Source organism: Python bivittatus, unplaced genomic scaffold, assembly GCF_059951505.1.
Source record: "Python bivittatus isolate LINGU-HERP-01145 unplaced genomic scaffold, Pbiv_v1 ctg000210_np1212, whole genome shotgun sequence".
Classification (NCBI taxonomy): Eukaryota; Metazoa; Chordata; class Lepidosauria; order Squamata; family Pythonidae; genus Python; species Python bivittatus.
Window position 1 is genome coordinate 4,848,587 of NW_028277053.1, and position 143,206 is coordinate 4,991,792.

The window sequence follows — 143,206 nt, forward strand, 5'->3', positions numbered from 1 at the left end:
TGGGGAAGCGGGGCGGACCCTCGTCCGCGTATCCGGGGTGCTCCTGTCGGCCTCCCGGGCGGGCAGAGCGCCGGGACTCCCCGGCCGACGGAGGCGGGCCGCGAGAGGAGGGGGCGTGGCCCGGGCGGGTGGAACGTTGGGGCGCCTCGGCTGGCTACTATGTTGCGCGTCCCTTCTCCTCTTCTCCGGCCTCGGTGGGGCTGCCGGGGGCTTCGGCTGGGGCGGGGAGGGTCAACTTGATTAGGCAAAGAGATGAACTGGTTTGACCCTGGTGATATCCAAAAGACATGCAGGAGAAGGGTGCAGTCTTCATTTTGTTTGTTAGGTTTATTTTCTCCACTACACAAAATGCCAGTTTTGAATGTTCTCCTTCCCAACCTTCCCCTCCTGCTCAGGATTCCCCTCCTACCTGATACATGGGCAGATTTCCGAGCAAAGACCTTGGCTGCAGATGCTCATCAACTTTATGCTCTAAGAAGGCTGATGCCTGTTTATTTATTGACTTGGTCATTTGCTATCCCTCCTTTCCTCCAGGGGCCAAGAGTAACATATATTCCATTTTTCTCCACAACAACTAACCTGGGTGTAGGCTGGTCTGAGAGAATGACTGGCCCAAATCACCCAGGGAGCTTCCAAGTGTGAGGATCCACTTGAATCTGGGTCTTCCTGGTCCTAATCCAAAACTATGTCTCTCTGGCCAGACATAATTCCCTACATTAAAGCTGATTCTGGAGCCTGCCAGATGCTTTGTAGCATGCCAGCTTATTTAAAAAAAAAATTAAAAATGTTTTTTAAAACATAAAAAATAACATTAAAATTTTTTTTTAAATGGAAAAAGTCAGATGAGAAACTGGTAGGCACAGGCAGGTTTTTGTAAGTAGATTGCTATCTGGCAGTATGTTGGAGGTCCCAGAATTAGAGCATATCAGTGAATGCAGTTAGGTAATACATAACTTCACAAAGCTATATTCGTGAAGATATGGAGGATGGGGGGTGGATTGGTTGGTTGGGGGAGAATGGAATGATGTAGCAGACTGACCTAAGGCACAACTTGCAGTTGTGTGCTTTAGAAAGGGCTCCAAAACAATTTTCAATTTGCATTTCCTCCATAAAATCAAATTACTGTTCCTGATCACTTTCCCTTGAGCAGTTGTAATATTTATGAATATTCCATTCTATTCCCTAAGACCAATGTAGCCAACAGCAGGAATGGCTTTGAAGTAAATATACATAGCTTCTACATTACAAATATAATTTGTTTCTGCCTAGTACAATGTTGATTCATAATTGCAGGCCAAAACTATAATTGAAAGAAACACTTAATAAGGGATGGTGCCAAACATTTCCTTGTCAGCTCCTGTCATCTATGACCTAGTGTAGCACAGCCAAATCAGTGTAACTGTTCGTCTGGAATCCAAATAGATGATGATTTTTTCAAGAAATTTCATTCATTACCAGAGCAATAACACACGACATATCCTATCCTTAAGTGGTCCTGCTACAGACATTATTCACACAAGCGATCAATCATTGTTACCATAGGATTCAGATAATGAAATTAACAGAATGAACCTTATTTGAAATTCAATTTAGAAGCTACATTAGCTTATAATTACTGTAGCCTGCTCAACAGTTTGAATGGGCTATTTTATAAATTACTTTTTAAAATAAAAAGGGAGGAAAAGGAGAACCTGATACATCTTCATTGTAGATGGAAGCTGTAGGTGACCAGGCCAATCCATGCAGGAGGAAACCTGGGGGAAATTTGTTGAATTCACATTCAGCTTCTTGGATGCTTGTGATGAGAGGAGGAATCTGATTACAAATACAAACTCTAATGTAAATTGGGGGTGGGTGGGAAACGTTCCTGACAATGTCAGTCAACATCTTATTTCTAGGAATCCTTGGTGTATTGCTTATATAGCATGTTCAATCTATAGTAGCTGGAGAAAGCAGAAGCTTCATCTTCAACATGGAGATAAGGCAATAGCACTGGGTGGGAGCCATACAAGACCTGAAAAGGTATCACGTCAGTAGCAGAATTATGGGTGAGCCACTGGTAAAAATGAAGCATGCTGTCTTGTTCACAGTTTATACAGCAACAAGGAAATACTTGAAGGTAACAGTTGTTCTCTCCATTTCCCCAACATACTGAAGGGCAGAGGAAAAACAGCTTAGTACACAAAAATTAAAAGCACTCCAAAAAGAGTGGTGTGAATAAAACACCCCTCTTTAAAATGTGATGAGAGGGCTTGTCTAGGCATTTTGAAAGGTATTTTACTTTGATCCAAAGCCAGCATGAGGTAAGATTTAAAACTGGGGGATTAGGAATCCTCCCAAATGTATACATTTCTGTATACAAAGTATGAGCAACATAACCAAAACATTAATGTTATTGCGCAGAACTCTAAAATCTTTATAAGACTAAAAGAAATTTGAGGAATGGGGCTGAGACCCAGAGATTGACTTTTCAAGCAGTAACCACCATCACCCTCCGGACTCCCAGGGGAGGAATGGCAAACTGAAGACAGCTCCGTGAAAGCGGAGCTGATGACTGCAGCAAAGACCAAGGAACTGGTGAGTAGATCGCCCACATGTGCTCTGGATGGCTGCTCCTCACAGAGACTGCAAGAGAGCGGTTCTCCATGGGTTTGAGCCCTGGGAGATGAATGGATTAGTCATCTTGTTTACAACCATGGTGAAGACTTTTAAAGGACGCTAAATTCACAAACATTACTTTTGGAAATTGCTCATCAACTACTTCTAAGCTATTAGAGACCTTCAGACTGACAAGTCTGAAAATGCCGGGTGACTGTCTTCAATCCTGAACGAAATAAAATTTTAATCATAAGCATAAGACTTTAAAGAATCTGAACTGTAAAAAGCTAAATAAGATTTTGATCTTAGAAAGTTATAAACAGACTAAGGGTCCAGATAAAATCGAAATACTGAAACTTTTACAGTAAAATTTTAGAATTAATTATAAAGAACTAACAGCTTTTCATGGGAAATGGATTCTGTTTTGGTTTTTACAAGACAAAGCAAAGATAAGCAATTTCATGATTTCAAAAACTGGACACTAGAGGAGACTAATGATTTTATGCAGAGGAAAGATATGCAGGCCTGCAAGATGGTGCAAAATATTCTAACAATGAAAATACTGAAGGAGTCATTTGCAGAATGGAATCAGAAAATAATAGCCAGAACATCAACAATGTCAGTAATGATGTCTGCTTCTTTTTGGACTATGTCCAAAAGATGTTATTGAAGAAATTACAGATGTAGAACAAATTTTAGCTGACAAGATAGAGATGGTATTATGCAGCAGCATGGAAGATCCACCGGACCCTGATGGGCCAATTTTCCACTAGCCAAATGGATTCTATGTAACTGAAATTCATTTAAACTTTAGATATGATCACTTTTTTGTAATTTTAGATGTTATTATACAGTACTTTATATAATTTTAGTGTCTATTTTATAATTTAAATATGAACTGCATCCTGGGTCTCACTCATGGATGCTAGTTAGGTTATTTTATAATTCAGCACCAACTCAAAGCAGAGGACAGAGCAGCCCTCAAAAACCTAAAGAAGGACCAAACCATCATCATCCTCCCAGCAGACAAAGGCAGTTATCATGGATAAATCACAATACATACAAAAAGCCAAAAAAATTATTGGAGGACAAAGACACCTACATCCCAGTTAACACCAACCCAATACAGAAACTAGACAACCTGATCAAGAGAACCCTTAACAACCTAACCAAGAAAGGCCATATCACAAAAGAACAGTGGCAGATGTAAAGCAGTGGACCTATCTTCCCATGTTTCTACAGATGACCAAAAATACACAAGGTCGACATACCTCTCTGACCAATTGTATTGTTACCAGGGACTCCAACGTACAACATAGCAAAAGGACTGACAAAAAAGCTTGGGCATCTCACAGAGAGGAGTGAATATTCTATCAACTTCTTACTACAGTGCCTCCATAAAATCAAAGAGGTACACATCGAGGAAGATGAAATTATGGTCTCATTTGATGTCACAGCACTCTTTACGTCCATAAACCCAGAAGTAGCAAAAGAATCCATGCCAGCAGTACTACACAATATATCCGACTTAACCAAATATACCAGGATTGAAATACCCAGAATCATGGATCTCATCAACCTCTGCCTCACTACCTATTTTCAGTTTGATGGACAAATATACCAACAAATCACAGGCAGACCCATGGGATCACCACTCTCAGGACTCATAGCAGAGATTGTAATGCAGCGTCTAGAACTATAGCACCTCCATGCATACAACCAAAAGTATGGATCCGGTATGTAGATGACACCTTTCTTATAATAAAAAAGGAACAACTAGAGAAGACACATGAAACTATCAACATCTTCAAAGGAATAAAATTCACAAGAGAAGAAGAAAACAACAACACACTACCCTTCCTGGATATCCACACCAGCAGAGGAAATGATGGCAAATTAGAAACACAAGTCTATCGGAAAACAACCCACACTAACCTAGTGCTCCATTACCAAAGTAACAACCCAACCTCCCATAAGAGGAGCTGTGTAAGAACATTATTCAAATGAGCGCAAACACACTGCAGTAACCCAGAACAGCAAAAAAAGGAAACAGACCATCTTCCAACAAAATGAATATCCACACAACTTTATCAAAAAGCGCCTGACCACTCAACCTACTACAGTACAACCAGCACAAGCTATAAAAAGGATACATCAGAAATGTCTCAGAAACAACCATTACAACCACATGGCATCTCTGTAGCACACAAATCTACTAAAGCCCTCCAAAACATGTTAAGTAAACCAAAAGACCCAGTAGCCCAAGAAGAAAAACAGGACTCATCTACAACATACAGTGGTGCCTCGGGTCACGAACGCTTCTGTTCACGACCAATTTGGGTCACGAACAGCTCCGGTCGCAAAATTTTGCCTCCGTTCGCGAACGCTGGATCGGGTCATGAACAGGATCCACGGCCATTTTCCTGCCCGTGACACGTGGTCTGCGGCCATTTTCCGCCCCTGACACATGGTCCGCGGCCATTTTTCCGCCCCTGACACGTGGTCCGCGGCCATTTTCCGCCCCGACACGTGATCCACGGCCATTTTCCACCCAACACGTGGTTGTAGGGAGGGGACTCTCCCTCCAAGCAATAGCCGCCTCCCTGTCCTCCACGCCAGAATGGATTAACGGTAATTACATTGAACCTTATGGGAAAATTTGCTTCGGGTCGCGACCAATTTGGGTCGCGACCAGAGCCACGGAACCAATTAAGTTCGTGAACCGAGGTTCCACTGTACAGTGTAAGGACTGTAATAGCTACTATGTAGGACAGACAGGCAGAAGACTAGCAGAGCACATCCATGAACACTATCTAGCAGTCAGAAGACACAATGAAAACTTAATCTCACAACACATGGACAGACTTAACCATAGTTTCAGCTGGGAAACTGTTAGCATCTTAGATCAAGCTAAATCCAAAAATGCGAAGGAATTCCTGGAAGCTTGGTATTCAGACAGATAAACAATGTCTACACACTATTCAAAAGAGACAATAAAAAGGAAACAAAAGACCAGAACATCTATTCACCAGCAATCATCATCCAGATAAACAGAGATTAACACCAAGATTAACACCAGACAAACAATCAAGCAGTAAACAATACCCTAATCAAGGAACTACCAAGGAGAAAAAACCCCCACCAACACTGGCAGGGCAAGCTACTGTATATAAACGGAGCAATCTCACTAAATTTGTTTATATGTTGTGATGAAGGTTGGAAGTCACTTCTTTATATATATTTTTCTTGCACTTTTTACTCCTTTCTATTTTCTTTTAAGTTTAGTTTGTATTAGATTTTACTATTATAATCAAAATTCTTAATCAAAATTATATATATAAGAATCCCAATAACCCCCTCCCTCTGGAACAGCTTGTCCTGTGGTCAGGTGTGCCCCTCTTTGATGGTATTTCAGAAAATGATGAAAACTCTTTAAGGAGAGCATTTGGACTCTGCATAAAGCTATGGGTTTATTTATAGTTTTTAGTAGTTCTATTTATTATTTATTGGTTTTATGGATGGATTTTATGATTTTAATAATATTTTATTTCATATGTTGTAGGCCTTCTGGAATCAGAAGGCAGCCTATATATTTTTGTTAATAAAGAAATAAAATCTACAAATCAACTGGGTTATTAATATTAATATTAAAACCATATATGGCAATGTATTAAAACTCTAATATATAAGAATAATTGTATGCTATCCTAAAAGTAATGGAATACAAATTATTATTCCAAAACTATATGGTAATATATAACAAGATGACTGTTAAGCAAGGTGATAGGTCACTTAATATAATAGACAGTTGTGTAAATGAGGATTTTATTTAACACTCATGGTTGATTCCAGATGAATTTTACAAGCTGCTGTGCAAAACTGAACAACATTGTATGTTACAATCAGAAAGAATTATAGCAATCAGAAAAATGAGCGACAGAGAAGGACATATTCAATAGTATCAATGTACCCAGATACACACTGTAGGTTCAGGAACAAGATGTTAGGGATCAGTCAAGAGTGCTATAAAAGGATTTATCCCCATATCCTGGGTCTAGAAATTCAAACTTACCCTTTGTTTCTGTAAAAGTGGGAATAAGAGTTGCTGAAATTGCTTCTGGGTGCACTTTAAGATGCTGGTCATCACCTATAAAGCCCTTCATGGCATACGGCTTGATTATTTGAGGGACCACTGTCTCCAGTTTTTCTGCCCATCCAGTGCACTCAGGCAGAGTGGGCACACTCCAGGTCCCATCAATTAAAAATGGTCATCTTAGGGACTGAGGAAGCGTGCCTTCTCAGTAGCAGCCCCTTCCCTGTGGAACAGCATCTCCCTGGATACCAGAGAGCAATACTAAGGGAGGCGCCAGGATGGTAACAAACTTTAAAGAAAATTTATTAAGAAATTGCCCCTGAACATACTTACAGCTGTTTTATTCCCATCCATCCATCCATGTCACTTAACAGAGTATTTTTTCTCACTTGGGTTGGGTTGCATTTATCTAGAATGTTGCACATTCCCCCCTTAAAATTTACCTGGTTCTTCCATTATTGCCATTCATTGGAGAATAACATGCAAATATCACCAGCTAATAGTTTCCTACTTCCATACACATCCATAATATAGATGGCATCAATTCATATTACCCAAAATAAATTTTAGCCCTTTTATTAATAACTTTCACTTCCCTGCATGCATTCATAAACCCACTTTGTCTTGTTGTTGTTGTTGTTCAGTCGTTAAGTCGTGTCCGACTCTTCGTGACCCCATGAACCACATCGCACCAGGCCTTCCTGTCCTTCACTGCCTCCCGGAGTTTGCTCAATTTCATGTTCATTGCTTTGGTGATGCTATCTAACCATCTCATCCTCTGCCGTCCTCTTCTCCTTTTGCCTTCAATCTTTCCCAGCATCAGGGTCTTCTCCAAAGAGTTCTCTCTTCGCATTAGGTGACCAAAGTATCTGAGCTTGAGCTTCAGTATCAATCCTTCCAATGAGCAGTCAGGGTTGATTTCCTTTAGGATTGACTGGTTTGACCTCCTAGCAGTCCAGGGGACTCTTAAGAGTCTTCTCCAGCACCGCAGTTCAAAGGCATCAATTCTTTGGCGCTCAGCCTTCTTTATGGTCCAGCTCTCACATTACTACTGGGAAAACCATAGCTTTGACTATGCGGATCTTTGTTGGCAAGGTGATGTCTCTGCCTTTTAATATGCTGTCTAGGTTTGCCATAGCTTTCCTCCCAAGGAGCAAGCGTCTTTTAATTTCATGGCTGCAGTCTCCATCTGCGGTGATCTTGGAGCCCAAATAAATATAGCCTATTACTGCTTCCATCTCTACCCTTTCTATTTGCCAGGAATTAATGGGTCCAGACGCCATGATCTTAGTTTTTTTAATGTTGAGTTTCAAGCCAGCTTTTGCACTCTCCTCTTTCACCCTCATCAAGAGGCTCTTTAATTCTTCTTCACTTTCTGCCATGAGGGTGGTATCGTCTGCATATCTGAGGTTGTTGATGATTCTCCCTGCAATCTTAATTCCGGCTTGTGATTCTTCCAGCCCGGCATTTCTCATGATGTACTCTGCATATATGCTATGCTATGCTATGCTATGCTATGCTATGCTGTGCTATGCTGTTATGCTATCCATCCATCCATCCATCCATCCATCCATCCATCCATCCATCCATCCATCCATCCATCTTCACTGCTACACACTGCAACCTGACAATTATAAACTCTGTCAGAATACCAATGCCACCGAGACTGACATCCAGGACTTCAGCAGATAATAGCCGAGTTAGCAAGAGCTATTCTACGTTCATCCCTCCGATAGTGTAAAAGCACATCCAGGGTCTTTCTCAGGAAGTTTCCTCATGATTGGTAAGTTCAGTCTATATCTCAGAAGAGGCTTCAATACTTTTCTTGTTTGGAGCTTGTTTAGTTGTATTGTATGATTTTGTTGTAGGGGAAGAACAACACACAATCCATTGATGGAGTACAAGCTACCTGACCTATCTGGGAGGATAAAATAGAGGAAATAAAGAATAAATAAATAAATAATAAAGATAAAATAGAGGAAATAGAATAAATAGAATAAATAGAGAAAATAAAGAAAAAAGTAACATAGATATGAACATTCCAGGTATTTTAAAGAACCATAAAGATCCATTACAATGGCTATCTGGGTGCAAAGCAAACAAGGAGATATTAGGCATACATTAATGAATGCATATCACGGCAGTTAATTACTGCAGAAGTAGCTAGGATGCTATAAAGGAGGACAGACCCCTGCAAAGCAGGAGGGGCTTGTTTTCAGGTTTACTGGGGTCAGATCACTCAGTAATCGTTTGCCAATAGTTCCTGTCAAATGTAGATGTATAGTTGTCCATCTTCCCTTTCAGATCTTCTGGGCAAAGCATATACCTTACTACTAACTTATAGCCTCCTGAACTCTAAAAGAGAGCTTTGTTTAAATAACAACAACAACAACAGTTTCATATTTTGTGGCACTTAAGCCTTCTTGTGTACCACTTTCTGAGAGTTTCTGATATGAACAGTTTCTTTCTTCTATTTGGCTGTGAAAATCATTATTGTTTTGAGTTTACTTGCAACTATTTTCACTCTGTGTGTGTGTGTGAGAGAGAGAGAGAGAAATTTAGGACACAGTGAAGCAGAATTCATATTGGCACAGAAGCTGTCCATGGGATGCAGTTTTGGAGGGTAGAGAAGATGCTTTAAAATATGGTGTTGACATAAACTGCTGGTTGAACTTCGAAGCTGCCTTCGGAAAATAAATGATAGGATAAATTGCTTTGCTGCTCATTTTCAGTATGTAAAAGTTTAATAAACAAATAAATAACACCTTTAAACAAATAGACTGTTTAACAGAAACTAACTGGTGATGGTTCAATGACTATTTTTCAGAAACTGTACTTTGCTTATTTTCATATTAATTTGAAAAGATCCTTGTGCCCTTACCATATTTGGTTCAGTAAATTATCTAGGAAGACGTTTCCCTCCATGCAATAGAAAAGTTATTCCAGATGGGAGAAAACTAATTTTATTTATATTTAAATTTTGTTTATATATTTATTTTGATTTATGTGCTGCTCTATTTCCAAAGGCTCCAAGACTTCCAAAGTCTTAGCACTTCCCTGTATCATAGCTTCAGCTTTAGTGCTCGTTCTGCATCACTCAGGACATCTGTTGAACATCCCTAAGTCCATCTGACAGTTGTATCAAATTTTACCATTTACTGTTTTATAAAGAAAAATATAATGAGGCACTCTGTTGAAGGCTTTGCTGAGGTACAGGGTTACTGTGTCTACAGCATTCTCCTGACCACCTAAACTAGTAATTCTATCAGAAAAGGAGATAATTTGTGACAGATCCAAGCCGGTTCCTTTTAATTACTGCCTGCCTATTCATGCTCACCAACATGCTATTCAAGGGCCTTGCACAGGATAGACATCAAGCTGACAGCTCTATCGTTTCCTTTCCCTTCTCTTTTGTGAAGGTAGGAACATCTGCTCTCCTTCAATCTTCTCACCACAGGACTTCTCAACTATTACAGTTAGCAGTTCTCTGCCGACTCCTTCACTACTCTGGGGTATAATCCATCTGGCCCTGGAGACTTGCAGACTTATTTAAATTAGCTAAGTATCTGCCTTGAGCTGCAGCTTCCCCCCCCCGCCCCCCCCCCCCGTGGCATAACAATGAGAAGTTAGGACTTTATTTCCCTTCTAAGCAGAAGTAAAATATGGCAATTACAGCCTTCTTGCTGACATCCATCCCCAGTTCACCTCTTTCTCCTTGCAACAGACTTCTGCTTTTGCTTTGCTTCCTGATGTGCCCCAGGCTCCTGTTTTATTCTAGACATTTCTTGCCTCAGCTCTTTCTGCACATTAGCCTTTCTGGCACCTTCCCTACAGTTTCTGGCAACTTCCTTGTATCCTTCTTGGCTTGTATATCCCTCCTTTCGTTTCCTGTACATTTACCCTTTCTTCTTAGCATTTTAAAATGTTTTCTTGTTGTATATCTAGCAGAAATTCTTTGCAACGGCACCCCCATGGGATTTCTATTTCTTTCTGGACACTCACTTCTACCCTTTGAGTTCTGCTTTACTTATTTTACTTTACTTACTTTGGGCCTTTTATTTTATTTATTTATTAAACCAATTTATATAGCTGCCCATCTTATCACAGGCAACTCTGGGGGGCATACAACAAAGCTAAAAACAGTCAGTAAATACATTAAAAATAGAAAAACCAAAATAAAACAGAGAATAAAAGGATGTTAAAAATAAGGGAGCCACTTCACTAATTCCCCCGTCCTCTGGGGTCCCCAGGCCTGCTGGCACAACCAAGTCTTAAGGGACCTCCGGAAGCTCAACAACGACGAGGCCAACCTCACTTCAGGGGGGAGAAGATTCCGCAGCCCAGGCGCCACAGCAGAAAAGGGCCGCCGCCCGGGGCCCGCCAAATGCCCTCTCTGCTGGATCTGGTAGGACGGGCAGATGAAATCTCCCCCTCCCCTAATTGTTTCCTAAATTTAAAATGTTTTTCCTCAGTGGAAGAAATTGCAAATTTATTCCAGATGGGAGAAAACTAATTTTATTTATATTTAAATTTTGTTTATATATTTATTTTGATTTATATGCTGCTCTATTTCCAAAGGCTCCAAGTGGCTTATTTCCTGAATGCATTCACTTTCCTGCACCATTAATTTATGGTCCAAGACCATACCAACAAATCTTACATACAACAGTTAAAACATTCATAGATATAAATTACACAGAAGCCAAAGCCAGCTGGTTCCTCTAAGCTAAAGCTAGAGTTAAAACATTGCTGCCACCCTCCATACATTTAAAGATTGGCTACTTAAAAGGAAAGTAGTGACTTCCTCATCATGAGGGAAATTAAACTTCTAATAACTGAGGTTATGAGTTCTGATTGTCACTGTGTATAAAGCAGGTACTTCAACAGAACATAAGATATGGATTCAACCACATTTTTGAACATACACAAATGTGATTTCCATACAAAAAGTTGAAATATCTTCCAATGGTCAATCAGATGGGTAGGGCATTGATTCGAGCCAGAGAAAAAAGCCTCCTATGTGGACCACGCACAATCTTTAAAAAATAACTAGGAACACTCCAGGAGGACGGGGCAATTCTACTATAATAAAGATGGGAGATTTGGGCCTCATCCAACTGAATACTGAAGTTGCAGACGCTCTGCTTGAATTCTGCTAACGTTTTATTGAGGCCCAAAGTAAGTAAAGCTAGTATTGACAGACCACAATACATCAGACCCTGATCAGTTTGTCTGCACAGGGTGGGTACTAATCTGTGATTCACTGTAAGCTGAACCAAGGAGGTGCCCCAAAGGATCTGTTTTGCCCAAGACCTTAAGTGGCATAGTCTTGTATTGGCCCCAAAAGAAATGCACCCCAATTTTATTTGCATTGCAGCATTAGAGCTGAAGTGAGGAATGGGTACTACTGTTTTTAAAAATTTAGCCTGTATAGAGCTGAAGACTGAAATCTTCTTATAGACACACATCAGCCCTGAGGTGGACCAGATCAGGAAATTGACTTGACAGGAAGATAGAACTACACTTTATTGAGATAGGCTATAACAACAGAACCTTGCAAGTCTGCCTGTGTTTTCCTTCCTTCCCTCTTAAACCCCAGGGCGTATATACCTGCATATAAAAGAATAGATATGAGGTGATTGGCAAGGTACGGAGATTGAAATTCTGGATTGGCAAAAACCCTCAACACTGTCATCAATATAAAGGTTGAACAGCCAGGGGGCAAGGATGCATCCTTGCTTTACCCCTTTACAGGTGAAAACAGGTTCCTACCATAAGCTATTTATTTAGAAAATGTATATGGCTGCCCTTCTTCAATACGATGCTCACAACAAACCATGAAAGATAGATTTAACCACCACCCCTGAACAAAAACATAAGCTTAATACATAAACCAAAGCACCATAGCATACTGCCAATTTAACTACATCTATATTGTAGTTAACTACATCTATTGTATATAGATGTAGTTAATATAGATGTATATTAGTTGTACATGTATGTGCGGTTAAGTTGTACTTTGTGAGCTGCCCAGAGTTCCCCATTGGGGGGAGATGGGCGGAGAATAAATCCAATGTATTACTACTACTACTACTACTACTACTACTACTACTACTACTATTATTATTATTATTATTATTATTATTATTATTATTATTATTATAGGCTCAACTGACATCCTGGCCTAGTGCCTGGGGAAGGAACCTGATCTTCATAGCCTGGCTGGCTTGACCTGTGTGATAGTGTCTCAATATAACTGTATAATCAGTTTGAGAAGGTGGTAATCAACGGTTAAGACTGCTAATTTTCTCCGGAGTTTCTCTTGGGGTATAGATGTAAATGCCACCTTTAGATCTATGAAGGTGATATAGAGGGATCCATTGGGGAGATCTATAGTATTTCTCCACTAAATGGGGTAGAATTATACACGGGTTCATTGGAGTGTGTCCAGACCTGAAACCAGCCAGCCCAGGCACCTCAACATGCAGCCAGTCCAAAACTTTGTGATGTAAAACCTGGCATATAGTTTACTAAATACTGAAATAAGACTAATTGGACAAATAACATGCAGGGACACACTATCTCCTTTTTATATGTTGGAAGAATTATAAAAATTAGGCATTCATACAGACTTATTTATGGCAGTGAGGAGAGGGGCTAACAGTGACACCTATCAGGTTGGATTTAGCTTAAAAAAATAGGTAGAATTAAGTCTTTGCCTGAAGCTTTATTATTTTGTCACTGTTGTTGGATAACTAACTTTTGACTCTCAGAAGGAGATACTGGCGGCTCCAATAAAAGGGGATCATTTGATTTAACATGGGTGGCGGGTATTGTCTTAAGAAGATGTAAACAGAGAAGATATAAACCTTGAAAATGCCTGGTCCCAAAGAAATTAAATTATAACTGAGCAGTAAATTGCGACCTTTTTAGAGTTGGTAGCCACTGAACCTTCAAGGGGTTGGTATCTTGAAACTCAAGTGTAGGAACCCCAATGTAGTGTTGTCCAAACTTGTCCACTTTAAGATGAGTGGACTTCAACTCCCAGAATTCCCCAGCCAGCATGGCTGGCTGGGGAATTCTGGGAGTTGAAGTCCACTCATCTTAAAGTGGCCAAGTTTGGACAACACTGCCCTAATGAAAATACATCTTCCCAGGAAAAAAGCAGTGGTTCAGCTACATGATGTTACACTGGACCGTCCTCCCCATTACGGAAAAACACTTTCCCAGGAAGATGACATTGTCAGGCTAGCTGTAGAACATTAAGGAGGCTGAGGGATGCTGATAAGCTGGAAAAAGATCCTGAGCAGAGCTCTGGGAAAGCAGGGGAAAGCAGCCCCCTAAAAGAAATTCTGTTCCTGAGATATTGTCTCTTTGTTCTTTCAGAATCCCATTCACTCTGTAGTCCCGCCTCATTTCCTCATAATTACACCCTAATCCCCCCCTCCAAATTCTGCTGTGCTGCCTCATTGTGGGAGGTGTTCCTGGGAGGGATGAGTGAACAATGTCAGGAATGTACGCCAAGAGCGTATATCCCCAGCAAGCTCACCCATGCATGAAGGTCACCCCAGCTAAAGCAACCAGGCATCTGTATTAAGCAGCAGCAATATAGGGAGAAGTTGGAGGCAAACGACACTTTAGGGACAATGGCAAAGGCATCAATTCATATTGTGTGGGAGAAGACAATGATAAACCACCCCTGTATTTTTACCAAGAAAACCACACGAATAGGAAATTAATATGATTGATGATATAATGCTAGACAATGGTCCCCTCATTGTCAGATGGTACTCAACCTGCTACCAAGGAAGACCTGGGGATCTTTCAGAGTTCTAATGGTGCTTATGATATGGCTAGATTAAAGTCTTTGGGACATCTAGTTGTCCCTGATGTTGCCATACAGGAAAAAAAATTCAAAGCTGTAAAGACAGCATTACAGTAGGAACACAGAACATAAGAAGCATGAATACGGAAAAGCTCAACACAAAAGATGAAATGAAATTGACAGGCATCAGCAAATTGAGATGGACTGGGATTGGATACTTTCAGTCAGAAGATTGTACTGTTTATTACTCAGAACATGAAAAAGGAATGGTCTTGCTTTTATAGGTAGGAAGGGTATACAAAAACAGTACTTGGCTACAGTGCAATTGAATAATATAAACCAGACTTTGTAGATAACCCTTTAATATCACCATCATCCAAGTTTATGCTCCAAGCACTGATGCAGAAGAATAGGAGATTGATGAGTCTCAAAGTTGAATTTGAAATAAATAGGTCATGCAAGCAAGATATGCTGCTTGTGACTGGAGACTGGAATGCCAAAATTGGAAATATTAAGGAGGAAAATGTAGTTGAAATGTATGGTTTAGGAAACCAAAATGAAGCAGAATGACTTACCAATTTCTGCTACTCCAACGATTTCTTTATAGCCAACACTGTCTTCAAACAACCAAAATGACACCTGTATACATGGACATCACCAGATGGAGTGTATAAAATTCAAATTATTATTGCAAAAGGGAGGTGGAGGAGCTCAGTTACAGCATCAGAGACATGACCAGGTGCCAACCTGTTGGAAGAAAGCCAACAAGTTTCTACAATATAAACTTGAGCATATATCCACCAATTTCAAGGAGAATATCAGGAATTGCTTTGAAGTCCTGAACCTCATTGATAAAGAGCTAGAGGAACTGTGGAATGAACTTAAAGAAGTTGTTAAGAATGAATGTGAAAAGAGACTGCCAAAGATAAAGAAACAGAAGAAACCAACCTGGATATCAAAACAAGCCATGGAAATTGCCAAGAAGAGAAGCCAAGAAAGAGAAAAATCTCAAGAAGGAATTTAACAAGTTTTGGAGAGCTGTTAGAAGAGATAAGAAGCAGTATTACAACATCTATAAAGACACTGAAGAGGGAAACAGACATGGTAAAACAAGGAAAGTCTTCCAAAAAATCTCTGAACTCAGAAGGCGGCTCCAACCTTGAATTGGCATGCTAAAGGATGCCAATGGACAGATAGTAACCAATTCAAAGATGATAAAAAAAAAAGATGGAAAGAGTATACTGAATTACTGTACAGTAGATTTCAACATTCAAAATACTTTAGAAGATATTCCCTACTTATAAGAACCTCTAGTACTAGAAGAGGAAGTTAGATTAGCACTCCAGTCATTACCAAGTCAGAAGGCTCCTGGAACTACCTACAGAAATATGGCAAGCAATAGAGGAAGAATCAGTCAAGGTTCTAATCAAGCTATGCCAGCAAATCTGGAGAACCACACAGTGGCCAACATATTGGAAGAGGTCAATCTTCATTCCAGTACCAAAAAGGAGACTTAAAATTCAAAGCTGGAACAAAGCTGGAACAACCTGCCCGGCTGAACAGGTTCACGTCTTGTTTTCCACTCCAAGGGAACATGGAGAGCCCATCATGATTATGTCCCCCAGACAGCATTAAGATCTGCAAATGGCATCAAACAATTCTATTTTACTAAAGGAGGCAAATTATTACAGGTTGCTTTGAAACTGTTTCAAGCTAAAACCTTAGCCCAAATACTGTACAGAGCCCAGGTGAGCCTTCATGCTAGGAATAATGCCCCTGAGGTGCTCCAAACTAAAGTTCTAAGATTTATAGTTGCAGCACATGGAGGCATTGCCAAAGTCTATTCAGGTTAGAAACCTAAAATTGAGATTAGGGCATGTTAAGCTACTGGCTGAAGGTCCAGTTCTTCCTCTCAGGATTACTCACATCATTGAGTAACGTGATTGATGACTGCCCCTTAAGCTGGAACGATGGCATAGAACAAAATCTAATGACTTGTGGGTTATCATCAGAGATTCTACAAATCTTGGGCTATGACCGTGCCAAACACACACTTCTCCCAGATTTAAGGATATCGAATTTCAGGGAGAAGTAAATAGCTTGTTACAGAGAAATAGGACTTAGGTGACAAAGGACTTTTGGGAAACAGCCAATTATCTCTTTTTACTGATGTTCTCCAGACTAAGGAAAGCTTTCTTCTGGACAAGGCATAGTATTTTGCCTTTGGCAATACTACAGGGAAGATATTCTAAAATCTCATTTGAGAAACGTGTTTACCCATGTGGAACAGAAGATGCTGAAACAGTCCAACACGTTATTTTATTGTACCATCTATAGAGATATTCATAATGCCTATATTCTGCCTCTTTTACATCAGTACCCTGGGTGATCTGACAATATCTATATGTTCATCCTTTTTTCAGATTGTAAATTGTTTATAACTCGGATTGTAGCAAAATACTGTGCAGCATGTGAGATTTGCCCCGTTCGACAGAGAAACTCTCGTGACACGTGTGGTTCACAAAGAAGGTTTACTCATGCGTAACGTAGTAGTCACAAGCAAAGCCAGGACTGGCTTGGTACAATTGCATCACTTGTTATATTCCCCCCTTCCCGCGCTTTTTCCCGCCTCGTGATCGCGTTGCGGCTGTGGGCAATTAGGCCCCCCAATGTCCCCCCTGATCGTTCATGATGGCAGGGTCGGTCAGAGTCCATTGTCCTTGATTGCCAGTCCCCCTCCGGCTGGGTTGGCCCCTCCCTGCTACGTGCAGACCCGCGGGTTCTGTGCTGCGTTGCGATCTTGTTTCGCTGCCCTGCGGCCCCGTTCCTTGCTTGCTCGCGCCGTTATCAGTTCGTAATTAAAAGCTTCCGCTGCGGTTTTCCTGTTTAGCTGGCCGCAGGTGGCTCGTTAATTAGCGGCGCTTTCGGTTCCTCTTTTCCCCGCTAGCTACCGCCGGTGGATTCCGCGTGGTCTGGTTGCGAGCTTCCCTGCAGCCCCGTGCTTCCCTGAAACCTCGTGCTGACCGAACCTGACATGCCGCCCCCCTGACGACAACTCCCCCCCTCGGTCCTATTTCGGCTTCCCGGGGTATTTACTGTAAAAGTCCCGCACTAGGTCCGGCGCCCTTATGTGGGCTTTACTCACCCATTCGCTGTGGGACTTGGGGAAATGTTTCCATTGCACTAGGAGCTGGGTCTGCCCCTTGTGCCTCCGGGCGTCCAGTATCCGGTTGATTTCGAAATGCTGCTCCTCCCCGACCATGATGGGTGGTGGTACTCCCTCCGCCTTGTGCCAGGCGTTCCCCGGCTGGTGCAACTTTAGCAGGCTGCAATGGAACACCGGGTGGATCTTCCCGAGGCTTTTCGGGAGCGTCAGCCTGACGGTCACCGGATTGATGATCTCCGAAATGGGGAACGGCCCCACAAACCTCGGGCTGAGTTTTCGATGCCTGGTGCGTCTTTAGGTTTTTGGTTGACAGATACACCTGGTCCCCCACTTTCCACTTTTCCTCGGGGAGCCTCTTGCGGTCCGCGTGCTTCTTGTAGTCGGCTTTGGCTCTTTGCAATGCCGCGTGCGCCGCTCGCCGGGTCTCGTCGATTTGGGCGAACCAGGCGTCCAGGGAGTTGATCTGGGATTCCGGCTGAGGCAGCTCCGGCATGGGGACGAATTCTCTCCCGGTGGCTACTTTGAACGGAGAGAACCCGGTGCTCTTGTGGACGGCGTTGTTGTATGCCACCTCCGCGAATGGTAGTAGCTCCGCCCAATCGTCCTGTTGGTGCCCCACGTAGCAGCGCAGGTACTGTTCGAGCCCCACGTTCAGGCGTTCCGTGGCTCCGTCCGTCTGCGGGTGCGCCGCGGAGGATAGGGCTTGTTTCGTCCCCACCCGCTTCAGGAACTCCCGCCAGAACCGCGCGATGAAGTTGCCGCCCCGATCGCTGACGATACGTCGAGGTGCGCCGTGGAGTCGGTAGACATGTTGCACGAACAGTTTCGCCAGCCCCTCGGCCGTGGGGACTCGCCGGCACGCTACAAAGTGCGCTTGTTTGGAGAATAAGTCCGTGACCACCCAAATGGCGGTCTTCCCCTTACTCTCCGGGAGCTCCACTATGAAGTCCATGGCGACCTCTTGCCAAGGGCCGTCGGGTTCCGCTACCGGCTGGAGTAGGCCTCTAGGTTTGCCTTTGGCTCCTTTCGCCGTTGCGCACACCGGGCACCCCCCCGAGTACGCCTCCACGTCCTTCCGGAGCGTGGGCCACCAAAACTGCCGCCGGATTAAGTGGAGTGTCTTTACGAAGCCGTAATGCCCCGCGCTCCGGCTGTCGTGGGCTCTCTCCATGACCTCCCGTCGGCAACCCTCGGGCACGTACAGCTTTCCTTCGTGCCACCACAACCCCTCTTGGCCGGTTAGCGCCTCTCGGTTCTGCTTGAGCCAACCGTCCCGCTCCGCTGCCTCCGCGAACCCTTGCCTTACTTCAGACGCCGCGTCCCGTCGCTCCCCCTTGGTCTGGCTTCGGGTCACCGCCTTTGCAGCCAGCCTGCTGGCGGGGATGACGGAGTCCACGATCTCCTCCCGTAGGCTGGCGTGTTGGGGCATGCGAGACAGTCCATCCGCTAAGAAGTTGCGCTTCCCGGGGATGTGTTTCAGTGTGAACCTGAACCTCCCGAAGTATTGGGACCACCGTGCCTGTTTGGGGGATAGCTTACGCGGGGTCTTCAGGGCCTCGAGGTTCTTATGGTCCGTCCACACCTCGAACGGTTCAGTTGCCCCCTCCAGTAGATGCCTCCACGTGGCCAGCGCCCACTTGACCGCGTACGCCTCTTTCTCCCACACCATCCACCTCCTCTCCGTCTCGGTGAATTTGCGGGAGGCGTAGGCGCACGGGTGGATGGCCCCTCCGGGCTGGGTTGGAGCAGGACTGCTCCCGTTGCCACGTCTGATGCATCCACTTGGATTATAAACCGCCGGTCTGGGTCGGGATGGCGCAGGATCGGCTCCGCGGTGAACCGCTGTTTTAGTTCCTCAAACGCCCCCTGGCATTCTGCAGTCCACGCGAGTGCCATGCTGGGCTTGGGGGTTTCCCAGTGCCCTTGGTTTTTAGCAGGTCGGTTAGGGGAAGGGCGATTTGGGCGAAGTTCGGGATGAACTGACGATAGAAGTTCGCAAACCCTAGGAAGCTTTGGAGTTGCCTCCGGGTTCGCGGCGCTTCCCAGCCCAGGACATCCCTTACTTTCGCCGGGTCCATCTCAATTCCCCGGCTGGATATTCGGTAGCCGAGGTAGTCTAGTTGCTCTCGATGGAACTCGCATTTTGAGAGCTTTGCGTACAGCTGTGCCTTCAGCAGTCTCTGGAGCACCGTGCGCACCAGGCTCACGTGCTCCGCCAGGGTCTCGGTGTAGATGAGGATGTCGTCCAGGTAGACCAGGACGCCCCGGTAGAGTAGGTCGTGCAGCACCTCATTAATTAGCTGCATAAATACCCCCGGGGCCCCTTTTAATCCGAACGGCATCACGGAAAACTGGTAGCTTCCGAGCGGGGTGTTGAACGCCGTCTTCCACTCATCTTTTGCGCGGATCCTAACTCTGAAGTAGGCTTCGCGCAAGTCCAGTTTTGTGAACACCCTCCCCTTCGACAGATGCGACATCAAGTCCTTCATCAGGGGAGGGGGTATTTGTACTCCGTGCTGATTGCGTTCAGCCCCCGGTAGTCTACGCACATACGGAGCGAGCCGTCCTTCTTCTCACTGAATAACACCGGGGCCGCTAATGGTGACTTCGCGGGTTGGATGAATCCCCGTGCTAGGTTCTTGTCTATGAACTCGCGCAGGGCTCCCATCTCCCTCCTCGACAGGGAGTACATTTTTGGCTTAGGCAGGGTCGCTCCTGGCTCTAGCTCGATGGCGCAATCACTGGGCCGGTGTGGTGGGAGCTGGTCAGACTCCTTCTCCCCGAACGCTGCCGCCAGGTCTCGATACTGCCTCGGGATTCCGCCGCCCGTCGGGGGTTCCCCGGGTCCGGCCCCTCGCTTTGCGGTTGCCTCGCCAGTCGCCGCTGCCTCCCTCGCCTCGGGATCGTGGCGGGTCTCCGGGGTCCCGGCGCTGCTGCTGCTGCTGCTGCTGTTGCTGTCGCCGCCCGGGTCTCGGGCCCCATCTGCTCTCGTCCCGTCTCCCGGTGTCCCGGACCCTCCGCTTGTCCGCCGGTGGTTGCGGCTGCCTCCGTCTCCGCGGCTCGGTCCCCTCTGCTCTCGCCCCTCGCCGGTCTGTCGACCCCGAACCGCACTGCCTCCGCCGTCCAGTCGACTCGTGGGTTCCGCCGCCGCAGCCACGCCAAGCCGAGTACCACCGCGTAGTCGGCCACCGGGACCACCACGAACCTCAGTTCTTCCCGGTGACTCCCGATCGTCATCTGGACCGGCTCGGTGTAATACTGAGCTGGTCCCCCCCCTGCCAGCGTGCCATCTAACTGGCTGAATGAAATGGGCTCCCGGAGGCGCCTCAGCTGTAGCCCGAGCCCCGAGACCACCGCTGGGTGCATCAAGCAGTGGGTGCAGCCCGAGTCCAGTAGCGCCCGTAGCTGCGCCTCCCTCCGGATCTCACCCCCGGACGTGTATCCTCACCCGGAACGGTGGGCAGTCCTCGTCTCCTATTGGGTCCGCGCGCCTCGACTCCCCTGCTCGCACTGGGACGCCGTTCAGTGCGAGCGCGCCTCGTTTCCCGCCGGCTCCGAGTCCTCTCCGGAGGATGCTGTCTCTGGGGTCGACCACCCCCGCGTCCTTTCTCGGTCACCGCCGCCACTGCCCCCTTCCGCGGTCGGTCACCGGTCCTTTTCCCGTTCGCACGCGGGGTTTTGACTTCGGGCCGTGGTGGGGCGCCTTCCCGCTCCGTCGGGCACTGCGCCGCTCGGTGGCCTCTGCCTCCGCATCGGAAACACAGATTCGGGGCTCTGGTCGCCTCTCGCCTCCCGGTGGACTGCCGTCGACCGCTCCGTCTCTCCTCGGGGTCCTCTCCCTCGGCCGGTCCCTCGTCTGGTCCCGTCGTCTTGTGCTCTGTTGGATCTGCCGCCACGCCGATTCCGCCGTTCCGGCCAGCCAGATCCAATCCTTCACTGTGGCCGGGTCGTCCCGCCCCAGTGCCCGTTCCAGGATCTCTGGGTTGAGTCCCCTCTTAAAATACTTCACCTTCAGGGACTCCGGCCAGTCCGCGAGCTTCTCGGCCAACCTCCGGAACTCCAGGGCATATTCCGATACCGATTTGCCCCGCTGCCTGAATTGTAGGATGTCGTCCTCCGCCCGCTTGGCGCTCAATGTGTCCTCGAATCTGTCCCGGAGCGCCTGCATGAAGTCCGGGAAACTCCGTAGTTCCGCCGCGTTGGCATCGTACAGCCCGATCACCCAGCTGGCGGCTTGGCCATCTAGCAGCTCGGCCACGTAGGATACCCTGTCCTCGTCTCTAGCGAATAGGTGACCACCCCTCTGCATGAACCCCCTGACGTGCGTCAGAAAGTGCGGCAGCTGTTCGGGGTCCCCTGAGAACTTCCCAGTGATACCTCGAAGTCTCAGGGCGTCTGCCGCCCGTTGGTCCTCCGACCGGGGCGCCGTGGGTGGTGCCGGCGGGGGTGTCGGACCGCCCCCCTGTCGCTCGCCTCCTCGTTTACCGCCGGTGGCCCCACTCTCTGCAGTAGGGTCTGGAGCATCGCCTCCACGGCGTCTAGGCGTCGCTCGACTCTCTCCTCTAGTCGGGCGAATTTCTCGCTCCACTCTCGGTCCCGGAACCCCGAACCCCGGGTCATCGTAACGCCCGAATCGTCTGGTCCTTGATTCACGCCCATCGACCACCGCTCGGATGGAGTGCGCCCGGCCCTGGCCGCTGCCCCGTCGCTCCCGGGCGGCTCCGACCGCCCTTCCGCGAGCCTGGATCCCTCGCGCTCCAGCTGACCCACGGATTCCTCGTCGCTGGTCATGCCTGTATTGAGAAAGAAAACGCTCCTCGGTGGTACCGGGTAGCGCTGACGGTGAGTCCTGGCTTTATGTGAGATTTGCCCCGTTCGACAGAGAAACTCTCGTGACACGTGTGGTTCACAAAGAAGGTTTACTCATGCGTAACGTAGTAGTCACAAGCAAAGCCAGGACTGGCTTGGTACAATTGCATCACTTGTTATATTCCCCCTTCCCGCGCTTTTTCCCGCCTCGTGATCGCGTTGCGGCTGTGGGCAATTAGGCCCCCCAATGTCCCCCCTGATCGTTCATGATGGCAGGGTCGGTCAGAGTCCATTGTCCTTGATTGCCAGTCCCCCTCCGGCTGGGTTGGCCCCTCCCTGCTACGTGCAGACCCGCGGGTTCTGTGCTGCGTTGCGATCTTGTTTCGCTGCCCTGCGGCCCCGTTCCTTGCTTGCTCGCGCCGTTATCAGTTCGTAATTAAAAGCTTCCGCTGCGGTTTTCCTGTTTAGCTGGCCGCAGGTGGCTCGTTAATTAGCGGCGCTTTCGGTTCCTCTTTTCCCCGCTAGCTACCGCTGGTGGATTCCGCGTGGTCTGGTTGCGAGCTTCCCTGCAGCCCCGTGCTTCCCTGAAACCTCGTGCTGACCGAACCTGACACAGCAGCCATGAAAATCAGGTATCATTTAGTGAAAGATCTCCCACAGTTGTAACGTACTTTTTATATCAACTATTACAATTACCTGTACTTTTTATTTTTTTAGTTGTTTTCAGTTTTACCTTCTATCTCTGGCTGTAATAAAGATTCGTTCATTCATCTGACCTGCTTCCTTCATCCGTGTATGAAGCAGCAGCGCTGGAGACTCCGCATGTTCAAAGATATGGCCAAGTCCTGTAATGTAAGTCCTTCTGTTAGAATTATTTACCAGTTTGTTTCTGAGCTGGGATCAAAGAGACAACAGGCAGTTGCATGTTCTTTATTCTTCACCCAAAAGCCAAAGCGATGACAGCAAGCTGATAGGTGGGTGGCCGCGCTTGACCCCCTCCTTCTGGCACAATGTATATTGTAATTTCATTCAGCCCCTCCTTTAGAATACCACCCCTTACTCGGTCACCCATTTCCCACCTCAGTACCATTCCATATTAGGACCTTCCTTCCTTCCTTCCTTCCTTCCTTCCTTCCTTCCTTCCTTCCTTCCTTCCTTTCTGGGCCCCTTGACCGTTAACTGAACACCTTTTCCCTAGGAAAACTATCCTTGGAATGTACACCTATCTTCCCTCTACGGGCACAGCTTCTTACCTATCAAGGTTAGTGGAAAAGGCCTCCAAGCTTACAAACTTAAGGAAGGAAACAGGATACAGAAATCCTTGATGAAAGCCCTTAATGTTTCAATATATATATATATGTATGTTATGTGCAAATACTAAATATGAAATATATATATTTGTATGTGATTATATAAAATCTATCACTTCCATCCTGCTAAGCCATGAATTGTTTTGTTGCAAACCATCAGTTAAATTCAAGAAGACGGTAGATGAGGGGCAGGGAAACGCAAACCTGTCTGCCGAAGTTCCCCTGCAGCAGAAATCGGCATTTAATGCTCTTTTGTGTGATCTCAAACACGTACGTGGAATATTTTATTTATTTATTTTATTTAGTAAACTTGTCCCCGCCCATCTCCCCACAATGGGGGCCTCTGGGCGGCTTACATCAAATTAAAATCATAAATACATGATTAAAAGTTATTAAAAAAAATATGAGCGTGGTTTTCCAGGGACTCTTTCCCCTCATCCCATCCACAACTCCCTTGACCTCTGGAAGGTCTGTTCCCCCCAGGACTACACCGTTCAGCTGTCCTATCTCTTCCTCTGGCATAGCACGGGGTGAGCGGAGCGTGGATTATGGTTTAGCGTGTGGCGCGGCCAGCTCAAAACCAGCTTGCCTTGGAAGGCCCGCACAACCTGAACTTGCAGCCTAGCCTGCTGCGTGCGGAGAGGCCCGCCTCGAAGCAGGAGCCGGGCAGGGAGGGGCCAAGCCCAATCCGCATGCGCACACCTCCCCGGAAGCTCCGCCCCCAGCGCTCGGAAGGCGCCGCGGAGGGATTTCTCTCGCTGGGGAGAGGGGCCGCGCCGCCCCCGGTGCCCTGCGATTGGCCACGGCTTCCTCTGCTGAACGGCGATTGGTTCCCTCTGGCCTCCGCCCGGAAGAGAAGGACCGCTTTGCCATTGGTGCCGGGGGGGGAGGCGCGCTCGACAATTGGGTCCGCCCGGTTCTGATTGACAGCGCCCTGCCGAGGCCCGCCCCCTCGGCGCTCTCGCGAAAGTCGGCGGGCGGAGGGCGGGGTCTCTCGTCCAGGCGCTGCCCGCGCGCCGTCCCTCCGCGCCGAGTTGCCCGGGCCGGCCGGCCCTACCGAGCGGCCAGCGGGCGCGCCAGCGCCGGAACCAGCTCCGGCCCCGGGACGCGTCCGAGCGGGTGAGCGGGCGCGTCTGCCTCCGGGGGGGGCGCGTTGCTGCGGAGACGGAGGCGCCTCAGGCTGCTCCCGGCCCGGCGGGGCCTATCCCGGGGGGCTCGCGCGGGCTGCAGGGCCGAGCGGCTCCCGGAGCAGCCTTCCCCATGCCGGAGCGGCCGGCCGTCCTCCTCCCCTGCCCGGGCTGCCTTCGGCTCTCCGCTCCTGCGCCTGCCCGAGGCCGGAGGGGAAACTTCCGTTGGGCCCTCTGCGTCTGGGCGAGGGGCGGCCGAGAGATTCGGAGCAAGGTCGGCCGGAGGCTTCCCGGAGACAACGCTGAGACCGCCTTCAGCTAGGCCTGTTGCACGTTGCGTAGTTCCTGAGGTGGCCACTGGTGCAGGAGGCTCTACCGGTAGTATTAGCCGTGCTGTGGTAGAGGGACTGCTTTGAACCCGGTTCGCCTCTTTGCCCCCAGAGCAGGGCTCCTTAACCTCGGCCACTTTAAGACGGGTGGACTTCAACTCCCAGGATTCCCCAGCCAGCCATGCTGGCTGGGGAATCCTGGGAGTTGAAGTCCACCCGTCTTAAAGTGGCTGAGGTGAGGAACCCTGCTCCAGAGCGTCTCCCCTGCTGTTTGCACCTGCATCTCTTTACAGATTGCCTGTTTCATCTCTTGTTAAAATGCTGCCAGCGCCTATCATTTTTGTACTTAGATTTGTGTCCTGCTTTTTGAGGGAAAGCACCTTCCAGGAGATTGTATACACGGCCTTTAGACCACACAGTCCGGGAGCGCTTAGTTCGATGGAAGAGGCACCCCTTTGAGTCTGTAGTCCTGGGGCAGTTAATTGTGACAGTTATGATGTCCTGTCTTAACAGATGAGGAAAGACTTTCTTCCCCTCTTGCCACAGTGTCCTTTCGTCCCTCCCTCCCAGCGGCCTTGGCTTCTCTTGCTAATAAGTGGGGTCAGTGTGTTTCCGGTCTGTTCTCTTATCCCAGAGCCTGTGACCAAGGCTGGATAGTCTTTTATAGCTCTTAATGAAGAAGGAGCGAAGGCTACTTTAGACAAAATAGATGAGGGCATGTCATGCGGTGTGTGTGTGTGTGTGTGTGTGTGTTTTACTGGTTCTTTACTGCTAACGTGTTGGGTTTTTTATTGCTAACATATGTTGACATGATGTGAGCAGGCACACATGTTATGTGTAGCTGCTAGCACACGATAGACCAGATATGCTATCTCAGCAAGCTTCCATCCATTCTTCCATATTTTTTTCTTACTTTTCAGATGAGTTGCTAGTTGGAAATATAAATGTTGCAGCCTTGGCAAACAGGTGAAAGGTACTAAGCGACACAACAGGGTTGAGTCTGCTACTACTGAGGAAAGGACTTTGTGCCAGTTGCTTCCATAGTGTGGTTTGTTTATTTGCAGAACTTAAACTGCAAAGGCCTATAGTGATTAGCAGCTGGCTGATAGCCCAAAAGGATGCAAAGATGGTGTGGTAGTGCTTGGCAATAATTCTGGGGAAACGGTTGTTCCTGAGCTCTTTTTATTATCAAATAGATTCTTTGACAATGACATTTGTGTTTTACAATGCTGATTCTGTCCAAGTACTCACCCAGGGAATGGATGGATGGATATGACTTGGTCACTTATTGTTTCAGGCCAGCCTTCAGTTTGAGCTTTTTACATATCTGTTTACAGTCAGATGTGTGTGTGTGTGTGTATGTGTATCATACGTATCTGTGCCTTCGAGTCAGCGTTGACTTCTGGTGACTGCCTGGACTAGTCCCTGCAGTTTTCTTGGCGAGGTTTTTTGGGAAGTGGTTTGCTATTGTTTCCTTCCTAGGGCTGACAGTGACTGGCCCAAGGTCACCAAGCTGGCTTCATGTCAAAGGCAGGACTGGAACTCACGGTCTCCCAGTTTCTAGCATGGTATCTTAACCACTACACCAAACTGACTCATTCTCTCTTACTTGTGTCTCTGTCTCATCTGCCCACTTACCCTGTTTGCAGAAACAGTGAGCTCTTGGCAGTGTTTATAAATTAATTCATGTTTTCCCACAGCCACTGCATACAAGATGTTCTCTTTTGCAGCATAAACAATGTCTGTCCTTTCTAATCATCAGAAAATCCAGCTTGTTGTTCTTCAGTTTAGGAGACAAATTAACAGGGAGCAATGTCATCTCTTTCTGTCTTACACAAATGTTATTCTTTCTACATGGGAAAGTGATGGCTCACTGTCTCTTGCAGTATAGATGAATGGATGACCTTCAGGGTAGGTATTCTCTTAAGTCATACCCCTTGCATCTGTTCTTCTGGTCTGGGTGTAAACTGAAGTTAATGCTGTTGATCTGATAAATCCTAGCAGAAACTTGGTTTGATTTGACTCATTGGTGCTAAAAAAAGTAAGTTTGTTAGACCATAGTTGTGTCCTTTGCAAAATAATTTCTGAGTAAAAACCAGGTAGGATGAGAGAAGCTCTTTATTTCATGTCTTTAGATGGATCTCTCCTTAAATAATGCTACGTTAATGTTTCTTCCTTAATCTGATATACACCAGATTTTACTGGATTACAGTTCCTGTTGTCCCAAATCATTGGTCACATTATGTAAAATGTCTGCTTGGCACCTTGTTAGAGAAGATTCATCTCATGAATATTTCTGTCCAAAGCTGAGTATTCTGAAGTATTCAGCACCAGTCTTGATCTTATGGCCCATGTAAATGAAATGACTTGAGGGACTATATTAAGTTTAGATGTCTCTTGATGTCTGGACCTAGAGAATCTACTCTTGTGGAATGTGACATCCTTGCTACAATTCTTCTGAACTCAGAAGTGCACTCTGATGGGAATAACCTTTTTTCTTTCTTTCTTTTTTTTTTGCAGAAGAACAAGAATAAAAAAGCCACAAAAGCACATATAGAAAACTTGGCATCTCTATATTCAAGTTATATTATGCAATTAAATTATTAATGTTTAGTCATTTTATTAATAGAAGACAGAGAAATTAGGCATATCAACAAGTATCTGCAACCCCAATTTCTACATAGTCTTCCAGTTTTGACTTTTGCTGATGTAGAAAGTGAGGTGATCTCCTCAGAACATTGTATAATTGGAGGAGAATAGAAATCTTTCCAGTTTTTTGGTATTGTTATTGTTCAATCATAAAAGTGCACAATATCCATTTCTGTTGTCTTTCTGTTAAGTTTGCAAGCCATTGGTAAATAATTGAAAAGAGCATGTGTATCTACAAGAATAATTCACTCTTCCAGAACAAATTTTTTAAATGAAGAACTTCCAAAAGGGAGCCACTATAGCACATGACAACATCATATAGACCAGGGTTACTTTTTGAGCACCATCTTTCCAGCAATTGAGTCAAGGCACCAATTTCTTATAAATACTCACATGGATGCCTAATATCCATGCCCCATTTTCACCTTTTGGAATTCCTTGTCAAACTGCGTATTTTCTATCTGTATTTGACCTGAGTTCTGTGAAACATCATTCAGCATCACAGCATACATATTGAACATGGTGCTGTTGTATCAATATTGATTTCGTGTAGAATGAAATTCTCCTTCACATAAAACTTACCAGCTATTTTAAGTTCTGTTGTAACGGCTATTGAAATCTTTGACAAGTTGCCAAGTGCGCAAAACTATAGCAACCATATGTCAGAATAAATGAGGTTTTAATTAGGTTTGCTTAAAGGGATGGCATTGTACATGCAGAATTGCAACATGATTCCAGCTGTGCTAACCCAGTGACATCCAGAAATGGGCTGTCTGGGTTGTCTGTAGTATGTTGAAGGACTCAGATTTCAGGAGAAGACAAGCTGGTTCCAGGGGACTTGAGGGCAAGCCCCGTGAGCTACAAAGTCCTTTCAGATACAGAGTGCAGAACGAGCCATCTTATGGTTTATGATTGAGAAGGAGGTTTATCAAACACATCTGGTGATTTCTCTTAAACAAAAGGGAAGATTGAGCCACCCATGCTGTGTTTAGCATATCATCTGAACTAAAAATGTTAGCTTCTTCCACTCGGGACAACCCTGGGGAAGAAACAAAACCTGAATAGTTTAAACAATGTGCTAAACCACAAGGAGCTTCCCTTTTTCACTGTTCATCAGTGTTGGGCCTAGAATCATATTGTTAAGCCTATTGATCAGCATTTCCTATTCAAGGCACCAGATAAAGTCAATGATAGGTTAAGTCTTTTGTGATTTAATTTTTCTTTATAACACCAACTGGTAATGTTGACATATTTATCTTAAGCAAGGATATCATTAAACTATTCTTTTCAACTTTTTGAAGTTGTCAGGAGCAGCTTTTTTTTTTAGATTTTTATCCCACTTTTTTTTTCCATATACAACTCAAGGCAACAAGCATACCAATACTCCTTCCTTCTCCTATTTTCCCCATAACAACCCTGTGAGGTAAGTTGGGTTGAGAGAGAGGGACTGGCTTAAAGCCACCAGCTGGTTTTTCATGCCTAAGACAGGACTAGAACTTACAGTCTCCTGGTTTCTAGGCCAATACCTTAACCACTACACCAAACTGGGTCTCCAGTTTTATTGTTTTACTGTGTGGTTTGGAATTTGTTAATTAAAGGTGCATACAGTGCTTGGAAATTAATGTGACTGGATTTTTCATGACAATATGTCTTTTGAAGGGTTCCTTTTTCTTCTATTATTTATTATAGGATAGCCAGCAGTGAAAGCAGTTTAAACCCCAGTGGAAACAGAAGATTAGTTTTCCTGTTTTAGAAATAAAATTCTCAGTCCAGTTTCTGTTGGTACCCCTTCTATCTGCTGTAGCAACATTAATCTGATGCATGCACGAACCTCTTTATGTAAAGAAGAAGCAGATATTTCCACACACGCTGTAATACTAAATGGTTCTGGTTTAGGCTCTTAAACAAAAATGCAAGCATCTTACCCTTTGTGTTAGCATTCAAACATAATGCACAATTTTTTTTTTCCTTTTAAAATCTTTTGTTACCTTTTTCTTTGGTTTGTTCTTGCCTTCAGGCACGGTGAAAGGTTAACTTCTCAGCATTCAAGTCTGAGGTGCTTTTGTTCAATTCACAAACGCTGTTCTCCAGAGTTATTGTAATAAATAGAAAAGGGGAAGATTGTCTGTGATTATACTGATTGTTCATTAGGAGGCAAGGAGGACAGCTTTCTCTGTCCTTGGGTGTGAGAGTATTTTTAAATAACTTATGGAACTTGATGCTGATTTTTCATGAGGCACTAAAATCCATAATATGCCTGAGCTAACATTTCAGGGGATTCTTTAGTTTAAGGGAGAAAGAGATACTAATGACTGACAGTATCTGAATTATTATTTGTTACCTTTCTGTATTATTTGTTACTTTTCTATTTTCTCCAAGGAGTTCAAAGTAGTATATTACTTTTTCTACCTATCACATTTTAAATAAAATAGCAGTGGTTTGGTGTGTTGTGATTGAGCTTTTGGGGAGGGTGGGGGGTTGGTGGTTAGATGGAGTTTGGGAGTTAATGTTGGTGTCTCTTGTGGTAGCAAGAATATTGGAAAGGTATTGAGTTACATGCCTGAACATGTGGCCCTGCTAAGGAACACCAGAGTGGCAGGGAGAAGAAGGTGGCTGACAAAGGGCAGAGAGTAGAGGAGGAAGAAGATCAGGCAGGTGAGAAAATCTGAGAAGGAAGGATAGTTGTGATGGGTGGCATTGTAGGGATGAAGGAAAGAGAGTACCTGGTGGATGCAAATGGAAAAGAGTGGGCAGAAGTCTTTGAAGAGAAAAGGAACATGAAGAATGGATTGTGCCAGGAACAAGATGTGGAGGTGGCACCAGATGAACATAGTGTGGTTATCAATTGGAAATCCTGTGAGTACTTATACTGGATGAATGACAGGTAGGGAGCTAATGGGAGCAAAGTTTGGCAGAGCCTCTGCTTTAGTGCTGAGTACCAGTGTAGGGATGTCAAATTAGGGCCAAGCTTAATAGCTTGAGTCCATGTTGTTGGGCTAGGGTTCCAGTAATGTAGGGGAAGGATGCATGGTGGAAGCCTGGTTGTGGGTTGCTCTGAGGTGGTAACAAGTCCCCTTGGAGAGTCTTGATTGCTAATAAAGCCTTGTTCAGCTTGGACTCTATCCCTCAAAAAGGTCAGTGAAGGCAGGCCGTCTGCCCAGTAACAGCAGTTGGGAATTCCAATTGATTGGAGAATTTCTTCCTATGGAACAAGATTGAATGAATGTGAATTTGGCATGGAGAGATGCTTGATATTACAGATCAAGTGGGGGTTGTTTTGGTCAATTCTTGCTGTTTCTGTCTCTGTCTGGTCAGGTGGAGACTGTTCAGTTGAGCTGCTAGTTTAGCTTTTCATTTTGGTTTGCCTAGTCTTTGGGAATCTCTTTGTGGGCCTGACATGGTAATTGTCCTGCTTTTAAGCTTATACATGAGCTGCTCCTTTACCTGTTGAGTAGAACATAATCTGATGCTTTTATCTTTTCAGGTCTGGGAAAAAGCAAAGGGCTTTTTTGCATTCTTTTTGACTGGAGGTGCCTGGGATATGTATATGTATATGCTTAAGTATTGGCAACTGGCCCTTGCTAACCTTTTCTACAGTAAATATCTACAGGTGAAACTCAAAAAATTAGAATATCGTGCAAATGTTCATTTATGTCAGTATGGCAACTCAAAAGGTGAAACCAATATACGAGATAGACGCATTACATGCAAAGCGAGATATGTCAAGCCTTACTTTGGTATAATTGTGATGATTATGGTGTACAGCTTATGAAAACCCCAAATTCACAATCTCAGAAAATTAGAATATTACATGACATCAATAACACAAGGATTGGAAATAGAACAATATCGGACCTCTGCAAAGTATAAGCATGCATATATACTCAGTACTTGGTTTGGGCCCCTTTTGCAGCAATGACTGCTGCAATGCGGCGTGGCATGGATGCTATCAGCCTGTGGCACTGCTGAGGTGTTATGGAAGACCAGGATGCTTCTATAGCGGACTTCGGCTCCGCTGCATTGTTCGGTCTCATGTCCCTCATCTTTCTCTTGGCAATGCCCCATAGATTCTCTATGGGGTTCAGGTCAGGCGAGTTTGCTGGCTAATCAAGCACAGTAATCCCATGGTCATTGAACCAGGTTTTGGTACTTTTGGCAGTGTGGGCAGGTGCCAAGTCCTGCTGGAAAATGAAGTCAGCATCCCTGTAAAGCTCGTCTGCGGAAGGAAGCATGAAGTGCTCCAAAATCTCCTGGTAGACAGCTGCGTTGACCCTGGACTTAATGAAGCACAGTGGACCAACACCAGCAGATGACATGGCTCTCCAAATCAACACAGACTGTGGAAACTTCACACTGGACTTCAAGCATCATGCATTGTGTGCCTCTCTATTCTTCCTCCAGACTCTGGGTCCTTGGTTCCCAAATGAGATGCAAAAGTTGCTCTCATCAGAAAAGAGGACTTTGGACCACTGGGCAACAGACCAGTTCTTTTTTTCTGTAGCCCAGGTAAGACGCTTCTGACGTTGTTTGTTGTTCAGGAGCGGCTTGACAAGAGGAATACGACATTTGAAGCCCATGTCCAGGATCTGTCTGTGTGTGGTGGCTCTTGATGCATTAACTCCAGCCTCAGTCCACTCCTTGTGAAAGTCCCCAACACTTTTGAATGGCCTTTTCCTGACAATCCTCTCCAGGCTGCAGTCATCCCTGCTGCTTGTGCACCTTTTTCTAGCACACTTTTCCCTTCCACATAACCTTCTATTGATGTGCTTTGATACAGCACTTTGGGAACATCCAACTTCTTTTGCAATTACCTTTTGGGGCTGTCCCTCCTTATGGAGGGTGTCAATGATGGTTTTCTGCACAACTGTCAAGTCAGCAGTCTTTCCCATGCTTGTGATTCCTACTGAACCAGCCTGAGAGACCATTTAAAGGCTCAGGAGCCCTTTGCAGGGGTTCTGGATTCATTAGCTGATTAGAGTGGGACACTTTGAGCCTAGAATATTGAACCTTTTCACACTATTCTAATTTTCTGAGATTGTGAATTTGGGGTTTTCATAAGCTGTACACCATAATCATCACAATTATACCAAAGTAAGGCTTGACATATCTCGCTTTGCATGTAATGCGTCTATCTCATATATTGGTTTCACCTTTTGAGTTGCCTTACTGACATAAATGAACATTTGCACGATATTCTAATTTTTCAAGTTTCACCTGTAGTGCTGTCTCCTTAGTGATGTGGATGACAGTTTTTCTAATCTGCAAATATCTATACCAGCCACTCCTGCATTGTCTGCATTCTCTGCCATTGCCTCCATCTAAGGCAGACCTAAGAGGCTGGCAAGCCTGAGGATCTCTTCTACCACCTGCTGCCTCAAGCTTTTATGAATTAAGCAGCAACTTGCCTACAATGACTCAAGACAGCTGGCTGCAAGCCTTTATTAGGTTTGTGAAGCTGCTTTTTCAGTGAAATTCCAGCTTGTCACAGTGACATGTCCTGTTGGTGCAATGATTAATCACAGTGTAGCTGCCAGCACATGTTGTATCCTAGGTGCCTGTATAAAATAGGTCAGTTATTTTAAAGGCATGATTCTTTTATCAGTGCTGCTTAGGATATTTCTAAATGCAAGTTTCATCAAAGCATTATTGTTTAGATGGAAATGGGTGTTTGTTGTAACATTTTCCACTTGAAGGAGTGGTGCCAGATAAGAAGATTTAACCTCCAACATCATGTGGGCATTTGCTTTTGATGCTTTTGCCTTTCTTGCTTTGTATTTTGGGACTGCTACGTTCTCATCTTCTAATAGGGGATGCTTTCAGAGTCTTCATATTCTCAAGTGTGTTTGAATAAGCATCCTGTTTAATGTATTTTATGGGAAAGAATTCATTCAATTCTGGGTTTCTAGGACACTTGGCAGTTTCACTCTGGGCTTTTATCTTTTCTAATGCAAGCAGGACAAAATCTTGGATGCTCTGATAATTTGGAAGCACTTGGAACCCAGTTCTCTTTAAGAGAATTTGCTTACTTGGGATTTAGTTGATAGTGTTGATATGTCAACTAGATTTGGCTCCGACAGGTGATTGAACAGCTAACTATTACATCCATCTTTGCTCATCTCTAACATATGTCAGTCAGTGAATCTGGGGTTTCTTAAAGCCATATTTAGTATATGTTATTAAAGAGGATTAATTTTTGAGCTAGTTATGTTTTCTCTATTTTTAGTTAGGCACTGGAGGTAGTGACCTAAAATTATGTGCCTAGATGAATTGATTATCTTTAGCAGTGTATGTACTTGGGACTAGGAACGGAGCTTTGCTTTTGATTTAAAGCTTTCAGTTCTCACAGCTGTCAATTAAACTAATGCATCATTTGAAATCTTAGTGCAATTGGGAATGGGCCACCCTTTCATTTGCCTGTGTTCAAACCCATTCCTATTTCTCACTTTCTCTTGTATTTTTTATTGAATTTTTTTACATGAATAAAAGAAACATAAAAAATATAAAACAGAGAGTAAGAAAAAAGATGAAATGCAGATGAAATGAATGCAGGAAAGAAAAAAAAACAAGAAATTAGAAAAAAGGAGTGACTTCTGATCTTTACAGCAGTTACAAACAAGCTTATTTTCTTTCCTCCCCCTTTAAAATTTCATACATATTTCCCCTCTTCCTATGTTCAACCTTTTTTAATTAACAAAGGCAAAAATCATCCAAGTCATTTTTAACCATTTTCAGCAAAATGTCCACAAAGGGTTTTCAATCTTTTATGAAAGTATTTACTATTGTACCCTGATCAAACAAGTTTATTTTATATTCTTTCCTCATAGGCAATCTTCTAATAGATGTTTTCTTGGGCAGAATTAACTTGGTGTTGAAGTATTGTTGAACAACTTGATCTTTTGTTGTCTTCCTGACAGAATGAATCTCATGAAACATTTTTTATCTTTACATATTTTGTGCTGGTTTTGTGCACCTAGTCCTCTTTCCATTCCATAGATTCTGTTAGGGCTTCGACAGCCCTCTCCTTAATGCCTTTCCCAGGTTGTTCCAAAATTACTCTCAGTCTCAGATGAATTTCTTCCTCTCTTTTGGTTCCAGTAATACCACATCCAGGTCTTCATTCATTTCTCTGGTTGTTATTTCCATCTTATTTTCTGGGATCTCCATTTTCCCCTTGATTTGTTTAACTTCTCCAATTATTTATATTGCAGATTCTTCCCATTTTTATTCATTTTTTTTCTTCCATATTTGCAAATTCTTCAGTCAGGTCTTTCTTAACAAATTCAGTCACTGAAGTTCTCACTGACTTTTATAATATTCTTCCCCCATTCCTCAAATATCCTTTGTAACATCCCTGGTATAACCCCTTTTTTTGGTATTTGCTATATTAGTAATTCTCTCCTCCCTTCTTTTGCTGCTTTCCTGATAATAGCCATTTCTTTCTTTTTTTGTTTGCCCAAAAAGGGAAAGCAACAGCTAAAAGGGAGCCTTTTTTCTTCCTTTCTCTATATTCTTAACTCTTTAGTCTCATTCAACATGTTCTACAATCTATGCACTTTAACAACAATACCTTGTCTTTTTGTTTAGAAAAATCCACCGATTATTTCTCTTAGAAAACCCAAACAGTGTTCTTTCCCATGGAGGTTTGTGCTATTTATTTGTTTAATTTGTTGAATTAATTCAAAAATGCTTTAAAATAAGCAGAGTCCAAATTCAGCTAAACCCTTTATCTGTTTTAAATTTTCATAGTCCAAACTCTTAGCAAACGTTTTGCTGTAGATTATTTTTGAACCCTTCTTCCGACTCCTTTCCGTTTCCCCTTATTCACGCCCTGGGTCACAGGAACACTCACTCTGCTGCTCCAAAGATCTCTGTCATTTTTAAATAGTTATAATCCAAATGTGTTTTAGAAAGTGGAGTTTGGGCAGACCCAGTGTTCTTTACAGGCGCCACTTGAGGCTGTGAACTTGATCTTTCTTCCTTGGCTCCTGGTGCTCTACTCACTGGCCAGGCTCACCACCTGTCATGATTCTTCACCTCAGCATCGTCCCTGTTCTTCAGAGATGTGACACTCTGCCATTTTCCTCCACCTGGAAGCCCCCCTATTTCTCACTTTCTGTTACCACACAGTCTTGGCAAAAATTCATATCTGATTATTTCCTCACATGGTATTTCACTAAGATATGCAAACTTTTGTATGTTCCAGAATTTCTGCAAAATTGTAAGGGGTTTGTTAAAAATTTCGAGGTGGGTTTTCTGGCATTAGAAAGCATAATCTCAGTCTGGGTAAATTTGTTCTGTTTCTCTTTATGCAGTTTTAGAGTATATTTTCTCCCTCCTAGTTTTTGAAGATGTTCAGAAGGTATTCATTTCTTGATTTTGGTGAATGCCCTGCTACTTTAATGATAAAAATAACACAGTTGTAGGTAATGAAGAGAACATTGGTCCAAAGATGTTAATAGCTCAGTGTTGTTTTCTGAGTCATCTAGTCTACTGTGGAACAAAATTGAAACTGGAGCTGCAGGTTGAACTGTAGCAAATATGCACAGACTGCGAAGTTTGATGGAATAGTGATACTTTGAAATATAGGAAATCAGTTAAGTGGATCTGATCAACTGGATCCATTGGGTAGCCACTCAAAAGTTTGTCAGTGTTCTCAAAGAGCCCATGAAGGAAATATTTATTCTCTGCTGTTTCTTCTCTCTCTTTATTCTGGATTCTGGGACTGTCCCCAGTACTGTTTGTATGCCAGACACATTTAGAGTGTTAAAACATATTGGGGTCTGATATTGAATCAGACTTGGCTTCAAGCTTGTTTGCATCGTTTTATGTGCAACTGATTCTTTTCCTGAGATGTAAGAGTTGACCACAGCGGCATAGGTTTTGGTTACTTTTAATTGGGCAATGCTTTCTAGGTGGGGTGGATTATCTTGGGCCTGTTAGTGAACTAGAACAGACTGTATAGCAAACATGAACCCTAAAACCCTGCATGGTTGAGAAAACCCATCGTCTTCTCAACCATGCAGTTATCCGAGTTTTGCTAGAAAGCTTTTCTTATGTCCTACCAATGTCAAAAGTTTGTTTTCAGTAGATATATGTCTTTCCAGTAGATATATGGAGATTTTGGAAATATCAGCAAATTTTAATTAAAAAAAAAATGACAGGTTTCAAACCAAACTTAGTTCTTGTCCTGCCTCTGCCCACTTCTTTGTCCTGCTCCATCCACTTTACAGAGTGTGATTCTACTGTTGCACTAAAAAACCTAGTGTAGATCTTGCCCTTAAAAAGAAAAAATAGGCTCCACAGCCCTGGTTCATGATGTCCCTTATATTTCCATTCTGTTTACTTACTGAAGTGTAACTATGTGTTTATTCAGTGCACGATTAACTAACTTGCTAATCGGCATGTCATAAAGTATTTTGTCAGGATATATTGATTGATTATGTGCCATCAAGTTCTTTTCTGTTAGCAACCACATATTCTCCATGATGACCCCTAATCTGTTGTTTCAGGCCTCCCAATGGTGCACCAAGTGCCACTGTAACTGTGTCCATCCACCTTGCTGCTGGTCATCCTCTTTTCTTTCCTTCCACCGTTCCAGCATTAGAACCTTTAGGTCTTCACATAATGTGTTCAAACTAGGATAATTTGAGCCTGGTCATTTGTGCTTCTTGTGAGAATTCTGGGTTGATTTGTTCGATGGTCCAGCAGTTTGTTTTCTTGGCTGTCCACGATATTCTCAGGAGTATTCTCCGCGCCAAAGTCCAAGGGATCAATAGTTTTCTTATCCTTGTTCTTCAAAGTCCAACTTTCGCTTCCATCGAGTGTCACAGGGACAAAGTCTTTCTGGAGGCGCAGTGCACACTCTGCAGCTTGCACTGGAAGCTGCTGGCCCTTTGTGAGGCCTTACAGGAGAAAGGCTGGGCTGAGTAAGCAGAGGGCCTGCTGGTAGGCTCTGTCAGTGCTGGGCTCGCCTCCACTGCTCGCTGAAGCCCGCAGGCCAGTTCTCCAGGAGTGCTTCCAACATTAGCTGCAGAGTGTGGGCTGTGCCTCCAGGAAGCCCTCGTCCTCCCACTTCCTCCAGTGCCACCGCCATCACGAACTGTGCTCCCTGCACAGTGGCCACCTTTGCCTGGGCAGCCGCCCCCACCTCTCTGGCATGTCCCTGTGTGCTCTCTATGGTCTGCGAGCTATTGCTCCTCCCACCAGCGGCAGAAGACAGGGCTCTTCCGCCTGCACTGCCACCCTGCCTCCTCCATCAGCTCTGTCCTGCTGCCTCCACCTTGGCTGGGCCCACCGAGGTCCCTTTGGCAGTTGAGGCCCTGCCGCACTCACTGCGCACATCTCAAAGCTGTGTCCTCCCCCAGCACCTGGATTGTGGGCCAGCAGCGGGAGGAGGAAGACGGCAAAGGTCAGCTGGAGGCAGTGGTAGTGGGGGCAGCAGGGCTAGGCAGCAGAGTGCAGGGCGGCCAAAAGGGCAGAGATGGGGATGAGATAGGTGGGGGGGGGGAGTTGAAGCAGAGGCAATTTGTGCAGGGCAGGAGAACGTGCCTGTGGGATGCTACGACCAGTCATAAATCTAGGCCAGTCGCCAAGTGCCCAAATTTTGATCACGTGACTGCAGGGGCGCTGCAATGGCTGGGGCTTCAAGGACTGGTCATAACTATCATATGTTCAGCACTGTGGTAACTTCTAATGGTCATTGAATGAACAGTCATAACCCAAGGAATACTTGTATTTAATTTTAGTCCCATTTTATACTGTCCCAGGCCTGACACACAAACACACACAAGGAGAACAATCCAAGCCTTTACTTGGTAAAATAATGCAGCAGCGGCAGGCAGGGTGTGTATGATTTCAAATATATATGATTTCAGGTGGTCCCACATCCCTTGGAAAACTTACAGACACAATCCCAATAAGCAAAGTTCCAAGGAAGAGGCAGAAGTGTAGTCAGGGCACAGTCCAGTGGTGGTAGAGCCATCATAGGTTAGCAGCTGGTCCGGGTTCAAGCCACAGGGTTTTCAGAAGCAAGAGTTCTGGGTGCAGTGGACAGAGATTCCAGCAAATGGAGCAGTTCTGAACAAAGGATTGCCTGTTAGTGGTGGCTCTGAAATAGAGCCCCACCAGGCACAAGCACACCAGGGGTGTGATGCGGGTCAGGTGCGCAAGAGCCTCAGAACTGCTTGGATTTTCAGCCCCAGAGTCAAGAGGCTTCTGAAGCCTCTCCATTCCAGGGCTGAACATCCTGCTTGGATTTCGGCATGGAGCTTCTTCAGCCAGCCCCCAGAGATGAGAGAGAGTCCCCTCGGCAGGTGGCAGCAGCTTACAATTCCCAAGTGCCCCGTGATAATTTGATTGCGATTTTCAGTCTTCCCTTCTGACTTCCCCAGAAAGTCAGTGGGGAAGCCGGCAGGGAAAGTCGCAAGCCACTGACGCCTGCCGAGAGGATTTCCTCTCGACTCTGGGGGCTGGCTGAAAAAGCTTCATGCTTGGATTTTGGCACGGAGCTTTTTCAGCCAGCCCCCAGGGATGAGAGGGAGCGCTGGAAAGAAGGGGAAAAAAGGCTGCTTTTGGCTCCCGTTTCCTTTTTCTCAGTGTGAAGCCAGCCCCATAGGGCCCAACAGTTAGGCTGGGCATGCCTTGTCAGCAGTGGGAGCAAGAAGATGGCGGTGAAGGTCAGCTGGGGTGACAGCGCAGGGTGGCAGGGGGCTGAAAGGGCAGAGATGGGAGATAGGGTGGGGGAGTTGAAGTGCCCCTGCAGTTGTAAGTGAGGGCAGGCTGCCAAGCACTCATATTTTGATCATGTGACTGCAGGGGCGCTGCAGTGGTCATAATTTCAGGCATGGGTCATAAGTCCATTTTTTCAGCACCATTATAATTTTGAATGGTCACTGAACAAACGGTTGTTAAGCAAGGACTACCTATAGTCAAAATGTAATCTAAAAACTTTAAATTCTTAACAGTTGATGAGAGTGTTAATTCATTCACACTTTAGCACCTAAAGTATTTGAAAAATCGACAAGTGACTCTTGGAGTTCACATGTGGCAGAAAATGTTCTGGTGAAGATTTTAAACATTTTGCTTTCTTCATCAACAGACTTTTTAAAATATATATATATTTCATTGGTCTCTAGACATCAGCTCCTTTCTTCGAGCAGACTTTCTCAAGTTCCTTTCTTTGTCCAAATAGAAAATGTCAATTTTGTGAATGATTCATGCACAACTTTTATATCAAGCTCTGGTTTTCAGTCCTTTTTGAATATTTGTGCTGCACATGGACATCCTCTCTTTCATGACTTGAGCAACATGGTGTTCAAATCTGTTAATATGTTAATGTTTTACTCAAAGGAACATTGTAATGTTAAGTTACTGAATTATTATTGGGTAGTTGTTACATGGACAGAAGGAGGGTCTTTGTGCAGATAAATCAAACAACAGACATGTTATTTATAATGTGTAAAACACACACCCCTGGGCATAGTCCAACCACAGTTAAGTTATCAATTAAGTGAAACCAAAAGTAAAAATTATAAGAAAACTATAATTATAGAGTCACAGTCAATATAAAAACATCACTTATACATATATACAATTGTACACTTATAACCTGATACTCTGTCATCTGACTGTACAAGTAAGATTTAGAATAGGATAGCCATACTCTCTGATTTTACTAACTGCTCTTTTCAATGTCTGCTCAGCTGCCGATCTTAAATGACAGGCTATTAATTGAGCTTAAGATTGAGTCCACCCTGAACTTTTCTTAAGGAGAAACCTGTTGGCCAGAAAATCAGCCATCTGCTCCTGAAGTGTATCTTTGGCTCAGAAGAATAGCTGAAACTGGATTGACAAAATCCAGATCCTCAGTTGGACTCTTGCTGTGTGCTGCTGCCCTCTACTGGAAGGACCGTCATTCTGGTTCAGCTCAAACAGGGAGGCCAAATTGAATGTTGTCAGTATCAGACTGTTGCTGAAATCCTCTAGTGGCAGAGAACTTGGCCTTCTTTATGGCCATTCCATCAATGTAACTATTGTAAAATTGGAAAGAGATCTGTGGAGTCCTTAGGGTTCTCTGAGCTTGGTTGTTTTCTTACAAACATTTCGTTACCCGGCTAGGTAACATCTTCAGTGCTAGAATGGGATGGGGTTTGCTCTCTGTTTATATACAGTGGCATGCCCTGCCAGTGTGGGTGTGGGTGTGGGTTTTGTTTTGTTTGTTTTCCCCTCTGGTAGTTCCTTGATTAGGGTATTGTTTACTGCTGATTGTATGTCTGGTCCAGGTGATGATTGCTGGTGAGGAGATGTTCTGGTCTTTTGTTTTCCTTTTTATCGTCTCTTTTGAATAGTGTGTAGATGTTGTTTATCTCTATGTGCCTGTGGTTGGCTGACTTGTCTGAATACCAAACTTCCAGGAATTCCCTCACATTTTTGGATTTAGCTTGGTCTAACATGCTGACAGTTTCCCAGTTGAAACTATGGTTAAGTCTGGAAAGTATGGAAAGAGATCTTTTTAACTCCCGTACCGTACCGTACCATACCATACATGGAAAGAGATCTTTTTAACTCCCATAGTGACGCTTAAGTGTATCCTTGGGCAATTAAGGTCAAATGGGCTTTTTCCCCCTTTGGGCTTTGCCCTGGATTTCCCACTGTTAACAGCAATGTTTATATGGTGGGAACACAAGTACATAAAGAGAGTGGTAGAGGCATAAAAGCTACCAAGTGTTTCAGAGTCAGAGGGAAGAAATGAAACATTCTTCTGCTGGGAATGCCATCTTGAAGTTTTGGACCTCCAAATAAGATCCAACTGCTCAGGGGCCACCCTTATCCCACCTTCAGACATTCTCATCTTGGATATGATACATTCATATCCAGGTAGTGACTTACTCTGTTTCTCCTCTGATTTTTTTATTTTTTGCAAATATGAAAGCCACCTTCATATTAAAGAGTAATGTACAGGACTCCTTGTGAATTGCAAGCCTGGAGATTTATGGTGATTGATGACTAAATTTATTATTATTTAAACTTAATTTTGTATGTGCTTCACTTCTTACCATGTGCGCGAGTTTGATGAGTTATGTGCCTGTGCACACCTTAAAGGAAGCATAGCTGGCAACCCACCCTGCTGTTATCTGATCAATAGACAAGTTGTGTCCTAATTTTAATTAAAAGTCTTTAGACTACCGAGTGCTGCAGGATTCTGCTCTATCCCCGCTGCTCCGATATCTATATGAAGCTATTGGAACCTGGGGTGTAGAGCTCAGTGCCCCTCTAGGTGGACGACACCCAGATCTGTGTCATGGATTTCATCACAGATTCATTGATTTCTGTAGTCAGAGAATAATGGACATTTCCAAAATATTGCAAAACAAGAAAAGACGGACATTTTTGGGGTACCAAGCGATTAGCATCCTCCTCCATTACATCAAGACTCTATTAGCAAGAAGATCAAAGGCAATAGAGAGGATTTAATGTATCACATAAAAGAGGACCAAGGGACACATTTCCAGTTTCTAAGATTCTGTTTGTTTATTGTAAGGATTTATTTCCTTACAATAAACCGACACAGGCTCTGTGAGAATCTTTTTTTTTTTTCATGACACTGAGCTGCTGTAAAAAAATTGTTACCTGGCTTCTGTTGTCCATGCACTGGTTACCTTCTGAAGAGATTGTAATGCACTTTACATGGGGATGCTTTTGAAGGAAACTTGAAAGCTGCAACAGTCCCAGGTTGTTACTTCTGTGTGGTATTCCTCACTGGAGTGTGCAACCAATCCTGGCTAAGTTGAACTGGCTTCTGAATTTCCAAGCCAAATTCAAGTAAAAGTTTTATCATTCAGTCCCTTTATGGTTTTGGTCCCACCACTCTATAGGAACAGCTTCCCAAGGGTGTTATCAACTGGGACCCCTGTTTATCATTTATGGGTCTTCTGCAAGTGCCATCAAGAGGCCTGGCACTAACTGTTCCCACAAAGGAACCTCTATTTCCCAGTCCTACCCTACAAATCAAAGGGTAAATTTATATTTAATCTGTGTGCAGCCTGCACAGAAAAACAGCAGACCACTTTAGTATTCCTGACTACAGCCTGCTTATCAAGATAAGAATGGAACCTCAATAATACTGTGCTTCTGACCTCCAATTCCTTTAGGCGAACCAGGAATATACTGTGATCAGTGGTATCAAAAATCACTGAGAGGTCCAGAAACACACACACTTCCCCTGGCATGCTCCTGTAGAAGATCATCTATCAGGGCAACCAAAGTCATCTCCATGTAGCTAGACTGAAACTAGACTGAAATGGATCTAGATAGTATCCAGAAGTGTCTGGAGTTGCTCAGCTACAACATGCTCAAGCACCTTGGGTAGAATGGTAGATTAGGCACTGGCCTATAATTCTTTAAAATGAACTTGTAAAGTTGTTGGATTTTTTCAACAGGTGGCACACACCACCTTCAAGGAAGACAACATTACCGCCTAAGGAAGGGAGGCATTAGCAAATAGTACCAAACATCTTCCTTAATAGATTCCTTCCAGCAAGCATTAGCCAAGAGGGAACAAGATCCCCTAGGTAAGTTCAAGCTTGTCTAAACTCCCTATCCACATTCTCAAGGGAGACAAACATGGGTCCAGTAAAATCAAACAACTTGATGTGCCTATATCTTCCCCTCTTTCTTCATGAATGGTGTCTAGTTTGTTTGCAGATATGAGCAATTTTTCAAAGCCATTATTGTTTGCTGCCAAAGGAACAAGAAGTCTTTTACAACCTTTGGAGACTGTGTCACCGATACAGAATAGCTCTCTTGGGTGATTCTTTGCAGATACAGTAATGGAAGACAAAACCTCTTTTTCTGTGCCCTCCAAGCCATGGTGTAAACATTCCAATGCACTCTTAAGCTGATCTCAATCATATTTGGTTTTATATTTCTGCCACCTGTGCTCTAGACATCTCCCTGCCTGCTTCATTGCCCACAGTGCCTCAATAAACCAAGGAGATCTATTAGCAAAATCAATAGGATCCAAATGGTCTGTTGCCTGAGATAGGTGACTGTTCTAGTCTGGTACCAAGTCTTCAGATGAAAGATTTGGTGCTGTTGCAAACTACCTTTCAAGTGAATTCCAGTTCAGAAGCTGCAGCAGGTAGGCTGTCATAATCTTCCCTATGTCCTTGTAGAAGAGGGACAGAGTCAATTCAGGTAGTCCTCACTTACTGACTGCAGTTGGGACCGGCAACTCATCCCTAAGTGATGTGGTTGTTGTAAGGTTTGCCCCGTTCGACAGAGAAACTCCCGTGACACGTGTGGTTCACAAAAGAGGTTTACTCATGCGTAACGTAGCAGTCACAAGCAAAGCCAGGACTGGCTTGGTACAATTGCATCACTCGTTATATTCCCCCCTTCCCGCGCTTTTTCCGCCCCGCGATTGCGTTACCGCTGCGGATTATCGGCCCCCCAATAATCCCTCTTGATTGTCCATGATGGCAGGTTCGGTCAGGGTCCATTGTCCTTGATTGGCAGTCCCCTCCGGCTTGGGTTGGTCCCCCCCCCGTTATGTGCAAGCCCGAGGGTTCTGTGCTGCGCGGCGATCTTGTTTCGCTGCCTGCGGCCCAGTTCATTGTTGGCTCGCGCCGTTATCAGTGTAGAGTTAAAACTTCCGCTGCGGTTTTCCTGTTTGGCTGGGCGCAGGTGGCCCATTGAGCATGAAACTGAGCAAACTCAGGGAGGCAGTGAAGGACAGGAAGGCCTGGCGCAATATGGTTCATGGGGTCACGAAGAGTCGGACACGACTTAACGACTAAACAACAACAACAACAACAAAGGTGGCCCATTAATTAGCGGCGCTTTCAGTTCCTCTTTCCCTTGCTAGCTGCCGCCGGTGGAGTTCGCATGGTCTGGCTGCGAGCTTCCCCGAAGCCCCGTGCTGACTGAACCTGACAGTTGTAAAGTGAAAAATCACATGACCATGCCCGACTTATGTCGGCAACTCACTTCAGGCTGTGGTCATTAAGTGAATCACCTGCAGCCATGGAAAGAGGGCATGTGGTAGGTGCATGCATGTGTGTGATCACAGGGAGGCCATGAAAAGGGCACGGGGTGTGTGCGAGCAAAGGGAGGAAGGAGGGCATAGTGCGTGCAAGCAAAGAAAGGCTGGTGTGGGGGAAACTTACCACAGCGACTTGTGACCTTCCTTGCCAGCTTCTCATTGACTTTGCTTGGGGGAAGCCAGCAGGGAATGCCGCAAATGGCAATCATATAACCATGGGATGCTGCAACTGATCATAAGTGCTAGCTGGTTGTCAGGCACCCGAATTTTGTTCACATGACCGTGGGGCACTGCAGTGGCCAGAACTTCAAGGACTGGTCATAAGTCCCTTCAGCACCATTGTAACTTTGAACGATCGCTGAATGAATGGTTGTAACTTGAGGACTACCTGTATTCAGTTTGGAGGGAGTTTTTCTGTTGATGGACCAAAATACCTGAGCCTGTTTGGCAATTTTCTTTCCAATATTTCATTGGTTTGGAAAGAGTAAAAAGGACAATACCAATGCAGTCCTCTTTGTGTCTATCAAAATCTAGTCCTACTCAGTTCAGCCCCTAGTAGACAGATACCCATAGAACTCTCCATTTAGTTACTTTGGAACATATTGCAACCAAGCATTTTAAAAAGTTATTACATAGCTGATGGTAGTTGAAACACTATCAGTGGTTGTAATGTATGTTATTTCATCGCTAAACAATAGAATGGCTTTTGCTAGAACTGTAGTATAAAGTGGACTTTGGTGTTTATTGTTGTAAGTGCTCTTTTCCGCATTCCTGTGCTTATGGAACCTCCAGGGTTAGTTCCGTAGCTGGAGGCAAGATGGGAGGTGGGAGCTGACAGACACACTCATGCCCAGCTTGTGATTGACCCCATTGCATCTGATTGGCCATTATGGAGAACAGCATGTTAGACCAGAGGAACTTTAGGTATTCTCTGCCTGGTTTTAAGATCTTAATACAGGTATATGTTCGTTTCCATGTTTTGCAATGTTTAACTATTATGCAAAGAGACAGCAAATGTGGATCACAGAATCCCTGAAAAATATATTTAGCTGGTTCTCTGGTTCCTAAGGCACTGCATATTAGTCCCATGCAAAGATATATTTCTTCTTGGCAACTGTAAGGCTAGAAACTTGGTGTTCTTCAGTGAATATTGGCATTCTCCAGAAACTGAATTCTGCATCTGCTGGAATTGTTGGAAGGAAATTAGCCTGTTAGGATAATTATTTTTATACCACCACATTCCCAAAGGACCCCTGGCAGATTGCAGCATAAAATCAGAACAACGTAATCACATAAATAAAGTAATATATCATTAAAAATTACAATCTAATTTACAAAAAATTACAATCTACAGTCTCATATATTAAATGCTTTCTTAAACAATTCTTCCTAAATACTGGGAGGAAGGATGCCATATAGGTCTTTGGGAAACATTTTTCAGAGGGTGGAAACCATACCTGGAAAGTACTGCCTTCTAACCCCTTCTCTTGAGAGGGAGGAAATCTTCAGAGAGGGTTGCAGGTTCTGCTTGATGTGGATGGTCCTGCAGGTATCTGGGCACCAAGTCGGATCGGTCTGTTTAGGTCAAAAGCAGCCCTTCGAGATGTACCCAGAAACCTATTGATGGCCAGTGCAGAGCGTGCAGCACCAAGGTTATATATCCATAGCAGCTCTCACCTGCCATTTTGTACCAGCTGCGCTTCTGAGTAGTCTTATAAGCCAGCCCCAGGTAGAGCACACTGTAGGCATCTATACAAGAGTGACAAGGGCCTGAGTCACTCTTGCCAGGATCTCTTTTTGAGATGAGCTTTGTGATGGCTAGTAGGAACCCTGTTAGTTTTCCCTTAAGATTAATTAGGATTGCATAGAGGTGGTCCTCAGCTAATGGCCACTCATTCAGTGACCAAAGTTACGACAACGCTCAGTGAGTGGTACTTATGATCAGTCCTTGAAGTTCCAGCCATTGCAGTGCCCATGCAGTCATGTGATTGAGATCCAAGCGCTCGACAACCACCCCGCGTTTCTGCCTCTTGCAGTGTCCCACAGTCACATGATCACAATTTGCAACCTTCCCTGCCAGCTTCCCACAAGCAAAGTCAACGGGGAAGCCAGCAGGAAGTCGGAAGTTGCAGTCACATGATGCCCTCTCTTAATGTCCTGTGATGATTTGCTTGCTTGCATCTGATCTTAGCATGGTGACCTTATTTTCCAACCTGATCTTCCATTTCGGTGGTGCATTGTTTGGCTTTATTTCTTGTTTGTTGATTTTGCAGGCAAGGTATTCAGTTACAACTGCAGCTGTGCTGTACATCAGTTGGTTTGTTTCTTGCAGTGAGCTGGTGCTTATATTTGATATTACAGTATTGGCATCGTTTAATACTTGCGCTAGCTGTTTCTTTGTAACAAGCTTCAATGCAGGCAACCTTATTCTGTTGTTTTTGTGCTGTTCTAGATGCTCAGTTATTCTTTTTTTCAATTCCTCTTGTTTCTTTGTTAGAGGGCTTTGTTCTGTCTGAGGAGAAGGCTCTACTGTCTGAGCTACTTCTGGCAAGGCTTTGATTTCTTTGCCCTGGGTGGACCTTTGCAGTTCTTCCAATTCTACTTCTGTGAATACTTTATTTCATGTTATAAATCGACGTTGATCTGCTAGCCTCTGTTCTGTTATTTCTGATTCTGGATGATGTTCTTTCCAGAAGTGGTGCATTCTTTTCAGATGTCCTCTTCTTGTTGGACTTGATTTGCAATAGCAGGTCATTATTTCTTTGTTTTCAGTTTTCATATATTTGTGACGGTAAACAACTTTTCTTCCAGTAGTTCTGCAGCTGCTGGCCCTGGTTGCTCAGCCAACAGTCCTGAGTCCTGTAGCCCACTTGTCACCAGGAACTAGAACACCTAGCATGGTCCTTGTTGACCCGGGCAAAGACTGATCTGGTATGGGTTTCTGTAAATTACGTCCCACCATATTGTTTACGGGAGAGACACTCTTTGTCTGGCTCATGAGTCCCGTCCAGCATGGTTGAACGTCTGGCAAAGCTCTCATCCTCCTCAGAGCATGCAGACCCCACAACCACGTCAAGGTAGTGCCTCACTGGGGGATGATGAGGATGATGATGATGATGATGATGATGATTGAAATTAATATGCCGCCCTATTCCCAGCAACTTTGGCAGTTCTCCTTTCCATACTAGAGACAGCTTAACTAAATGTAAAATGTGCTTTATATTTTTGCGTGAAAAAGGTTATTCTTAAGTTCAAAGTGATTTTTAGCTTTAGTTTTTAGCTTAGTATCTGAAAGGTGAGGCAGCTATACATTAGTAGACGTTACCTAAAAGGCGTTTTTTAAAATCTACTAAAGTAAAAAAATAGTATTTCTTGTTGCCATTTCCATAAAAGTATAGTTAATTCATTTAAATGTTGCTATGTTGCAGTAATATAGGACAGTTTCATGCTACAATTCAGTCAGATGAATGAAAGTGCAGTCCATGGTCTCAATTAGTGGACAATCCAAAGAAGTTTACATTTGCCAGGCATGTAAAAGTGTAAGTACTTCTACATATTCCAGCTCCTGCTTTGAACTGGAAGAGTGTCACATGGATCTGCTATTACAGCCCAAATCAGTGGTGACGTGCAAAATCGACTTGCACATTGTGCTATGTAATCCTCTCTGAATATTGCATGGGCGATGCCATCTGTGATATCCCTGCATGAACATTTTGGGAAGGAGGAAAGCTCTGTTTATCGATCAAAGGAGGAGCTTTGTGGCACTGTATTTTCCCTCAAACCACAGTAACTCTGGGCTTTATCTGGGAGAGCATATTTCTTCCCTTATTTTGTCTGATCTCTCAAAGGGACCTTTTAGGCCACCAGATCATCTGTGCATTTGAAATATGGGAGTCATTTTCAGCTGTAGGGATTGAATTAAGATAACCACATGTGAAGTTTTATACAAGAGATCAAAGTCAGAGAAAACACGCAGAGGGTAGTATCTGGTGTATTTGGCAGCTGTTTCTTCAGTTCTGGGCTTCTCTTTCCACCTCTCTGCCTTTCCAGAACAACTGTCAGCTACTACTGTCCTCTTTTATCACATGGCAATATAACATTTCCTCTCCAGTACCCCATTCATCTTATTTTCCAAAACAGCTGTTTTGGATTCAGTTTCCAGGTAGGTTTATAGGTTGGTATATGTTCAGTGAATCTTGTGTGTTGTAATGATTTTTGAATCTTTAAAGTGAAACTACCACCGAAAAAAGAAAGCAAAATTAGAGGCCGAAATAGAGGTTTCATTGATGAAACAATGGACTTTCAAGTAGAAACACTTGCTCCCTTTGGAAACGAATTTGACTTATTTCCAGTTAGAATATTGTTCAAAACTAGTAAAATAGACCACTTTTGGTGAATGTTTTTAGAATTGAGGGCCACATGTTGTCTTGTGTGGGGTGTTAGGGCCAAAATTGAAGTGGGAAAGGTCAATAAGGAAGGTGGGCATAACCAAACTTTAAAAAGATTTAAATCCAGTCCTTTTTAATTGATTCTTAACTTGATTTCCAAGTATTAACTTTCTACCATAATCCCATTTTAAACCATTTTAATTAACTTAATACAATTACTACAAATTTGGAGGGTGGATATTAATTGTAACTGGTACCTCTACCAAAACTCAGTGGCAGATGAGGTTCCAAAGAACAGAGTACAGGTAGTCCTCGACTTACAACCATTTGTTCAGTGTCCATTCGAAGTTACAACGGTGCTGAACAAATGATGGTTACGATGGGTCCTCAGAGTTCCAGCCATCCCAGCACCCCCAGGGTCACATAATTGCGATCTGGGCACTTGGCAACCAGCTCACACACGTGACAGGTTGCAGCACCTTGTGATCACGTGATCGCCGTTTGTGACCTTCCCTGCCGGCTTCCCCAGAAAGTCAATGGGGAAGTAGGCAAGGAAGGTTGCAAGTCACTGCAGTAAGTCTACCCCAGTGTGCACCCTCCCCCAGCCTCTCCGCACTTGTGCTGCGCTGGCCACTTGCATACCCCCACGCACCCACCCCTAGCCTCACCGTGCCTCCCTTGCACACCCTCCCCGACCCTTACCACACCTCCCTCACATGTTTGCACACCCTCCCTGAGCCTCACTGCACCTCCCTTGCACCCTCCCCCACCCAGCAGCAGCTACTTACCTGCCTGCTGGCCTGCTTGCAAGCCGCCTGGGACTTGCAACTTCCTGCTGGCTTTCCCACTGATTTGGTTGGGGGAAGCTGACAGGAATTCGCCTCGCCTAATGACCATGGGATTCAGTTAACAATGGCAACCAGGATTGCAGGGATTCCTATTGCTAAGCAGTGCAGTCACGATTTACGACTACATCACTTAGCAATGGAAATTCTGGTTCCAGTTGCCATTGTAAGTCAAGGACTACCTGTAAAGCCTGACTTGGGGGAGGGTGTCTCTTCAACTACACAGCTGCAAGATGAATGTAAGTCAAGCCTCCCAAGTGGTTGCTGTTCTGATATGCAGTGAACTGCTTTAGCTGAGGGCATCCAGGGATGTACAAATATACATTTTGTCCAGCTCGTCCCCTCTTCTGCCCCCCAAATTGTTCTGTACTTACTGACATTGACAGTTCTCAGATTCTCTGCTTCAAAAGTGTATTGATGTGTTTACAGATAAAGAATGGCTCCCCACTATGGGGAGCTTGCAAGTTCTTAATGTGACAGCACTCCCTCAGAAAAAAAGATACTGAGTCAGGGCTGCCATTGGAGTCTTTTTTTTTCTTTTTTTTTACTGTACATTACTTTTAATATAGTTTTTGTGTATTGTTCTAACATAATTTACATTCTACAAACCATTGCAAGCTTCTATTATATAAGAAACAATATAAAATATTGTTCTCTCTTTGCTCTGAAGCTGTAGGTGCAGAACAGATCCAAGCAAATGCATCTTCCCCAAGATGGATACCTAAAGCAATCAACTAGGGCTTGGAACTGTTGAGTTTGCTTGTTTCATGGGGAGCTCTGTGCCCGATCAGCTCTTCCATTCTGGCTTTTAATTTAATTTAACTTTTGTTTTAGGTATGGTATGAATATGCGTTGCTTGGCAGCTCGGGTGAACTATAAGACTTTGATTGTCATCTGCATTTTCTTCTCCTCGATCACCATCCTGCTGTGGAATCGGTGTACCGGTGGCAAAATCTCACCTTTCCCACATAACCTGAGGAGCAGCGTGAAGACGGATGGAACAGAGAAACAAGCGGCTGCATCAGAGAGCAGCCAATGTGTGAACCGACCAGCCAAGCAGCAGAGTGAGGAGGCATCACCCCAGGAGCAGCAGAAGGCTCCCCCCGTTGTTGGAAGCTTCCATGCAAACAAAGTCTTGGGGCTGAAATACGAAGAAATCGATTGTCTGATCAATGATGAGCACACTATTAAAGGCAGAAGGGAGGGGAGTGAGATCTTCCTGCCTTTCTCGTGGGTGGAAAAGTACTTTGAAGTTTATGGGAAAGTAGCCCAATATGATGGCTATGACCGGTTTGAGTTCTCCCATAGCTACTCCAAAGTGTACGCCCAGAGAGCACCATATCATCCAGATGGTGTTTTCATGTCATTCGAGGGATATAACGTGGAAGTCCGGGACAGAGTGAAGTGCATCAGTGGTGTTGAAGGTTTGTCCTTTTTGTTCAAAACAGGTAGAAATCAATGAGGGTGTGAATATTAATAGCTAAATTTTGATTCAATATTTATATTGAAACTTTAAAACTAGAGGTTGCTTTCAGTATTTGAAGCCAAAAGAAATAACCCCCAAAGAGTTTTGTCCTTTATTTCAAAACTTTGTGCCAAGATTGGATGCCAGCCATAGGCATCAAACTTTTTAATCAAATTTCACTTCTGAACATCTTCAACTCCCCGCCTATCTCCTCCCCCATCTCTGTCCTTTTGGCTGCCCTGTACTCCTACTTGCTAAGGGCGAGCAGTTGCCTTGACCAGGCGCACCTTGTCAGCAGTGGGAAGAAGAAGATGGTGAAGGTCAGTGAGGGGTGGCAAGGGTAGGCGGCGGCAGCAGCGGAGTGCAAGGCGGCCAAAAGGGCAGAGGCTGGGGGAGATAGAGGGGTGGGGGAGTTGAAGTGGAGGTGAGCATGGCAGAGCAGAAGTGTCAGGTCCTGGCCAGACAGTGGCCTAACGACTGCAACCGGGACTATGGGAACTCTCATCACTAAGCAGTACAGTGACATGATGTTTTGCCTACTATTGCTTAGTGACAGAAATTCCAGTCCCTATTAGGATTGTTAAGCGAGGACTGCCATATTATTCTTTCCCCTTCCTCTTTGATCCTTTCTAATCCCCAAATCATCAATTCAGACTTTTCTTCTTTCAACAAAAAGCCCATATAAGGCTTCCCGTCTTTTAAAAAAGTCTGTTGTTTTTTTCTCTGACCAAACCAGTCAGCTTTGCCATTTCCACGAGCTCTGTCAGTTTTATAATCCAATCTTCTACTTTGGGTACTTCATTATTCTTCCATCTTTGTGCATGCAATAATCTTGCCGCAGTTAACATATACAGTATTAGTTTCCCATATGTCTTGTTAATCATCCATAAAACCCAATAAAAATAATTCCCGTTTCATTGTAATATTATTCTGCAATATCTTTTGCATCATTGTATGAATTTGCACCCAAAATTTCATTTCTTTTTCACAGATCCACCATGCGTGATGAAAAGTTCCCTCTTCCTTTTCACACTTCCAACACTGGTTTGATATTTCTGTTTATGACAGTTTAACCAGTGTCATATACCATCAATACATCATTTTATAACCATTATCTTTTAAATTATGACACAATGTAAATTTAACACCGGTTCCCACATTTTCTTTCATATATCCATATTTATATTATAACCAAAATTTGCAGCCCATTTCACCATACAGTCTTTAACCTGTTCATCCTGTTTCAAATCTTAATAACAGTTTATATATTTTAGCTACTATATGATCATCATTTTACATAACTCTACTTCAGTTTTCCTCTTCTCAATTCTAATTGTCCTTTTGTCCATCTTAAACCTCTCTTTCATCTGTTTATAAGAAAACCATTGAAAAGAATGTCCTTCAGTCGCTAATTGTTCTCTTGTCTTCATCTTAATTTGTGTAGCCTTTTCTAGTGCTTGTCAGCATGGTTGTTTGGAGAAAATGTCTCACCATTAGCAAATCAGTCTTTTGCAGAGACTTCTCTTCATTAAAAAAAAATCTGCTTTTTAGTTTTTGCAATAATACTGTTTATTGTTCCCTTGTGCCTTTTACCCTTGTCAGCATTTTAAAGTGTTCATAAGATGTATTTTTCACTTATTTATTATTCATTTTATTCTATTTGTATGTCACTTCATCAGCCAACTCTAGGTGGCTTATGACAGATAAAGACAAGGACATAAATCCATTATAAATCAGAACAAGTATCTCTGAGCAACATCTCTGACTGTTCACCTGCAGGTTCCTCAGTTATTATCAGTAATCTCTCCCCCCTCTCGTCTGTCTGGAAAAGCATGGCTTTTCAAAAAAAAGAATAAGAACGGGGCCATTCCACCCTCAGGTCAAGCTATTCCAGAGCAAGATAGCTGTGACTGAGAAAACCAGCTTCTGAAATCCCACCCCTTGAGCATCCGGGTGTGGGGGGACAGATTGTACCTGGAACAGGTATACCTGAGATATACATGGCTTTATAGATAATTAGACAACCTGTGACCCATTGGGTCATCATTTCAGAGATATTTCCTTATTTAAACAGAGAAACAGTTACCACAGGCGGGCAAAAAAGCAGTGGGAGTGGGAACGACTTCTGACTTCCTGCTGGCTTCCCCATTAATTTCCCTTGTGGGAAGCTGGCAGGGAGCGTTGGAAATGACTTTGTCAAATTTCAGTCTCACAGGAGTAATGGGTCCTGGCCACAACTTTACCAAATTTCAATCCCCAATATGGTGCCGTCATCACCTCCGAAGCATTCACACTTCCTGCCAGCTTCCCCATTGATTTGTGGGAAGCTGGTAGGGAGCATTCTTCTTTCCACATACAATATAGGCTGGTGCCATTTCCCCTCCCCTCACAACCCTCAGTAGAGCCCCGGTGAAGCCGCTGCCCCCGCCCCCTCGGCTGACCCGCGGAACTGCCTGTCACTTTCCTGAGGGGAGGGGAACCAAGGGAACCATGGACTACGAGGAAAACTGCACCCCTGCTCTCCATTCCGGTGTGTCCCCAAGGGCCACCTCCAGAGAGGAAGAAGGCTCACCCATTGACTGCCAGTGGCCCCCCAGCCAGCCCTGCCTCACCAGCAGGCATCTGAGTTGCTCCCTCCTTCCCTCACCACCCACCGCCATTAAGCAATTTCAAATTTCAGCCTCAGTTCCAAAGCAACCGATTGCCACTCGTCCATCAGGCCTTGCTGCCAGCCAATTGGGTGCAGGGGCCAGAGGGAGGCAGGAAAGATTTCAGGGACATGTTTATGATGATCACGTGACCTTGTCTGACCATGGCAGTGCAGCAGTACAGCCATGCTGAAGCGGCCACAACTTTGCTAAATTTCAGTCCCGTGGGAGTAATAGGTCCTGGACCTTGGATGCCATCTGTAAGTTAGCACATTTGAGGTACTTGGGTTGAATAATTGTTGCCCTATGATGCACTGTTTCGCTCAGTTGAAGGTTAGAAACTGACAGACATGAGAGTTTTAGTAGTATATAGATGACTAGCACTTTAAATTAGACCCCGAAGCCTATTGATGGTCAACACACCTTCCATAAGTTCACTGTTGTCCTGCTGCAGAAGCTTCCACTGGTCAACACTTAGCGACTGCATTCTGCACTGGCTGTAGCTTCTGAATTGTCTTCAGAGTAGAGCCAGTAGAGCAGACTACAGTAAACCAAGGAAAAGTTGTTAAAGGCATGAATTACTGTTCCTGAACCTCTCGGTTCAGGTTACAGCAGTGCACCTGAAGCTGAGCAAAATCCAGGGTTTTCCACCTGCTGCTTCACCAGGAGCCAAAAATCCAGGAAGAATCTTTCAGAGGTAGCATAACCTCATATTGAGTCAAAGATGGAACCAGAAGGCTTTTGTGTAACTGCAGCTTTGTCTTGCTGGTATTCAGTGTTAGCCTATTCCACCCCATCCAGACCTTTGCAGGCCACCGCTGAATGTAGTCTATAATATAATATAGGTAAGGTAATGTAAAGTAAGAATATATAATATAATATAATATAATATAATATAATATAATATAATATAATATAATATAAACAACATAACAGTACTATATGGGACTTCCTTTGGAGATTACTCAGAAGCTACAGCTGGTAGAAAAAAATAGAATAACACTTGTTTTAAAGTCCCTACATTTGGTTACCAGTCAACTTCATGGTCCAGCCAAATGTGCTGGGCATTATATTTAAAGTCCAGCAGCACCAAGTTATATTAGGCAATGAATAGAATCTGCCTGCTTGGTTAGATTATTGTGAGAGGGCCTGCTGAGAATCCCCCACTTTCTGAGGTACATGGGGTGGGAACAAGCAGGCCTTCTTGGTAGTAACCTCCATGTTATGGAACTCCCCCCCCCTTCATTTGTTTTATTTATGTGGCTACCCATCTCAAACAAGTGAGTCTGGGTGGCTAATAATTAAAACCAACAAAACCCCAAAATAAATACATAATCGGCAGCCAAGATAAAAACAACAAACATCAACATAATCACTTCACAAGTTCAAATTGATGCTCCCACTTTCAGCCACATCTTCAGGGCCCTGTAAAAGACCAACAGGTCAGGGCCAATCTGATCTTGGGGTGGGTGGGTGTTGTTCCACAGGGCAGGGGCCTTTGCAGAAATGGCTCTCTTCTTGGCCCCCACCAGATGGCACTCTGGTGGCCAGGACACGTAACGTGCCTCTCCTCCTGGGTCCGATAGGGCAGACACACACAACGGGGAGAGGCAGTCCCGCAAATAACCTATCCCCATGCAATAAAGGGCTTTATAGGTGATCACCAGCACCTTGGATTGAACCCAGAAGCATCTGGCAGCCAATGCGCCTTGTGGAGCAGGGGTCTAAGACTCGTGGCTTGAGAAACACAACAGCTGCTGCATGTTGTATCAGCTGCAGCTTCGGAGTTCTCTTCAATGGCAGCCCCACGAAGAGCGCATTGCAGTCTTGTACGCAGGAGGTGACTAAACCATGAACTTGGTCCAGGAAATGATGCAGTTGGCACACAACCCAAAGCTGTGCAAAAGCCCTCCTGGCCGTAACTGTCACCTGTTCCTTGAAAAGGAGCTACATGTTCAGGAGGACCCCCAAATTGTGCATCAGTTCTGTTTGGGATAGTGCAACCCTATCCAGAACAAGAGATGGAAAATCCCTGGGATCGGGGATCTAAAACCCAAAGCCATTCAATCTTGCTAGGGTTCAGTTGAAGCCTGTTCTGCCCCATCCAAACCCTCCACAGACTCCAGACACCAAGACAGAACTCCCACAGCATCATGTAATTGGCCTTGGGTGGAGCCATAAAGCTCACCCCATGCCATTGGCTTTCTTGCCCAGTGGCTTCATGTAAATGGGGAGTGGAGAGAATGCAGAGGCCTTGGGCAAGACCTCTCCCTCTCCCACCATTAACCCTGAATGGAACTGGCCCCAAGGAAGGAAGAGAACCAATGCCATCCACTCCCAACCCTGAAGCCAGTCCAGAAGTCCATGATCAATAGTATCAAAAACTGCTGAGAGACCAAGAAAAGCAAGGATGAATGCGCCACCCCCATTTCACTCCTGCCAGGGATCATCTACAGGTGTAATCAATACCATTTTGATCCCATGTCCAGGTCTGAAACCCAACTGGAAGGGGTCCAAATAATCTGCTTCATCCAGAGTTCTTTGGAGTTGCTATGCAACTACTTTCTCAACAATCTTTCATAAAAGGGAAGGTTGGAGATAGAATTAAAACTGCCTAGCACAGTAGGTTCAGCAATGGCTTCTTTTGGGCATGACAGGGCAAACCCCTTTCTCAAGGAAGAATTGACTACTGCCAGAACTACAAGTCACCTCCTGGGAAGTCTTAGCAAGCCAAGAGGGACATGGGTCTAATAGGCAGGTGGCTGAGCTAGCAGTCCCAAGACCCCTGTCCATTTTATTAGGAGTAACAGGTTCAAGCTCTTCCCAGATAACTCAGCCAGAATGAGCCTCAGTCATCTCCATGGGAGCTGCCTCAAGGCCAGAGTCCCACTTGGAATGAACCCAAGCAACTTTATCGAACAGATGCTGAGCATATTCCTCACAGTGGCCCTGCAAGTGAACCTCGGAATCGATTCTCCCCAAGAGGGCCTGAGTTCCCTTGAACAGGGCTACTGGGTGGCTATCTGCAGACACAACAAGGGTGCAGAAATATTGATGTTTCACCACCTTACCATCACAAGCTAGTCCCTAATAGTAGCTCTATTGCTAGTTTTAACCTGCTTCCAAAAAGCCAGGAGGGTAGAGGCTGTGTTAATTATATTGGTTTTGTTCTGTGGTGAACAAAGTCGTCTGAAAAATAAATATGGCCTTCAAGAATATAATAAAATTACAATAAGACATCCGTGATATAAAATTAAACATAAAATCAAGCAGTACAATTTTAATAATAAACCAGTAGTTTTTATACTCCATTGGCTCTCTGGAACAATCCAATTTTTAAAAGGGTACAGAAACCCAATAATGGAGGGGGGGGCAATTTCTTTCTCAGTGGGAGGTGGTTCCCCAGACTGAGAAGTCGTAATTGGGTTAAGTCATCCTATTTCTCTTGGATAGTATCTTTTGGTATCTGCACAGTTGAATAGGTTGCACATCTGTCAAGAAAATGGAAGAAATTCCACCTTGGTGTGATTATTTGAGACCTTTAAAATCCACAGTTGAGCAATACCTTTACGTGACCAACTGGAGTAATGCTCATGAGGTTTAACATTCTCCAGAAATTTCATCAGATGAGGATTATAAAAAGTTATGAGTGGGGGAAAAGCAGAAAAGAGGAAGGGCCAAAAGATGTTTTGGGCTCTGAAGTCTACCACTTAAAGTCTCTGTCTCAGGATGAAGACGATAGACTGGATGCATTAGCCATTGGTAGGGTGTTTCAGCTACAAAATCTTTCATTCTGTGACAGTAATACCATATGAGATACCATATGCCTGTTTTGAAATCATAGAAACAGATAAAGCATCCCCAAATGGCCACATTGGCATATTCCGGGCAAAAAATGACAGGTTTCAAGGAACACTGGGACTTTCCTGGAAGGAGGTTTCCACACAGCCACCCTGGAGTTTGGCACAGAGATGTATGAAATGTTCTCTTGTCTTTCAGGTGTGCCACTTTCCACACAATGGGGACCTCAAGGCTACTTTTATCCCATCCAGATTGCCCAATATGGGCTCAGCCATTACAGCAAAAATCTGACTGAGAAACCTCCACACATCGAAGGGTACGAAACAGCGGAAGACAGGGAGCAGAGCAGCCAGCCAGGCAAATGGATGGTTCCCAAAGGCTGTTTTGTCACAACACTGCTGGACAAATCCAGATTGACAAACGTCAAGCACTTTGTTGTCCCTGGTGAGTCAGTGTAAGGCAAGTGGACAGCAAGTTGCCTTTCCTTTGTGTAAAATTTGGGGATTCCTGGTTTACAGTTCTCATTCTGGGGGCCACCAAGACAAAAGGGATGTACCCAGTTTCAGGCAATGTAACTGGATGTCTCTGCCCATCCCCACCCCAGCATTCCCAAATTATTGAACTCCCATGAGATGTTGGTGTTGGTCTACAAAAAGCCACCTGAGACTGCCAAAATCTTCCAAGATTTCTGTGAATTTGAATGCCCCTGATTTAGCATTGCACATACCTGGGCTCCAAGCTAATCTCATGTTGAGGAAGTCATGTGCAGTTTGATTTCACTGTGGCTTGGACAGACAGCAATTCCCCGTAACACCCCTGGAAGGCCAAGTGCTATAGAAAGAATGCATCGCTTGTCCAGAGATGTCCCCTTATGATAATATTGGGGTTGGAGTAGAGGGAGGGAGCAGTGCCGGACCAGAAAGAGCTACGGGGAGCAATGCCAAATGGAAATGAGGCAGGCAGAAAAAAGACAGCTTTTCAGGGCTGAGGGTGGAACCTAAAAGATGTGGGTAACGAGTATTGATGAGGCTGGGAAAGGGGACAGAATAACGTGAAGGCAGTGGAAGGGAGAGCTAAATTCATAGTCAAAGGCCAGAGACACTCATTTGAGCTGTGAGTTGGAAGACCCTAATGGCTCCGCTAGGGCCCTTGCCCTAGGGTTATTGCTGCCAGATTTATCAAACAGCCCAGCATCAGAAAATACTTCTTTTTTCAGGACTCAGATGTGTCCCATGAGCATTGGGAGGAATGGGTATGTTTCTGTATACATCAGCTTCCCTAATATCCAATTTTGTTTAATGATGAAAGGGAAAAAACTCCTACAGCAAAATTAATGATTGCAATCATTCCCCCTCCCATCCTTTGTATGAAAACAGCCCCATTAATAGGGACATGTTTTCCCAAGGTAATCAATAGCCATTAGAATTAATGAATCAATTACTTTAAAAGACAAAGACATTTTAGCCTCAAGCTGTACTCCCCGGGACAAAGCTGAGGTCTTTGTAGTAGAGAGGATACCCATGGGGGTGGGAGAACTTTTTTCTGAGGGACTGTCTTGTCCATTCTTCAAGAGCTGAGCAATAGTAGCCTGAACCCTGATCCCTGCCAGGTTGCCACGGGCAATGAGGCTTAAGCAATCCAAACTGCCCTTGGGGGAGCTTGAGATCGTGGTGGTCTGCTCTTACAGTTGCTTCAAAAGTGAGTTCTGACTTGTTTGCACTACTCTGCTGACTTTCCATTCAACACCCGTGGAGGCCTAGTGGCCCCAGACTCCCCCCAGTGATCAGGATCAGGAGCTCTGCAGCGCAAAGGGGCTCCTGCTGCAAAAGTTTTCCATCAGCTTAGCACTGCTTTCCTCAACTTGTTGGGAGATGTGGTCCAGCAATTGTTTCACTAGATGGGGTGTGGTCCAGCACATTGTTTGGTGAGAATGCCTAGCAAATAATCGTATAATAGAACCTGCAACAAAATACTGCCGTATGGAGTGCTGTCTTTCTCTACAGTGCTTTATTCCATTCTGCCCCCTTCAGTTTTCTGGTTCCCTAACAGCAGTCAGTGTTTCTTTGACATCTGTTTGGTATTTTTCTTCATATTGCTGCAAATCTGAACTTTTTCCTAACTCTGTATCTTTCTTCTGCATGGATAGTGGCCTTTTGGCTCTGTAGAGAGGCACTTGGAGATCTGCCATTGGTTTTGTCCTAGCAGTGCTGGTGCTGCTTATTATTGCTTACCCCAGATAAGCTTAATGAAATACAAGCCTTTGGCCTGATGTTCTTGATGTTTCTAATGTGTAATAATTAAGGTATTCAAGCTGACATGTTCATTTCACCCTGTTGATTGAAGGTCCCTGGGAGTTTGCTAGAACATGCATCTTGGCTGACCAGCTAATTAAGGGAACTATTTTTATTGGGTCAATTCTTCAGCATGCAGCAAAAACCCCTCACACTTTGTGACCTGACCATCTCTGTATTTCTTCATTCATTTCCCTTCAGAAAACTCCGAGGGAGCATCTCTCCAGCTGGGGAACACAAAGGACTTTGTTATTTCTTTTGACCTTAGATTTGTAACAAATGGGAGTGTTTCAGTGGTTCTTGAGACAACAGAGAAGAACCAGCTGTTTACAGTGCACTATGTCTCAAATACTCAATTGATCACTTTCAAGGACAAAGATATTTCCTATGGAATCGGGCCCAGGACCAGTTGGAGCACAGTCACACGAGATCTTGTAACTGATTTAAGAAAGGGTGTTGGACTCTCTAACACAAAAGCAGTCAAACAGACCAAAATCATGCCCAAAAGAGTGGTGAGGTTGATAGTGAAGGGAAAGGGCTTCATAGACAACATCACTATTTCAACTACTGCCCACATGGCAGCCTTTTTTGCTGCCAGTGATTGGCTGGTAAGGAACCAGGATGAAAAGGGTGGTTGGCCAATCATGGTAACCCGGAAACTAGGGGAAGGCTTTAAATCTTTGGATCCAGGCTGGTACTCTGCCATGGCACAAGGGCAGGCGATTTCCACCTTGGTCAGGGCTTATCTGTTGACGAAAGACTATACCTTCCTCAATTCAGCTCTCCGAGCAACAGCCCCTTACAAACTCCTCTCAGAGCAACACGGCGTGAGAGCTGTCTTCATGAACAAATACGACTGGTACGAGGAGTATCCGACATCCCCCAGCTCCTTTGTTTTAAATGGATTCATGTATTCTCTGATTGGGCTGTATGATTTAAAGGAAACTGCAGGTGAGAAGCTGGGGAAAGAAGCAAAGCTACTCTATGACCGGGGCATGGACTCCTTAAAGGCAATGCTCCCACTCTATGACACAGGGTCAGGAACCATCTATGATCTTCGCCACTTCATGCTTGGCACAGCTCCCAATTTAGCCCGGTGGGATTATCACACCACCCACATCAATCAGCTCCAACTCCTGAGCACCATAGATGAGACCCCTGTATTTAAAGAGTTTGTCAAGCGATGGAAGAGCTATCTGAAAGGCAGCAGGGCAAAGCACAATTAAGCTGAGCTGATAACCAAAATCACATTTCCTCTGTCTGCTGTCCTTGGGAATTGCCATCTTTAAGTACTGCAGTGGAACTTTTGGAAAGTTGGTTTCTAAACTCATTCTGTGTGTGTGTGTGTGTGTGTATGTGTGTGTGCGCACGCGTGCGTACTTTTTAAAAAAATTACCGTTTTCAAAGAAGTGGTCCTTAAAACCCCTCTTTTTAATCGATTGCATTCCAGTGAATCAATACTTTAGAATTGGGAGGTGGCAGTAAAACAGGCATCCAGTGACAGGACTGAATCAAAGCTTAGTGAATTTGTTTACTTATCCACAGTGATCCATGATGATACTAACACAGAATATAATGTGTACTTCTGATTTCCCCCCCCCTCTTTTTAGAGAAAATCATTACAGGCTCCCTATTTTTGTTGCCTAGAATTTTGCAGAAAAATAAGAATCCATTTTTTTCTTTCCTTAAAAAAGAAAAAAAGGAATTCTAATATGTTTGAGGTTTTGTTTTTGTTTTAACTATGTAGCTTTACAGCAGAATTTTGTTTCCTCCAGAGTGGGTGGAATTTGTGCAGATTATTTTTTTTCCTTGTTGAAAAATGTCAGAGTGTTTTGTTTCTAGATTGAGGAATAAATCCAACAGTGATTTTGTTCATGTCTTTTAAAAATCTCTTGGGGATGAGACTTCTCCAGGAACTTTGGTGAAGCTCCTTGGAAGCAGAGAGGGCTGCAGAAGATGGCGGCCGTGTGTCTGTCCACCACTTCTCACTGGCCCCTTGTGAGGTTGGCACCAGAGGTTCCTGGTGGGATCGCTTCCACCTGCAAGCTTGAATGTTTTGTTCTGCGAGCACAACTACAAGCAGGACCAGTTGACTGCACAAAAATTGTGGCCATTTTGTCTGTGTCTCCCTTGTCTTGATCAACATTCTTCCACTGAATTTTGATCCTGTTATTTTTTTTTCATGTAAAACTTTTTTTTTTTAAATGTATGTGCAGTTTATTTTCTTGGGAAATTTGAACTGTTTCCTTTCAGTCTTGTATTGGTTGAAATACAATGTATATTATTTGGAGAAAAAATATCTTCTGATTTATAATGTTAGAATGACCACAGTTAGAATACCGCAAATGGGTTTGTTTGTTTTCTTTTTGCAGCCACTCTTGATCATGAAAGTGTGTTGAATGTTCTTTTTTTACTTTCTTAATTACATAATATGAATCAGGCATTCATAACTACTTGTTCTACGTTTTTCTTCTGCCTAGCTGATTTTCTAAATAGTGCTGGCTTCTTCTTAAACCTTATTGCTTGGCAACTATTTAAATCTCTGGTCCTTCTTAATTCTGACTAAGGACACAGTCCATGGAAGATTTCCACTGATATCTGGAATTCATTAGTGTATTGCCAGAGCAGTTCTGTGAAAATGACATGCCTCTCTATAGACACCCCGTATCACAGAACAACCTCTGTTCCTGCTAAACAGATTGATGGGACTTCCATTTGCGTGACTACTTAGAAGCTGAGGAAGAAAGCGAGTTAGGCAAGAGCCCACTCCTGCCTAGACATGCCATTCCCAGAGGTGAAGTCCTTTTCAGTCTGTATCTTTCAGTTGCTTATGTTATGAGCAGCTTTTCTGCATTTGGCTGTTTCTGTATATAGGTACGTGAATCTATAAATGATTTATACTTATAAGTCATGGGAAGGTGCCTGCCTGAGAATCAGCTTGAGATGTCTGGTAGATGTTGCAATGCCACTGGAAGATATTTTAGCAGATTGGTAGATCTTGACCAAAAACCAGTTTATGGGCAGTTCACAGTCCTTTCTAAAAGCTGTGTGAGCCTCAGTTTTCATGCAGCAAAACCAGATACATCTCAAAAACAATTTCTTTTCCTTCTCGTATTGCAAAATATATAGAAACACTAAAAGGTACATTTTAGTACTTTTTTAAAGGATACGAACACATTCTACATTTTCTTTTCATGTATGTTATAGCATCAACCTCTGTCGAAGAGCTACATTTGTGATCCTTTGAGCAGCTTCCAAAACACTTCCCAGTTTCCATCTTGCCTCATTTCAAACTTTTCCATGCAGAGGTAAAACAATATTTCCCATTTTTAGAAGTAACCCCCACCCCCCCAAACTTTAAAGCCTCTTGATTTTTAAAAATCAATTAAAATATTTAGAGGCATTCCCAGTATAGTTTCCAGACACAGTTTCTGCTCCAGTCCCCTGAATTCAGTCCAAAGAGAGCTGAATCTTTCTGAAGGTGCAGACCTCGGTAGCTCTGCATGTCATTCTTGGAGCAGAGAATTTGGGAGGAAGAATATATAGACTGCAAAGTGGAAGTTGTGGGTGTCGTATGCATGCAGAACTTCAGAGAGAGAGAGAAATTTCAGACTTACATAATACGTGTTAATAGTTACGGAGCTTAATCTCTTCTTACTGAAGATGCGCACAAAATGGTGAAAACATTTTCTCTTGGACAAGGATCAAATAATTATGTTCCAGTGGTTTTGCTGAAATGTTTTGGATGAAACAGAACCCAGATGGGACAAAGCTGTCCTCTCCCATCCATAGCATAGCATACCCCACCATCTGTTTAGTAGCCAGCCAGCCCTCCCAGCCCCTTCCCTCCCTGCCTCCGCTCACTGCTGTCGCCCTTGGCTTTCTCACCACTCCCACCCCTGACTAGTTCTGTCCAGAACAAGGCAACCACATTCCCTGCACAGAACATTAGTTGCTGCTAATAGGCTGGTTTAAATAGCTAAAGAGCTGGAGGCAACGAGAACACAGATGAAATTTGGAAATGCTCGCCCTTGCCAGTGATACCAAAAAAGACATTTTAGGAAGCTTTCCCAGCAACTGATTATGTATATATCCAAGCAATATATTAAGTCCTCTTATTTTTGCAGTTGGTGGCCACTTGGATTTGAAACAGCGAGTGCAGATTTCTTTAGTCTACTGCTTTTTTGATTTGTTAGTGCCTTAACCCTTGTGGCCATACCTTTCTTACGCTGTAAGAACTTAGTTTAACGTTGGCACTGCTCATTCTGTGATTCCCTCATGTTGGCATCCCTAGGGCTTCTGGGCTTCTAGGTCTTTGTGTAGGCCAATTGGGATAATACTCTTAACCATGGCTTATTCTTTGAATGAGGATCCAGCTGTGCACACTGGCTCCTTCATGTTCCTTTGCTTATCAGAGAGAAACCTCAAATTCCCCAGGAATTTTCCAGCAGGTAGAAATTGCTGGAAGAAGACAAGAGATCCCTCTAAAGAGACCAGAGGCAGCTATTGGCAAACTGCACTGGTTGTGAGCAGGAATCACCATGTATGATGGGACAGATTCACTATAAATGAGGGTGTCAACTGAATGTGGTATCTCCGCTTTTGGCACTCAGTTGATTTGTTCCACTTGTCAGTCTTGGACAATTGACAGCTAGTTTGGTAATGTTTGTATTCTGCAGTCAGCCATGCACCTCTTTCTGCTTTGGATTCGATCTTGTCATCAGTGGCTCTTGGGGATTATGGGTGGTGGCAGTCCTCCTTACGTAAGAAATGTCACAGCAGCATTAGGCCTAATTATATAACAATGGGTGCGCGATGAAGAATTTCAGGAGACAGAATCAACGTGAGAATAGCTGTCCTTCATATATCTTAAAGAGAGTCAAGAGTAGGAGGAATTATTTGAGAACCATGAATATAGTAATTCCAAGCGGAAGGGTTATGCCTTTGTTGTTCCAGGTCATGCAACTCCTTTTATTTGCGTTACTGTGCAGGCAAGCATGCACTGTGCGTAAGGAGACACAGCCAGTGACACAAGCACAACCATCAGCACATGGCCGTTTTCTGTGCCATTCTTAGGTGATTCACGGAAAGCAGGTGTTTCCATCCTCCTGGTACTTGTATGTTCCTTTTGTTTTTACTTTTTTTACATACAGGATTTATACCATGTGTTAAATATGCAATAAATTGTTTACAGGATGCCCTTTGGAGGGCAATGAGTCCTTTGTAAAATTGTACAGACTTTCTGGTTTAAGCACAATGTGCACAGGCTAGTTTTCTATATGGCAGGACATGATTTTTTGCAGTGGGAATTACAGATATATGGAATCAACTTTGTCCTTCGTGTAAAGCTGCTTTATAAAATTGTAAAATAAAAGTTTTTAATGTTGCATTGTCATTTGGTGTGTGTGCTAATTGTCCCTGCAAGTTCTTTTCACAATGAAAGAGTGTTATAACGAGATAAAGGAAAGTTTGGATCTGGATGCACCAACCTCGTTCAAGATTTGTTCTGACACGGCTGGATTTTGTTGGTACGGCTAAGCAGGAAGGTTGCACAGCAGAGACTGTACTGGCCATGTGTTTTGGCAAATGTATGCCCCACGTTTAACCCATCCAAGCTGTGATGTGCCCAAGACATACCCAGAGCTTACAGCCAGGTCCCTCTACTCTTGTTCCTTTCCACTCCTCCATCATACCCTATATTTCTGTCTGAGGGTTGCAGGGTGATGCCCATGGAAACCTGCGGCAATATCATGCAATGCCTAAACATCGAGTCTGAATCCTTAATTGGGGTTTATGCACATGATGCCAGCCTTACTGTCCGCCAGCCTTAACTACCTCTCAGAGATTTGGCTACAGTAGGAGCACAGAGTCACAATATTACTGTGATCTCCTTGGGGGGAAGGTGGGATAAACACGTAACCGCCACCCTGCTGGATCTGTCTAGAGGGCCATCTAGTCCAATCGGGCATTCTGGAAGCACAAGATCGGGCAAGAGAGTGATCAGCCTCTTCTCTGCCCCCTCAGAGAGCTCTCCAAGAATGCCACTTGTAGCAACCGGCCCTCAGAACTAGTAGTCTAATCTAGCATGTGTGTGTGTGTGTAAATAAATAAATAAATAGGATTAAGTAAAGCTCTGGTGCTATGACCGATGGCAGTAAATTCCAGACTTCCACTTTTCATACAGTACTTATATTTCATTTCTGAATGCCCTTGCATTCAACTTCAAGGTATTGTCCTAACTTCTAATGTGAGAGAAGGAGAAAAACCTCTGTTCACACTTATCATATCATGCTTGATGTTACATATTTCTACCATTTCTTCCCATGTGCTTTACTCCAAGCTGAAATGCTGAAAGTTCTTCTTTCCCAACACACAGTTCAGACTGGCTGTAAAATTAATTGACAAGTGAATGTGGCACTGCAGATTGGTTGCCATTTGAGTGTCAGAAACCACTTTTCATCATCTACAGGAGAAAAAAATCTTCAGCCTTGTGGGATGACAGTATGGATTTTCATTGCTTGGCAGTTTGCTAATAAGGTCTGCATGGAAAACGGAAGAGAATTTAAATAGGTTGTCAGTGATGAACTTGAACATTTGCTGCTCAATTTATAGCAAAAGGAGAATACATTTGCTATTTGTTGAGAACGATTGAGAGCTTGCATGAGCAGCTTGCAAATGTCGCTAACGTCTTAACTCCAGCTAACAAATTGGAGAGTTTTTTAAAGAGAAATTTCTTGGCTGTCTTGGTTTGGACAAATCCTGCTTCACGTGACTTGGAGTGATGGGAGTGGGGTGGGGGGAGGCATACATGAGATGCTTTTGTGAATGTGCCAAACAGATGCTTTGCAAGGATGCAGGATTTCTATTAGGATGGGAAATGGGAAGTATAGTTGTTGAGTATAGGCAAAATAATTAGGTCCAACTTGCACACCTGGCCGGTATCTGAGAAGCAATAAAGAAGGCAGGAAAGTATTAGCTTAGCTCTGTAATTGGCAGACCATAGCCAACCGTGCAGCTGGTGAGCAGTAAATGCTCAGGATTCAGTCCACGTTTTCTGATCCAGCTGATCAGAGAATGGCAGTCAAAACAGGTGAGATCTGGCCATGACGTGATTTAAGATGCCTTTTGAATCATTTCAGCCCCGCTTTCCTTAGTTGTACATGCTCACTTGTGCCTTTGTTCAAAGGTATCTGTCCTATGGCCTAAGACAAATGCCGTGGGAGAAGAGTTGATTTTAAAAACCAACTTTTACCTGACCCAGATATAATAGAACTTGAACATATGGAATATAATAAAACAGAAAAGATACTAGAACAGAAACACAAAAGAGAAATCAAGAAAAGGACTTGGACCAGGAGCAGTTGCGACAAGAAATCCTGTATGATGCCTCTTTACTGGATCTACAAAGTAGCTTGGTGAAGGATCCAAAGAATTTTTTGGAATGCAAAGATGGATGAAAGATCAAATCCTGTGACACCAGTGGAACGAATTAAAGGCCAAGATTGTGAAGCACAAAAGGAAGGAGTAAAAGGTTGGACTATCTGATCAGAGTGTTATTTGTTTGACATTTCTGGTAGCTTCTAATGGACTTTCTGCTGAAAAGTCTGAAAAGATGAAGATTTCTGGGTTGCGTATAGATAAGAGGTTATGGGAAGAAGAGTTTTTTGTTTGTAATTTTAAAAGAGAGTAAAGAGTTATGTCTGGGTTTTTTTTTCCTTTTTCTTTTCTCTAAGTAAGAACTCTAACTGTAGTTTGGAAGCAAGCACTATTTTGGGCATTATGAAATCAATAAAAGCCTAATGGCTTTTAAATGTTTGTGGAGTTTTTGAAATCAGCACCTTAAATGCAGATTAAAAGAACCTTTTTAAAAGTTATAGGCTGCTTCTTTGCCTTTCCTAAAAGGTTTGTTTTTGTGTTTCTAAAATCACTCCCTTAGATGCAGGAAAAAAGAATTATTTTAAACCATAATCGGCTACCTTTTCTAAAAGTTACACACACAGTTTGGTAAATTTTAACTGGGAAACGTGCCCACACACAGCCGCCTGTGTTTGCAAAGTTTAACTGATAACACAAATACACAATTTGAAGCAAACCTATTTTTGTGTCCTTTTTGAGAATGAACACTTCTTGCATAAGTAATTCCATGTCTATTTTTTTGAGATGCACCCCGTTAGAGGCAAAACAGTATTTGTAACTTTCTGGTAGCTTCTAATGGACTTCATACATCCTTTAACAGAATGAAATATCACTCACAGTGTCTGAATGCCTATGAAGGCATTTTCCCCCCCCCAGAAAACAGACGCTAGAGATGTAAGTAGATTTTATTACTACTTTTTGAGATGCAACCCAGTTAGAGGCAAAATAATATGTGTAACTTTCTCTTTTTCTTTAAAAAGAATGATGTGACTCACAATGTCTAAAAGCCTATGAAGTCAACCCTTTTTCACAGAAATAAACTTCATTAGAATTTAGATTCCTTTAAGCATTTCTACAGCAACTCTTTCTCTACCATGTCTCTGTTATTTTCCTTCAGAGTGGGATGAATCTTTGCTGTGTTGCCAACAGATGTGCAATGGGATCAGTCTGTTATGGGGGACCCCCAGCTTTCTACATCCTATGTACCTCTTTTATCCAGGTGCAAACAGCTCTCAGAAAATAGGTGATGGTGTTGCATTATTATGAATATTGCTGACATTATGTTGTTTCTGCTGTTTTATTCAGTCACCCTGCAAAAAAGCAAAAATGCAGGATCGGGATTTCCTGCCGGTTCCATAAGTGTAAGCAGCTCAGAGGAGCCCATGCCAGAACCGAAACTGGCAGATAAACAGCTATGTGATGTAACCATAAAGAACAAATCTGAGAAACATTGCTTTATTACCGCATGTCAAAAAAAGGAGTCTTGGTTTTATGAATCTCTCTGCCAAAGGTCAGTCAAGGCATTCCCTGGCAAAGAGAATCAGGACACCACTTGGTTTCATGAATCTCTCCTTGCCTTCAGAGGGATCAAAACAACAGTCTGAGCAACATCACTTTATTACCGCAAGGCACCAAATGGAGTCCAATAAGAGGAGGTGAACTAAGTGTTACTTTAGGAATCCAATCAGAGTTCACTATTGCAGTCTAGGACACTTTTTCTAGTTTGATGCAACATCATAGAACATCCTCATGTTAGCAATTTCTTTGATGCCTCTCATAGTGAAGGAAGAATTTAAGTACAATCACTAAAGTTTCAAGGTCAGTCAAACATCAATTTGAAAAAGAGCTGGTGATTCATGTTCTCCCTAGCAAGGAGAATCAGGTAAACGGCAATCTCTCTTAGTCTTCGAGTGATCCAGAGACCAAGTCTGAGCAACATCGCTTTATTAGCACATGTCTCCAAATGGAGACTACAGCAGAAGTGCAAACAAGTGGAAAGTGGAAAGACTTTAGGATTCTAATGAGAGTTTAGTATTGTTATATAAATGCAGTCTAGGACAGTTACCCAGTTTGGCCCAACATCATAGAGAACCCACATGTTAGCAATCCCTATGATGCCTATGATAGTGAACGGTGAATTGAACCATAGGCAATAAAGTTTCCATTTCAGTCAAAGACCAGCTTTGAAAAATAACTGTGGATGAGACATCCCTAGCAATATTTTCCCTAGCAACGGGAATCAGGAAAACCACTTAGTTTCATGAATATCTCTTTGCCTTCAGAATGATCAATAAATCTGAGAAAAGCTATTACCGTATGTCACAAAGTGAAGTCCGTATCACAAGTGCAAGCAAGGAAAAAGTGAACTACAGTGATTCCTTTAGCAATCCAATCAGAATTAAGAGTTGTCATCCAAATGTGGTCTATGACACTTATCTAGTTTGATGCAACGTTGTAGTGTCCTCATGTTAGCAATCCCTTTGACACCTCTTATAGTAAATGGACAATTGATGTGGAATCACTAAAGTTTCCAGGTCAGTCAAACACCAGTTTGAAAAAGAGCTGGTGATTCATGTTCTACCTAGCAAGAAGAATCAGGAAAACCACTTGGTTTCATGGCTCTCTTTCTGCTTTCAGAGTGATCAAAAGAACAAATCTGAGCAACTATGCTTTATTACCGCATGTCCCCAAACAGAGTCCATACAACAGGTGCAAATAAGGGGAAAGTGGACTACAGCGTTTCTTTTGAAATCCAATCAGAGTTCTGATTGTAATCTAGGGCTGTCAGTGACACATCTGGTTTGAAGCCACATCAAAGGGTGTCCTCATAGTGCGAACAAGGAGAAAGTGAAATACAGTGTCCCTTTAGCAATCCATTGAGAGTTCAGATTTTGCACATAAATGCAGTCTATGACACTTTAGTGTGACACAACATCATAGAGCGTCCTCATTTGCAAGCCCTATTATACTTTGATAGTGAACAAAGAATTCAACCATAATCACTGACGTTTCCAGGTGAGTCAAACACTAGATTTGATTAAGAGCTACTGATTCATGTTCCTCCTAGCAAGGAGAATCAGGAAAACCACTTGGTTTCATGACTCTCTTTCTGCTTTCAGAGTGATCTAAAGACCAAATCTGAGCAACATCACTTTATTACCGCATGTCACCAAAGAGCGTCCACAGCAGAAGTGCAAGCAACAGGAAAGTGAACAACAGCGTTACTTTAGGAATCCAACCAAACTTCAGTATTCTCATCTAAATGTGGTCTAGGACACGTTTTCTAGTTTGATGCAACATCATAGAATGTCCTCATGTTAGCAATCACTTTGACGCCAGTTATAATGAATGAAAAATTTGAGTATAATCACTAAAGTTTCCAGGTCAGTCAAACATCAATTTGAAAAAAAGCTGGTCATTCATGTTATCCCTTGCAAGGAGAATCAGGAAAACGATGCTCTCTCTTAGTCTTCAGAGTGATCCAGAGACCAAATCTGAGCAACATCGCTTTATTACCACTTGCCTCCAAATGAACTCTACAGCAGAAGTGGCAAAACGAGGGAAAGTGAACTACAGCATTACATTACCAATCCAATCAGAGTTCAAAATTGTCATAGAAATGCAGTCTATGATACTTGCCAGGTTTGACTAAACTTCAAAGACAGGTCTCAGCTTAGTATACCGAATGACGCCTATTGCAGGGAATGCAGAATTCAACTTTAAGCACTAAAGTATCCAGGTCAAACACCAGATTTGAAAAACAGCTTGGGATTCTTCTTCTATCCAGCAAGGAGAATCAGAAAAACCATATGGTTTCATGAATCTCTCTTTGTCTGAACAGTGAAACAAGGAAACATTTTGAGATGCATCACTTTCTTAAAGCATGTCAATAAATGGGCACAACAGCAGAAGTGGAAAACAAGGGAAAGTGAACTTTAATGCTAAAGCATTACTTTAGCAATACAAGAGTTCAGAATTGTCATATAAATGCAGTCTATGACACTTGCCCAGTTTGACACAACTTCAAAGAGAGGCCACATCTTAGCATACCCACTGACACCTGTTATACAGAATGCAGAATTCACCGTTAAGCACTAAAGTTTCCAGGTCAGTCAAACACCAGATTTGAAAAACAGCTAGGGATTCTTCTCCATAGCAAAGGGAATCAGGAAAACCATGCGGTTTCATCAATCTCTCTCTGCCTGAACAGGGATACAAAGAACAATTTTGAGAATAAATTCCGCATTCAGCATAATAAGAGTCATTGGGTTTGCTACACCAAGTATTTTGCTCAAATACACCAAATATCTTGCTCAAAAGATAACTTTTGAGAAAGATCATATTATTATAGCATGTCACCAAATAGACTCCACAGTAGAAGTGGAAAATAGGAGAAACTGAACGACAGCCTTGGATTAGCACTCTAATGGGAGTTTAGAATTGTTGTACAAATGCAGTTTATGACACTTGCCCAGTTTGACTCAACAGCAAACACAGGCCTCATCTTAGCTTACCCAATGATGCCTATTATACCAAATGCAGAATTCAACTTTAAGCACTAAAGTTTGCAGGTCAGTCAAACACCAGATTAGAAAAACTGCTAGGGATTCTTCTTCTACCTAGCAAGGAGAATCAGGAAAAACGTGTGGTTTCATCAATCTCTCTTTGCCTGAACAGGGATACGAATAACAATTTTGAGAATCATTGCTTTATTACAACATGTCACCAAATGGTCTCTACCATAGAAGTGCAAAATACGAGAAAGTGAAAGATTAGCAATCCAGTGGGAGTTCAGAATTGTGATAGAAATGCAGTCTATGACACTTGCCCAGTCTGAGTAAACATCGAAGTCAGGCCTCATCTTAGCTTACCCAATGACGCCTTTTATAGAGAATGCAGAATTCAACTTTAAGCACCAAAGTTTCCAGGTCAGCCAAACACCAGATTTGAAAATCTCTACCTAGCAAGGAAAATCAGGAGAACCATGTGGTTTCAGGAGGCTCTCTTTGCCTGAACAGTGAAACAAAGAACAATTTTGAGAAACACCGTTTTATTACAGCGTGTCACCAAATGGACTCCACAGGAGAAGTGGAAAAGAGGGGAAAGTGAACCACATTACTTTTACAATAGAGTGAGAGTTCAGAATTGTCAAAGAAATGTGGTCTATGACACTTGTGCAGTTTGACGCCACCTCAAAGAGAGGCCTCATCTTAGTATACCAAGGATGCCTATTATAGTGAGTGCGTATTCCAACTATAAGCAGTAAAGTTTCCAGGTCAGTCAAGCTCAGGATTTTCAAAAGAGCTAGGGATTCTTCTACCTAACGAGAATCAGGAAAACTATGTGGTTTCATGAATCTCTTTTCCTGAACAGTGATCAAAAGAATAATTTTGAGAGAATTGCTTTATTACAGCATGTCACCAAATGGACTCCTCAGCAGAAGTGAAAAAGAGGGGAAAGTGAGCTACAGCATTAGATTAGCAACCCCATGAGAGTTCAGAATTGTCATAGAAATGCCGTCTATGACACTTGCCCAGTTTGACTAAACATGAAAGACAGGCCTCATCTTAGTATACTCAGTGACATCTATTATACTGAATGTGGAATTCAACTTCACGCTGTAAAGTTTCCAGGTCAGTCAAACACGAAGTTGAAAAAGAGCTGGTGATTCATGTTCTACCTAGCAAGAAGATTCAGGAAAACCACTTGGTTTCATGGCTCTCTTTCTCTCTCTTTCAGTGATCAAAAGCATGTCACCCAGCAGAGTCACAAGTTCAAATAAGGGGAAACTACCATGTTTCGTTCAGAATGCGATCAGAGTTAAGTATCGTTATCTAAGGCTGTCTATGACACATCTAGTTTGAAGCAAGATCAAAGCATGTCCTTTCACTGAGGAAAGAGTGAATATTTCGCACATAAATGCAGTCTATGAGACTTTAGTGTGATGCAACTTCATAGACCGCCCTCGTGTTAGCAACCTCTATGATGCCTGTGATAGTGAACAGAGAATTCAGCCGTGAGCAGTAAAGTTTCCAGGTCAGTCAAAGACCAGATTTGAAAAACTGTTGTCACAAGATCCCTAGGAATGTTTTCCCTAGCAACAAGAATCAGGAAAACCATTTAGTTTCACAAATCTTAAGGATGATCAAAACAGTGAATCTAACCAACATTGCTTAATTGCCGCATGTTACCAAATGGAGTCCATAGCAGACCAAGCTTTCCAAGATAGTGGAAGAGCAGAACAGAACAAGAAAAAAAATAGCTTTTGACCGACATTGTTATGAAATTCACAAATGGCTAATATATGGTACTCAAAGTATTCACAGTATGTAAAAAAACCCTCTTACATGTAGAAACAGGTATACTCTCGTTAGCTGCTAGAGCCTGGTTTCTTCTTATCCACTGGCTAAAGTTAAACGACTTCCGATAGATGTGGCCCCATTAGTACTTAGAGAATCTTTCAAATCTTCATGTTTTAAAAAGGTTTTAACCCAATTCATGTAACTGCCCTCAAACAATGAATTTATCTCCAAACAAATTTAAGTAAGGGGTCACACCCCATTATTTGTCACATTCTTCCAAAAGGGTTGGCTCCAGCCTCTCATTTGTTATCCATTAAGATCTTGAAATTTCATACGGCTTTCGCCAGGCTAGACACGTTGCCCTCAGCAGTCCTTTCTGGATGTTTTAAGAGTATTCCTATGTCTCTTCAGCTATGTCTAGGTGGGATGGCTCAACAGAAACTCTAAGACATACACTGCTATTTGTGTGTGTGCGTGTGCCTTTGAGTCAGTGTTGATACCTGGTGACTGCCTGGAGCTGCCCCCGCAGCTTTCTTGGCAAGGATTTTTTCCCCAAAAGTGGTTTGGCTTTGCCTCCTTCCTGGGGCTGAGAGAGAGGGACTGGCCCAGGGTACCCCAGCTGGTTTTGGGTCTACGTTGGGACTAGAACTCAGCCTGCCAATTTCCAGCCTGATGCCTAACCACTACACCAAACTGGCTCTTACGCTATGATGCTGCTCCCTTTATAAATAGAACTTCATTTATCCGATTTTGAAGAAATTTCTGGGCAGGGATTTCTATTTACTGTTACTTCTTTTGGACAAGGACTCAAAAATATCCTCCCAAGTTGCCCAGTTTTGTGCTCCCATCTGTGCAATACTTCACACCATTAACTAAGGGTGGATATTTATTTATTCATAACTTTTTGTATATTTTATTTTATTATACACATTCTTTATGTTTAGATCTCATTATTGATTTTTCTGTTTTATGTAACGGTTCTACTACTGGATGTTTTACTCTATCTGGCCTTATGTCTATAAACAATTTGATACAGATGGTGTGTTATTAGCAAAAGAAAAGCTAACGAAAACAGTGCACAAAAAGGAGAAAGAGGGTATTCTGAAATGTTTTCATGGTGCTATTCTTGAAATGAAAAGTTTGCCTTGTTTTATTACATTTAATATCCTGTTTTTCTTGTTTGGCAACTTGCAAAAGGTTAAAAATAGATTAGTCTTTTTTCCTAAACCTGTAGATTTCCACTTGCTCATACCTGTTGTGCTAGTTCCTGTCAAGTCTGAAGGTCATTTTTGTTGCTTTTTTAAAATGGTTTTTGAAAGGCAATGTGTTTTCCAGGTGCCCTGCTGTGTGCTTTCTTGAAGGAGAGGCAATATTCATCACTTTGGTCTGGAGCGCATTAGGGACCTTTGGAAAACACAAAATGTCCAAAATAAGAAGCCCTTGAAGAAAGCAACCATCTGGCTCTTCCAGAGGTGATCTGGGATCTTGCTGAAGATAAAGGGATTTATCTGCTGGCCTTACAGCTTGCTTGCTAGGGAAGGGCTTGGAGTATTTCCCACTGAGAAGAAGTCATCCATTTTCCTGGGGTTGGGAAAATAAAGAGAATATAACTGGGAGATGGCTTCAGCTGGGCCACTTGCAAATTTGCTGGTGATTCAGAATCTGCTATCTGGTCCAGACAAGACACATCCATTTTGGAATACGGCAGCATCTGGGATGGCAATTGTCAGGATCTTTTGTTCTCGTAATGTGAACGGAAAAAATAAATGAATTCCTTGACCTGCTGTTGACAGGAAGCGCCATGTTTCCTGCCTTTTCCTTCTGGCACCTTTTGAAGGCATCGAAGGCCTTCAGGGAAAAATGGATCTGTGTACAGAATCTCCAATTCCATTTGCATGTTGCCGGGCTCTGCATGAAGGCACCACCAAATCTGTCAGCAATTGTGGCTCCACGTGGCACAACCCCAAACCCAGGAAAAATGTAGAAACGGTCAAGCACTGCTTGGTCCTGTAAACAAGAGGGAGGGGAGCCAGGAATGGAATCCTGCTGGCAGATTCTGCCTCCCGATCATAATTTTATTTTACTTGTCATAAATAAGCTTATTTATTAAATGGCTTATTTTATTCATTAAAGGGGCTCATGTACTAATTAAAGATCTGTCTTGAAAACGTAATTTAAACATGTCTGCACTGACAGAGAAGGAATGAATCACAAAGTATGCTTGATCTGATTGTTTAGGATGAAAGTCTGTGAAATACAGTGAAGGACGAAGGGTGAGGAGAGGTTCTGAATGCGGGACGTGCCGTTATTCATTAGTATAAAGAGTGGATCTTGGGAAAAATGGACACGGAAGAAAAGGAAAGAAGTGGAAGAAACTAGAATGACTGCAGGTATAAAAATGTATGAAAAAGTAATCTTCCAGGAGAATGGATGGAAAGTAGACACAAAGAATGTGAAAATTACAATGATAAAGAAAGGAGACAGGGGGAAAAACCTATGCCCCAAACCTTATCCTCTAATATTCAGTTTCTCCTCTACAATGAGAAAGATGCAGATAAGAGAATGACTGTTGCAAAAAGAAAAAGAAAAAAGAGGATGAAAGATGTAATGTTTATAGTGAGGAAAAAAATAGTTGCAGGAAAGGTAGTCAGAGAGGACAAGGAACAGTTAAGATTAAAAGAGGGACAGAAAGCACAGAGCAGTTCGATGGAAATAAAAAAATTGCTTTGGAAATGGGTGAAGAGAATTAAACAATGAACATCCAGCAGAGTGAATGGAATTAAGAATAAAAGTGATGGAATTATTTGACATGAAATGCGTCTGTAGGATCTGATTAAAGCAACACCATGCCATTAGCTTTACCACTTTGCGGCGTGCATGTGAAGGTGCAGGACATGTGCAAAAGACGTGGGGTTTGCAGTGCAAATTCCACGAGGCTCCTCCTATCACTAGTGTGATAATCATTAGTGCACCCTCTGAGTCCCACTGTCTCAGTGCACTGGGGCACACGATCAGGCAAAAGAACAAGATTTGAACCTCAGGACTGATGGTTTGGGGCAGTTACTGGATGTCTGCTTTCTAATACCTGTAATAAAACTAGCTTGTAAAAGAGCTATGTCTCTGAATCTTTGCCTGCCAGCCTTGGGTCAAGTTAGAAGAAAGAGGATAAAGAATGAAAAGATGTTGAAGGATGAAATGTTTGTGGATGAAATATAAAAGTGAATGAATGGTATGGAAAAAGTAGGTTGAAGTGGTCAAGAGAAAATAAATGAGGATCAAACTTCAAAACAAATGTATGAAGAAGGAGTCCATGGGTCAAGAGAAAGGAGAAGGCTAAGGAAGTAATGTCTGAATGGAGCCGATGAGGTCCTAAAAAAGAGAGGTGAGAAAGTTAAAGAAGAAAAGGCATGGGCAAAGCAGTGGGTTGATATGGTGAAAAGCAGGATGGCTTCCAAGGATAGTCAAATATGCAGAGTGATGTTTATATAGAGGTGATAGAGATATTCTCTCTCTCTCTCTCTAGATATATTTCCATTGCTTTTTCTAATCTCATGTCTCAATTGCTTTGGTTAGCCTTTTGTTACTCCCTTTTTGTACTGTGTATAACATTGCTTGCTTACTCCAGAAAGGGATAATGTGATCAGTATGTATATGTATGTGCTTAAAGGGTTGTTGGTTAGAACTCCTGAGTTATTTCCTCCTCACCAACCCTACAGGTCAGATCAAGCCTTGTTGCTTCGAAGCATTTTGTCCTCTTGTGCTGCAATCCCAGGCTGTTGATTGCCGCATTGCCCAGTCCCTAAAGACCCCCTTGCAGAACCTCCCTCCCGTTGCATCCTGTGCCGCCCTTCACTGCCAGGAAGCTGCCTTGGGACCAACTGTGCACTTTAATTTCATATTTGGTTAGTCCAGATCCAAACAGTCAACGTGGTCCATGAAACATTGTTTCAGGGAAATAATCACGGATGTCTTCTTCCCCACCACAGCCCCTACCCAAGGCTGACCCTGATATCTGGCTGTCTCAGATGACCGGCAAGTCTCTCTTTTCCCCGCATAGAAGCTTGACCATTGGGCCAATTTCTCCTCTGCGCCTGGGCTGCCCTCCTACTGCCTGAAACCGCACCAGAGCTCTTCCAGGTTCTCTTCCATGCTCCTTTCACACCACACCATGAAACTAAATTTCATTCAACTTAAAAAGCCTTTTGTCAAGTGGCTGCTGGGAATTTGCTCAGAAGATTCTTGGGGTGCGGGGTAGTTCAGATGGCGGAGGCACAAGCTATTATGCTGTACTCTGATGCTTTCTGGGTTGGACTACAGCTCTCCTAACTCAAAGGTGTAGGGGGATGATCGGATTCGGAAGGCAATGCTTCTTTAGGGGACCAGAATGAGCAAGGCTGATTTAAGCCACTGGCTGCTGCAGGAAGTCGTAAATATGAGTGAACCGAATGCCGAACTCATCTCGCTCTTCTTCAGTTATTGGAGCAAAAATTTTAAAAGGCACAGGAGATGAGAGATCCTGGTTTGTAGTTCTTGTGCTTGCTCTCTTTTTAAAGATACAGTTAAAGAAATAAACCAGTCTGTATGCAAGCTACCTTCATTCTCTGACCTTGGCTTGCAAACTGGGTTGTTATCATCATTCTGAAATTCCAGCTGTGACTTTCAGAGAGCTACTTGGTGACTTCATACCACAAATACAATTTGGACAGGGCTTGGACTGCTTTCCAGTGAATAAGGAGGGCACTCTCTCTGTGCTCACAGGCAATTTGGTCTTCTGCAAAGACTGCTACTCACTGGGGGCAGGCAACAGGCATCTTGCATATCTGACTTTGGAGGCACCAAAATTTATTTGATGACAGGAAGAGAAGCTGACAATCTTGTTTACAGTACATTGCCCAACACACACAAAGGAAAATGCCTTTCTTTTGCAGAAGCGATTTCTGCATCTTTGCTTTAGAAACTCTCTTTTAACTATCAGATTCTCTTCCAGGGCTTCTGCAGGATTCCTTCCCTTTGTGGATCTTGTTAGCAATTGTGCCCTCTCGCCAACTTTATCTTAACCCATTGGACAAATCTGGACGGTGTGGTTAGTTTTATAGTTCAGTGTGTTGAGCAAACACAGAATATTGGGTGGAGTAAATAGTAGGTAAATGTATTGTATGGACATTGGTATTCTTCTTCTGTTTTTCCCTTGGGATGTTTGCTGTGAGAGGACTAGTTTTGGTCTGGTCCCCTGCTTGCAAAAAGCTGTGCTTTTTACACCAAACGGGAGAGATTTTCATGAGAAAATTGTTCCTGCAAATGTCCAGCCCCCTCAGGGGGGACCGAGAAGTGTTTTCCAGAAGCTGTAAAGTTTAGGCTGAGCTAGAGCTCTAGCCGTGGAGTGGAACTTCCTTGTTCGGAGGCCCTGTATCTTTGAATTCAACATAGAAAAAGCCTGTGTGATAATGGAGACAAGATGGGAAAATCCACAAACTCACTGAGACTTTGGACCTGTGTCAGTCCAACCCACCTCACAGGGCTCTAGTTGTGGGGATAAAATGAAGGGAGACACCCACAGAAATTGCTTTGAGTTCCTGAAGAAAAGGTGGGGTGTAAATGTAAGTAAAAAATACAGGGATCAATATTGTTGGGGGCACAGCAACATACCCAGATGGTGAGAAAGAGGAGTGGGCTTACTGCACCAGCTGTTTAGAGCACAGGTAGCCTGGAGGTTAGAGTGTCATGGTGTCCAGGACAGAAAGGATCAAGAAAAACACCCCCTCAACCATGAATGCAGTGCATCCTAAATCATGGGATGCTCTCATGCAAAACCCTGTGAGAGAGGGGAAGTTGTGCAAGGGAATTCTCTTCACATTTGCATTGCAGACTCTTGGACAGTAAACGGATCAATATTTGGTTGATCTGAAAAAAAAGAAGTGGACCCTGAACATGCAGGAAAAACGCTAGGAAGAAAAAAACCTTTTGGACAGTAAAGTTGGTTGCAGGTTTTATGGATGAATAACCCGTCAATCTCCTAGGTGCTGTGAGATTTGCCCCGTTCGACAGAGAAACTCTCGTGACACGTGTGGTTCACAAAGAAGGTTTACTCATGCGTAACGTAGTAGTCACAAGCAAAGCCAGGACTGGCTTGGTACAATTGCATCACTTGTTATATTCCCCCCTTCCCGCGCTTTTTCCCGCCTCGTGATCGCGTTGCAGCTGTGGGCTATTAGGCCCCCCAATGTCCCCCCTGATCGTTCATGATGGCAGGGTCGGTCAGAGTCCATTGTCCTTGATTGCCAGTCCCCCTCCGGCTGGGTTGGTCCCTCCCTGCTACGTGCAGACCCGCGGGTTCTGTGCTGCGTTGCGATCTTGTTTCGCTGCCCTGCGGCCCCGTTCCTTGCTTGCTCGCGCCGTTATCAGTTCATAGTTAAAAGCTTCCGCTGCGGTTTTCCTGTTTAGCTGGCCGCAGGTGGCTCGTTAATTAGCGGCGCTTTCGGTTCCTCTTTTCCCCGCTAGCTACCGCCGGTGGATTCCGCGTGGTCTGGTTGCGAGCTTCCCTGCAGCCCCGTGCTTCCCTGAAGCCTCGTGCTGACCGAACCTGACATGCCGCCCCCCTGACGACAACTCCCCCCCCTCGGTCCTATTTCGGCTTCCCGGGGTATTTACTGTAAAAGTCCCGCACTAGGTCCGGCGCCCTTATGTGGGTTTTACTCACCCATTCGCTGTGGGACTTGGGGAAATGTTTCCATTGCACTAGGAGCTGGGTCTGCCCCTTGTGCCTCTGGGCGTCCAGTATCCGGTTGATTTCGAAATGCTGCTCCCCCCCGACCATGATGGGTGGTGGTACTCCCTCCGCCTTGTGCCAGGCGTTCCCCGGCTGGTGCAACTTTAGCAGGCTGCAATGGAACACCGGGTGGATCTTCCCGAGGCTTTTCGGGAGCGTCAGCCTGACGGTCACCGGATTGATGACCTCCGAAATGGGGAACGGCCCCACAAACCTCGGGCTGAGTTTTTTCGATGCCTGGTGCGTCTTTAGGTTTTTGGTTGACAGATACACCTGGTCCCCCACTTCCCACTTTTCCTCGGGGAGCCTCTTGCGGTCCGCGTGCTTCTTGTAGTCGGCTTTGGCTCTCTGCAATGCCGCGTGCGCCGCTCGCCGGGTCTCGTCGATTTGGGCGAACCAGGCGTCCAGGGAGTTGATCTGGGATTCCGGCTGAGGCAGCTCCGGCATGGGGACGAAATCTCTCCCGGTGGCTACTTTGAACGGAGAGAACCCGGTGCTCTTGTGGACGGCGTTGTTGTATGCCACCTCCGCGAATGGTAGTAGCTCCGCCCAATCGTCCTGTTGGTGCCCCACGTAGCAGCGCAGGTACTGTTCGAGCCCCCCATTCAGGCGTTCCGTGGCTCCGTCCGTCTGCGGGTGCGCCGCGGAGGATAGGGCTTGTTTCGTCCCCACCCGCTTCAGGAACTCCCGCCAGAACCGCGCGATGAAGTTGCCGCCCCGATCGCTGACGATACGTCGAGGTGCGCCGTGGAGTCGGTAGACATGTTGCACGAACAGTCTCGCCAGCCCCTCGGCCGTGGGGACTCGCCGGCACGCTACAAAGTGCGCTTGTTTGGAGAATAAGTCCGTGACCACCCAAATGGCGGTCTTCCCCTTACTCTCCGGGAGCTCCACTATGAAGTCCATGGCGACCTCTTGCCAAGGGCCGTCGGGTTCCGCTACCGGCTGGAGTAGGCCTCTAGGTTTGCCTTTGGCTCCTTTCGCTGTTGCGCACACCGGGCAACCCCCCGAGTACGCCTCCACGTCCTTCCGGAGCGTGGGCCACCAAAACTGCCGCCGGATTAAGTGGAGTGTCTTTACGAAGCCGTAATGCCCCGCGCTCCGGCTGTCGTGGGCTCTCTCCATGACCTCCCGTCGGCAACCCTCGGGCACGTACAGCTTTCCTTCGTGCCACCACAACCCCTCTTGGCCGGTTAGCGCCTCTCGGTTCTGCTTGAGCCAATCGTCCCGCTCCGCCGCCTCCGCGAACCCTTGCCTTACTTCAGACGCCGCGTCCTGTCGCTCCCCCTTGGTCTGGCTTCGGGTCACCGCCTTTGCAGCCAGCCTGCTGGCGGGGATGACGGAGTCCACGATCTCCTCCCGTAGGCTGGCGTGTTGGGGCATGCGAGACAGTCCATCCGCTAAGAAGTTGCGCTTCCCGGGGATGTGTTTCAGTGTGAACCTGAACCTCCCGAAGTATTGGGACCACCGTGCCTGTTTGGGGGATAGCTTACGCGGGGTCTTCAGGGCCTCGAGGTTCTTATGGTCCGTCCACACCTCGAACGGTTCAGTTGCCCCCTCCAGTAGATGCCTCCACGTGGCCAGCGCCCACTTGACCGCGTACGCCTCTTTCTCCCACACCATCCACCTCCTCTCCGTCTCGGTGAATTTGCGGGAGGCGTAGGCGCACGGGTGGATGGCCCCTCCGGGCTGGGTTGGAGCAGGACTGCTCCCGTTGCCACGTCTGATGCATCCACTTGGATTATAAACCGCCGGTCTGGGTCGGGATGGCGCAGGATCGGCTCCGCGGTGAACCGCTGTTTTAGTTCCTCAAACGCCCCCTGGCATTCTGCAGTCCACGCGAGTGCCATGCTGGGCTTGGGGGTTTTCCCAGTGCCCTTGGTTTTTAGCAGGTCGGTTAGGGGAAGGGCGATTTGGGCGAAGTTCGGGATGAACTGACGATAGAAGTTCGCAAACCCTAGGAAGCTTTGGAGTTGCCTCCGGGTTCGCGGCGCTTCCCAGCCCAGGACATCCCTTACTTTCGCCGGGTCCATCTCAATTCCCCGGCTGGATATTCGGTAGCCGAGGTAGTCTAGTTGCTCTCGATGGAACTCGCATTTCGAGAGCTTTGCGTACAGCTGTGCCTTCAGCAGTCTCTGGAGCACCGTGCGCACCAGGCTCACGTGCTCCGCCAGGGTCTCGGTGTAGATGAGGATGTCATCCAGGTAGACCAGGACGCCCCGGTAGAGTAGGTCGTGCAGCACCTCATTAATTAGCTGCATAAATACCCCCGGGGCCCCTTTTAATCCGAACGGCATCACGGAAAACTGGTAGCTTCCGAGCGGGGTGTTGAACGCCGTCTTCCACTCATCTTTTGCGCGGATCCTAACTCTGAAGTAGGCTTCGCGCAAGTCCAGTTTTGTGAACACCCTCCCCTTCGACAGATGCGACATCAAGTCCTTCATCAGGGGAGGGGGTATTTGTACTCCGTGCTGATTGCGTTCAGCCCCCGGTAGTCTACGCACATACGGAGCGAGCCGTCCTTCTTCTCCCGGAATAACACCGGGGCCGCTAATGGTGACTTCGCGGGTTGGATGAATCCCCGCGCTAGGTTCTTGTCTATGAACTCGCGCAGGGCCCCCATCTCCCTCCTCGACAGGGAGTACATTTTCGGCTTAGGCAGGGTCGCTCCTGGCTCTAGCTCGATGGCGCAATCACTGGGCCGGTGTGGTGGGAGCTGGTCGGACTCCTTCTCCCCGAACGCTGCCGCCAGGTCTCGATACTGCCTCGGGATTCCGCCGCCCGTCGGGGGTTCCCCGGGTCCGGCCCCTCGCTTTGCGGTCGCCTCGCCAGTCGCCGCTGCCTCCCTCGCCTCGGGATCGTGGCGGGTCTCCGGGGTCCCGGCGCTGCTGCTGCTGCTGTTGCTGTTGCCGCCCGGGTCTCGGGCCCCATCTGCTCTCGCCCCGTCTCCCGGTGTCCCGGACCCTCCGCTTGTCCGCCGGTGGTTGCGGCTGCCTCCGTCTCCACGGCTCGGTCCCCTCTGCTCTCGCCCCTCGCCGGTCTGTCGACCCCGAACCGCACTGCCTCCGCCGTCCAGTCGACTCGTGGGTTCCGCCGCCGCAGCCACGCCAAGCCGAGTACCACCGCGTAGTCGGCCACCGGGACCACCACGAACCTCAGTTCTTCCCGGTGACTCCCGATCGTCATCTGGACCGGCTCGGTGTAATACTGAGCTGGCCCCCCTGCCAGCGTGCCATCTAACTGGCTGAATGAAATGGGCTCCCGGAGGCGCCTCAGCTGTAGCCCGAGCCCCGAGACCACCGCTGGGTGCATCAAGCAGTGGGTGCAGCCCGAGTCCAGTAGCGCCCGTAGCTGCGCCTCCCCTCCGGATCTCACCCCCGGACGTGTATCCTCACCCGGAACGGTGGGCAGTCCTCGTCTCCTATTGGGTCCGCGCGCCTCGACTCCCCTGCTCGCACTGGGACGCCGTTCAGTGCGAGCGCGCCTCGTTTCCCGCCGGCTCCGAGTCCTCTCCGGAGGATGCTGTCTCCGGGGTCGACCACCCCCGCGTCCTTTCTCGGTCACCGCCGCCACTGCCCCCTTCCGCGGTCGGTCACCGGTCCTTTTCCCGTTCGCACGCGGGGTTTTGACTTCGGGCCGTGGTGGGACGCCTTCCCGCTCCGTCGGGCACTGCGCCGCTCGGTGGCCTCTGCCTCCGCATCGGAAGCACAGATTCGGGGCTCTGGCCGCCTCTCGCCTCCCGGTGGACTGCCGTCGACCGCTCCGTCTCTCCTCGGGGGTCCTCTCCCTCGGCCGGTCCCTCGCCTGGTCCCGTCGTCTTGTGCTCTGTTGGATCTGCCGCCACGCCGATTCCGCCGTTCCGGCCAGCCAGATCCAATCCTTCACTGTGGACGGGTCGTCCCGCCCCAGTGCCCGTTCCAGGATCTCTGGGTTGAGTCCCCTCTTAAAATACTTCACCTTCAGGGACTCCGGCCAGTCCGCGAGCTTCTCGGCCAACCTCCGGAACTCCAGGGCATATTCCGATACCGATTTGCCCCGCTGTCTGAACTGTAGGATGTCGTCCTCCGCCCGCTTGGCGCTCAATGTGTCCTCGAATCTGTCCCGGAGCGCCTGCATGAAGTCCGGGAAACTCCGTAGTTCCGCCGCGTTGGCATCGTACAGCCCGATCACCCAGCTGGCTGCTTGGCCATCTAGCAGCTCGGCCACGTAGGATACCCTGTCCTCGTCTCTAACGAATAGGTGACCACCCCTCTGCATGAACCCCCTGACGTGCGTCAGAAAGTGCGGCAGCTGTTCGGGGTCCCCTGAGAACTTCCCAGTGATACCTCGAAGTCTCAGGGCGTCTGCCGCCCGTTGGTCCTCCGACCGGGGCGCCGTGGGTGGTGCCGGCGGGGGTGTCGGACCGCCCCCCTGTCGCTCGCCTCCTCGTTCACCGCCGGTGGCCCCACTCTCTGTAGTAGGGTCTGGAGCATCGCCTCCACGGCGTCTAGGCGTCGCTCGACTCTCTCCTCTAGTCGGGCGAATTTCTCGCTCCACTCACGGTTCCGGAACCCCGAACCCCGGGTCATCGTAACGCCTGAATCGTCTGGTCCTTGGTTCACGCCCATCGACCACCGCTCGGATGGAGTGCGCCCGGCCCTGGCCGCTGCCCCGTCGCTCCCGGGCGGCTCCGACCGCCCTTCCGCGAGCCTGGATCCCTCGCGCTCCAGCTGACCCACGGATTCCTCGTCGCTGGTCATGCCTGTATTGAGAAAGAAAACGCTCCTCGGTGGTACCGGGTAGCGCTGACGGTGAGTCCTGGCTTTATGTGAGATTTGCCCCGTTCGACAGAGAAACTCTCGTGACACGTGTGGTTCACAAAGAAGGTTTACTCATGCGTAACGTAGTAGTCACAAGCAAAGCCAGGACTGGCTTGGTACAATTGCATCACTTGTTATATTCCCCCTTCCCGCGCTTTTTCCCGCCTCGTGATCGCGTTGCAGCTGTGGGCTATTAGGCCCCCCAATGTCCCCCCTGATCGTTCATGATGGCAGGGTCGGTCAGAGTCCATTGTCCTTGATTGCCAGTCCCCCTCCGGCTGGGTTGGTCCCTCCCTGCTACGTGCAGACCCGCGGGTTCTGTGCTGCGTTGCGATCTTGTTTCGCTGCCCTGCGGCCCCGTTCCTTGCTTGCTCGCGCCGTTATCAGTTCATAGTTAAAAGCTTCCGCTGTGGTTTTCCGCAGGTGGCTCGTTAATTAGCGGCGCTTTCGGTTCCTCTTTTCCCCGCTAGCTGCCGCCGGTGGATTCCGCGTGGTCTGGTTGCGAGCTTCCCTGCAACCCCGTGCTTCCCTGAAGCCTCGTGCTGACCGAACCTGACAGGTGCCACTTTGGGCAAGTTGCAAGAAGTTATTCATTAACAGTGCCAGCATTTGCCCACAGTCCTTCCGCAGGTGTGAGGAGCAGCAATAGAAACAGTGGCTGAGGTATTCTCTCTGGCCAGACTTCAGCGATCACATCCCAAAGCTACCCTTAGTCTCCTCTGTCCTCAGCAGACCCTGTAGAAAATATAATCTTCAGCAAGTTATTTTTGCGGGATTGGGTAGGGCTCGGGTTGCTGCGTGGTTTGGAAAATTTCACACGTGCCAGTTCACCCCTCCTTTGCGCAAGTGCTTGTGTGTGTTTTGAGATAAGCACCAAGAAAAGGTGGCAAGTGGAGATTGCTGAGCAGATCCTGCAGGGGCGTCTCCTGCTTGCACCCCAAAGGTATGATGTGTGTTTCAGTGGGGAGGAGGGATGGCGAGGGAGACCAGGTCAAAGGCTACTCATTGCTGTAGGGTGGAAGAACAGAATATTCAAAGCTGTCAAGAGTTTCTCTCCACTTCATCTTATTTATACTAAACCAACTCAAGGTAAGGTGATTTTCTCACACTTCCTTCTTTCTCAAGAATTAGTAAGGTTTTCCAAAACAGTTTGATCATTCCTTCCCCATTTCCAACGCAGGTCTAAATTTTTTCACAGGATGCTGGATGAGGAGAGAGCTGGGGTGATGCTGAAATTCAGTGCCTGAGTTGGGAGCTATCATTCTGAAGATCTCCTTCACCCCCAGATGTGGACTGCACTGCTCATCTCTCTCTGCCAAGGGCATTATGAGCAGTGATCTTCTCTCCCCTGCAGCACTTTGAAAGATTTTAAAAGTCCTCCCTTTTAAAATCCAGTTCTGCAAAGGGCTGGGTAGATCCTACCTGAGTTCCAGATCTAGCATCCAACCTGGATTTTGGAGTTTGTACAAACCAAAAGGATAATATAGTACATTTCCAGGAGGAAATAAAGGAGAAATAAAGGAGAAAGGAAAATTCTTCGTCATTTGTTTGCATATGTAGTCCACCTAGTCCAAACAATATGATAACCCGCAGTTGGAAGAGGCCACTGGGCCTTTGAATCCAACCTTGTCTCCACTTGAAACGCCCAGCAAAGGGGAGTGGAACACCCTCTCTGGATCAGTGGTTGCTGAATTGCTTTGACTGCGTGGAAATTGCCCAGCGTTGAACTAGCTTCTGCTTTCATGAAGTTTAAATGCATTATTTTGTGGCTGACATTCTGGAATGATGAGGTCTTGACTATCTACTGCATAGTGCATACTCCATCTACTACCTCCTTTTGAAGAATGGTATTATAGTCTTCTCCTTCTCAAGGCTAACCATTCCTCATTCCTTCCATCTTTCTTCATAGATTTGATTTTAGTCCCTGGATCATCCTCATTGCCCTTTTCAAAATTTGTCCTAATTTCTCTGTCTCTTTAAAATGTGATACCCAGAAGTCAACTACAGTAGTACCTGAGATGAGGCCTGACTACAGCAGAATAAAATGGAAGTGTTACTTTTCATGATGTTTCTGCTTCTTTTCATGCAACCTACAATTGCATTAACTTTTTTTGCAGCCATCATAATATGACTCAGTATTCTAGTTGCAACCAATTACGGTCTTTTTCACAAGTACTTTTACCAAGCCGGGTACCTATACCTCTAGATTTGAGTTTTGTTCCCTAAGTGAAGAACTTCATTAAATTTTATCCTGTAGTTTTCAGTTCAGTTCATTTTGAATTTTATTTCTATCTTCTTGGGTATTAGTTATCCTACCCAATTCTGTGTGATCTGCAGATTTGATAAGCATTCTTTCCAAATCATTAATGAAAATGCTGAAGAGTACAATACCCAGGATAGTACAGTACCCAGTATTGTGGCACACCACTCACTGTCTCTCTCCAGTTTGGTGGGGGACCACTGACGAGCACCCTAAAGGGTGGTCTTTGAGACAGCCACGCACCCAGGCAACTGTTACTTGATCAGCATGTCATGAGGTACTTTCTCAAATGCTTTGAGAAATAATCCTACACATGTTGGAGTATTAATTATTATTATTAATTACATTTATTAATTTCTATTTTATTGATTATTAATGATGTAATATGATTATTAATCATCCTAGATAATTAATACTCTTGCTACAGTTGTGCATGATATGTATCTAACTAAAGTTCAGTCTAGCAAAACTCATCCATGTTGACTTCTGGTAATCAACTGCATCCTTTTCAAGGTGCTTGCAAAAACACTCTCTTTGTGATCTGCTCTAGAAGCTGCCTAAGTATCAAGATTGGACTGTCTGGCTCTAACTGATTGGAGCTTCCTTCCCCCTTTTTGAAGATAAGAAAAACATGTTGCTATCATCTAGCACTCGTTTTTTTTGAGGAAAATATTTAAAAGCGCAGCCAGGCTATCATCTACTTCCTTCAGTGCCCTGGCATGCAATTCATTTGAGTTATTTAAACTCATTAAAGGCAAAGAGCTGTTCTGTGACTAAGTTTCTGTCAAGCTCAAGCTTCCATTCTTCGCCTACATCCTGCTATGGCTGCTAGAATACATACCCTCTAGACACCGCTTGATGGCAGCAGAATTAAGATATTGCCGACCCTAATTTAGAAAACAGTCCAGAAATTATAATAAATAAATACTACAGTATTTATTAAATAGTATGTTTTTATTTATTTATTTGATAAAAGAGAATTCAAGTGCCTCCTTTATCTGGAACCTTAAGGGCCATCCTTAATATCAAGAAATCCTACCGTAGTCCCAAGAGCAGAAAATTCCCACTGGGGGAATATTTTTGGCAAGTAGTCCACAGAAGTGAACCTCACGTTCCTTCTTCAGGCACCAAAAGGCCCTCTGTTTGTCTCAGGTTGCTGGGAAATACTTCAGCATACAAACCCTGCCCACTCCAAGGCAGCAGGTGTAGGAAAACATCCTGGTGGATTATGCTCCTTGTTAAACAATTACAGTCAAAATGAGTGAGGCGACTTCTGCCTCAGCCACTGCTAGTTTTGGTTGCCAGCTCTAACACTGGCAGCCTCTTGCCCAGAGCAGAATAATAGTTGGGCAACATTTTGGGTGTGGCCTGGACCTGCCCTACCTTTAAAACACTTTGCCCTGCCTTGGGCTTGCCCAGCTACCTTGGGGTTCAGAGTGAGTAACTCTTGGGGTTATCTTCCTTCCTGGAGCAGCAGTGCTGACATGTCTTGGCTGGGTCTGCAAGGCGCTTCAGGGAATAAGAAAGAACAGATCTGAACGCAGACGCTGAAGGAAGTTTAGCTCAAGCTGCCATCTTGGGCGCCAACATTCGGAAGCTCTCCTCCCAGCTAACGCTTGATCGGCTGCACCATGCTCAGCTGGAAACTCCCCAGACTTCTCAACATTAATCAAGTTCCCCAAGTAAGTAAACAATCGTTTTCAGTGTGCCTCTCATTCACTCAAACATTAGCTCTTGTTGATCAGATGGCATATCTGAACTGGGTCTGCTCCACGCAGCTCGCCTCTGGCTCCCTGAAACAGTCAGCCAGGTAGGCGAGGCTTGCAAGAGGCTACTAGCCCAGCACCACAGAGCAGGTGGTGTCCTGGGGCTGGACCTGGGTGGTCATTCTGTAGGTCAGGCCTGGGACGCTCAATGGACGAGCAGCAGCAGCAGCAGCAGCAGCACCTGGAAATATGCTTTTGGACCAGAACAGACAACCCTGAGGCAGAAGAGTTTCTTTATGTGTACAGCACAGGGTGGCCTGTGTAAAATATTGACTTAAGTTAAACAGTAACTCTTGAAAACCAATGGGAAAGCGTTACTTCTCCCTGGGACGCTCCAAAGTTGCTACAGCCCACTCAAAAAACGTCCAGTCCTGTCCAAGCTGGTTCACTTCTGTGCTGCTTGTTTGAGTTCCACGATGCCGGCTGGCAGAATTGCTGCCAACGCTGGCTGGTATTTTCCTTCCCAGCCCTGCATGAATGATACCCTTTTACTTCCCTGTTTCAAGCCCTAAGTTGTTGGTAGGACTACACTCACCTGTGGCAGAACTGATGACACAAGGAAATAAAATGACTTATTACCTATTTTCAGTTTTTCAAACAGCTACACTAACTTCTGGGTAGGAAATACGCATTTCAAATGTGTATGCAGATTTTTCATTCCCAGATCCTGTCAAGGGTGTGTGTGCGCGCGTGTATATCCGTGCACATGCATGTGTGGTTGTGTGTGTGTGTGTGTGTGAACATTTGTTGTCATTTCTTGGGAATTGTGGTGGTGGAGACATCTAGTGGACATTGTCCGGAGTTGGCACAGCCTGCTTCCCATTAAGTGTGCTCCTTCCAGATGGAGTTTAGAACATCTGAACATTTTTGTTCTTCTGAGCAAAAAGGTCAGGGCCTGGGATTTATTTCTGGTGGAAAATTAAAGAAATTTATGTTTTTATTTTAAGACAAATCTAGCTGGAAAACATGAGTGACAATTGATTTTTTTTTAAAAGAAAAGTCTTAAAAAGGCACCAACTGAAAAAGTCATGAAGTTTATGGTATTGTAATAGATTCCTTTCTCATACTTCTCTAGATATATTAAATTATAACGTTTGAATATGAAATAGCAGTTATATCAATGGAAATTTTCATAAAAATAAAGGATATTATTTTTGCATGCTTTCAGATAAGGTTTTAATTTCTTATTCTTTCTCAAGCATAAAAATATTTGGAGCTCAAAATAACATTATCCTCTTCAAATTCTTCCAGTGCTTTCCGTTTTTTTCCTTAGTACAAAACCTCTCTTAAAGAGGGAAAGACAGAATAAGTGCACGGTATTTATTTATTGGTGACTTCAGAAAGTCTCTGCATGGAAGTCCCTTTTCTGCAGGCTATTAAAAAAGCAAAGGAGCCAAAAATGCAGGAAGACAGTTTTTGGAGCGTAGCACAGTGTGAATAAGGAGAGCCAGTTTGGTGAACTCTAGTACTTAAGGCACCAGGCTAGAAACCAGGAGTTCGAGTCCTGCCTGAGGCAAAACGCCGGCTGGGTGACCTTGGGCCAGTCGCTGTCTCTCAGCCGTAGGAAGGAGGAATGGCAAGCTATTTCCGAAAAGCCTGCTAAGAAAACTGCAGGGACTAGTCCAGGCAGGCTCCAGGAGTTAAAAACTGACTCAAAGGCGCGCGCACACACACACAATTGTGAATAATCCATAAAAAGGGAATGAATGAAATAATGCCATAATAATTCTAGCATGAAACCGTTCAGCTTATTTTCCTTGTAGATACAGTAGTTATAGTTTTGTTAATTGAATTTTTGTTAACTGAAGTTTTTTAACTGAATTTTTCAAAGTCCTGTTCATAAAGGAACTATAATAGCACTTTTGTTACTGTTAGTTTTCCAGAGACTAATAGATTATAATATAAAGGTCCACAAAGTGTGGCCAGTGGGGACATTTGGTGTGTGTGTGTGTGTGTGAAAAGTGGCTGTGCCCTTCCCCTTTTTTACGCACTTAAAGGCGTGATTACATAGGCACAGACACCATCTTGACTTTTTTTACCTCAGTTTTTGTGGTTCCCAGAATGGACGAAACCAAAACATTTTGCATATTGTGTGTATTTATGTGTTTTGGGGTGCTGGGGAATTTGGAAAGGCAAAAAATAAAAAATAAACCCCAAACCATACAGAGATTTAACACACCCATTTCACTCCTTAACTCCCACACCATCTCACTCGGTCCGCTTTGGATCCTGGCCCCGCCCAGCTTTGGGATGCAGCCCCTGAGCCAACAGAGGTTGTAGACCCCCAGGACAAACTGTGGATGGCTTAAACAACCAGGCCCTAGCCACAGATTTATGTATGCAGCGTTTCCTCATTTTGCTTCTTTATTCAGAAGAATCTGAATAAAATCTTTATTATTTACCGAAAGCTGGAAGAGCATGAGAAAACGTCCCTAAGAAACCCAGGAGGATCTCTGCATAGTCAGCCCACGAACTGTCGTGAGAGGGTACGACGCCCTTAAAGCCTTGGAGGCACCCTCTTCAGCTCATGTATGCCATGAGCTGCTGTTGCTGCCGAGATTATGCCCCAATAAAGGTAGCTTAATCTTGAAGGTGCTGCCATTCTCCATGCCTGCCCCTGGAGCGTCCTGGTTCTTCTTTTGCAGGTTTTCCGAGAAGAGGGCATTCTTTGTGGTTACCGTCACCCCAAAAGTTCTGCGGCAGACTGCATCTTCAGTATCTTCCAGATGACAAATGAAACTATGAACATCTGGACACATTTTCTACCCGCTTGGTCTGTGAATTACGCATGCATTTGTCCCATAACAAAAATATGTTCTTCTTGATGGTTGCCTCAGGCCGTGGGGATGAGTTATTGTTAGGCTAAAGCCCAGGACTGTACTCTGGGTACTTTTAAGAGGAATGGGATGATTTGGGTTGTCCAAAGAGAGAAAATCTTCTCACTCTGTTGTTCAGTTTAGCCCCACTACACGGCACTGAAGCGTGACCCTCTCATCATCTGGCTCTCTGTGACTTCATGCAAGTGAGAGAAGAGTTTCTCTACCCCGTTTCTAAAGAGAAAGGGTGAAATGGAAGCATGGAAAGCTCATAAGGGGTTGGAGGGGCAGCCTTGCTGAAGCTGGGTGCTCTTTTCATTTCGTTTCAAAGCACCACTGGGCGCTCTTTGGCAGAAGTGGCTCAGGGGAAGCCACGAAAAACGCTAAGGATCATCAGCCACTGAGGGGGAACTTGTCTTTCATCACTGCTGCTGTGGTCTTTGGCTGGGGAAGATGACTGCAGCCTTCTCTTGCCCGTAACGGGCGGGCCAGTGAAGCCCCCTTGATGCAGGCTGCGCTCCACCGAGCCCCTCATCTGAGCCCTGGCCAAGGAGCTGCAGGAAGCCAGCAGCTGGCCCTGCAAGGGCTGCCCCCCACTGTGGCTGAGCGGCTCTTCTGCTTGCAGGTACTTCCTCTGGAAGCTTCTGGCTTCACTCCATGCCTGGGATGTCTGGAGAGACCACCATACGTGGCCCTTTCTTGCCTACCTGGGGACCTGTTGCGTTTATCTGCTGATATCCAGCGGCGCTCACACCTTCAGCCCCATGTCCAGCCGGGCGAGGCACCTTTGCTATTTCTTCGATTACGGGGCACTTGCGCTGTACGGTTTCGGTGAGGAGGCGAGCGAGATGCAGCTCCCTTTCCTTAAGGCGTTTCAGGTCTTTTCCCAACGCTTCCACGGGTGCTTGCTGTCTCTAGGGAAATTTAACTAAATTTTAACTAAAGTGCGCTAAGCCATCATGTTTATGGCTTAGCATGTTACATGAACCATTCACTGGTGTTTGTAAATCAGAGTTTGTGCCTTAGTGCATTCTGGGAATCTAGCCGAAGTAGATTTTAGCAAAACTTGGGTTTACTAAAATCAGGTTTAGTATGTATGAACTCAGCCTTCCTTTCCCCACAGAGGGCAATACAATTGCAACTGCAGGTGCTTGGACGGTATATTCTTTTTTCCCCTCATTCCTGTGCTTATTTGGAAGACCACGCAGTTTTAAAATCAATTTTACCTTTTTTTGAAGGTAAATTAAGGAGACACCCAGCCCCCATAGCCCGTAAAATGTGAAAGAGGCAGAAACTGTCAATCACTAACAGGCTATTCACTTTCACGCATTAGTGGGTGTCACAACTCACAACTCTTCCCGCTCCGCGAGAGGAGTCCTCTTAAAAGCAGCTTTGGTCACTTTTAAAAGGGTTATGATCTGCTTTTTCATCCTGGCGAGTGACTTGGAAACCATGAAGTGGGAGCCCTTCCCTTCCCGTCATGCGCTTCGGGCTCCCCTGGCATTTGTCTCCTTCTCGCTATAACTTCTTCTGCCACAGAAGCTTATGTGGGCATCCCCTGCCCCCTTTGGCAGCGCAAGCACCCTGCCTGGGACAGCGGGCACGGGCAGCGGCCCTGGGGAAGCTGGGACCCGCTTGACGGTCACCTCTCGGCTGCAGCCCTCTTGGTGGTGTGGCCTGGGCGTTTTTCGGTCCTGCGCCGGAGGGAGAAAAAACCTCCCTAGGTGAGACCCCAGCCTGCCCGAAAGAACGGAGTGTTGCTTTGTCTCCAGGCTCTGCCGTGGCTTATTCCGCCTACGTGTTCCCAGAAGAGTGGTCCGGCAGCCCCTTCCATCGCGCCTTCGTTCCCGCGGCTGTGCTTAACGCAGGGATCGCCACCAGCCTCTCCTGCTTCTCCAGGTACTGCCGGATCTGGTTCATGATGGCACCCGGGAATTCCCTGCCGTGGCTGGAGAGAACGAACCGGCTCAAGGCAGAAGGGGGAGGGCAGCTCGCCTCCGCTCCAGCGCCCGGCCAGCTGGGCCGAGTGGCAAAGTCCTGGGCCCACTGGGGGCGGGGGGGGCTGTGGGCCCTCCCGCGCTCAGCCCAGCCCACCTCGCAGGGCGGTGGTTATGGTGGGGAAAACAGCAGGAGGAAGGAGGACTAGGTTTGCTCGCCGCCTTGCGTTGTTTATAAAAATAAGAAAGGCGGGCTAAAGAAAATCTAAAAAACAAAAATAGTACCTCTTGTATCTTTGGGGGTGGGCTGCATGCCCTTTTTTTTTTTTTTTTAAGTTATTGCAATTTTTAAAAGGAAACACAGAAAAAACAATATACAATGTCTAATTAAAAGAACAATAACATAGGACAAATTAGTTATGAAATTGTATTACAACAAACAAAAATTACACCAAGAAAAAAACCTAAACATTAACATACTAAATTAAGATAAATGATCTAAATATATCAGGAGAGCTAGTTTGTAGTAGTTAAAAGGCACCAGGCTAGAAATCAGGAGACTAACTTCTCTCAGCCCTTGGAAGAAGGCAAGGGCAAGCCACTTCCAAAAATCTTGCTAAGGAAACTCCATGGACCTGTCCAGGCGGTCACCACAAGTCAACACTGACTCAAAGTTACCAAAAAAAAGAAAAAGAAAAATCACATAATCATTAAAACATGTATTAACAATTTATCCCAGGGTCACTGGGAGTCAGGTGGTATAAAAAATTAATTAATAAATAAATAACAAATTGTGCACAGAATCTCATTTATTCAACTAAAATATATGAAATCCTATGAAATCTAGGCCAATCTATGCTAAAAAAAACCCTATCGTTATTGGTTAGAAAGGAAGCAAAATCACACATTTTTGCATGAAATTAGACATACTGTATATCTCATCAATTCTGAGTAAATACACAATAGATCACACATTTGGTTTTGTCACTAACTTGGCTGTTTTCTGTGTTTCATTTCAGCTATTATAAGACATATAGGGATAAGATGACTAAACTGGATTCATACTTCAGAATAAACTATAAGCCACGGATTATAAATTCAGAACCAAACCAATCACCTTATAGCAGTGTTGTCCAAACTTGGCCACTTTAAGATGAGTGGACTTCAACTCCCAGAATTCCCCAGCCAGCATGGCTGGCTGGGGAATTCTGGGAGTTGAAGTCCACTCATCTTAAAGTGGCCAAGTTTGGACAACACTGCCTTATAGCTTAGCACAATGAGTGAACCCAGTCTCTATAGTTTTGCCCAAAAGAACAATGACCCCTAATTTAAATAAGGATCTCCCACCTCCCCCCCCCCCCCGATCTCAGATTTCAGAGATCCGGCAGGGAAGGCACGCTACGTGCTCCCTCGGCTGGGGACGTGCATCAGGTGGTCCCAGGAGGGGGCCTTCTCTGCCGTGGCCCCCTCCTTGGGGGTCCTTCTCCCCCAAGGCCAGGCTCGCCCCTCCCCTCAAGACCTGGTTGTGCCATCAGGCCTGGGGGTCTCTGGGAACTGGAGACATTCTTAGATGGCTGCGCTGCAACTGATATCCTGCTCTCTCCGTGGGGTTTGCATATTTTAGAATCTATTTTTTAAAAAATTTGTGATCACGTTTTTATGTTAATATGAACCTTTTATCTTTTTATAATGTTTGTTTTTATCCACTTGCTATTTTATGGCTGTATGCCACCCAGAGTCGCTTTGTGTGAGATGGGTGGCTATATGAACATGGCGTGGAAAGAAAGGAAGGAAGGAAGGAAGGAAGGAAGGAAGGAAGGAAGGAAGGAAGGAAGGAAGGAAGGAAGGAAGGAAGGAAGGAAGGAAGGAAGGAAGGAAGGAAGGAAGGAATCCCATCACCCCCCCCCAAGGAAGAATAAATCATATGAACTATAAATATAGGTGAAAACCCTGTGCAGTGGGCAGCTTCCCCAACCTGTCTTCCTGGGATTGCAAACTTTAACCAAAACCAGCCCTGAAGACTGCCTCACTCCAATAAATGTGTGCAAGTGACACATACTGTATGTACACATCTATTCCAGAGGCTACACTCTGAAAAATCCCAGGGATAGCAAAAAAACACGTTGACTAAATGAATAATCAATTCATGAGCTGCATTGGGCACCGGTTTGCTTCCGGGTCCAATTCAAGGTGTTGGTTATCACCTTTAAAGCCCTACATGGCATGGGACCAGGTTACCTCTCCCCCGTGAGTTCATCCCGTCCCACCCGATCACACAGAGAGGGCATGCTCCGGACCCTTTGGTGAAAGAACTCCGACTAGCGGGGTCCAGAAGGTGGGCCTTCTCTGCGGTAGCCCCCGCCCTTTGAAACATCTTGCCCCCAGAGGTGAGATTGGCCCCCTCACTCCTGGCCAGGATCTGAAGACCTGGCTCTGCCATCTGGCCTGGGGCAAGGAGGGGGATCATCAAGTGTGGGGCTGGCTAGTCCCTTAGTGGCCTGGCACTGCTGCCTTGAACCATCAGCCTCCTGGATTTTTTCCCTTTTATTTTTGTAAATGTGAATTGCTATAGATTTTAATTGTATATTTATTTATTGCTTTAATGTGTTCTGAGCCGCCCAGAGTCCCCCACTGGGGGGAGATGGGTGGGGGACAAGTTTAATAAATTAAATAAATAAATAATGAAAATCAATTAGCCTATCCCACGGCTTAAGTTAAATTGTTTCTCTGTGTGCATATTCCAGCCATTCACTCCCTCATTTGCAGAACATCCATATGAAGAGACAGGCAGCTACTCAGACCTTACTCTCTGTACTTCCAAGAGAAACAGCAAAAATGGAGACAAGAACGATGGGGAAGGCACAAACCGATCCGGGAAGGAAAAGAGAGTCGGAACAAAACTGGATGAAAGGGGACGGGGAAGAAAAGCTCCGTCTCTGTGGAAGACAGAGAGAGGGAGACCCTGTTCAGGCATTACAAAAAGGGTTAAAATTCACCAGCAGGGATTCCCCAAAACTGTGTTCTATTCTGAGGAAATAATATGGACCCCTCCCCATTCAAGGCCCTCATCGTCTCGTTTTTCTTTTTAACATTCAGGTTCATGGAAACGGAGCAGCCAAAGTTCAGCAAAGTGATCCGCCTCTTGGCCTTTGCGTATTCTTACCTGTTTGACAGCTTGCCTCTCTTCTACAGGGTACGGTTTTAAAATAATTTTCTCCTATCTCGTCTATCTACATCACCTTTTAATATATTATGCTCAAGTTACTTATCACCACTGACAGAATATTATCAAAATATAACAGTAGCAAAACCAATGAGGGATTCTTAAACTGTGGGTTGGAATCATTGGGGGTAATGAAGGAATTGGACAGGGGGCCCACAGGGCCACTTCCACTCTGCTTGGAAAAGCTGGTTGGTCCAAGCGAAGCCCAGAGCAAATTTGGACAAGGCTCCGGTTCTGAGCGTGCAACATTGATGGGCTGAGCATCCAAGCTGGGTTGCAGATCCCGCTCTGCCTATGCAAGCCGATAGCGAAGTGAGAATTTTCTACAGTTGCTATTAAGAACTAGCATTGATCCAAAATAAATGAGAAAGGCTTTCAAAAATAAAGATTTCAAGAACTGGGCAAAACTAAAAGACTCGTCCTTCTCATTAAAAATATGGTTTTAAATTTGTTTGATTAATTCCAATGAAAACATTAATTTATAGCTATAAGGATCCATCAATTTTATCTATATACTACTAAAACTCTCCTGTCTGTTTCTGTTTGTAACCTTCAATTGGGCAAGATTCTGCATCTTAGGGCAACAATTTTTGAACCGAGGTACCTCAAATGGGCTAACTTACAGAATGTGTACAAAATCTAGGATCCATTACTCCCGTGGGGTTGAAATTTGGCAAAGTTGTGTCTGCTTCGGTGCTGCTGCTCCGCTGCGGTCATGTGATCATCATTTCCAACATTCCCTGCCAGTTCCCCACAGAGAAAGTCAATGGGGAAGACGGCAGGAAGTCGGAAGTTGCTCCCACTCCCACTGCTTTTTTGCCTGTGGTCACTCTGTTTCTCTGTTTAGGCAAGGGAACATCTCTGAAACGTGAAGCCAATTGGTCATAGATTGTCTAATTTGATATATAAATTAAACTGTAATGATTAAAAGTAATATATTTCTTGTCCAACCCCAATGAAATCATTCAGGTGAAGGGGTCACACAAACTCATTTACAATTTGATTCATAGCAAAACAGTGTTTGAGAACCTCTTCCTTAATGTATAGAACAATTCAACAAGTAATTCATAGTAAGGCAGCAAAATCAAAACATATTAAATAGCAGGTCACTGATTGATCAGATGAATAAAATCCAATCCATTTTAAAAAACTGTGTTTAAAGAGTTTGATCCTAATTTTGCAACAGGACATAAGGACTTTTAATACTGATATCAGAGATCTAATCTGAATGAGTGGGATTCATTTTATATCTACCTACTTGGGATCATGTTGGAACTGTGCCTGTTCGAAGTCCTGCACGGCAAGATAATTTTTAAGAGACTCAGCTGTTCTAGAGTTCAGATCAATAGGAAAACTTTGCACGTGCGTGTTTCCCTCTTCATTCCACCAGCAGAACTGGAGACAGCACCGTACTGAGAGTTTTCCTTTCTTGGCAACCTGGGAGGCTATCACGCGGTGATCGGTCTGGGACTATCCAGCGTCCGGAGGGCATCAGGCTGGGGAAGGCTCAGAAAACTGATTGCTTCTTTACCTATCTCTGGCTCTCCCAAATATCTGAACGTCTTTTTTTTTTATTACAGCTGTACTTGTGCGAGGTAAACGTTTGCACGGAAAGTGTCCTTGCAATTCACTACAAGCACATTGTCTTCGCTTGCCTCACCTGCTTCTTTTTTGCTGCACACCTGCCAGAGAAGTTGGCACCCGGCCTTTTCGACTATGTTGGTGAGAGGCAATTCTTCTTCTAAGTGCTGCTACAGGGAAGGGGGTTTGATTGACAAGTCAAGGGCAGAGTTCTAAGAAGCTCAGAAACTTTTCCTTTTAGGTCACAAAACCATCTACTGAGGAATTTTTTACCCACCTTTAGAAAGACGACAAATTAAATATGGATTCCTACCACATTTTAATGTGCACTGGTCAGGGCTATTAGGCCTTGTTCATTTTTGAACGCGTATATGAGATCTACTGAAATTATTTCTGGTTCATCCACCTGATCGAGCCCAAGCTAGTTCCTTCTCCTCAACTCCCCTGCGAAAGTCAGCAAGGGGCATCTACACGGATGAGGGGATAAACTGCCCGCTTGAAGGGTCCCTGGGTACGATCGCTTGCTTACACCACAGGAATTCGGTCTACGGTGAGGTTCACTGCTCATCGCTTGTATGGAACCCCTGGACGTCAGAGGCAACACGTATTTAACTAGGGGTCTTCCTGGCCCTTTTCCCGTGGGGAAGACTGCTGAGGGCTAGGAGGGTGTCCTGAAGAGATCGCCAGGACAGGCAGGGGCCGGTGTTCTTGCTTCCTCCTCTTCCCGGGGGCTTTTGAATTAAATCATTACACGAATCTTATTTCCTCAAATAACAGACTGGATCGGGGGCCACGCTTCACTGTGTGAAGTTATCTGAAAAATACCATGAATTTATACTGTGAACAGAACTTCTGACTTAGGAAAAAGGTTACTCAGAGCCTGACAAAGAATGAAGACTACTCAGTTTGTTCTCCTGGCAGTCCCACAGCTGCAGCCGCCTCTCCCTGGGAGGCTCTCAGCGTCTCCCTCCAGCTGGCAGCCTGGTATTTCTGAGGGCACCAATGGATCCCAACCCTACTTAGCCCTTCTGGGCTAGACACGGCTCTGGACAGCGAGCCAGTATGAGGTGGTGGTGAAGACGCCGGTCTAGAGGCCAGGAGGCGGTTCGAGGCCTCCCGCTGGCATGAAAGCCGGCTGGGTGACTTCGGGCCAGTCGCTCTCTCAGCCCAGCCCAGCCCAGCCCACCTCACAAGGCAGTGGTTGTGGTGGGGAAAATAGGCGGGAGTTTTAGGTATGTTTGCCACTTGGAGGTGACCAAATATTAAAAAAAAGGCGGGATAAAATCTCATAATAAAAATAAATACACAGCTGTTATAAAGGGTGGGAAAGCTGTTCTGTTGGATGTGGACAACCTGCAGAATACTAACGGAAATGGAGAAGCCACCCCATAGTTTGCATAAATGAAATCTTGACACTTTATTATTGGATAATAATAATAAGAATTGACACTTTATTATATTATTATAGCCCCACCTGTCTGTTTATTCCAATACTCAAGGCAATTTTCAACAATAAAAAGAGTATAAAATACAAATTGAATCAAAACCGAATTTAAAAGCAGACAGCAAAACATCTTGATACAAGTAGTCCTCGCCTAATAACCACAACTGGGATGGGAACCTCCATCGCTAAGCGATGTGGTCGTTAGGTGGAACGTCACGTGACTGCATCACTTAGCGACCGCAGTCCTGGTGGTCCTGGTTGCCATTATTAAGTGGATGCCCCGGTTGTTAAGCAAGGCAGCTTCCTGCCGGCTTCCCACAATCAAGTCAGTGGGGAAGCTGGCAGGAATTGCAAGCCCAGGCGCTACGGGTGGAGAGGGAACGAGGGGATGCACGGGAGGGTCGGGCCAGGCGCGTGAGGGAGGCGGCCCCAAAGCTCCATTCGCTAAACGCTGCCGGAAGAACTTTGGGGGCTGCCTGAAAAACGCTCGTGCTGAAATCCAAGCAGGCTTTCGGCACGGGGCATTTTTGGGCAGCCCCCAGGGCTCTGTACCCTAAACTCCCTGTGCCAAAATTCTGCTTGGATTTCAGCACGAAGGTTTTTCAGGCAGCCCCCAAAGCTCCATGCATTAAATACCCCATGGGCATGTTTAGTGCACGGAGCTTTGGGGGCTGCCTATAACAGCTTCATGCCTGAAATCGAGGCAGGATTTTGGCGGCTGTCTGAAAGTGCCCCACGCCAAAATCCTGCTTGGATTTCGGCACGGAGCTTTCCAGGCAGCCCTCAGAGACGAGAGGGAATCCTCTCAGGAGGCAGCAGCAGCAGCTTGTGACCTTCCCTGACAGCTTCCCCATTGACTTTCCTGGCAGGTGGCAGGGAGGATTGCAAATGGCGATCACATGATCACGGGGCAAACTGATTGCCAAGGGCCCAGATTGCTGTCATAACTTTGAATAGTGGCTGAGTGGTCGTTAAGCGAGGACCATAATCTTTCATAAACCAGGGGAATGCAAAACTGCAACCGGTCAATATTAGTTTTTACATATTTATCCCATTCTAAAAAAGGTACCGTGACATATAAAAAAGGTACCCAGTTACTGGGAAGTTAACTCTAGTATGAACCTTGGTATGTTACAGATAGAGACAAGCCAATGAACATAGAAGCATTCTCAGGCAGTTCCTTTTTTTATGTATGTAATTTTTTATTAAGGATTTTGATTACCATAGTAAAAACGAATACAAGTTAAAGAAATAAACTTAAAGAAGAATAGGAAGAAAGAATCAAAAATGCAAGAAAAAGAAAGATAAAAATATATATTCATATAAAGAAGTGACTTCCAACCTTCATTACAAGTATAGACAAATTTAGTAACTCTTCAACCCCTATATAGTTACAAAGATATCTCTTCATCTCATCATATCTCATCCCTTATCTATAAGCAAATCCATAAAACATAAACTTTTCAATCTTGGTGTCAGCAAAAAGTCCGTAAAGGTTTGCCAGAACTTTCAAAAAAAGTTTTATTTTAACCTGATCAAATAAGCCAACTTTATATTCCTTCCTTTACTTCTAAATGTCTTAACTTTTAGTTCATTCAAACATTGTTGTAGGATTAGATTTCTCTTCAATTCTTCTTTATCCCATCGCATCGACTTCTTCAAGGGTTTAACAAGCCTCTTTTGTAGATCCAATAAGAAAACATTTTCCAGATCATTCTCTTGGTTTATCATTTGCATTTCCCCCTTTAATTTTTAAAACTTCAGCCAGTTTCTTTTATAAATCCAATAAAGTGTCCTTTTCCAAATCATTCTCTTGGCCTGTCATCTGTAGTTCCACTTTTGGAACTTTGTCTTGTCAGACAAAATTTGCTCCAAAATTTGTCAATCCCTCATTATCACCTTTTAGACATAATCTATCCATAGGATCAGACATCATTACTGACACATTTGATATTGTAGCTACTAATTTCTGGCTCCATTCTTTAAAGATCTACTTTAATATTTCCAGTGTTATGATGCTTTTTGTCATTTTGTAAGTCCCAGTTAACCGACACCAAAAGCAGGCTTGTATTTTCCCCCCTTCTACTTAGAACCTTTAGTCCCCTCTAGTGTCCAGTTTCTAAAATCATAAAGTTGCTCATCTTTGTTATGAGCCAAGATGGCCAAAATAATTGTGGTTCACATGAGAAGCTATTTATTTTTGAGTTAATTCCAAAATCTTACAGTAAAAATCAATATTCCAAATTTAATCGGACCCTTAGTCCATTTGTAACTATCTTAGATCAAAATCTTATTTGGCTTTTTGCTGTTTATTTCGAATTCTTTAAGTTCTTAAGCTTTTACTTAGTTTTTCTTTTGTTCAGAGTTGAAGCTAAACTCACTGGGCAGCTTGTCAAACTTGTTGTTCCAAAGGTCTCTAATAGCTTTAAAATGGTTAATAGGCAATTTCTGAAAGTGATTAGAAAGTGAGGCCTGCGAACCTAGTGTCCTTTAAAAGGCTCTGCTGAGGTTGCGAGCAAGATGGCCGATCCCTTCGTCCCCCGGTGCTCAAACCCACGGAAGACCACTGTCCTGCAATCTCCTTGTGAGGAGCAGCCATCTGAAAAACATGTGATCTCCCGTCCTCTCCTTATGTGGAGAGGTTCCAAAGAAATGGTCTACTCACCGGTTCTTCGGTCTTCGCTGCGGCTGCAGGCTCGCTGTGGCCATGCCTCCCGCAGAAGTCCGCATTCTCAGACAGTTCCCGAGAGAGAATCATTGCTGAACATGCTGCACAGAGACCAAGTAGTGGACGTGACTGTGTACCTTTATGCAACGTTGCAGGCACTAAAATATAAACAAACATTAAAAATGGCCAGAAGCCACGAGACTTCATGTGTGAACAGAGATCTTTCGCAATGTACCTGTTTTATGAGTTGTTTAAGCATTGGGTAGGTCAACAGACCATCTAATGATGTTGCCGGCGTTCAGCTTAACACAGCCTCTGAGCATTCTCCTTTGATTTCTTACAGGGCACAGTCATCAACTCTCCCACATCTGTGCAGTCATGGGGACTCATTTCCAAATGGAAGCCCTTCGTGTGGACATGGAAGACCGCAGCAAGGCCTCCTTGCCCTCCACTTTCTTCTCACAAACAGTGGGTTTCTTTGCGGCTGCCGTGGTTGTCAACCTTGTCATCATTGCCATTTTCTCTAAGGCACTCTATTCCACACCCAGATTCTCCAAGAAAGGAAGCAAGCGCCAGGACTAATATTTTGTTAGAAATAACATCAAAATTCTACCACTTTTAACATAAAAGGTCCAACACGAGGTACTGCTTTGAAGAAAATACAGCAAATACTCTTCGTGGAGCACATCAAGGGACTTGATTCAACTTCGGATTTGCTTTCGTGTGAACTGTGAAGTACCACACAACTAGCAATTTGCTCTTCAAAGGGTTAGGCTAGGATAGTTTGACTTGGAGTATTTCAGAAGGACTGCAAGTTTCAGGACTCAGTAAAGGAACTGAGTAACTTCGGTCTTTGAATTTATACCAATAGGAGGCTCTACACTAACTGATGAAAGTCAAATAGAAACCCAGCTATTCTATAGTAGTGGGGAACAGCTGGCCCATTGAATGAAAAGGCCACCTTCTGTGCCCCGCAGGAGTCACCTGACCCCCCGGGGCCAATGGGGGAAAGGAGGGGGCACCCAGGGCAAATCCTTCCGCGGGCTGCAGGAACAGGGCACAAATCCTGAAGATTTCAGCTCTTCCCGCAGCCCGCAGGGGGATTTCAGCTCCCCTGGTTCCCTCTGCTCGCAGCTGACTTTCTGGGGACGCCGGCAGAGAAGACTGCAAATGGCAATCATGCGATTGCAGGGTGTTGGCCACCGGTCGTAAATGCGAGCCAGTTGCCAAGTGCCTGAAACGCAGTCACAGGATTACAGGGGGAGGGCGGTGTGGCATTTTATGATGGCGGGAAGTGCTTTACAGGCTGTAAAGCAGGGTTCCTCAACCTCAGCAACTTGCAGATGGGTGGACTTCAACTCCCAGAATTCCCCAGCCAGCAAGGAGACACCATAGCATAGCTGGCTGAGGAATTCTGGGAGCTGAAGTCCACCCATCTTAAAAAATACAGATACAAATACAAAGTCGCTGAGGTTGAGGAACCCTGCCGTAAAGCCCCCTTCCTGAGGCCACTGCAACTCTGAACGGTTGTTAAGCGGGCGGTCATAAGTCAGGGACTACCTGTAGTTTAGCTACTGAGGGTCTCTTGCATTTATTCAAACGGCTTGCTGCCTGTGCGGAACCGACCTTCTGCTAATAAAGTGGACGTTGCTTTACCGGGCTGAGCTGACTCCCAAAGCCTTGCCGGGGATCCCCTTCGCGCAGGGGCTCAGAGCCGAGGCCCCGGAGGAGCGGTGGGTCTGAGCCCCAAGGCGGCCCCTGCCCCGGGGAACCGCCGGCCCGTCTCCCCGTCCGGGCGCCGCCTTGCGGGCAATGCGCGCCTGCGAGCTGCCCCAAAAGGCGCCGGCAAGGCAGCTCGCAGCGTCCTCGCCGTCGCTTTCTCTCTGTCCCCTCCGAGGCCCGGGCGCGCCCCGCCCCGTCCCGTGCAACGGAGCAGCTCCGCCGCGGCGCTGAAGCCGGCGCGGCTCCCCCGCACGGGAGGCAGCCCAGCTGCGCGAGGGAGGCGGGGCGGGCGCCGCCGGCCTCTGTGACGTCACAGCCCCTCGCCCCGCCCCCGCCCCTGATTGGCCCCATTTGAACAGCGGGGCGTGCAACGGATGCCGGGAGCGCGGAGGGAACGTTTGAACGGCCCGGGAAGCTGCGCGACGGCGCGATGAAGGCGGCCGCGTGAGTGCTCCCTCCCGGCGGGGCCCAGGCGGCTGCCGGCGTCTGCGGGGCCCGCGGGCGGGGCGCGGGGCTGCTCCGGCCGCGGCCTGGGGCGCGGGGTCGCCGCTCCCGGACGAGGGGAAAGGGCCGGCGGGGGGCGAGGCGGGCGGGGCCGGCGCTCGCTTGCGGGAGCCTCTCGGCGACGCACCCGAAAGGGAGGGTCGCCGTTCAGTTGGGTAAAGCAGTGTCCCCCAACCTCGGCCGCTTGAAGATGGGCGGACTTCAACTCCCAGAATTCCCCAGCCAGCAAAGCTGGCTGGGGAATTCTGGGAGTTGAAGTCCGCCCATCTTCAAGCGGCCGAGGTTGAGGGGCACTGGAATAAAACCTCCCCTCAGGAGGGCCCTCTGCTTCTGTAGGGGCGATCCCCCGGTTGCTTCCTGCGCCGTGCGGCCAGACCCCCCGGCCGATACCCCTCAGTGCCAGTTTTCCTCTCCTGCGCCCATAAAGTGGGTGCCAGGAGAGGGGCCGATCTCCCTGCCTGGAATTCTGAGTTTCTTCCCGACGGGCAGATTTTACCGCAGACCCAGGACTCGCTTTTGGGAGAGGACCGCCTGCCTCTGCTGGGAAGCGCGCTGCCTGGGCAAAGGACAGCGGCTGGCGCTCTGTCGATCGCTGCCCGCTTGGTGCATTCGTCCTGTCAGTGTGTGAGGCTTTCTAGATGTGGAAATTCCCATTGTCTTCCGCCACTGGGGCCTTTGGTGCTCCATGCGCTCCTGTAGATGGGAGCAATGGGAACGGCCACAGGAGTTGACTTTCGGCCACAGGTCTAGGACTGGAGCCGCCAGCTTTTTCAGATAATGAGCACGAACGTACAATTTTGCAGTGTTAGAATAGGGGCAAAAAACTTGTAAAACCGATCTTGCGTTTTGGCTGTTGTCGCATTTGATTTGTGAGATGGGCCTAACCAGATTATACGGATGTTACAGTGCTTATGAGTGACATATTTCCAACCCCTAATGGAGGAAATGATAAAGAACTTAGAAATAGAATCAGGATAAGATAGGATGCCTGTAAACAAACTGCAAAACTATACTGGGCATTTTCCATGGGGAAGATGTTGTGAATTTAAAAAACTTAGCTCCCTCTTTAAAAAAAATGAGTCGCCGCTGCATAAGTTTCAGATGTCTCACCCACCGTTCTGATAATCATATGTAGGGATTCTAGCTGTAGATTTAAAAAAAAAACTTTTTGTTAGGCGGGGGCCCTGCTTTTATGGTATGCTGGGGAGGAAGGGCACAGCAGCGACTCACTGACAGGATCCCCACAATTAAGGAGGCTTGGCCTGCCTGGGACAGTAGGAGAATGGTGGGTTCTAAATCTCTTTTCTTACACAATGCCGAAATTCTGGTGGAAAAGAAATCCATCTTCTTAGCATTCATGTTATTTTACTGCCTGAGGATTTATTCTGTCGGTTTGGGTTTTCTGTTACATTAACATTCTGTTAATCCAGAAATGTGGAAGAACTGAGCATATTTTTGGTCTTGGGAGAATAATCTGAGAAGGCAGGAGTGATGGCAGTGAGTACTCCCAAGAAGAGGATCTTGGATGCAATTGGTTATGGATATTAGAATGCATTCCAAGAAACAGAGGTGTTCCATGTCCACCAACCATTCTGCAACACTGTTTATTGGTATTAATATTGTACTGCCATTTGCATTAGCTGCTCTTAAAGGCCTCTGTGGCTGTTTTGACTTTCCTCTACATTGCTTATGCATAGAGCGTTTCAGTTGATTGCTTGTGTAGTGTGCATCTTTGATTTTATGTGTAACTTGTCTGACACCTATTCTCTTCCAGAAGAACTAAAACTCCTAGGAAACATGCATTAAAAAAGGCATCTAACAATAGTTTGAAGGATCCTGTTGGGGTAAGTGGCTGAGTTATAGCAGAATTAGTTCTTTAATGTGTTCTTGCATATTTTTAATATATAATATGAATAAGACCCAGTTCTTATGTTATGAATGCCTTTGTGTATGAATTATTATATTTTTCTGATATCAAGAAAAGGCAAAATCTGCAAAGCCAATAAAGACTGACATACACATCCTTTTTTTTTTTTTTTGGAAAACTTCATTTAGAAAGAATTTAATACTATTAACTTGATTCTGTGGAAGTGGTTCCTTTCCCAGCTTTGTTGTCTAAGGTTTCTTTAAACCTCGGAAACAGCAGATGTTGTACCAAGTGATTTCAAAGCTTACTGTCTGCCTATTAATATTCACCAATATGTTAAGCTGGTGTGTTTAAATAGTGGCCTTTTTTCTCTGCTCAGGTGTATTGCCGAGTGCGCCCAGTCAGTGTGCCAGACCAAGAGTGTTGCATAGAAGTGATCAGCAGCACAACAGTGCAGGTTCACCCACCTGATGGATACCGCATTGCCCGTAATGGGGAATATAAAGAGGTTGTTCTTTTGAAAATGTGCTATGGTTAACTATGGGCTGCAGTCTATACTCTTATTAGGATTGTGTCATTTAAAGCAACTTGACTTATCAAAATCTGCCTGTATAGGATTGCAGCTCCTTTTTGAATTAATTACTTTTTAATTAGTAAGCTTGTGATCGTACTAAGGTTCTATTTAGTAAATTCTGTTGTTGGAAATACATAATGCATGAAGAAAAGCTTGCTTTTGCCAATACTGTTTCATCTCCTATATAGCATCCAATATTATTACAGAGGGACAAAAGCTTTTAGATTTTTTCTGTACTAGTTACTTTTTCCCAAGAAAAAGACCACAGGTATCATTGCTAAAGCATTAGGTAGATTAGATTAACCATTAAGCAGAGTTGTACATTCAGAACTTTGATGCAGTATTAAAGTCTAGGAGAGGACTAGGAGAAACAGCAAATGAATAAAAATGCTTGTTATATGCTTCCTAACAGATTGCTAACCTTCTTTCCAGGTTCAGTATTCATTTAAAGAAGTGTTTGGCACCAGCATTTCTCAGAGACGGGTGTTTGATGTGGTTGCTAAACCTCTAGTGGAAGATCTTATCCATGGAAAAAATGGTATGCTGTGATTACGTTATTAAGACCAAAGATCTCTCTAGACTACTAGCAGTGTGGACTTTTTTCCGACAAAGAATTACGTTTGTTAATATAGCTAAATTAAAACTCATAATAGGAAACAGCAGCTTCCATTGTTTTCTATTAGGGTTTTAAATTTAAATATATTAACAAACAATTTGGATTGCCACCTCACTTACATAGCAAGTTCAAGCAATAATTATGTCATACATTTTTTGCAGCCCGCTTACCAGACATGAATTTAGGAAAAAGTGACTTTGTTCTTGCTCTTATGTACAAAAATGCTGCTGCTTAACAAGATACAGATAGTCCTTGTTTATCACTGAACCACTGATAATCCTTGCTTACCACTGAACCACTTGTTCAGCTACCACTCAAAATTACGATAGCACTGAAAAACAAGATTTGCGACCCGTCTTTGAAGTTGTGGCTGTTGCAGCATCCCTGCGGTCATGTGATAGCAATTTAAGTGCTTGGCAACTGGTATGCATTTATTGTTTCAGCATCCCGCAGTCACGTGATTGCCACTTGTGACCTTCACAGCTGGCTTCTGACAAACAAAGTCAATGGGGAAGCCAGCAGGAAGTTGCAAGTTGCAGTCACATGATGTGCTTAACAACCCCCCAATGATTCACTTAATGACCACAGCCAGAACTGACATTATAAGTCCGTGTGATCACTGACGTTGTGCTTAACGATTGTGCTGCTTAGCGATGGAGTTGCTGGTCTCAGTTGTGGTTGGTAAGTGTAATGGTATGTGGGAAAGACCTTGGAGATGGGGCGAAGAGATGGTGCGTAGGGACAGCATTTGCTGGTGTTCACTTGTTCGTGAAACACAATAGTGGTTAGACATATTTTTGTTATCCACCTGTAAAAGTGGAGCATGCATCCAAGCAGCCTGTGTAAACTCTTAAGCAAAGAACTTTGAGAAACGGACAGTGGGATGTATGGAGTTGTCTTTCATTTGACTGTGGTCTGCTCTGCTGTTGTCTGGAGAATTTCTGTGCTGATACACAGTTAGATTGGTGACTGGATCCAGCAGCGGCATCACTGGCCAAGCGGTGTTGGGCCATGGGTGGAGGATTCGTGGACGGTGATGTGATGACTAAGGGCCCTGGTATGCATCTCTCAGATAAGCCATAGAACAGGGCTCCATCTGTTGTCTGTCACTTGAGAGACACAAACCAGTGGCTCATCCCGATATGACTCATTCAGGTTTGGAATGTAGTCCAAGTAAACTGGGTGGCTGGTCACGAAAGTTTAGCAGGGTAAGATTCACCTTGAGGAAGATGAGTTGCCCTATTGAGTAGCATCCAGATGTGAGAGATGGGCATCACCTCATCTCTCCTGGAAGTTGATTGAGAAGCAAGCAGACTACCACGCAACCATTGCCAGGTCCAGCGAAACCTGGCTGTTGGTTGCCGTAGCTGGAATTACTATTTTCCTTGGATAGCACAAAACACAATGATCTGCACTATCACCCACGCTAAAAGACAGCGTCTCTTTTAGAGAGCTGTGCATAAACAAATGCCCGCGAACCTCAAGGAACTGAAGCAATGTTGTAAAGAAGAGCGGGCCAGAATTCCTCCACAACGATGTGAGAGACTGTTAAAGTCATTCAGAAAACGATGATTTCAAATTCTTGCTGCTAAAGGTGGTTCTACAAGCTATTGAATCATAAGGTGTACTTAGTTTTTCATGCATGGCTTCTCCATTTTGGCTTTCTTTTTGTACAATAAGTGATGACCTGGTGTAACATGTCATGTGTTGTTGTTCATCTGAGGTTGTATTTACCTACTTTTCAGAACTGCTAAGGACCAGATGACTTTTATTATGTCCTGATACATAAAACTCAAAGAGGGTGTACTTTCTTTTTCACACAACTGTATTAGGTTGTCCTAATTCTAATTCTAATCCTTCTATCGATGCAATGTATTGTTTATGGTATAATGTACTTTTAAAATAGCAGGTAAATAATTTGGGGAGTAAACTGGGCCTGTCACAATATTATTACTTTGAATCAAGTCAGTTCCGAGGAAGCCATTTTTTAAATTGGGGTTTGGAGTTGGATTTTCTGAATGAAAACACCTCAGAATGTTTCATGGCAATTTATTTAACTCAAGCACTTTCATGCAATACAAGTAGGAAAAATCTGATTTGCAACAGTGGATTGTTGTGTGATTCTCAACATTTAACTTAGGGACAGGGAAGAAGACGAGTAATTTAATCAAAATTTGGAATCGTTCTGTTAAATATTCCAAACTTTAAAAAATTTTTTAGTTACATTAGATTGTTAATACTCTTGTATATATCCCTTTCCCTTGCTACTTAGGTGTAATAACATTAATTAAAAAAAACAGGTGCAACGTATTTCCTGCTGTGGTACTTACTTGGTTGGAAAAATGACCAAGAAAGGATAAAATAGTCTAATCAGAACAGGAAGAATAAAACGCTCAGAACGCATGTGTTGTTTTGAGCGCAGAATTACCATTTCAGATTTAAAATGTTTTGAATGAAAGATTTTACAACATAGAAACAGGATTGAACCTCAGTCGTAAGAAATCTCACCTGTAAGTTAGACTGAGACACCCTGGAAGAGGGCAGCAGGAAAAAATACCTCTGAATCATTGCCAAGAAGACTGCATGGATTTTCTTTGCTCTGTTCCTTAAGAATGAAATGTTAAAGCATATCGCTCAGGGATTGAAAATAGCCATTTATAAACTGTCTCTGGTACTGATGCAGAGCAGAAAATCCACTTGGTACAATTTTAGAAAACTACCTTCAAAACTGCGAGTTCTCTGTCATACCTATTTCTGCAAAACAAACATTAGAAAATAATTTTTCAGCATCCCCTTACTTGAATGTCTTTGCACAGGATAGGTTGAGTGTGTTAGATTTTAGACCAGCAGATACATATCATATCTGTTCCTTTGTGCATACTGATTGTATTTGTTAACGGCATTGCAAAGTCCACTGACAATTGATGATTTGGACATCTTGGTAAATAACTTGTGCTATATTTAATAGTTTCTTATTAGGTGGCAAAAAATTGTGTGATCAAGTATTCTCATGCATAACGAAGTTCATCGTGGCTCTGTGCTTTTGAATTCTAGGCCTCCTTTTTACATATGGAGTCACGGGGAGTGGAAAAACGCACACTATGACAGGATCCCCTGGTGAGGGAGGTCTGCTTCCTCGCTGCTTGGACATGATCTTCAACAGCATAGGGCCTTTTCAGGCCAAGCGCTATGTGAGTTTGGCCTCCGAGCCTTGGGAATTGGCAGGTTAACCCAAATAAATACGATGGACTAAAAAGCCAGCCAAATTGTATTTTAATGCAATGATGAAAGGAAGGAGGAGCCTTTTAAAAGAGGAGGGAAACTGGAAAGGGGGAGGTGGAAATCTATTTACCACAATTTGCAAAAAGCAAATGGAGATGAAGTACCCTCCTTTTTGTCCAGTTAAAATAGGTTGTTCTGAAGATAATATCTGATTGTACTTGATGCATTTTGAACTTGTTAAAATAGTGGTTGTGAATAAGGCAGACCTGCCAGTCTTGGGCTAAAATCATCCTCCTTTTTCAGCTGAACTCAGGCAATTCTAGTCAGGATTGGGGACTGATACCTGCTTTCATCACTGCTGCACAACCGGTCAAATAACACTTCCTGGGTGCCTCTTGGCAAGATCCCCCTTATTTTTCTGTGACCTTTAACCCTCAGGTTTTCAGACTCGATGATAAGAATGGGGTTGAGGTGCAATGTGAAGTGGATGCTTTACTTGAACGCCAGAAAAGAGAAGCACTTCCGGTCCCCAAGACACCAGTGGGCAAGTAAGTGGGTCTGAGTGGCTTGGGAATTTTGGCTCAGGAACGTTATGAATGCTTCGTCAAAGGAGTAAGTGCAGATGACTCCCACCTTTGGTCTCCTCTATTAGCAGGCGGCAAATAGACCCGGAAATTGCTGACATGATCAATGTGCAAGATAACTGTAAGCTGGAAGATGTTGATGAAGACAGTGTCTACAGTGTGTTTGTGTCTTACATTGAGATCTATAATAACTACATCTATGACCTTTTGGATGAATCCCCTTTTGATCCCACCAAACCAAAGTGAGTGATTTTTCTTCAGTCAGAAACTATGCTAACAATTCCAGTTACAGTCAACACAAGTAAAATTGAACTGGTGATTTAGATTCAAGGAAAGATAAAGTACGTAGTAGATTATGGGTCCAGTGGTTGATGGCTTGGGGGCAGGGAACAGGTTCCGTCTGGTTCTAGGCCTAAGAAGACATTATAAATAAAATAATTCAGTAACAGTTTCATATCGTTTTGAGCTCTAAGTTCAGACAGACATAGCTTTCCTATGTTCATAGCTTTCAAAAAAATGTCTTGGAAATTTGCTTTATGCAAAGACATAACTGAATATGACTTGGTTTTAAAGCTGGAATTGTCTCCTGTTGATACTGTTTTGCTCAGCCTCACATAGCTATTACTTGCTGCCAAAATTTGAACAATTCTTTAACAAGGCACAGGAATGTTTTTCTTAGTAGCTGTCGCATAAAAGTGATTCTCAGGAAAATGCTCTTCAGCTGAATATTTAGTAAGAAGGAAAGTCACCAACTGTGGGAAAATTAATTTCTTTGGTAGGTGGAACAACTGTGGCACTCCACTGCGGAATGCTGACCTCACGTATGTGGACATCCCCCTCCCCCACCTTTATAGCAATTAAGATGGCTGTTTTCCACCTGATGAAGCTGGTAGCATGTCGGTTGCCCTTCGTTGCGGGTAGTTTGCATGGACAAGAGAATATGCTTGTAGCCCCGTGTACAGTCTGGGTGATCTGTGTTTCCCTCTGTCCTCTTTGCTTGCCTGGATAAGCTAATCGTAGCTGGCAATTAGTCTCGGCTGAAATTAGAACACATCTACCTAATTTGATATTGTGTTTAGTAACAATAAAATATTGGTGACTGATTTTGTTGGGACGTTCCTCCTGCAGGTTTCCTCAATCCAAAATTCTCCGTGAGGATCAAAATCACAACATGTACGTTGCAGGTTGCACCGAGGTAGAAGTCAAATCTACAGAGGAAGCCTTTGAAGTCTTTTGGAGAGGTAAGAAATTGAGCTATTTCCTGAAAGTGTCATCTACTTCATGTTAAAATATTTGGCTTGAAGACTGTGTTACTAAGTACAAGAGCCACGAGGGGTCCGGAGGGCGGAGCTGGCGTCACGGCGATACGGCGGGCGATCCTGGGCTCCCAGGATGGCAGCCGATATCTCCTCCCCCGGACGGTCCCGATGGACCTAAGCCGTCCCGTAGAGATGGCGATCGCAAAGGGCACGTCCCGCGGATCTCAGGGACGCCGCAAGTCCCAGATTGATCCGGGGAGAAGCTCTTGAAGCCGGCGGAGGAGAGCCAGCCAAAATGGCTGCGAAAGCCGGGGCAGCTCCAAAGGAAGAAGGAAGAGAAGGGTGTCAACTGGGTGAGATGGACTTTTACTATTTAACTATTCTTAGAGAACACCTTAAGTAACTTAAAGAGATTTTTAAAAGTGAAGAAAAGTGGATTAAGCGGCGAGATCGAGCCTTATAAAAAAAGGGGGGGAATTTTTTTTTTTTTTCAACTTTCCCTTTTTAGTGGATTTGGCAAGATGTTTTTCTCTTAAAAAAAATATATTTTTAACTGGATTGGCTTTTTCTTTTTAATACTCAATAACTTTTTATTTTAAGCCTTTTTTTTGACTAAGATTTCCTTATTGTTGTAAGAAATTTATACTTTTTGATTTTGAAATGGGGAAAGTGGAGTTAAGAGAAAGTAAATGAAAGAAAGTTGCACTGCCATCTAGAGGCTCGACATAGTGCTTTTTTTCTTCTATTGTGACGCATACTCAAGGACCCTGTGCTTTCTAAAAAGATAGTGGGATGTGCATGTTTATACAGGTGCCATCCGTAACTGTAAACAAGAAAGTGGAGTTGAAAGCGATTTTGAAAATATCAAGATGGAAAGTTTGAGCTAGTCACAAGAGCCCTGATTAGTGGCAGTAGCTCTTCTTTCTGCTAGAAGCTCTGTTTTGCTCTCTACTCCCCCCTCAGTTGGATTTTTTTTTAAAGAGACTTAGTCTTTTCCCTCCTCTTCTTTTTTTTTTTTTTCTCCTCTTGCTTTTTTTTTTTTTTCTTATTTTTGGCAAGAACAAAGATAAAGAATCCTTTGATTCAATGAAGGTTTATCAAGATAATAAACTATACGAGAAACACAATGCAGAAAAAGATCTCTAAACTATTGAAGATGACTATAAAAAACTGGAAGAAGAGCTGCAGAAATTTCCGCAAAAAAAGAAAAGAAAAAAAGATACTAAAGCTAAAATGGACTTAATTAAACATAAAACGGGATCAATGGAAAAGGAAGAAATAGTACAAGAAATCAGAAACATTAAATAGAATTATTGTGGTTAATTAACTGATAAATGAAGAGGGACAGACTTGTTCTTGGCACTGAGGGTGAGAAAAAGATTATACAAGATTATAATGGAAAATCGTACTAAAAGAATGCATAAAAAGAAGAAGTAAAACAATATTGAAAGAAACTACTTCAGATGTTTAAAGAAAAAACGAGGGGAATACAACAATGATGGAACTGACAGAAGCTTCAAAAAGCAGAATGTTTGAAAGGACATTTATTATTGCTTTCTCTTATCCAATAATATAGAAAAAGGAATAAACAGCTAGATACTTTGGGATATTGAATGAAAAGGGTGAACTCAAAATTATGCAAGCGCTGGAATAAAGTATAAATCTGAGATATATAGTTAAAAATTGTATTTGATTTTAAAGAGATTAGACATTTACATATGGTTGAATATAGTAACATATAGATTTTAAACTAGAGATATTTTTGTTGAAACATGTAGTGAAGAATCTGGTTAGAACTGTAACCCGGTTAGAACTGTAACTGATATTCTAACTGATACTGGTTAGAACTGTAACTTTTAAGAATTGGAAAAATTAAAAATTACTTATGCAGGAGGAAGTTATTGAAAATTATGAAATGTGCAGAGATGAGTTAAACTGAGATTTGAAATTAGAGTAAGAAGATAAGTAACTTGTTTTTATTAATGATTGGATGAGAAAATATAGTAATGTAATGGATTAGGAAACTTTATAATAGAAATTTGATATTAATTATTATATATATACACATATAATCGATAGATGGAAATGTATTACTAATCCTATTGAAAGTTAAAATTTCTTGTAATAAATGATTTTATAGATTAGCTATGAATGATTAATAATTGTTAATTGATAAGTATACAAGTATATTTTGAATAGATGATATGAGAATTTAAGATTATGAAAGGGGCACCAACGAGTTGGTAACTGGTTGACACACGCTATAAAATGGAAGATGCTCTTTTTTTATGCCTTTTTATGGTTTTGTTTGTCCATGTATGTTTTGTGTTTGTTGTAAAAATAAAAAATTTTATATAAAAAAAAAAAAGAGCCACGAGGGGTCCAAAGAGGCGTGTTTTGTCCAGCGTCCTGTTCCCATATTAGCCAACCAGATACCCTGCCTTCCCCTGAAAAGCCCCCAAATGGGACTTGAACACAGTATTGAAACCCCCCTGCTTCAGAGCCGTGGGCTAAAAGTCATGGTGCATTGTCCCATTAATCTGCTTGTTTCTTTTTAAAGCCTTCATTGTTCAAGTGGCTATAATTATAAACTTTGTAACTCATCTTTAAGGTGCAGCATTCCTCTTTTGTCTGCATTTGCCAGTCAGTTTCACTGGTAAATTACAGGAGCTAGAAGGATGTATTTGTAACAAAACACATCTATCATTTATTCATTTACTGTAATCCTTTTCCATTTAGAATATATTTTTTGATTTGATTTGATTTGATTTGATTTGATTTATATGGCCACATATATCACCTAAGTGACTGGGTGGCTCGCAATAGTTAAAAACAACAATCCAATAAAAAACAAGTTAAAAATCAGTAATACAAACATAAAAAAAATCAATCACTTGAAAACAAAAATAGCCATGGACAGAAGCAAAATCCATCCTTGCATCAAGCTCAACAAAGCCATGGTAAAAGCTCCCCACCGTTGCGGATCCCCCAAGCACAGTGGCAGAGCCATGTCTCTAGGGCCTTCCTGAAGGCTGGCAGGGTTGGGGCCGTGTTCCGGGGGGAGGATGATGTTCCAGAGGGCACGAAAATAGCCTGAATGTTTTGGCCTTTTCTGATAGGGAAGGTGTTGCAATCTTTGGTTGTTTGGGTTGTTTTTTCCCACTTTGTCCAGATCTACAATATCCTTTTGAGAGATGATAACTAAAATTCTGCCCTAGCTGCATTATGATGCTTCTTACTATGGTTTTAGACTCTGCTTGATCTAAATATTTCTTTTTTCCTTTTAACAGGCCAAAAGAAGAGGCGCATTGCACATACTCAGCTGAATCGAGAATCTAGTCGTTCACACAGTGTGTTTCTAATTAAACTGGCTCAGGCCCCTCTCAATGCAGACGGAGATAATGTTCTGCAGGTAAAATTGAGGTGGGCTAGCAAACTTTTCAGAAAGTGACAATTGTCTGACCAGTAGCACTACTCATGAGGTGTTGCTGAGAATCCTGACTGCAGCTTAAAAAGGCCAGAAGAAACTGGCTCCCTTCCCAGCCTGATGTGTGTGTGCGCATGTGCTGGTAGTCGTGCTTCGTGATTGAAAACTGTGACAACATCTTTTCTCTTTAGGAGAGAGAGTTAATATCTTTGAGCCAGTTATCACTGGTTGACCTAGCAGGAAGTGAGAGAACAAACAGAACCAAAGCTGAAGGAAACAGACTCCGTGAAGCAGGTGGGTGTTTTGGTACCCAGACCCCACCAGGTCTTCCTTTCAGTCAGGGGTTTCTGTTTGGGATTCAGATGGAACTGTTGTTTCTGATCAAGCAAGGAGATTCCCTTTTGAATTGCCCCTCCCAGCAGAAAGAAACAGGACTGACTACATGTGAGGGAAGACACAAACTGACTACAGAGGCCAAGGGCCCACCAGATACATGGAAGTTTCTTTAAAAGTTCCTTCTCTAGCCAGAAGGGTTTTTTCTAGCTCTTAGTTCTCTGTATGTTTTGTCTGTGTTATAAGATGGCTCTTGTTTTTCCTTATCAGAAGTGATAAATCTTGCAGAAAAATTAGTGTGGAATTCCTTTAGTCTTGAGAAACTATCCAGATGGAAAATGCTATTTTAAATTTAATCCCAAAGGATCTGGAACACTCTCAGTTCCTGCTCTTAGCAGACAGAAGTAAGGAGAGCATCTTTACCTATCCATTGTGGTACTTTCTAGGCCTTTTTCCTGGGAAAATGGGCATGCATCAGGAAGATGGTTAGGGTTATCTGGGGGGAGTTTTCCTTGTGAAGTAAAGTTTTCTTTTTAGTCAGGCTTGACTTGTGGTGTCTTCCCTGAGGCAATCATAACAGTTTTCTTGGCAACAGTATGGAAGTGGTTTGTCACAGCCTTCTGGAATTTGTTTTACTTTCCAGTCTAGTCTAAAGTCTTGCGATTTCTTGGTGATCAAGTACTGGATCTGCCAAGGTTCACCAGGTGTGGCACCTGCTGTAAATGTTCCCCTTATACTTTCCATAATTGTAATTTAGCTAAGGTTTCACCAATGTCCAAAGTTTAGCTAAAATGGTCCTTACATTGGAATTGGAAATTTCTCTTCACTAGTCTTGACTTAGAGGATACGAGTGCCTGCCAAGCAAGGATACTGAAAGTGCAAAGTGGCTCTGTTTCCTTTTGATAGAGAGGTGATCGCAAGGGTCTAGATTGTCCTCTCAGAAACAGGACATTAAGAAATTCTCGCATAGTCAGACTGTTTCTCGGCTAGGCATCATGTCAGATGGATGTTAGACAAATGCCATTCGCTCTTCCAGGTAACATCAATCAATCACTGATGACGCTGAGAACTTGTATTGAAGCTCTGAGAGAGAACCAAACTTACGGGACCAGTAAGGTTTGTAGTTACCTATTTCTGTAAGGCATTTTCCTCCTCCCTCCCTCCCTCCCTCCCTCCCTCCCTCCCTCCCTCCCTCCCTCCCCCAGTTCCTAAACCCTGCGAACGTTTTGTTCTGCTTAATCCTTCAGATGGTCCCTTACCGAGACTCCAAACTGACTCATCTTTTTAAGAACTATTTTGATGGTGAGGGTAAAGTGCGTATGATTGTCTGCGTGAATCCAAAGGCAGAAGACTATGACGAGAGTTTGGTAATTTAAATCTGTTTTTTAACGTCAGTTGCTTGAATATACAAAAACTGGTAGCACAGTCTATGTCCACCTTGATACTGAATTTACTATCCCTTTTTAAAATTCTGGAATATTCTTGCTATTCATATTTCAGAATACATGTACTATTTATATATTTATCAAATGTATATGGCCGCTCATCTCACTCAGACTCTAGGTAGCATAAATAAAACCAAAATTAAAACATTCAAGTAACATCAGATAAACATGGATTAAAAACAAAATAAACAGCAAGATCACAGGAGGGGAGATATTATGTACAGTGGTACCTTGGGTTACGAATGCCTCTGTTAACAAACTTTTCGGGTTACGACCAGCTCCGGCCACAAAAATTTACCTCGGTTTGCGAACTCTGCCTCGGGGTACGAGCAGGATACGCAGCCATTTTCCCTCCCGTGACATGGTCCGTGGCCATTTTTCCGCCCCTGACACGTGGTCCGTGGCCATTTTTCCATCCCGACACGTCCGCGGCCATTTTTCCGTCCTGACACGTGGTCCGCGGCCATTTTCCGCCCCTGACACATGGTCCGCGGCCATTTTTCTGCCCCTGACACATGGTCCGCAGCCATTTTCCGCCCCTGACACGTGGTCATAGGGAGGGGGTCTCTCCCTCCAAGCAATAGCCGCCTCCGTGTCCTCCACGCCAGAATGGATTAACGGTAATTACATTGAACCTTATGGGGAAATTTCCTTCGGGTTGCGGCCAGAGTCACGGAATGAATTAAGTTCGTAAACCGAGGTTCCACTGTATAATAAAGCCAGTGGGGAGGCTCCCTCTCACCAGGGGATCCCCAGGCTTGTTGGAAAAACCAGGTTTTGAGAACTCTCCAGAATGTCACAAGGGTTGGTGCCAACCTCACTTCAGGAGGGATGATGTTCCAGAGGGCGGGTGACATGGCAGGAATGATTCATCTCCTAAGTCCCATCAGATGGAACTCCATTGCAGACGGGACCTGCAGTATGCTCTTCCTGCCCAACCTGAATGGGCGGATAGATGTAATTGAAGGGAGGTGGTCCCTCAGGTAACCAGGCCCCATGCCGTGTAGGGCTTTAAAGGTCAAAACCAGCACCTGGAATTGGATCTGGAAGCTAACCGGCAGCCAATGCAGTTCATGGAACAGAAGTGTAACGTGTGCCATCCTAGAGGCACACATAACTGTCCGCGCAGCCGCATTCTGCACCAGCTGAAGCTTCCGGATGCTCTTCAAGGGCAGCCCCGTGTACAGTGCATTACAGTAATCCACTCTGGAGATTGTCAGGGCATGAATGACAGCGAGTAGAGCCTCATGGTCCATGAAGGGGCACAGCTGGCATACAACACGAAGCTGTGCAAAGGCCCTCCTAACTACAGCTGCCACTTGCTCGTTGAACAGGATTTGTGAGTCCAGAAGGACCCCCCAGATTGCACACCAGGTCTGTTTGGGGCAGTACCACCCCATCCAGTACCAAACGTAGTAAAGTCCCAAGTTCGGAAGGCTCTAAAACCCAGAGCGAGTCAGTTTTGCCAGGGTTCAGTTGAAGCCTCTTGTTTCCCATCCAGGCCCTCACAGCCTCCGGGCACTGGGACAGGACATACCCAGCATTGTGTAGTTTGCCAGGGATGGAGAGAGATAATTGACCTCACCCCATGGTAGCAGATGATCTCCCCCAGGGGTTTCATGTAGATGTTAGACAGGAGTGGAGAGGAACCCCACATAATAGGGGCTGAGAGCAAGACTCTCACTCCCAATCAACATGGACTGGTATCAGCCCCTTAGGAAGGAACAGAACTAGCACAATACTGTGCTGCCCATTCCCATCCCCCAGAGCTGATCCAGAAGGATACCATGGTTGATGGTACCGAAAACCGAGAGGTAGAAGTAGAGCCAGGATGGACACACTGCCCCCATAAGGACCATAAGCCTGGGGAATTCCACTGCCAACCCCGAGATGGAGTTGAGGAACTCAAACAGGGAGGTTGCTATGCAGCAGGGAGGCTGGTACAAGACCAACGGTCCCAACTGACCCCTAGATCCCAACTTAAGGAACAGGGTCTCACATCTGGCAACCTGTGGAGCAGCGTCCCTGAAAGCTGTAAGAGACTCCTGGATGACAGCTGCCAGACCCCCTTCCCTGCCACACCCCCTTCCCTGCCACACCCAAAACCCATCTGGGCATATTTCCAAGAGGGGACTCCCCCCACTCTGGATCCAGCCAGGTCTTGGTAATACACACCAGGTCAGCCCTCTCATCTGTGATTAGGCCTTATTACAATCTGACCTGGCATTTAGCAGCAGCCAAAAGCCAAGGCCTATGTGATTTTATTGAACGCTTGATCCAAACTATTACTACTGTTTAATTGTTTTCTAAATGCTGGGACTTCCACTCTCCTAATACTCTTTTTATCCTTTGGTAGCAAGTCATGCGATTTGCAGAAATCACCCAAGAAGTGGAAGTTGCAAGACCTGCTGACAAGCCTCTGTGTGGACTAACTCCTGGTCGGCGATTCAAGAACCAGGCTTTCAGAGAGGAGCTCTCCCGGCAACTGGAAATCCGAGGTGGACCAGTTGATGGAGGTAAATCTTGATAGGTTGGTTAGACCACCTGAGACTGAGAGCAATAGAAATTTCTCCTCCTAGCATTTGTCTTGGTTAACCCTTCCACCTTTGCTAGCCTTGCAGAGTCTGAGCTCTGTGGATTGCCACGCAGCTAAGTGGCCTGTTTTGATTGTCTAGACAGAGGCCCCTTGGCTAGAGAGCTGCTCCTGCAGAGCTTCCCTCCAGTGCCTTCCTGTGAACTTCTGGACATCAATGACGATCAGACCCTGCCTCGGCTGATTGAAGTGCTTGAAAAACGGCACCACATCCGGCAAAAGCTGTCAGAAGAGTTTGCCAAAAATGGTGAGTACTTGACACCAGCTTGTCTCATCCTGGCAATAAGTGAATAGCTTGTGGGATTCTTCATGGGAGGGAAAGAACTGAGCGACTGCTTACTGAAGGCAGCGAATACACAGCGGATGCATTTTGTTGCCTGAAAAATAATCAGGAGGAGGGGGTAAGTCTTCCACAAAAAGCTCTTAGAATTTGTGTGTCTCCAAGATCCTCTACCTGGAATTTCCATGTTATGACTGTTGTAAATCTGGGGGCAACAAAAGGGGTCCAGTCTTCTCCGGTAAATATGGCTTATCAAAAGGACTACAATATCTTCTTTTTCTGTTCTAGTCCTATATGTAAAGAACATGTTGCAAGAACTTGATGCCAATGTTGTATCCAAAGAGAACTTTGCACAAGTGAAAATAGCTGAAAGAGACAAAATCATAACAGGACAAAAAACTGAGATTGAGCGGCTAGAGAAGAAAGCAAAAACTCTGGAATATAAGGTTTCTATTTACTGTCTGATGTTTAAGTATATGCACTCATTTGTGAAAGCAGAAGTCTTGCTTGGTCAATATTTCTGCTCAGAAGGAAGATCTTGGATTGCTGAACTAGTTCTCCATTTTTTGATGGGTTATAAGGTGGCGAACTTCTCGACATGAGGCAGACCTGAGATGAGGTTATTCTGCTACCCCAGGGGTTAGCAAACTTTTAAGATGGTGGGCAGCATCATGCAGTTCTGTGCAATGCCACAAGTGCTAACAAATTTTAAAAACTAAAAAAGATACCCAAATTTATACAACAGATTTGACAATACATTTTTTTGCATGCAGTGGTTAACTACTTCTGTCTTGTGAGAGTGGCTCATTATTGTTGTGGTATCAGTCACAATACAGGATCTTGCTTTGCCAAAAAAGAGAAAAACCCTTCTGCTAAATTTGTGGAGGTGAGTTTTCAGAATAGGAATTGCATTGCAATCTCTCATACCAGATTGACATCCTGGAGAAAACAACAGCAATTTATGAAGAAGAGAAACGCAACTTGCATCAGGAATTAGAAAGCAAGAGTCAAAAGCTGCAGCGTCAAGTTTCAGACAAGCGTAGACTAGAAGCTCGTTTACAGGGCATGGTGACAGAGACGACAATGAAATGGGAGAAGGAATGTGTGAGTACAGTTGGTTTATTGAACAATGGGGCTGGGAAGAGGTTCAGTGTTTCCCTGCTTTTCATGGTAGAGGGTTCCTCAACCATGGCAACTTGAAGATGTGTGGATTTCAACTCCTAGAATTCCCCAGATAGCCATGCTGGCTGGGGAATTCTGGGAGTTGAAGTCCACACATCTTCAAGTCACCAAGGTTGAGGAACCCTGTGGTAGGAGACTTAGCTGAAAGGGTTTAATGCTGTCTCTGGAAACTTTGGCCAACTTAATTGACTGCTCCCCAATGGAGAGGAATTCTTTATGCTCTTGGCTCTGCTGTCTTTCCAGAAGGGGTGGGATCCTGGATACTCTACATAGCATGTATTGCATTATCTACATGGGGGAAATCCTCCGGGCAGCACCAGAGCAGAGCACAGAAAGAGGGAGAGGGTTTCTTGCAGTCTGATCAGGATGCTGTTGTATAAAGGTTGTTTGCTGTGAGTAAGTTGGAATTCATTTAGTTGAGTTGCATGGTGTAGCGGGCAAAAGAAAGCTGGGTAGGTGGATAAATGCAGGGTATGTCTCTTGTGTGGGAAAGAGCTAGTTGCTAATATTAGTTGTTAATATTAAGCTGTAAATGCAAAGATATACAGTGCTGCTTTGGGCTGTTTGTTAAGCATTTTGGGGAGTGTATCTTATGCTCACTTTAGCATAGAGTGCAAATTTTGATCTTCCAGACTCCATTAGAGAATGTTGAGGTTTTGAGTGGCATCTGCTGTATCTTTCCTTTTCGATGGCTTTCTCCACCAGAGGAGTACTTTATTGCTATAATTTATTCATGCAAGATTTAAGTAAACAGTAGTAGTTTTTCAGAATTTAAAAAAAACACACAATGGAAACATATGTAGAAGCTAGCAGCAGCCACACACATTATGAATGGTGCTACTGAAAAACTATTAAAGAATTCAGTCTCTTTTTATCTCATAATTTACTCTCTTAACAACCCAGAGGATTTATTTAAAGAAAATGAGAAGATCTTTATTCATCAAGAGGAGGGCTTTTCTGGTAACAAGATCTGACAATTAAGTAATTGGTCTTGTATTTTTCCCAAACCAGTGCTTCCCTGTGAGGATCTTTTCCTTACTCTAAAAAAAAATCTTTCCCATGTTTCCTGTGGCTGGAACATTCAAAACATTTCACTTTTCCCCCAATGGAATATGAAATACATCAGCTGTTTCAAGTTTTGTTTTGTCAGTATGCTCAGGTTGTTAATTTTCAGCTTCAAAAAATTATAGCAGTAATAGTTTTAGAGAGCCAGTTTGATGTAGTCATTAAAAGCACCGGGCTACAAACAAGCAGATTGTGAGTTCTAAACCTGCCTTAGGCAGGAAGTCAACTGGGTGAATTTCAGCCTGTCTCCCTCAGCCCTAAGGAGAAGGGAAGGTCAAATCACTTCTGAAAACTTTGCCAAGAAAAATGTAGGGATTTGTCCAAATATTTGCCAGGAGTCAAGACTGACTCAAAGGCATAAAAAGGTAATGGTTTTATTTATCCATTTTGTCCACTACTACTGTATATCCTGAAATCATCATGTATCTAAACTGGAAAGTAAGAACTTTTGCATTTCTTGAACTGTTCTCAAGTAACTTACCAAAGGAGCTGTGGAAGGGTTTCCATGTGTTAAGAAGCCGCTGGTTTCCTAAATTTATAGTCCTAATTCTTAACAGCCAGTGATAGCCCCCCATTAGTTTGCCTAATATTTTAAAGTTGGTGAAAGGGAATCCCATTACTGAAGTCCTTCCTTTTGTTCTGCCCAAGTTTCAGCATCTTTAGAAGACCCCACTGAGTTCTGATATGATAGGAAGTAGCAAAACTACTCAGAGTGCTTATGATTGAGTTGGTATTCAAAAAATGTAAAACAAATAATAAAAATTTTCTTCCTCATCATCATTTTCTCCTTACCATGGATAATTTTCCTTTGGTACTTTTGTAGTTCTTTGTGGTCCATTTTTGTTTTAAAAATCCTAAATAATTGGGTTATAAGCAAACTTGGTCTCCTTGCTGCTAATTTTTAGTTGCCAATCCATTAGGAACAAGTTTTTAAAAACTGCTGGGTCTTCTTTGGTAGAAAAGCCTCTTATTAACTGTTTATTTAAATTCATGGCAGTTTTATGTATGGATTAAATTTAGTAAGATTGTGAACCCCCACCCTTTCTTTTATAGCCCCAGATTCCACAAGATTACCTTGTTGTGTTATGATAGTACAATTTTCTGCTTCAGGGCAGTGGTGGATAAAATTAAGCATTCTGACCAATGCCTTTAGTGACTTAAGTTTAATGTATTCTATTATTTTAAAACAACAAAACAAAATAAAACTTCTCAGAGCCACCTCAAATAGAACAAGATTGCTGGAAATTTGTCTCTTTCCTTGTTGGTTATGTTACTGCATCACTGCTGCGCCCTTGCAGTCCTTAAAGGCTTAAAACAGCACTGCTGAAAAATTAGCCACCCCAGCGGTCGTCAGCCAGAAGGTACACCTTAAGCCAGGGGTGGGCAACATGTTGCCATCCGGATGTTGGACTGCAGCCTCTGTCATTTGTCATAGTGGCTAAGGCCGTTGGAAGGTTAGGCATTCAGCAACATCTGAAGAGGGACTTATTGCCAGTCCTATATTAAGGCAAACGTAGCCAGCATTACTGAATCACAGGCTGCATTTCCTTCGGGTGCAAATACAGTACGTGGCCAGGGCTGGAATTGGCAGGTATCTACCTATGCCTTAATTTCCTGGCAATTGGCATGTGTTCTTCCAACCACTTCTCTTAATCTAAAATTAATTTGAAAGAAGAGGATCTCTTTATTTTTGCCCATTACAATGATGGGTTTTACGGTTTTTCTACAATTTGGTATACTAACTTAGCTGATAATTGTTTAAAGAGTACTATCGCGCATCCATTTCACTTTAGAAACATGTCCTTGTGATCGAAAACTCACCAGCCAGTTAATTCAGCATTCGTTAGCATACAGTGTATAACTGTAGCCTTTGCTCTACCATGCAGGAGCGGCGTGTGGCAGCCAAGCAGCTTGAGATGCAGAATAAACTTTGGGTGAAAGATGAGAAACTAAAGCAGCTAAAAGCCATTGTCACGGAACCTAAGGGTAACAAACCTGAGCGACCTTCACGAGAAAAGGATCGGGAGAAAGCTCTGCAAAGATCGTTGTCGCCTCCCCCAGTGCCTGTAAGCTTCTTTTGATGCCAAACGTGCACTTGTGTCTCTCTGTGCGCATTCACACACTCACCACTCTGGCAAGTGAATCAGAGGAGTCAAACTACTGCGGCTGGGACTCTGTAGTTCGGCCAGGGGAATTCTCTGTGAGCTACCTGAGTTCCTTGAATTGACTCTGAATCTTTCTTTAGTGCATGTTTTCTCTTTCTAAATCTGCTTAGTGTAGAGTGGAAGGACATGGGGCTGAATTCCTATGAAGATTTTGTGGTGGTTTCTTTTCTCTGTGCCTTGTTTGCTAACTGCACCTTTCTTCAGTTTTCTAGTAACTGTATCACTCACCTGCCTAACAACCATGATCTGCCTGCCAGAAGCCAGCCACAGCTGCACAGGCGTTCCAATTCTTGTAGCAGCATTTCGGTGGCTTCCTGCATCTCGGAGTGGGAGCAGAGAACACCTACACAGCACAGCAAGCCTCCTGGCAGGGGTGACAATGGCCTCCCCAGAGCCAGAAGTAGACTCCAGGAGCCAGAGCAAGCCAGGCCCTGGGTTATGTCCGAGAGAAGGCGGGGCATGTGCTGGACAGGAGTCCTGGCAGCCTCCAGCACTAGAGGGCCCCTAGAGCTAGAAGAGGACTTGTGCTGCAGGGTTAGTGCTATATCTCAGCTGTGGTGGCCCCTGAGTGAATGGCTGGTGATTGCGGGCACTGCCATTGCTGAGAAACACACCTCACCGTAGGGGGAGCTGTAGTCAGAAAGCAAGAGAACGTCTGTCGTTGGCAGAACGGTGGATTCTAGAAGACAGAAAGGCTACCCCAAACTAGCCTCTTGCTGCGCCAGACCAGCTTTGTACCTGGTGGCCTTCAAGGTGCTCCATCAGCACTGAATGGTGGTCCTATGAGGTGTCATTTGGACGCTGTCTGGATGTCTTCACATTAACTGACTTTTTTGGATCATACTTGTTTACACAGCAAGCCTTTAAATGTGGGTAACTGGGTTGAAGTAAAGTAAGTAGAAACTGGTAAACTAAACCTCAGATTACTTTGGAACCCCAAAGAAATTCTGGTACCCAGAAGGGATGGCCTTAGTGGCTAGGATGGATTCCTTAGGCCTGAGGGCGTTCATGGCTTTGCAGCTTGGGAACTGCTCACCATTTCCTGGCCTTTTTTCTGTGCTCATAATCATTGTACCTAGGGAGTGCTCGGCTTTATATCTGATGCGTGTGCACAGGCTGATCTTCTCCAGTGGCTGGGGGATGCAAGGTTCCCTTGACAGGCCAGAAGGAAAAAGCAGGACCTTTAGGGTCTGGCTCAGAAATCTACACTCCTTGCTCTGTTGTGGCTTCCAGTGTCTCTGATTTCGCCCACTGAAGCCTGCGAGGATCTTAAACTACTCGCCCAAACTTACTGGTAGAGGGCTTCAGGTAATCTGCAGTTATCTACAGTGTGTGTTTGTCTTTCCTCTTCTTATAACAAGAAAAATAATTATATAGGAAGTGCATGTAGTGTATCAATAGCAAATCTTAAATGTTGGGAATTAAAAGAAATATCTTGCCCAACCATTGATTAAGCCCTGGAAGATGTACTTCCCAGGGATAAGCTTAGGAAACCCCTACTAATTTTATAAAATTCCTTTTGTGACCCCTCAGAACGCTCCTCCTGTTCGCCTTCGCCACAGGCGCTCTCGCTCAGCAGGGGAGAGGTGGGTGGACCATAAACCTCCTTCCAATGTCCAGACTGAGACAGTCATGCAGCCACATGTCCCCCATGCCATCATGGTAACCTCTGCAAATGAGAAGGCACTGGCAAAGTGTGACAAGTACATGTTGACTCACCAGGAGCTGGCATCTGATGGGGAGATTGAGACAAAACTGATCAAGGTAAGACTGACCTTACCTTGAGGTAGGGGGACTTTTGTTAGAGGTCTGTCCTCCTGGGAGCATTCTGTGCTGTACATCAGGTTTCTCAGGAAGTCCTCCAAAAAAACAGGCTTGTCGACTACAAAATAGATAGGTTTGTTTTTTGCTACCATAATTCTCCACATTGTGACCGGGAATGTTTTTCTACAATTCCTGGGGCTGTTGGGTGGAGGTGCTAAACTGGGACAAGACTGAGCCAATTGTATAATTTGTTACTCAGGTCTGTAGGCAAGTAGTGGTGGAAACCTAGTGGAGCTCATAGATCTGCCTTTTGACCTTGTCTATGGGCTTTATTCCTGTGAAATGCATATAATTTAGCTGGTCTGGATGCCTTTTCTTCTAGCTTTATCTACATACGTATAAAAATAAAGCCTAGCAAAACTGGCTCATTACAGTGTCAGTTGTGCCAGTAAAAAATTCTCTGTTCAGACCCTTAAACAGATTTTGTTTTCAGGGTGATGTTTTCAAGACCAGGGGAGGTGGACAGGCTGTTCAATTCACTGAAATAGAGACCCTGAAGCAAGAGTCACCAACAGGGTGAGTCACTCTCAGCTCAAACGGGTTCTTGCCCTTTCATGTCTCAGATCAGTGTGAGTAGAAACTGATGAGATTCCTGGGTATTAGTGAAGTTGGTGACAAGGCCCTGGCCTTATGTGTGTGAATGAGTAAACTGGGTCCTTGCAGAGAAGGCCAAGAATAAACTGGGTTTATTCTGCTCATGGATACATACAATTATAAAAATGCAGAGTAAGCAAATGAAATTACAGGTTGGAAATATCCCAAGGCTGATATTAACTCCCCCTCTTAGCCTACGTCTGGGTACTTTCGGGCAGGAGATGGACCTCAGAATTTTCAGTCCTACCTCTGAACTGGTTCAAACCTTAACAACTTTCTCCTTTTCTGTACCTAACACGTTGACCGTTCCAGTCGCAAGCGGCGATCCTCTCCCTCAAGCGCTCACCTGCCCGAGGAGGCCTCAGAGTCGGAATGGACTGATGTAGAAACACGAGTAAGTCAGGAGTGCCTTTGGCGGGGGGCGGGGTGGATGCTCCCGGTCCCTTCTTGATGCTCGCCTGCCTCTCTTTGGCCAGTGCTCAGTCGCAGTGGAGATGAAGGCAGGTTCCCACCTTGGACCTGGCTATCAACATCACGCTCAGCCCAAGTAAGTCTCTCTCTTCCCTCTCATTCCGAAAACTGTCTTTAGGGTTCCTGAGTGAGGCCGAGTAACTGACTAGGTTTGGAAGCTGAAGTGATGGATGCTGGAAAGGGGGAAGAGCTGGTGTTCAGGACTGAAAATAGGCTTCACTATTGAGGTTTGGCCTCTTGCAGATAAGTGCTGGCTGTGCCGCGGAAGTGATCTGTTCAGCTCAGGGAAGAACACTGACAATTGTGCAAGACATGTTAACAGGCAGGAAAGAGGGCATCAGAGGTAAAAAGAGGTCAACCCAAGTTCTTTAAAGTAAAAGGCAACCGTCAGAATTCAGGCAAACCTGCAAGTTAGCTGTTTTCTAGCTACAGGGAGGGCGTGATACTGAAACCTGCTTGTCCTCTGTGCAACTCTCCCCAGTGGCTCCTTTCACTTTATTATGTAGCTTTTTGGGCTTTAAGTCACTCTGGGATGCTGACTCCTCTTGGCACGTTGCTCCATTTGTCCAGCTATGGCATTGGGGAAATGCTCACAGAACATGGGGCAGCAGTGGAGAGGACTGTGGGTGACCAAACGCTGAGGAACAGTGCCTCTCCTCTGGGGGAAGAGAGTCACGTGCCAGGGGGCTGCAAAGTTGCTCTGGGAATTGAAAAACTTCCCAGGATCACTGCTGGGAGGGTTCTCCTATAAGTGCCTGTTTCTATCCACTGTTAAGCTCTCTGTCAGTTGTACTGGATTGTAGGCTTCTTGACCATGACTGGGGATAACGGTCTTGTCCTTTCTTTGCAGACGCAGGAAACCATGAAGCTTTGGGATTTCTGCTGGGGCGGCTTAGTCAAATAAAGTTTCAGGCTACATAGCTGGCTATGCTAGACAATGACAAAAGGGAAATTAAATAAAAAGTGCCTCTCTTGACCCTCATCTATATCATGGCTTTGAGGAAGATGGTGTCATTTTATTATTATATGCATTTCTCTGACTCCTTATAAGAAGGTTCTTGCTCCCTTTTTCTTCTCATACCTCAACACTTCTTTCCATGCTGATTTTTAAGGGATGATGTATTAAACGTGTTGCTATTTATTTAGCTGTCATCATGCACTTTAGAATCTCTGGGTAGTGTTTTGAATTTTGCTTTTAGAAACAGCTGTCTTCTGAGTTTCCATTAAAACTGCAGTGCTTTCCCCAGGAATGTTTGTATACAGGAGACAGCTGGACAGTAGACAGGAAATTTTACAACTTTGTTTCCTGCCATATAGTTGGAGTAATAGGTAACGTTCCTTGCTATACAGAATTTTAGTGTATCAGATGATTAGACAACTATGTAGTAACAGGTCTATAGCTGTTGTGATTTCTTCAACTGAATTTGCAAATAAAAAATTCATTCATAGCTTCCTACGTTCGGTGCCCTTTCTGATCTGCCCTGGCCATATTAAGAGGAAGCCCAGCAACACCATTATAGGCCATCAGAACAAACAGCTAAACACATTAAATCAGATGGACAGCCCAGACTGAAATGATCTATAAAACAAAACAGGGACCTTAGGCAAATAATAAACATCAACCCCAGGCCTGGGACCAAAGCCAAGTTTTCAAAGCTTTCTGGAACCTTAGAAGAGAGGGTGCCATCCTTATCTCACGGGGGGTTAAGGATGTTCCAGAGGGTGGGGACCGCAACAGAGAAGGCACGCTTCCTTGGTCCCACAAGAAGACAAAGCTGTAGGGAGGGGACCTGGAGCATACTGGGTGGGCAAAAACAGTTGGAGACCGTCTCAGATATCCAGGCCCTATGGCATATAGCGCTTTATGGCATATAGCGCTTTAATATTCAGCACCTTATCTCCAAGTTGGGACAGACAATATGGACAGATGTATGTTTCACTTCTCTCTCTTGCTGGAGAGACAATCATTGGCCAAATCTTGGAAACTGGAAATCCATTAAACCGCATCACAAGATGGAGCCTTTCACTTATCCCCCATGAGATGGAAAAAGGGGAAGGGCAACCATTAGTCATATAGAGGCTGCACTGAGGGATCATATTAAATGATAGGTATTACACTGGTTGCTTCAACTTACACTAAAAGTGCAGCCATAGCTATGGTGACCAAGGCATTGAAAGCAAAATCTGAAATCAAGAGACTTCCCCTGAGCTCCCAGTAAGTGAAAAACAACTTGAGGCCAGACTTTTGGCAGTGATCTATGGTCCACCTAATGTAGAGAATGGAAATCAAAGTTCTCTACTGCTTTGTCTTGAGAGACAACAGATGGCCTAACTGAAGAGACTGCCAATTTGGAAGCATGGCACAAAATGGAGTCTTGTTGCTCCCATCTCAGTAAAAGGAGATCAGGTAACCCTTAGCGATAAATAGAGGGTGCACAAAGGAATCTTTCATCATCAAGCATACTCTGCCTCAGTCTCACTTGAACTCACTTGTAGTTGAATCTCAACTACAGACCGCAGATTAGCAGCTACTGTTGGGTGTCCTAGAGAGAATATGAAAGATTTCCATTTTTCCCCATCCGCCTCAGAGAAAACAAGGAGCCAAATGCTGCTGATCCATTGTCTGCCTAATGCAGACAATTTGGAAATGAAAGGGGCTTGACTGATCTCTTTCACTTGATAGAGACAAATGGTGAAACTATAGTGACTGTCATTTACTAAGCTTGTCTCAAAGTGGAGTCATTCGCTAAACTTTAACCTCTAAGTTCAAGACAAAAGACCCCTTCCCAATCCCTAGGCAGTCCATTACTGATCCCTGGTTTGGCTAGTGGTTGGTGCAAAGTGTACTGTACAGAATAAAAGATGAATAGATCTATTTCATTTTATCGAGGTGAAACAACTGGTAAAATGTTTCTCATCTGGGTTCTATCTAATAAATACAATCTTTAAAGTATATTCCTCTGATCTCACTGCTGAGACATCAGACCACCAAATCTTTGAAAGCTTGATTTGTTTAAGCATATCATAAAATGAAGTCTTTGACTTAGCTATGATCTAAATACAAGGAGGCAGTGAAGGACGGGAAGGCCTTGCACAATATGGTTCGTGGGGTCATGAAGAGTCGGACACAACTTAATGACTGAACAACAACAAACAGCAATATAATGATTGCATTACAAACATTAGAAAGAGCAATTTAGTTAAACATATCACCAAATGTATTCAGCTGTAATCTGTGTGAAAGTCAGGAATGTTTTTATTGATTATGAGCCTTCAAGTTGGCGTTGACTCTTTTCCTAAAATAATTATACATACAGAATTTATTCATTTTATTGCAGCCTTAAACCAGTACTGGAAGTGTGTCCATGCATGATCTGTGAGCACTTATAAATCTTATAAAACTTTTGGACTTTACTCATGAGTTCTAATCAGGTTGTTTTATGGATGTATTTTAAATTTTATTTACTGATTTCTTAAGATAAAGTCCAAAAGGAGCAATCTATGTCTAGGCTATAAATAAAAGTATCTAAAATTACATAGAATATGGTGACATCTAAAAATACAAAATGTGATATCATCTAAAATTTACGTGGAGTGTGATAGTATCTAAAATTGCACAAAATACAGCTGTGTAGCAGGAGCTTGGCCTATGAAGGTCCAGGGGATCTTACGCGCTGCTGTGCAAAACCCGGCCACGTCCGCTGTAATAAATGGCAGTTCGTCTGTAAGCAGCATCTGGGCAGAGGGTGAGCCTGAGCCATCAGGATCTCTGCTGGTCAGAGGGAGCGTAAATTGGTTCAAATGCCTCTGTAAAAGGAGCAACAAAGAAGAACATGTCCCGTGGCTTCCAGAATCACAGGCAGAGCCTTTCCGCCGATGCTACTTTTCCATATTTGCCTTCCAGCGCTGCAGAGGGGAGTGGCGAGAGAGGAAGCTTTCTGAGGGCTGAGTGTTCCTTGCTGGCAGCAGTGGCAACGTACCTGTGATGACAGGGAGGATGGGGCCTTCCCTAGATCTGCCCGATAGTTGGCATCTTTCATCCTCTGCTTCAGGGTTTGCTTTGCCTGATGGTATCCCAGCCTGAGAACCAAAGAGGAACCCAGATTAGATTTAATGCTTTAATCCAGGTAGATTGAAAGTTGTCCTGGAGAATTAATGGTGCTAAGCCTTAAACAATCTTAAAAAAAAAAAACCTTAAAAAATTTAGAAAAGAGACAACCCGCTAAAAAGACAAAGGAAGAAAAGAGTAGTAATAATGTTTATTCAGTCAATCATCAGCAAAAGGAAGAAAAGAAAAAGAAAAAAAATCTCTTATATTTTATGTTTATCAATAGTCACTAGTTTACGAATGAATACACTGCTATAATATGATCAATACAAAATATTGTTGTAAAATATTACAAAATCTCTGCCATACACCTACTGCTTTATCCTTTGATTAGTAGAAATATTGCCTTTTCTAAAACAGATAAATCACACATTTCCAACAACCATTCCTTGACATCTGGAATAATATCACTTCACCAATTTCTCAACATGATTTTTTTAGCCACCCCCTATGCTTGATGCAACCACAAATCCTGATAGTCAAATTCCAAAGCTTCGGTAAATAATTCAACATTACATTAACATCTTTAACATTTAAAGATTTTCCAATAAATCTATTAATATACATTAATACACTATCCCAAAAAGATACCAAGTATCTTGGTATGACATAACTATATCATATGGGTCAGTGAACCCTCAAATTTTTTACACCTTCAGCATGGAAAATCTAATGTCTATCATTTCAGATACACTCTTTGGAGAGTCCAGTACCCCCTAAATACAATTTTCTGATGAATCAACTTTAATCACGGATCTGTTGATACCATTTAAATATTTTTAAGGACATGAATCCGTTGATGAGTCTTTATTAGAGATTCCAGTTCTTTAGTACATGTTTGAAATATCCCAGAAATGTCTACCTTAAAAATATTGTTGAGCTTTTAATGGAGATCTGTTATAGGTTTTAATTCTGTGATGGATTCCATCAAGTAAGAGAGCAGCTCAGGTGCCTTTGAAGCTGCCAAAGTATCTGACCCATGTTGATCCATTAGAACAGTGTTGTCCAAACTTGGCCACTTTAAAATGAGTGGACTTCAACTCCCAGAATTCCCCAGCCAGCTGGCTGGGGAATTCTGGGAGTTGAAGTCCACTCATCTTAAAGTGGCCAAGTTTGGACAACACTGCATTGGAACATGCTTAAGCTGAAGATATGTCCAATGTTGAGAATTGGGAAGAGCAAATTCAATTTGAAGTCAGAAAATCCTTAAGACAGTCATTACACAGCAGCTGATTTAAGTTATGATCCCAGCTTCTGCCCTAACTTTCCAATAGAAGGGTTTACCACCAATTTTCAAAGTAGAATTTTTCCAAAGAGTTATGATATTTCCAAATATTCATGAGTCTCGATATCAAAACTCAATCTATGGCCCAATATGGCCCAAAGATTTCTCACCATGTGTACTCCTGGAAATAAAACACCTTTTCTATTATATGTGGTTCCAAACAGTTGCTGTGATTGCAAAGGAAATAAATAATAACTTTCCAGCATAGTCCATAAAGGGTAATGTTCAACTATATTTTCATTAGACATGCAGATGGCTGATAAAAATATTGGTCCAATGATATTTTTTGCAAGTCAAATAAATTACAGCCACCTTCCTCAAATGCTAATCTAAATTTAGCTAAGGAAAACCTTGGTAGTCCACTATCCCAAATAAATTTCTAAATAACTTATCAATCCAAAGGAAATATTTATTTGGTATTAACATAAGAAAACCTGTAAGAACATAGATCAAATGAGGGACAATGTTAATTTTAATAACATTAATTTTACTCCACAAGCTTAAAGCAATTTTAACCCATCTATTAACATCTAATTCAACCCTTTCTAAAAGTTTCAGCATTTTTATTTCCACATACAGTCATGTCAAAAAGAAAGTACACCTTCTTCGAGTTCTATGGTTTTACGTATCAGGACATAATAAAAATCACCTGGTCCTTAGCAGTTCTCAAAAGTAGGTAAATACAACCTCAAAGAGGGCGTACTTTCTTTTCCACATGGCTGTATATGATTTTTTTGGACTATGCAGCAAAAGGGTGCTTAGTATATGGATTTTGGAAAGTTAATAATGGATTAAGGGGCCAGAGGGATCTGGAATTGTAGTTTTGAATTAATTAGAAGATATCTTGTCATGGGAAAATGGCAATTGCTTTGGTTTCTTTATGATAAGGAGACCTCGAAGGTTGGACATTACAGGGAGCCAGAGGATAAAGAAAATGGAACAGACCCCCTTAGTGCAAACTTTTGAATACTTCTCAGCCATGTTACTGGATAGAATGGATCAGTTGTTTGAGAAACTGGACAGAATATGCTTTAATGAAGTTGTAAAACAAGAACTAGGATGTCTATGAAATTACTTTGAAGGAGGATTTACGGTAAATGTAATACAAATGGATTTGATGGATGACTTATCCCCTAAAGGAGATGAACAGACACTAAACCAGAAAACTGATTTGGATAATTTTTTCTTCTGGATATACAAAAGATCTCTGCTAAGGTTTGGAAAGACTTTTTTAGAAGTGACAGATGAACTTTACCTAACAGACATGCAAAAGAAATACTAATGTAGTTCTAAAGGATTTTTGCTTGGATACACAGATGACCAGCAAACTATTGCTGGGGCTTTTTTTGAAGGGGTTAAAGAATAATTTTAAAAACTCAGGGAAGGTTGATAAGATTGGTTTGTTTAATCAGGGCTAAAAGAGGAAAATAGCTATATCTGGTTGCCCTTACTGGACTTTTGCTGAGAAAGAATGATTGATGAAGCATTTGGACTTTGGTTTTTCTTACCTAAGATATGAGTTATGGGGAGAAGACTGATTCTGTTTTATTTAGAGATAGTGATAAGCTATTAAAATTGTTTTTACTTGCTGTGATGAAGGGGGAAGTTACTTTTTTTGTTTCTTTTTCTTTTTCCTTTCCTTTTCTTTTCTACACTCCCCCCCCCTTTGTATATTTCTGTTAGTATTTTTTTTGTAGTTTGTATTGACTTTTATTCTTTCCATTTATAATTCTTAATAAAATTATTTGGGGGGGGGGGGGAAAGGCTATGTCAGCCTTCCCAGGTAGACCAGACAGGAAACATGACAAGATGAGCTAATTCTACTTTATTGTAAGGCTACATGAACAAAATCTTGCAAGTCTGAAAGCACGAATCTCCCGCCCTCCCTATTTACCTCCTGAGAAGTTAGGGCAGGTCCTTCCTAAGTCTCCTTCTCTGGCCATTACCCTGTTGCGGACTCCCTTCTCTTTTATCTGATCGTTCCCTGGGCGGCATCTCTTCTCCCCATCTTCCAAAGTTACCCCCACATTCTGTCACAGGCTCATGGAGATGGGGCTAACTTCACCTCAGGGGGAATGATGTTCCAGAGGGCAGGGGCTACACCAGGAAAGGCGCGTCTCCTGGGTCCCCCAGATGGAACTCCTTAGCAGACGGGACCTGGAGTATGCCTCGTCTGCTGGATCTGATGGGATGGGTAGGCGTGACTGGGAAGAGACAATTCCACAAATAACCTGGTCTCATTCCATGGAGGGCTTTAAAAGTCAAAACCAGCACCTTGAATTGCACCTGGAAGCAAACTGGCAACCAATGCAGTTCACGGAACAGAAGTGTGATGTGTGCCATCCTAGAGGCACGCATAACTGTCCGCGCAGCCGCATTCTGCACCAGCTAAAGCTTCCGGATGCTCTTCAAGGGCAGCCCTGTGTACAGTGCATTACAGTAATCTATTCTGGAGATCACCAGGGTATGAGTGACAGTGAGTAGAGCCTCATGGTCCACAAAGGGGCACAACTGGCATATAACACAAAGCTGTGCAAAAACCCTCCTAACCATGACTGCCACCTGCTCCTCGAGCAGGAGTCATGAGTCTAGGAGGATCCCCAGGTTGCGCACCAGGTCTGTCTGGGGTAGTGGGACCCCATCCAGTACCAAAGATGGTAAGTTCCCAGATCCAGAAGATCCCAAAACCCAGAGCCACTCAATCTTGCCAGGGTTCAGCTGAAGCCTGTTGTTGCCCATCCAGACCTCCACAGCCTCCAGGCACCGGGACAAGACGTCAACAGCATTGCTTAGCTTGCCAGGAGTGGAGATATATAATTGCATGCTGATGATACCCCACCCCATTTATTTATCTGTTATCCAAAATACTGTACAGGTAGTCCTTGTTTAGTGATTGCCTCGGATCGCGAATGTTTGCAGTTACGACGGTGATGAAAAGGTAACTTTACAGCCAATCCTTGCATTTACAACCTTCACAGGTCTGTAAAGCAAAGGAAAGCTGAAGATCATAAGCACAGTCACAATTTCATTTAGCAACCACTTTAATTAACGACCGAATTGCCAGTCCCAGTTGCTAAACAAGGACTACCTGTAGAGTCTATATAAAATTAGGCAAAGTGGCAGAGTATTGATCCAGAATTGCCAAAATATAATCGGCATACAAAAAAAATTTATATTCACACCCTGCCAGTAGCCTTAATATCTAAAGATTGCCTTACCATGGTGACAAAAGTTTCAAAAATCAAATTAAATAGCAGGGGAGAAAGTGGGCAGCCCTGCTGTGTAACACATTGTAACTGGAAAGAATCTGAAATCATTCAATTTGTTATAACTCTGGCTCGTGGTTTCAGATAATAAATCTCAATCCACAAGACAGAATCCCACATAAAGCCATATCTAATCACGTGCTTTAAGAATTTAATCGGAACCAAATCAAAGGCTTTTTCTGGACCTAAAGATACTAATACTAATGCTCAGTTGCACCTTTTCCTAGCTCAGGGAGCCCTTCAGACAGTCACTCATGCCCTGGTCACCTCATGGCTTGACTACTGCAACACACTCTACGTGGGGCTGCCCTTGAAGACCACCTGGAAGCTTCAGCTGGTCCAGAATACAGCGGAATGGGCAGTGATGGGCATGCCTCGATATGCCCATGTAACACCTCTGCTTCACGAGCTGCACTGGTTGCCAGTTTGCTTCCGACTGTGATTCAGGCTGCTGGTGCCACCTATTAAGCCCTACATGGCACAGGGCCTGGTTACTTGAGGGATGGCCTGTCTCCCACAGTATCTGCCTGGCTGGTTCAATCTAGTAGGGTTGGCGGCTCTGGATTCCTTTGATTAAACAATGCCATCTGCCTGGACGCGGAAGCCGGGTTTCTGGAATGAGGTTGGTTCCCACCCTGCTGGTATTTCAAAGGGCCTTAAAGACCTGGCTGTTCACCCAGGCCTTTGGAGAGGCGACTGACGCCCCTTTCTTCCTTTGTGTTCCCCTCTGGATTTATTTCTTTTGCCATCGTTGTTCCTTTGTCTTGTGCTGTTTTTGTGTTTTTTGTATTGTTCTCTGTTTTATATATGTTTAACAATTGTAAACTGTCCAGAGTCTTGGTCGCACAGTCAGCCCGATGTTTAGACTGGAATTGGCATTTTTATCCACCTATTGAGTCCTTCCCAAGGACCTGGGATAGGCAGATGTTGTTGTATGATGGTGTTAAAGATACTGTCACAGGATGGAAGCTGTTCCAAGTAAAGCTGCCTTTTGCAATTGACTGATGGCGATTTTGTCAATGCCGATGGTCTTCAAGGGTGCTCCAGATGTTTTGAGATTGGACCTAAAGCGCCTGTTACTATTGGGACTATCTTTGCTTTCTTTTGCCACAGTTCTTTTTTCAGGTCTTTATATTTTTTGATTTTCTCCAATTCTTTTTCTTCTATTCTGCTGTCTCCAGGTATTGCAATGTCCACTATTCAGGCTTTTTTGTCTTATCAACAGTTGTTAAATCCAGGGTGTTGTGTGGCAGGCTGTTTGAATTCTAAAGTCCCAGAGCATTTTAGCTTCTTCATTTTCTATTACTTCGCCTGCTTTGTGGTCCCACCAGTTCTTGCAGATATTCCAATAATTCATTATACACCTCCAAAAGCACAGGAGCCCACAGACCTGTAAACGCCTTATACCATTCCACTGAAAAGTCATCGGGGCCAGGAGCTTTTCCATTTTGCAATGACTGAATAGAATCTAATAGTTCCTGAAATGAAAGAGATGCTTTCAGCATGTCAATATTATCTAACAATAACAATTGAATGTCCTTCTGACTCAACAATTGATCAATCTCATGATGATCCCTCTTCTCAACCAAACTATAAATAGACTTATAAAAAAGTAAAAACTGATTATTAATAGCAGCGGAGTCGAAAACAGTCTGGCCATTTCCAGTAACGATTTCATTCTCAGTAACTAGAAAATTAAGCTTTGCTGATTTTGTTGCTTCAAGCGGTGTGCCAGCAACTTACTGGATCTTCTACCAGACTCCCAATACTTTAATTTTAATCTACACAATGAAAATTCTACCTTCCCAGCATAGAAATCCTCTAACTGAGCTAATGCAGAAGCTTTGTAAGCTTGTTTTGTGGGCTCTTTTGCATAATCTTTCCTTCTTTGACCAAAGTTTCTGTTAGTGCAAAAGGGTTTTTTTCTCACATTCCGTTAGAAACATGGGCTTCTACGTGACTTTGCATGCAAGCCTTTTTGGCTCAAATTGGCACCTTCTAAATAAGCGAGTGGCTTTGAGCCTCTACCTTTTGGCTACTTTCACTTCTAGAAGTTTGCAGCTTTCTGACTCTCGTGTCTTTTGGTGTGTCAGGCAGTGGGTGATGGTCTGCATAACCTGTAACTTTTGCCTCAGCTATGTAAACCCAAACAGGCAGGCGCCTTTCTTTTGCTGAGCATCTCTGGACATTTATCCTTTCATTGCCTGTGAAAATATTGATTTTGTAACAGCTACATTTTGTTCTCTTCCTTAACATGACAGCTGCTAAGTGCTGTGAAAACAAAGATTTCCTGTTCCGGGGCTGGGGGTGGGTGGGAATTGCTCAAGCCCTCTCGAATAGCTGGGCTTTCATCAACTTTGTCCTCTGTGTTTGACCTTCCAAGAACATGCTGTCTGGCTGCCTTGGAATGAAGTAAGTTTATTATTTCACTGTTATACGTATAATCTGCTATACATATACATATAATCAACAAACAAGAAACAATCAGTTATACATTCTCATCTCACCTCGGAAGGAAGTAACCAGTACCAGAGAGTCAGAGCAATAAGCCACAGGTGAGGAGGGGACAGAACCAATGTGTGCTCAGTGTCGTCTGCTGCTTCTTCTCACCCTCTTGTGCAGGACCTATTTGAATGGTCACCCCACACACTTGATGGCCCTATCAGATTCTAGAGGGAGCTTGGGGTTGTTCTTGGGGCTCTGGAACATGGTTCAGCTGAGGCTTTGGTCACCACTTGAAATGAGAGAGTGACTTTGGCCTTGGATCCCATGGATGCTTGATAATGAAGCTCAAGCTCAGATACTTTGGCCACCTAATGCGAAGAGAGGACTCCTTGGAAAAGACCCTGATGCTGGGAAAGATGGAAGGCAAAAGGAGAAGAGGACAGCAGAGGACGAGATGGTTAGATGGCATCACTGAAGCAATGAGCATGAAACTGAGCAAACTCAGGGAGGCGGTGAAGGACAGGAAGGCCTGGCGCGATATGGTTCATGGGGTCACGAAGAGTCGGACACGACTTAACGACTGAACAACAACAACAACCCATGGATGCTCCCTGGTTTTCAGAACTCTGGGTGATAAACAGCATAGAAGACCCCTGGAATGCCACTGGAGGAAGAGAAAGTGAACCCAACTGAACATGAGTAAGAGCCTTTCTTAAGGATTACCTGTGGCAATAAGAGTAGCAAAAAGTAATTATTTCTCCATGCTTATAGTGCTTGTAGAGAGCCAACCAGTGGCTCTGTTTAGGATAACCTGGGTGTTCCTGAGTAAGGAGCAACTGCAGGAAGAACTACAGGGCAGCTATGAGGATTATGCTAGGCATCTGTCAGATAAAGACACTCAGATTCGCTTGGAGTTGGAATCCGGATGTTCAGGTCCTGTGGAGTTGCCTCAGGCAACGTTAGAGGCTATTAAGAAACCTTGGCTCTGCAAACTGTTAGTGAGGATTCTGTGAGAGGTGACTCTCTTTGTCTTATAAACTTTGCAAGAAAGAGACCTATTGCCATTGCTACCATTGTTACAAAAATCTGGAAGACCATTAGAAGGAAGCAAAGAGATGCAGAAATCTATTGCTCTGGATTTTTGCAGCTTAGATCAGGCATTCACACTGCAGTGCTATTGGGGAAGGCTTTCAGTATGATGACTGCTGGATTATGGGGACATTCTGTCCTCTGTTCTGCATCATAAAGAGCACAGTGTGGTAACTGGAAGACGTCAGGCAAATGTGCAGGGTCAAGTCTTCAGGAAGGAGGAAAGAGAAGGAAACACGAAGAAGCTCAGCAGGCCACTGGACCCTGGAAGGGACAGGAGATCCTTTGCCCTGCCTCATTCCCCAGCCATTTGCACAGCTCCTAACTCTTCAGTCTGAAATGTGAGATTTGCCCCGTTCGACAGAGAAACTCTCGTGACACGTGTGGTTCACAAAGAAGGTTTACTCATGCGTAACGTAGTAGTCACAAGCAAAGCCAGGACTGGCTTGGTACAATTGCATCACTTGTTATATCCCCCCCTTCCCGCGCTTTTTCCCGCCTCGTGATCGCGTTGCGGCTGTGGGCTATTAGGCCCCCCAATGTCCCCCCTGATCGTTCATGATGGCAGGGTCGGTCAGAGTCCATTGTCCTTGATTGCCAGTCCCCCTCCGGCTGGGTTGGCCCCTCCCTGCTACGTGCAGACCCGCGGGTTCTGTGCTGCGTTGCGATCTTGTTTCGCTGCCCTGCGGCCCCGTTCCTTGCTTGCTCGCGCCGTTATCAGTTCATAATTAAAAGCTTCCGCTGCGGTTTTCCTGTTTAGCTGGCCGCAGGTGGCTCGTTAATTAGCGGCGCTTTCGGTTCCTCTTTTCCCCGCTAGCTACCGCCGGTGGATTCCGCGTGGTCTGGTTGCGAGCTTCCCTGCAACCCCGTGCTTCCCTGAAGCCTCGTGCTGACCGAACCTGACATGCCGCCCCCCTGACGACAACTCCCCCTCGGTCCTATTTCGGCTTCCCGGGGTATTTACTGTAAAAGTCCCGCACTAGGTCCGGCGCCCTTATGTGGGTTTTACTCACCCATTCGCTGTGGGACTTGGGGAAATGTTTCCATTGCACTAGGAGCTGGGTCTGCCCCTTGTGCCTCCGGGCGTCCAGTATCCGGTTGATTTCGAAATGCTGCTCCCCCCCGACCATGATGGGTGGTGGTACTCCCTCCGCCTTGTGCCAGGCGTTCCCCGGCTGGTGCAACTTTAGCAGGCTGCAATGGAACACCGGGTGGATCTTCCCGAGGCTTTTCGGGAGCGTCAGCCTGACGGTCACCGGATTGATGACCTCCGAAATGGGGAACGGCCCCACAAACCTCGGGCTGAGTTTTTTCGATGCCTGGTGCGTCTTTAGGTTTTTGGTTGACAGATACACCTGGTCCCCCACTTTCCACTTTTCCTTGGGGAGCCTCTTGCGGTCCGCGTGCTTCTTGTAGTCGGCTTTGGCTCTTTGCAATGCCGCGTGCGCCGCTCGCCGGGTCTCGTCGATTTGGGCGAACCAGGCGTCCAGGGAGTTGATCTGGGATTCCGGTTGAGGCAGCTCCGGCATGGGGACGAAATCTCTCCCGGTGGCTACTTTGAACGGAGAGAACCCGGTGCTCTTGTGGACGGCGTTGTTGTATGCCACCTCCGCGAATGGTAGTAGCTCCGCCCAATCGTCCTGTTGGTGCCCCACGTAGCAGCGCAGGTACTGTTCGAGCCCCCCGTTCAGGCGTTCCGTGGCTCCGTCCGTCTGCGGGTGCGCCGCGGAGGATAGGGCTTGTTTCGTCCCCACCCGCTTCAGGAACTCCCGCCAGAACCGCGCGATGAAGTTGCCGCCCCGATCGCTGACGATACGTCGAGGTGCGCCGTGGAGTCGGTAGACATGTTGCACGAACAGTTTCGCCAGCCCCTCGGCCGTGGGGACTCGCCGGCACGCTACAAAGTGCGCTTGTTTGGAGAAT

General features: G+C 44.6%; 3 protein-coding genes, 1 long non-coding RNA gene and 1 pseudogene across 8 annotated transcripts; 3 read left to right on the forward strand and 2 right to left on the reverse strand.

Annotated features, from left to right (window-relative positions):
- Positions 1–6,424: 6,424 nt before the first annotated feature.
- Positions 6,425–24,457, reverse strand: LOC148216145 (uncharacterized). Of its 2 annotated transcripts, none has more exons than XR_015795881.1 (3): positions 24,006–24,457; positions 23,225–23,336; positions 6,425–8,609 (listed from the first exon to the last, which is right to left on the reverse strand). It is a non-coding gene; the product is annotated as an uncharacterized LOC148216145 (long non-coding RNA). The 2 variants fall into 2 exon arrangements; XR_015795880.1 differs by having other exon boundaries at positions 23,745–24,457.
- Positions 24,458–24,790: 333 nt separating this feature from the next.
- Positions 24,791–65,798, forward strand: GLCE (glucuronic acid epimerase). Its single transcript, XM_088139250.1, has 4 exons — positions 24,791–24,920; positions 51,015–51,604; positions 58,293–58,538; positions 60,587–65,798. Exons 2-4 carry the CDS (start codon positions 51,022–51,024, stop codon positions 61,609–61,611), a joined length of 1,854 nt encoding a protein of 617 aa, XP_087995376.1. The 5' UTR covers positions 24,791–24,920; positions 51,015–51,021; the 3' UTR covers positions 61,612–65,798.
- Positions 65,799–89,286: 23,488 nt separating this feature from the next.
- Positions 89,287–105,377, forward strand: PAQR5 (progestin and adipoQ receptor family member 5). Its single transcript, XM_025171266.2, has 7 exons — positions 89,287–89,610; positions 92,340–92,467; positions 93,136–93,341; positions 94,283–94,409; positions 97,544–97,640; positions 99,251–99,392; positions 103,707–105,377. Exons 1-7 carry the CDS (start codon positions 89,560–89,562, stop codon positions 103,943–103,945), a joined length of 990 nt encoding a protein of 329 aa, XP_025027034.1. The 5' UTR covers positions 89,287–89,559; the 3' UTR covers positions 103,946–105,377.
- A 66-nt stretch (positions 105,378–105,443) lies between these two features.
- KIF23 (kinesin family member 23) lies at positions 105,444–130,538 on the forward strand. 4 transcript variants are annotated; one of them, XM_088139251.1, is made up of 24 exons: positions 105,444–105,529; positions 107,364–107,433; positions 107,836–107,964; positions 108,463–108,568; positions 111,701–111,837; positions 112,307–112,416; positions 112,521–112,694; positions 113,232–113,273; positions 113,581–113,693; positions 117,002–117,123; positions 117,330–117,432; positions 118,508–118,587; positions 118,719–118,838; positions 121,273–121,432; positions 121,592–121,756; positions 122,078–122,235; positions 122,720–122,893; positions 125,923–126,102; positions 126,406–126,735; positions 127,735–127,965; positions 128,459–128,541; positions 128,932–129,013; positions 129,096–129,166; positions 129,941–130,538. In XM_088139251.1, the coding sequence occupies exons 1-24, from the start codon at positions 105,516–105,518 to the stop codon at positions 129,954–129,956; spliced, it is 2,970 nt and encodes a 989-aa protein (XP_087995377.1). In that variant the 5' UTR covers positions 105,444–105,515; the 3' UTR covers positions 129,957–130,538. The 4 variants fall into 4 exon arrangements, with proteins under 4 accessions (XP_087995377.1, XP_087995378.1, XP_087995379.1 ...); XM_088139252.1 differs by having other exon boundaries at positions 112,524–112,694; XM_088139253.1 differs by lacking the exon at positions 126,406–126,735.
- Positions 130,539–132,696: 2,158 nt separating this feature from the next.
- Positions 132,697–137,306, reverse strand: LOC148216146 (uncharacterized; annotated as a pseudogene).
- Positions 137,307–143,206: the final 5,900 nt, after the last annotated feature.

Coding starts and splice junctions, on each gene's coding strand:
- KIF23 (XM_088139251.1), top strand. Junction 122,894..125,922: donor TGAAATGGGAGAAGGAATGT/GTGAGTACAGTT, acceptor TCTACCATGCAG/GAGCGGCGTGTGGCAGCCAA. Junction 127,966..128,458: donor TTGAGACAAAACTGATCAAG/GTAAGACTGACC, acceptor TTTTGTTTTCAG/GGTGATGTTTTCAAGACCAG.
- GLCE (XM_088139250.1), top strand. CDS start 51,022: ATGAATATGCGTTGCTTGGCAGCTCGGGTGAACTATAAGACTTTGATT. Junction 51,605..58,292: donor GTGCATCAGTGGTGTTGAAG/GTTTGTCCTTTT, acceptor CTTGTCTTTCAG/GTGTGCCACTTTCCACACAA. Junction 58,539..60,586: donor CAAGCACTTTGTTGTCCCTG/GTGAGTCAGTGT, acceptor ATTTCCCTTCAG/AAAACTCCGAGGGAGCATCT.
- PAQR5 (XM_025171266.2), top strand. CDS start 89,560: ATGCTCAGCTGGAAACTCCCCAGACTTCTCAACATTAATCAAGTTCCC. Junction 93,342..94,282: donor ACTTGCGCTGTACGGTTTCG/GTGAGGAGGCGA, acceptor CTTTGTCTCCAG/GCTCTGCCGTGGCTTATTCC. Junction 99,393..103,706: donor CGGCCTTTTCGACTATGTTG/GTGAGAGGCAAT, acceptor GATTTCTTACAG/GGCACAGTCATCAACTCTCC.